At 41.4% G+C, this 135751-nt stretch overlaps 1 protein-coding gene across 3 annotated transcripts; it reads left to right on the forward strand.

Annotated features, from left to right (window-relative positions):
- Window positions 1-28070: 28070 nt before the first annotated feature.
- On the forward strand, window positions 28071-99462 carry CLMN (calmin). 3 transcript variants are annotated; one of them, XM_086463162.1, is made up of 13 exons: window positions 28071-28152; window positions 79975-80036; window positions 82584-82679; window positions 84237-84320; window positions 86869-86961; window positions 88232-88422; window positions 90214-90407; window positions 91131-91213; window positions 92577-93890; window positions 94932-95110; window positions 96646-96706; window positions 97719-97780; window positions 99309-99462. In XM_086463162.1, the coding sequence occupies exons 1-13, from the start codon at window positions 28071-28073 to the stop codon at window positions 99460-99462; spliced, it is 2655 nt and encodes an 884-aa protein (XP_086319288.1). The 3 variants fall into 3 exon arrangements, with proteins under 3 accessions (XP_086319288.1, XP_086319286.1, XP_086319287.1); XM_086463160.1 differs by having other exon boundaries at window positions 92577-93888; window positions 94921-95110; XM_086463161.1 differs by having other exon boundaries at window positions 92577-93885; window positions 94924-95110.
- The last annotated feature ends 36289 nt before the right edge of the window (window positions 99463-135751 follow it).

The raw sequence follows: 135751 nt of genomic DNA on the forward strand, positions 1-135751 counted from the left end.
GAAATCAAGTTGCTTAGCTCAGACAAAAGCAGATAAAAGTTCTATGTGCGTTTTCCTGTAAGAAAATAAGGAGGGAGGGATGACAAGAAGAATCTTAACATAAAAGAAATGTGAGTATTTTAGAGACTCACAAGAGGATAAAAGAATCTGAAATCTGCCAGTAAAGAGGGATCTGTTGCCTTCCTGAAGCATGGGGATATAATTACTCCTTTTTTCCCCCCTTTATTACAAAGCAACTACTGCGGAACATAAATGACCTTGTAGACTCACTAGATATCCCTGCCAAAAAGCATATCCATTATCAAGTAATATATTTTCTGCTTGTGTAGTTCCAGCGTGCTCTTTTGAAAAGCAGTAAGTTCTCTTCTGACTCCCTTATCGCTTTTCAGGATGCCTTTAGTCATAGGACTCCACTTATTCAGTAGTTCATGTCAAATTTACTTCAGTAAGCAAAACTTAAGAGTTCTTTGAGAGATGCTTTCCTGTTCCCCAGCGAGGGAGGTGTTGGGCTTGCTCCTTCTATCACTAGAATAGGTTTGAGGTTTGCTATTGATTTCACAGAGGCCACAAAGGCACAAAATGATACTTCTTGAGATCAAGTCCCGCTGAGGCTACACTAATTCACACCACCTGAGGTGTCTTTTTGTGAAAAGAAAATCAGTGTTCAGGACAAGCACTTCAAAAAGTTAGAAACTAATTTCAATATGCATCATAGTTCAAATCATCCTGGCTGGCTGTTTTGCTACACAACTTGTATATCATGAAACCTCTGTCTCTGATAGGGAATGGCTTTAGGTTGCAGTCAGACAACAATAATCCTTGATAAACAAAAAACCTGCAAATACTAGGAGCGATCTGAAATGGGGCAGTTGCACCCCAGTGACTTTGGGGGACAGACATGGCCAGCCCTCCCTCCTGAGCTGTTCCCAGCAGTAACTCAGGACTGTGCCAGTTGGCATCGGCTGCAACCAGGCCATGGACCATCCCAACAGGTTAACCACACAGATGATCACGCAGTGGGAACAGTCACTGCGAAAAGTAGTACTATAAATGCATTTTAGTACCCAAGTTGAGGTGATTGGCCTCTGATGCGGAAACCTGGATTTGAGTGCTTTGGTTCATGCTACATTAAGTGCCACAATAATAAAAGATTATAGTTTTGTTAAGAGTGAAAAAATAGCCACTATTTTTGGCTTAGCAAGTGAGCCTTTTGTTTGCTCAAAATAACTCCTAAATGGGAGTTGTGGCCTTAAGAATATAGCTATTTGCTTTCATTTAATAAAAATTAAAATTACTATTGTTATCATGTCCCACATTTTATTCAATCATAACAGTACTTGGGTTTTTATTGTTATTGTAAAGTATTCAGGCATTTCAGTCCCATGGGGGATGAAACACCAACCGTCCGTGTGTGATGCATCTTCTTTCTGGAGGTTTGCAACAAAAGAAAGAAAAAGGGTTTGCAATAAGAGTCCCAGAAATGCAGAAAACTGTTCTGATTTTTTGTTACAGAAGTTTCTTGTTAGGACCTGTCAGTTACGATAGCCTCCCCAGCGTGCTGAAATACTGAGCGTCCCACATTCACACCAGGGTCATTACTGGCTGTCCAACAGTGCTCCTCCGTGCACTGAGAGAAAGGCATGTTATTTCTGTCATTTTGTGGTTTTCCTGGATTCTGACACAGAGCAAGATGGACTTGCTCTGTCCTGCATGTACTCACATCACATATTTCAGGCTTTTATTGACCTAAGAAGTCCAGTGTCATCACTAGGCTGAGGTTCATGTCTCTTCTCAACTCCAGTCTCACCTCCTACCCATCTTCTTGACACATAGAAAGAGGGCAACGTCTGAGCATGCTTTAGTACAAGTCCAAGCTGTTGCTCAATAGGCTAGACAAATGAAGCCTGATGTGGACAAATAGTCCACTTCAGCAGCAGCAAATACTTTGGCTTTGGCATGATTAAGGCTACTTTTAACTTCTCATTGCAGATGGGGCCAGAAAGTTCTTTTGCAGGATCTGGAGTGACCTGTACCTAGCTTATTATGTTCCTGGAAATAATAACGAATACTTGAGACAACATCCCCTTCAAGGTTTATGGCATTGTCCCCACTTACAGAAGGACAAGGACGGACCATGGGCTGCCTTGCACAGGGTTATCCGGCAGCACAAGGGCCTCAGGGTGACAAGGCTGGTGTGATGGGTCCTTCACAAGAAATCAGATTTGAGGGGGTGGGAGAGCTTTTCCTGAGCCCAGCATCTCTCTTGGGCCAATGTTGCCCCAGGGAGCTGTGCAGTTCATGCTCTAAGGAGAGTGATGCCTGGGATGGCACCTGGATGCCAAATCCTCCTGCCCCCTGTGCTGCACTGCAGTCTGCATCTCCCCCAGCCATGGGCAAAATGAACGTCGTTTCTGGCTCGCTTGAAAGAATCACGGGGCAACCCCCATCACTTCTGCGGGAGTGGGGTTTCTGACAAAATGTTCAAGAGTCCATGATTTACTGGGCCAAGCAGCCTCTAACAGCTGATCACAAGGCTCTCCATGTTGATCTGAATAGAGTGGATAAAAATTAAATATTTACAGCTTCGGTTTTAATTTCTGCTAATCACTTCAAATTTTTCTTCTTGATTGCAAAATAGGCTTTTTTTTTTTTTTTAAATGAGCTTTTTCACTACTGGTAGTGTCCCAGTAGCTTCATCTGGGTGAATGTGACTCCTGGGATCCTTCCAGTCTCACTGCTGACCTGGGAATTTTTCAGTCAGATCACCTGTAGACTCCAGGCAAGTCAAGGCTATCAGTCTCACTGTGCTCTAGTTTTCCCTTTCTGAGGTAAATTATAGGGTGGCATTAGATTGTTCCATCTTTCGGGAAAACAGCTGCATGCTGAAGAAGACATGGTCTTCCCGGAAAGGCAGTGAACTCATTTGACACAGACTGTCTTCATTGCTCTGTCGTCAATTTCTTATGTAGTCTCAGACAAATCTCCTGGTCCCAAAATATAAATTTGCTCTCTCATAAATAAGGATATTAATATATGTGGCACATTAAATGGAAAAAATCTATTGATATTTTTGAGACTACTAGTGAAATAAATGCCATAGAACAGCTTTATAACTAACGCTAAGCAAATATCCACTTCTATCAGCATCAGAAGCAGCAGATCCTGGTTTCAAGTAAATTTGCATCTTGTAGCTAATTTTTTTTTTTTTTTTTAATCTGGGTTAGGCTAAAGCTGCAGCAAGTGTTTGTGAGAGAAGAGGGGACTTTATGAATTCCCTCAGGGCCAGAAAAAGCGCAATCAGAATTATCTTTTATTACACACAGGTTATGTTCTTCGTCTGGGAAAGACAACTTGAATGATGGGTAGATTCTTATGTCTAATAAAGCATTAACTGTGACCTAAACTTTTCCTGCAGTTAAATTATTTAGAACGGCTCTTTCTTGTGTGAATTCTCTGATGTGTCTCTTCTCTACCTGGCTGCTTATTTAATATAGAAATTGCAGGAGCATCCTATCTTTGTGATTTCTCCTCAGTTAAAGCTCGTTGAAACTGGTCCAGGAGTTCAAAAGTTATTACAGGAAGGGCAGATGGAGATGCGGAAACACACACACGCAAACACACACGAGTCAGTGTCATCACATAAGCCTTTTTATTCATGCTAAAAATAGAAAACCAATGAAATACCCAAAAATTAGTTTAAAAGATGAAGCTTAGGCTGGAGACAGACTTTTTTTTCATCTCCAGTATTAACCATAAGTATTTTGCTGTCTGCCCTCAGTGTGCCTTGGGGTGCAGGGCAACCCACTGGCCCCAGCAGTGCTTTCTGTGGTGTGAACACCGGGCAGTTGTACCACAACCTCATTTACCTGAAGACTAGTATATGGGTGCAATTGTCACCTTTGGGGAGGAAAAGCTGCTGATCCTACCTGGTGTGGCTAGGCTGCCACATCATCCCTTCTACACAAGCCTCTCCAGGGAATGCCATTACCCCCTAACTTACATATTTTGATATCACAAATAAGCATGGAAACAGGATTAAGCCAAGAGTCAGACAGGAATTTCTGTCGAAATTTGGACCAGTCCTCCCAGCAGGGCCCAGAGGGGTCTGGAACTGCCTGCTAGAGTATGCAATTCTTTCCCCATAGCACCTTCCCCAGGACAACAAACCCACCAGCCTGTAGGACACTGAATCCATCTCTCTTAATAAAGATGATGTACCCCAGTGGACCATGGCTTACCCAAGCAAAAACCATTGGGTCAGTTTGTCAAAGAGTAGCTTTTTGAAGGCATGAGACCTGCTTTTCTTTGTCTACCCAGAGCCTACGATTTCCTGGTTTTGTGGAGAACCGTTTCCATTCCACCTGCCGCCTGCCACAAAGGTGTAGTTGTGTTGCCGTGCAAAACGGAGACGGCTGCAGAAAAGCACCCAGACTGCCTCAGCAAAAGGCTCTAAACGTGAGGGAAACATCAAGAAAAAAAAAGCAGGAGGTGTAGCTCAGCCAATGCAAACATGTAAGAAACTGTGCAAAGGCTCAGAAGAGAAACCAGATTGCTGTTGAAATAGCTGGTTAACGTTCTGTCTGGAAGAACAGCTTCAATAAAATAGGTAAGGAAACCAGCTAAGGACCCCCAATGGCAAACATATTTATTGAGAATCCAATAAAAGTCTCAGAACAAATAGCCTGAAGGACCTGTAGACACAGCCTCTGCTGTAATAAAAATGCAATACAAGGCATCAGGGAAATCGTAAGGGAAAGGGGCTGCTCCATGAGAAAACCAAACAAGAATCCCAGAGCACAAGGCCTGGAGACGTGGGCTGGGTTGTAATAAAATAACTGCCATTGGGGAAAAAGAAAGAAAAACAAAACATCTAACAAAGGCACAAAGAAGCCCCAGATATCCCAGCTAGTCTAGAAAATCACCACAAGTTGCCATAAAAACACATGGGAAAATAGGAAAAGAATAATGGCTGCAAAGTGATCGGCTCCTGCAGGTACCTAAAGGCAGTGTGTAGGCGAAAGTCCACAGGAAGCCATGTCAGCTGCAGTAAACTCTGAGGGTGCCTAGGAGACAAAGCTGTAAAAGGTGACAAAACAGCGGCCTCAGAGGGGCTAAATCTCTGCATTGGAGAGAGACTTACATTAAATGCAAACCCCCACATTGCACAGAGCTACAGGTTTTGTTTTCTTTATCTTGGTCAGCAAAACTTTTCAGCAGGTACAAAAATATGCTAGAGAATTTCTATTGTAAGTGCACGGGAAAAATTGGCTCCAGAGACATTTGTTGGCTCAAAGAGTTCAATCTGTGCTCACTTATTGTGAATTTTCATGTACCATAAAAGCTGCCAGAAAAATGGGCAATTATCGTCAAAGTCATTGTCACATTAAGCACTGTTAATGAAAATGACATAAAATAAGGTTTGTAGGAATAAGCAAGATTTTTTATTAAGGCAAAGGAGTAAATTGAGAAAGAAGGTGATTTTCATTTCCTGGCTTCAGTCACACGCTGCAGGTCATGGCCATAAAAGAGCAGTTGCCTGTTGCAAGGCAAAGACCTGCATTCTTGGGCTGCTCTGCAGCCTGGATCCCTGCCCTGCTAACAGAAAGGGTGCATGGACAGGGCAGGTCTAGGCTGGCATCTCAGCAGCACATCCTCGGGGCTGGTGGCCATTTAGTAGAACTTGCTGCAGAGAGGTGTTTCAATATAGGTAGGTCTGCCACAGGCATTTCTCATTGCTGCCCCTGGTTTTACCATCGGTGAGCAAGGGCAGCGTGTGCCAGCTCTGCATCGGTTTAGGGAACGATGCCCTCAGGACAACCCAAAGTGCAGCTGCCACCTGATTTTCTCCAGATAAATGGCAGCCTTGGAGGAGCTGTGGCACACACTCGTGCTATGAATAACACAGCTCTGCAGTTGGGATTTTTGAGTCTCTTCAAAAATTTATTCAACCCATGCCCAGAGGTTTTGTTGGTCTTTTATATATATATATATACTTCTCCTGAAACAACCACAGAGTTAATTTGCTCAGAATGGTGTTAGAAGTTGAGTGTAACAAAGTATTTTTTTTTGTTTACAAGCCTCTGAACTAGGAAACCTAACACTGACAGTGCTAAGTTAGACCCACGCATTCACTCCTCAAGTTTTACCTTACATTGCTGGCAGAGAAGTATGCGCTTTTCCAACAACTCTCCTTCCACCTGTTTATCAGCTCTGCCTCTTGCACCAATCCCTCTAAACTGCCTACACTCTTTAAATTGCCCTTCCTGAGCTGGGTTTCCTGGGCTGCAATGGTCCTAGGGTTTGCTGGGCTCATGGTTTAATGGTAAAGGATTGTATTTTTAAGATTTCTGAATGACTCTTCAGCCAAGCAGGTAGAGGGCTATTCCTCAGAGTCTAGATCTCTCCAGCTCCCATCGATACCCTGGGGTAGATCTTGCCCTTCTTGGGTTATTTACAGCGTCACTCCCTGGCAAGGAAACTTCAAGTTACAGCCACTTCTTCCAGTTGTCAGGCCACCTGATGTGGATTTATCCATCACTACCCAAGTAGTTTCCATCTGCTTCTACGCCATAAAGTGCTCTGAGGACACAGCGATGTCTGCACTTCACAAAGCCGTACGTGCAGGGGTGCTCTCATCACACGCAGGTCTGGACAGAGGAAAACCCGAAAAGACCAGTTACAGCAAAAAGGTTAAGCTGTTATGTCTGTGGTCCAAAAGAGTGGCGAGCTGAGCTCATTCCACCAAGTCTCTTGCTAATCTGGTGCTCTCATGGGTGTGAAATATTATCAGCTGTCAGAGTTATTAACCAGTGTTAACCAGGTAGTGCGTGCACTGAGCTATGTTTAAGGTTAACTGTGCCATTAAGGGCTTACAAACTCAATTAAAGATTTTAGTGCTCAACAGTTAATGGCTAATTTCTGCAGATGTCCTGTTTCCAATTACTATTCATATATAATGTAAGCAGCATGGCATCACACTTCAACTCAGACAGACCGATTTTTTTGAAAATACATTTTATACCAGCAGACGGTTTCACTTAATTGTGTAATATCCAATATTTCGTATTCCTGGAGCGTCTTAGAAATCACTCTTAAATCCCAAGTATTTTCACCTTTCTTTTTCTATTATTATCACTGCTCCCCGCCTTACTTGTGCTCATCTGGCCCTGCAAGGGTATGGAGGTGTTCTCTGCTTTGTGCTGCCCGATGGGGAGGAAGGCATGCCGAGAAATGGCCCCCCTGGTCCCTGCAGCCACAGGGAGAGACTCAGAGATATTCTTTTTTCTCTCTTATTGGAAATGTCATGGTCACAACCCCCAAAGTGTACTGAGGAGCTCAAATGTTGATTTAAAAGCCTGCATTTGAGCCTGCTGAGTTTGAAAATTTTTAAGCAACAAAAACCCTCTTGTAAGATCAACTCTGATAAGGGAGCATTTGACTAAATCTGCAGATGGAGTTAACTGGAAAGTTCTGAGTCCCGGAGTTACATCCAGGTGGAAGGAAACCTGCTACTGTCAGTAAAGAGAAAGAGTGAATAAATCAGCTCTCAACTAATGAGACAAATAAATTCAAAACTGGAATCACCCATTAGGAAAAATCAATTCCTTTCTATATACGCAATTGTGATATTCCTCCTGAGAAATACTCTTAGTTCAGCAAAGAACATGAATGCATACCTAACTCTGCACATGCGAGTAAATCTATGCTTATCATTAAATTTAAGAATATAATTAAATTTAAATTAAATATGAAATGCCTTGGGAATTACTCATGAGGTTGAAATTCAGTCATTTCAATGCAATGTTGGACTGGGGCCTCTGGGAGAAAAGGACCCAGGGAGATACACTGCACTAGGCCTGCAAAACCCTCTGAGATGGTTTCACAAGCACTTTCAGTCATCTGATGATCGTACTGTTATTAAACAGGAATGTCCCACCTCTTTTCCCTGCCATGCTTCCCCAGTAGAGGAACCAACCACGTTGTTTGGCCAACAGCATCAGCAAACCGATCTGGACGAACAATAACCCTACAAAACACCCAACCATTTTCCAATGGGTGTGTTCTGTGATTCATCTAATTGCACGGCCACATGACTGCGGGCACTGGGCTGTGAGATAGAGGGGTGAGGGGATGGGGTGATCTCATTTCTTCCGGTGTCTGCAGAGTCTTCAGCCGGTCAAGCTGATAAGGAAACCTCATGTGCTCTGAGAGCCTGTTACAAAGTTCACGTCGTTTGGAAAGTCTTTGCAGTCACTTCTGGTCTGTTCTATTGCATGTGAAATTGTGGCTTTTTGAGTCATTGTTTCAGGTAGAGCAGCTTTTTGGAGGATGTCTAAGGAGGTGTTGTTCTTTGAGATTCACACAAGTGCAGCATCAGTGCCTCCTATGTCTATACAGGCTATAGGTAGTCCCTGCAGAAAAGGTGTGAGCCACTCAGTGGTAGAGATGTACTTTTTTCCTAAAAGAAACATCAACAGTGGAGTAATTGTACTCAGCCACTGTAATCTGGGAAAGATCTGAACAAGATGTTAACAGAAGAGAGACTTCAGCTATTAAGTACAAAAGAGGCAATGCTAAATCCATCTGATGGCATATCTAAAAATTATCATGGGTGGATGTCCTGGTTTGGCTGGGACAGAATCACAGCCCAGCCATGCTAGGCAGGCCATTAGCAGCTTCAAGTCAGCCAGGGCAGCTGACCTGGGTTAGCTCTGGGTGTAGCCCATACCGTAATGTCATGGTCATTACAAAGGGGGAAGGTTTGCTGAGGAGAGAGGGCTCTTGTGGGGTTTCTGCTGAGGTTCCTTCTGTTCCTCCTCTGCCTTCTCCTGAGAACTGCTCCCCAGTTGATTGTGATGACTGTATGTCATTTGGCTAAATATATCTCTGCTGGTATTGGTGGTGTTTTGTTTATATCTGTTTCACTTCTACCCACAGGTCTGCTCTACTTTTTCTCCAGTTCCTCTTCCTAGCTGATGAGGGGTTGTTGGGTGGTAGAGCGACTGTCACAGTTTAGCCCTAGGTACGGGCTAAATGTAGACAGTGGAGATAACAGATGGTTGAGTTTCAGAATTCATCTAGATGTCTCTGAAGTTTTGAGGTGATCCTTCTCAGGCATGCAGAGGTTTTACAGTGTGGGTGGAGCTACTCTGGGCAGAGGTCTCCACCCTGGTGGTTGTTCAGAAGCTGTGGGAGAAAATCCATCAAGATGTAAGAGCTACATTGTACTTAAGCAACGTTCAGTGCTTCTTGCTCCAAATGTTAGGGGCACATTTTAACCTTGTTTGCCACAGACATACAGACTATTGTGCACCTCTAAATGCCTCCCACAAAGTTCCCAAAAGGAAGCAACCTGCCCACACAGGCCTGTAAATGAAGAGTAGCTGAGAGGAGGAACGAAGCATGTATGACAGATATTCATCATGTCATCCAAGACACCACTGGATGAGGTTCACACAGGCGGTGCAAGTATAAGCAGTGTAGAACAGATCTGAAAATGTAGAATTTATCTATTAAAAGTCAGCATGACTGACTTTTTCCTTCACTTAAGCAAGGAAGACCATTCTGCTTAAAGATTTGTTTCCACTTAGTGCTGAGCACCTCGCTGAAGACAGCTATTTTTATCAGGTATTTATTTTGCAATAGCAGTGGCACCTCTAACCAAGACCAGGCCACCAGAGCAGAGAATAACCCCAGCTCCCTAAAAAAAAAAAAAAAAAAGAAACAAACTGACAACTTGAAAAGGTTTCTCAGACCTCATAGGATTTTTCTTTGCCTTTTTTTTTTCTCAATGGAAACTCAGAAAAGCAGTCAAATTGATGGCAAGGTGTCTCACAAATACCTTGTATAATTTGGCAACCACCATGTTCCACATCTAATTTCATTACAGCACGTTGAATGTTTGGGGGTTTTTTACAATGGTTTTTGCACCTTTAACAACATGTTGATTATTGCATTTTGAAATAACTCACTTTAAGAATAGCTTAAGTGAAAATTTCATTTAGAATTGCAACACCTGGAGAAAATCAACATCATGTGACTTCTAGGCACTTCTAAACAGGAAATACTCCATTTATTTTTTTAGCTGTGTTTGTGTAATAAAGTCTAGCATCCAAGTGTGAGCAACACATTTTCTTGTTTTATTAAACAGCATGAAAGGATTTATTACTTCTCCACTGAACACACTTCTGGCACCAAATGGAGCTGGACAATAATTGTCAGGCACAGAGTTTAACATTATGAGAAAACACCTTTGGTGGAGTTCAGAGTTTATTGTATAATGAAAAATACACCTAGATGGTGAGGCTTCCTTTGAGAATTTGCTTGGTGAGTGTAATCTCGGGCACTGCTGCTTAATAAATTGGATTCTTTGAAATAGAAATTAAAGTACTGAAATAATATCCAAGAAGGCTATTTTTCTTTTCTTCCTCCAGCTATGTGAATTTCCTTGAGACGGAAAATAAAAATAAAGAGAGCGGAGAACACTTCTTTTACCACTCAACAGGTAAAGGCTGTAAGATGCTCTCAACAGCCGTGTACCATGCTTGGGATTTGTCTGCCCCTCTCTTCTGGTCTTTTGCAACTGCACTGGCTGCTCCTGTTCCTGTGGTCCCGCCCCAGGCCAGAGCCAGCTGTGAAGGACTTTCCTCTCTCTCTTTGTTTTATTCCCTGCTTTGCAAGGGAAAGGTGCCCCAGGCAGGGTAGGAGCCTTGAAGATGGGCTTGGCTGGAGAGAAGTCACTGGGTGTTTTGCAGGTGTTCCCAAGAAATGGAGACTGGTGAGAAATGGAGAGATGTGGTTAAGATCGAAGTACTCCTCTTCAGAGGATGAGCAGAGGGGACTGGTCTGCAGTGCTCTGCTCATGAGTTCCCTGCACCCCATATAGGCAAAGGTGCCTGTGCAAAGTGCCTGGAAAACATGGGCAGCAGAGCTTTATGCTCTCTTGACAGTGTCACAAATGACTTCTCAAGGTCAAAATAGGAAAAAGGCCCTTTATATCTCTATTGTCCTGGGCTGACAAGTTTTCCCCAAGGTCTCAGTGGAGCATCGCATCACTCAACATACGATTTGGTTTCCACTGGGACTGGCAGTGCATGTGTTAGAGATTTTGAGTTAACTACAGGAATGGGAAAATGCTTTACACAATCCCCAAATTAGGGATTCTGCCTAACAAAAAGCTTCCCCTGTTAACTGCCCTCCTCAGTGTGTGACAGCAGGCTGGGTGCCGTGGCGTGTCCCTCCCTGGCTGCCCTGGTGGAGAAGGCAGGAAGACTGGGAGGGGAGCACAGGTGGGCCTGGTGCCCCTAATGCAGGGAAACACTGAAAAGCTTCCTTGTGAGAATTACCACAGTCTTTGTCTTTAACATACCCCCTTTAGTAATCTGTAAATGAGTAAGTTGGTTATAATCAGGTGTCTTCATTTAGTCAGTTGTTCTATCACCCAGTCTGAGGAGGGGAGTCAGGAAGAGAGACCTGTGAGTTGAAATGGAAACATATTTGATAAAATAATAATAAAAAACCCTAAAACTAATATGAAGTGCGCAAAGTTACATTCAGCCCACGTAGCAGTCGCAAGCTGTGTGCTCCCAGCAGTGGATGCTGGATGTTAAGCCCTGCGAGCGCCAGCAACGTGCGATGGTCACAACAAAGAGGAGAGCAGGCCTGGGGAGCAGAACAACAGGTGAGATCCTCCAGGGACCATGACCACTGAGGAAAAGAGAATGTCCCCAGCAAACTTTCCAATTTATAGTGAGTGTGACATTCATGGTATGGAACACTTCTGGCCAGCTTGGGCCAGCTGCCCTGCCTTTTGCTCCTGCTGGCTTTAGCACCTGGCTAACTCGAAGCTGCTAAAAACCTTGATCGCTATGGAGACCCGCATACCATGGCTGGCCACGAACGAAGTGTCTTACCAGCTTTGTTCTTACCGAACCGGGTGCTGCAAGTCTTCTCAGAACCGCAGAACAGAAAATGGATTCTATGATTCCACCCCAGAAAAACCGGGAAACTCCACTTTCCTCTGCATCCCGTGCCTCCCGCACCCCGGCGGTGCGGTGTTCACGCTCCCGGGCGGCAGGTGGGGAAGCGTGCCCCGGCCCCGAGGCCAGCCGGCGTGCGGCCGGGCGCCGGGAGAGGGCAGCGGTGCCCGGCGCTGCGCGGGGATCAGCGGCGCCCAGCGGCGCTCAGCGGGGCTCCGCGGTGCCCGGTGCCCAGCGGCGCTCAGGGGCGCTCAGCGGGGCTCAGCGGGGCTCAGCGGGGCTCCGCGGGGCTCCGCACCCAGCGGTGCCCAGCGCCGCCGCGGGTGCGCGCCCGGCGGGCGGCTGCGGCAGGTCCCCTCGGGGTGCGACCCGCCTGCCCCCAAAACGGGGAGGGCGCACACACACAGGCATCCAGGGCGAGTTTTCTGCATCGACCGTAGGGACTACGAATTCTCTTCTTGGCTGAGGTTCCTTGTTTCCTTTGACGGTCAGATGATCATCAGACAGAGAGAAATTCATCCTGCAATCACACGCTGGTAGTACAAGCAATTTCTTAAGGAGTCAGAGGTTTTAAGGCCAGAAGGGGCCTTTACAGTGAGATGGTCTGATCTCCCGTCTGAAATGGGCATCGTGATCCCCGCAAACAGCACAGATCCCTGCGGAGACCTCTTGTGTGTGTCTGTAATGGGAAGCAGTAGATGTGTGGTGGGAAAGAGGCGTTCTCCTCTGATGGCCTCTCCTCTGGTCCCAGTAGGGCTCCTAGCAGCTTGGCCTGGCCCTTCCTACCCTGGGGATGTATGTGCATGTGTAGAGCAGGGAAAGGAGCAGCAGAGGAGGGAAGGAGCCTTTAGCCAGCATGGAGACCACCCTCCCAGTAATGCTACCAGGTTGACAGCCAAAGCGTTATGGGGTACCTACAGACCAGGACTGTTGTCAGAGCACTGGTTTTCCTCTTAATATCATAAAAGAGGGACTTGCCTGAAAAGTGAAGGGGGTGAAATGAAATCAGTTATTCCTTTTCACACAACCAGGCAGCTCAAAAGCCTGTCCTAGGACAAATTCAAAAGTTCTCCATTGCCCAGTTTAACCCATTTTCAAATCTGTGCATAGTTAACTCTAATTCCCAGAATTGCATTAGCATTGACCAAAAAAAGATCAGAAGCAACGTTAAACATAATGTGTCGGCTTTGATACCAATCTCTGTCTAAGGAACCATGAAAGCTCCCAACACAGGACAGACTAATTTATATCTGCTTAAGCAAGAGGTTCTTGTGTGTTTTGATTCACCCTGCTGAGAAGGACTTGGGGGTGCTGGTGGATGAAATACTGGACATGAGACGGCAATGTGTGCTCGCAGCCCACAAAGCCAACTGCATCCTGGGCTGCATCAAAAGCAGCTTGGCCAGCAGGTCGAGGGAGGAGTTTCTGCCCCTTTACTCTGCTCTGGTGAGACCCCACCTGCAGTGCTGTGTCCAACTCTGGAGACCTCAGCACAAGAAGGACATGGACCTGTTGGAATAAGGCCAGAGGAGGGCCACGAAAATGTTCAGGGGGCTGGAGCACCTCTCCTATGAAGAAAGGCTGAGAGAGTTGGGGTTGTTCAGCCTGGAGAAGAGAAGGGTCCAGGGGCACCTTATTGCAGCCTTTCAGTACTTAAAGGTGCCCTGTAAGAAAGATGGGGGCAATCTCTCTAGCATGGCCTGTTGTGGTGGGACAAGGAGTAACGGTTTTAAACTAAAAGAGGGCAGATTTAGGCTACATATAAGGAAGAAATTTTTTACAATGAGGTTGGTAAAACACAGGCACAAGTTGCCCAGAGAGGTGGCAGAAGCCCCATCCATGGAGACATTCAAGATCAGGTCTGACAGGGCTCTGAGCAACCTGATGCAACCTTGCTAAAGGTGTCCCTGCTCGCTGCAGGGGGATTGGACTGGGTGACCTTTAAAGGCCTCTTTCAACCCAAACTATTCTGTGATTCTAAATAGTGTTTATTACTTTCAGTTGCTTCTTGTGAGTTTAAATGATCCTTTTCATTTGGGTGTACTGCAGATCTCACTGGCAATGCATGAGAACCACAGGCGAAGCAAACTGGAAACAAAAGAAAAACCTGTCTATTAGACTATGTTTCTTGCACTCACTGAAGGAAATACAGAAAATTGCGGCTGGTAAATACAGTTAAAAGATAAATCTCCAAAATTGTGTGTGCTTGTACACACTAATGTCTTGATGCAGAAAACAGTTATGCATCTAGCTAATGTTACCACCATGATAAACCCGTCATGGCATATTTGCTGTAGGTATTCGCATTTTTATAGAACCAGAAGCCACAATAACACCTTTCAGTTCTACCTCAGTTATACAAGTTGCAGGACATTGCGTCCTTATGAACATGCGGATAAATGACATTTTGAGGAAATTTATTAGAATTAATAGATATTTTAGGATCAAGACCTGATTATAAATAATAAGGTCATTGCTAAAATGGGGATACTTTCCAACCAGCTTTAAAATTTGTCTGGCAAAAAATAGGTCAGGCCACCCTCAATGGCGTTTGCAGGCAATTCTGAAATTTTGAAGGAACTAATTTAAAACCTATATGAGAAGTATCATATAAATTACAACCTCAGGGAACTCAGATTGTATTTATGTGACTCTGCTCTGAGCATGAATCTTTGGTTTCAAAAAGCAGAATAACACCTGAACCTAAGAAAGCAAATGTGAGAGAGAGGCGGTCAGAAAAATGTCCTGAAAACAGACTTTCTCTTATACTATAGGTATGTATGGCAAATCACTGGTGAACTTTCGATGCGGTTCTTAGGGCCATCCTCATTTCCTTCATAACCCTGACTCCTCACAGATCATAGATGTCTTCTTGCAATCAGACCCTCGAGTCACTGATCCAGGGCATCAAGCTTTCATTTGGCTGGGAGATTACTCCTTCTGAGTGTTGCAGTTGCACACACAAAGGTATACACTGTATGAAGGTCTGTTCCTATGGAAAAATGCAGCTGGGGTTTGAGCCATTGCTTATATTTGTACGTGGTCTGTTTTTTCATAAGAGGTCTGTCCTGTGTGATATCGATGACAACTCTGGGGTGACTAGACAGCTCCATGCCTGGAGACTGTTTCCAGGGTCAGAGAAACCTAGCCTGATAACTCATATTGGTGAAACTGAAGTCTGGTAGGAGTAAAAATAATTACAAGTATTTTTAAAAATGCGTCTACTTCCAAATTTCTACACAAAAATCTAGAGCTGGCACTCTTATCACATTTCAACAGACTGGACATTGTTCCTGTCTGACGATTCAGCAAAGCAGCTAAGTATGTGCTTAGATATGAACGATGGCAGGGATGGAGGGAGGGAGGGAGAAAAACACAATCAAATGTAGCAGTTCTTTCTAGGTGGGCCTGGACCCTGGGGGTATCTCGGGACAAGGAGGTGGTCATTAGAAATCAGGTAATGACATCAGGGTTAGCCAGAATATGTTACCTCTCAAGAGGTGAGAAAATCAGGGAAACCCACATGGCATTGGCAAAATGTATGACAATCTAAAACCAAGCCAGTAAATACATAGCCAGCCTCTAAGTGAGGTCCTCTCCAGCATCTTCCCCACGAAATGCATGCACTGGCAATAATCACATCATCCCAGTGTCTGGGACCTGTGCATGAAGAGGTTAATTCCCTCTCAGCCTTTATGGCACAAAGTAAAAGCTCTTGTTATTTTTGTTTTGTTTTTTTAAAAATTGTGTGGAGAAAGAGGCAGGCTTTGAATATTTGCGTAGGCTGCTTGGCAACAGATTGCATGTGATCTTTATAAAAACAATGAGTTCTCACAGAATTTACATTGTGTTTAAACTGGGTGCTAATGGCTCCTGACCAGTGCTCAGTGGCTGGTTTGTGGGAAGAAAAAGCCAGAGATGTGTTATATTGTACATTGTATGCTGCTACTCCAGGTTTCTGAGAAAGATGGAGCTGTCAGACGTTGAGGACCAGGGCCAGAATAAAGCTGTGGCTTTTATAGTACCTAAATGCATTAGGTGAGACCTGACCCTGGTTGTGGTTGTGCACTTAAGGCCACTGCTGTGCAGTGTAATCCGCACACAGCACATGGGACTCCCGGATGAACTGATGGCTGCAGGCCTGTCTCCTTTGGCCTCAAGAAATTAGCTGCGTACCCAGTATTTTTCCTTCAGAAATGATGTCTACGTGTCTGAGATAAAGGTGCTATTAAACAGATTGTAATCCTTTCCCCATCAGCTGAGAACTGATTTAAAACTGATATATTGTCTGTTCAGCCACACAGAAAGGCAGAGCATACCTGTGCTTGCAGTTGCTCAAACATTGAAATCAGCTCAGAAATCATGAGATTTCTCAAAACAATAAGCACTACTGACTTTTTTCTTTTTCTTCTTCTTTTTTTTTTTTTTTTTTTTTTTTTTTTTAATTCCCCTCCCCTCTATTTTGGCCCTTTCACCTTTAGGATACAATTGAAGTACATTTTCTTAGGTTTCTTCTACTACTGCTAAAGCAAAAAACATACTTCATCCCCCCAAAAAATTATCTTCCTTGCATGAAAATGGACTTCTAAGTGAATATCATCTGCAACATCAGTGAGAAGAAAACAGTGAGGATTTCTGGTACTGGGTTTGCAACCTCTTCCATAATCTGGGGAGGTTACATCAGTTTCTTGCACTGATGGCCTTAAGTTAGGACCTTTTGGACCATTCCCGGTGAGGGTAGAGGGGGTTAAGCATGTGCAGTACCAACTGCACTATACAGGATATAAAAAAAGAATGTATCTGACACCGTACCTTAAAATGTGCATGAATAAAAACTCTGATCACTGTTGCTTCACTTTTTTACTTCACTGTCAAAATACAGCCATTGCTTTCTGTTTACACAGGTAATAAACAAACATACAGATTTCCTGAAACTTCCTCCATGTGAAGACATGTGAGTGTAGCAGCTCCCAAAATCTAGGAGAAGTAGGGCATAGTAAGCAAACAGCATCCAGTCCTGTAAACAAGATAGTATGAATTCAGAGAAGTTAAGCGACTTACAAATGACCATATATGCCCTAAGCCAGAGCCAAAGCCAAATTAATGTCCAGATTTTCCAAATTCAGGTGCTCTGAATTCAGTGAATGATGATGATAACTTCCTGTACGTGTGTAGCTATTTGTGTTTTAACTCTCAGAACATACCTAAATGGGGAAAAGGAGTTCTCAAAAAGTGTCACCCAGTAGTAGAGCACCAGAAAGACTGAGCCTTTCTCTGCAGATATCATGTGAATGTTATGAGTCTTCATGAAGTTGCACGAGAGGAGCATGATGCAGTGGCTCCTTATGCACAGATGTGTATGATGGGTGGAGATGGTGCTCAAAAAATGCAGATGTGTTCACATGTTCATGTTCCACCAACAACACTCTTCTGTTTACTCCTATAGTCATTAATTCCATTTATATATATGTGTATGTGTATGTACATACATACAATGTTATACACAGCCATGGCAGAAGCCATACAGGCTACACACATACACAGGTACGAACTGTGTTATAACAAATATCTAGCAACATGTGTTTTCAAAACACCAAAAATAGTTTTGTCTATAAATGCAGGCTAATCTCACAAAAAATGGGCCGTGTGTTTTAGTGACTATCTTGCTGAATTGATAGTAAAGGACTAAATTGTGACTATTGAACTATCCATCTTTGTCAATGGATCTAATTGCAAGCTGTTTGATAGTGACCAAAAAAAATGCCTCTGACGACAGCTTTGTAGCTTTGTGAATGAGTGAATTAGTTCCCACTGGCTGAGCACTGACTGCTAACTGTTACCACTTTGCAGTTGTTGTTACTATTTTTGCTTTACTCAATGGCTTTGTTTTCCGAGGTAGAAATCTGCAAGGAATGGAATTAAAACTCTTTGACCTAGTCTGTGTAAGATCTGGAAAAAATGAAAAGAAAAACATACCCTTCTGAGATAAACCTCATAAACCTAAAAGCAAAGGACCATTAGACACACCCTCTGATCTGTTTTTTATATTACAGGCCACTACACTTCGGACAATTAACCCACTTTTGAATAAACTGTACTGTGTTTGAGTATGGCACATCTTCTAGAAAAGCACGCTCTCTCTCTCTCTGAAGACAGAGTTGGCAAATCATCATTTCTCTGGATGACTGACTCACTATTAAATCTCCTCATTTGGATTCGTCTTGGCTTCAGCTTCTGGCCATTGGTTTTTGTCTTTCTTGTCCTCAGTGAATTTAAAAACCCCTTGATGCCTGGTGTTTTCTTCTTATGAAGAAAATTAACTATATGCATGAAGAGCCCTGAACACTTGGCCTCTTCATGAAGTGTTTCAATTGTATTTCATCAATCGTCATAAGAAAAAGCTCCTGGATACATATACACATTTTTTTAATCAATTATGCAATAAAATGCAAGAAGATGTGTAAAAGCACGTAAAAATCACTGGATACAAAAGGCAGAACTCTGCAGCATGACAACATGTGGTCACTCTTTCACCTCATCTTGGAATCTTGAAGAGCTCTCGTAAAAGTTTTAATCAAATGGGATAAGCCATTGAGTTGTATAAAAACACATGAGATAACAAAGAAAATCCTCAATTGCTCGAGCTCTGGGCAGCCTTACGAGGTCTTACCAAAGCTAGGAGATTTGGCAGTTTTTTACATCAGCAGTTCTACAGTCTTGGAAGATGTTGGGACTTCCGTTCAAAGCCAGCACCCGCTACTGTGTTGGTCTTGGCAGATAAGATACTGGGCCAAATGTATTTTCTTTCTTTTACTAGTTCTTCTAAGGGGAGAATTACAGAGTGTTTTCCATCCCCAAACTTTCTTTTCAAATTACACCACTTGAATTTTGTACTGTGATATCATCTGCCAATTCAAGACAAGGGTGTTATAACATGAATGGATGTATTCCTGAGCCTTGCTCGGAAGCAAAGTACAAACATTTCCATCAAAGCTGACTTAAGAATATTTGCCAAGTGATGATGCCTCATACTCTTGTCTTCACCCTTAACTGCTGTTCATTTTTGCAAAGAAGCTATTAAACCAGAGAAAACAATCCATAAATACATACAAATCCATCCATTTCTTAGCCCCTCAGCACTCATCTCTGTGATCCACGTATGACTGGGCAATGCAGGGGCAGGTTGGACATGGGAAGGGGCAACTTTAATGAAATCCCCATGCTGAACCATTGGCAAGTTATCACTTCAGCCTGCGTTCCTCTGCTCGCGCACACACCAATATCTACAAACTGAGTGCTGGAAGGTTTTTTTTTTTTGTGCCACACACCCTGCAAATACCACTATTTGTTTTCTATTCAGAGTTTCCTGTTTAAGGGATGTGTTTGAAAGCCAGAGCTTGATTCTCATCTATTCTCAGCACCTTTTACCAAACACACAGTGATAGGAAGCAGGCTCTCACTGGAAACACATCCTTACTGCTCTCCAACCCAACATCAAGGGCCCTGCTGACCCCAGCAAAGAAGGGACGTCAAAATTTGCTTAAGCAAAGGCTCCACTCTGTGTTCTCTAACAGGACTTTTAAAGTGATTAGTCTTTAATGTCATATCTTTTAAAGGTTGATAAACCCTGACAGATGCTTGCAGTTAACTGTGGTCAGGTGATGTACCACCGACTGTGACTTCTAAACTGGCATCTACAACAACCACAAGGTCATGTGTGACATTGGTAGCACGGCTCAAGGTCACACTTCGAAACATGTTAAAGAGAAACTCTCAAAACCATCAACCTCCTTCTGCTAAGGAATCACTGCCGGGTTTTAATTCTCCCCATTTTCAGAGGCTTCTGGCAGAATTGTGACATTAAATATTCAGTGAAACACAAGTAAGGTTTGAAAATGCCTGCTCTGAAAGAGCTTGGAACCATTAGTGTATCTCATACTGCAAAAGCCTCTGGCGGGCAGGTTATGTGTCAGTCATCCACTTTTTACCTCAAAAAATGATCAGCTTGTTTATCATCTATGGGGAACCGCCTCTCCATTTAAAATATTTATGTATTTCCATTACTTGCAAAGCTAATGTTTTTTGGGAAGGCCAGGGAAGGAATCTCTTCTCACATCTCTTTCATAGTAAGCTGACTGGACATTGGAGGTAAAATTGAAACCACTTCTTCAAATAGAAACAAACAAATAGGAGGAAGGTTGAATTGCTTCTGAAGGGAGCTGCATAGACAGGCATTTTAGCTGAATGTTGCATTTGGAGAATATTTGACATCTCCAGTGCTGTGAAAGAGGTCAGGTAGTTCAAAAGGAGCCTTCTTATTTGCTTGCTTTTAAGAAACTAATTCATTTTGTTATTAGGAGGAAATACACAGCATAGATCACACATAATTCATTCCTCCACAAACATTTTATTGCAAAAATATGCAGGTTGTTTTCTGTAATATAAAATATTATTTCAGGGCTTGTAGATTTGTTTCAGGCAGGTTAAGCCAGGAAATTACAGAAAATTGCAATATACAAGAGATTTGAGATCTGCAGATGGAAAGCTGCGTACAAAAGCCAGCAATATTATCATTATTTTTATAGCATCTGCAACTGCAGTGCTTAAACACTGTAATAACTACCTGCTGCCTGCTTCCAGTCCTAGCATTCACAGGGTAATATAGACCATGCAACCTCCACTTTCTACTTGAAGAGTTCACTTCTGGTTGGTGTTGGAGACAGTTGATTCATAATTTGCAGTGCATTAAATATTTGTAGTTATGTCCAGAAACAGTCTTTCTCAGTGAATATTACTGAGAGGCCTTGACTTGTGTCTATTGTGAACGTACCCCAAGTTTCTCTAACCAAGGTAATTCAGGCAGAAGGAGGTAACCTGGCTAGCTAGGGTCACCTGAAGCTGAACATTGTGCAGCACAGTGAGTTGGCCACCCTGACCAATGTTCAACTATGGCTGCATTGCTTCTTCCTGCACAATTTTACCAGCTTTTATAGCTCCACAGGATCTTACCGTCAGGCATCATCATCTACAGAAATATCCACCATACCAAATCACTGATCTGTCGTCCCTCCTTCCATGAAATAAGCCCCTACATGGCATAGGCTCCTCCGTTTCTTCAGTCATTGCTTATAAGCTGCTGCTTGCACCAGGCTGGCATCTCTACTTTTGCACTGATATCAGATAGGATGAAACAGTGAATCTCATCTTATTGGAGCAGGTTGTGGAAGAGTTGGAAACTTCTAGGAGACACTCAGATGTTCTCAAGATGAAAGCCTTACTTCATGGGTCTTTTTCCTGGCCCTTAGGGTGCTACACAACATCTAAACCCAGAAAAGTGTTCCCCTTACTGTTTCACATTGCAGCCTTTGTTCAGTATCTACTGGGGCAACAAATCTTTATAGCGTGCTGAAGCGTACAGAAGGGAAGCTGAAGGTCCTGAATTCGGTTGGTCACACACGACTGAGAGCAAGTCAAGCTCAAAGGGAAAGAATACACAATCCTATCACATGGATGAGACCAACTGCATCCTGCATCCATCAGAAACAGAGGAAAAATAGGAAGGGGAAAAACGGAAAAAACAACAAACAAGTTTCCAAAAACTACATGGAGTTTTTACTCTGTCTTCTCTGTATTAGGGAATGATTTTGCCCTAGTAAAGGGGGAGATTCTGAACAAAAGGCCTGTGGCAACAGAAACAAATCAGCGCCACAAGTACATAATATTCAAATGGGTTTTACATAACTACCCTCCTTTTCTTCCAAACTTGCATGAAAGAATGGCACAAAACCAAACTGAATGTAAGAAAACCAGCCTGCAGGCCAGGGAGGGACTGTCATATAAAACATGCATATTCTCAATAAATCACACCTTAAAATAAACCATGCTCACCAAAGCAAATGAAAAAACAACAGAGGAAGGACTGGGAGTGACCACACAACCCTGTCCCACCACACCAGCTGCCCTCGTGATGAATCACAAGAACCTCACCTGCACAGCTCTCACACTTGGAAGCTGTCCCCGATGTGACACCGTCACCCCAAAAGACCCAGTCTTGAAAATACCACTGCTCACTGGAAAGTGTATTTTGCTGCTGTTGGTCCAAACTTCACCTTGGCAGCAAGCAAGTAGTTTTATTTGCTTCAGCTGAACATATCAGAGTTAGAAGCCACTGTAACTCCTGGCATTTTTTGCAGACTGTGGTGAAAATTATTTACAACACATAGAGACCTTCTAGCAAGTCCCATAGTCTGCTTACTGCCATTATGTGGCAACAGTTGTCATGAATCAGTGTGGCTCCTAAGTATGACCTACGTGGTGGACTTCTGGGAGTCAAAGAAGGAGACACAACAGAATAGAAGAAGGGAGCCTACTCAACACCCGGAGTTTGAACATCAGTACATTGAGGCAGGGCCAACAGTCACCACACCTCTTCCTCTGTTAGCATCTGAAAGGGACTCAGATGAGGACTGGTTTAGTGGGGCACAGCACTGCTGTTTCTAAGCTGGTATTTGTTTTATTGATTATATCAATTTGTCCATTGCTTATTATTATATGATGAATCAAATATATCAATTTGATTAATTGCTTACGATCAGACTTTTGTTGGAGAAGTAGAACACACATTTTAGTGTACTATCCCTTGCCTTTAAAGAAAAAGTCATAAAGCACTTACATTTTATAGCTTATTTATTTCTTTGCAGATGGTCTCACTTCCTCCAGTTGCTTAATCCTCTTAATACAGTATCTCTCATTCCTTTTGCCCCTATTCCCGAGTGTCTCCTGTTTACCTGGCTAAATTAGACTGCTTTTTTTCTCCTGACTTTTCCAGTGTTTCGCTTTGAAACCCTATTTTACATGGTACCCCTCCCATTGTTTACATGTGTGTGGGCAGAGGAGCCAGACTAAGGGGTGGCTGCTGTCGGACACGGTAATAGAAGCAAAATCTTTGCTTAGCTATTCATCTGGCGCAGCTAATGAGTCTTTTCTCATGGTTGGCAATCCTTGGTGTTTCAGATATGGGCTAAACAAGGAAAATGAAGTGTTGATGAGACCTGTGGTGGCATTATCATTGCCTTGTAATGGAGTCACCATTCAGGTCAGATTGTACTGTATCTGTAAAATATGAAAGTTAAATAAGAATTTGGATTACTTTCCTGTATCACAGACTTCAACTATCCTCCCTTTTCACATTCAACTATAGGGTAAGAAAACCTCTGTTTTCAGTCCTCTTCCAGGAAGACTTCAGAAAAACTAAACAGATTCAAAATTGAGCAAGACCCTCACCTTCTCTGTGGCTCCTTTAATGAGCAAGAAGAGCATGCAAAGACTCAAAGGCCACGCCAGTAGTGTAGGGGCAGGACCCAAATGCCCACCATCTTTCCAGAAACACTATTTGTCATAGGCAGAGGAGCACGTTGCAGGCCTGTGGCGTTCAACAAGGATGTTTTGGGAGCCTGGACAGAGGGAGGTCTAGCAGGCACCAGTGTGGAGACTTTTTTGTAGCTCTTTGACCAGAGCAGCCTGGGATGGCTAAGGCATGTCTGCATAAGAACTTACGCTTCTGTGAGGTTGGGGTGAATATACGCGATATCCTCACATGGACATACCTATTGCAAGATAGACATGTTTTTCTGGTTACTGTTGGTCTGGAACTTATTTAAACAAAGCCAGAAAATAATTCATTCCTTAAATGATTGTTCATACGGGAAACTCTGTTTATAAAGACAAAGCAATTTAGCTACAATGGCATAAATATCTTCCTTAATTCCATAAATATAATTCCATAAATATAATTCCATAAATGTGTCAGGCACCTTCCTTTGCCATTTTAGCAGGAGCCACAAGGCACCCTCCATCTGGACAGGCACAAAGCGTGGCTGTAGGATTTGAGGGTTTTGTTGCTACAATCAGACAATCTTCAAGAGTAAATGTTCTTCTCAAACTGAGAATTCAACTCATTAAATCACTCACAGGTAAGATATGCAAAGGATGGTAAACTAAAAATCCTTTTAACATCTTTATTCTGCATACACTAAAAAGAAAAAAGATGAAGGTGATGTAGAACAGTGGTATGTTCCCCATGAACTTCCTATTAGACTCCCTGCTTTCTCGTATGTGACCAAAATCTTTTTTTAATAAACCTGTTATTATAGTTCAGAGACTCTGCCAAGTGTTTACAGTGTTGCCCTGAGTAACAAGTCTGAGCCAAGGGACTTAATTAAATGTAACCTGCTTTTTCAGTTATAGAATTGTCCTTAAACATCAAAAGGCAAGTGAACTTTAATAATAAAATCTGAAATCACTTTCTGTTTCCTTACTCCTCACTGTATATAATCAGTTACTTCTTAGAAGGCATATAGTATTTTCCCAGATAATTTCCCACAAGCATTTACAGATTTTATGACAAATAACGTAACATTTGGAGGTCTGGCTTTATGTGAGAATCTCAGATTTCATACTTTCGTCTTGAGCTGATTCATAGACCTCATGGTTGCAGGGAAGAATGCAAAAACTTAAAAGAACAAATGTTTATAAAGGATGCCCCTTTTGATCTCACAGTTTTTTAGGGTCCTTACAATCTTAGAGGCTTAGCTTTTCATTTTGGAGCACTTAGTTCTGCATATATTGCAATTGTTTTTACAACCATCTCAGAGGATGTTCTACCTATGAGGGCTTCTGCTAATGGCAAAGCTGCTTTGGGGAAGGTGCTGAAGAGCTATCTGAAAGCCTCAGGTGGACCAATGCAGGTGACACAGATGCCTGCCTCCCTGGACAGAGCTGCCCACCTGCTAAGTGAAACTGGACCAGAGTTCTCATTCACAGTAGCTCATGGCCCAGCGTATTAATGTAAGATGAAGCTGATGCAGCTTATATTGACGTGCTGGGCTAGAAATTGGAGTGGCCCAACCTGCCAGATGGGCCTGGACCACAGGCCAAGGTTGAGGTCCTGCCTGACTCACCAGCAGGAGAAGGGCGGGCTGCGATGTTGATGCTCTCGCCTCCCATCAGTGCAGGAAGAGCAGGCAGTCCCAGCCTCTGCTGCCTGCCGGACCACACTAGCCGGTGTCATTTTGCTGGGCCGTTCTTCATTCAGAGGATGGGGGTGCACAGAGCAGATGGTTTTCCAGGTAAGAAAGGTTTAATGCCTTTCTCCTCTCCCTAAGAGGAAGTTTTAACTTCCCCATGCCCACAATGTTAATCATTTACAACATCTTAAACCCAACCTGACCCTGAGACCCAGACTGTGCAGGTCAAATGCAGCTGCTTGGTAGGTCTGGAGATGTCAGAGGCACCGAGGCTGTGCCCTCAGTCACCCTGATAGTGGAGCTGGGCAGCTGTCTCACAGGCACAGGGAGCAGGGAGAAGGCAGTAGTTAGCCTCAGAAAATGTGCGGAGAGCAATTAATCACAGGTTTAAAATCACACATCAGGTGGGGCTGGCAGCGAGGAGTTAATGGATTGCTTCCTCCAACCTTTGTTCCTTCTACTGCACCTCAGTGTCCACCTGTATCAGCAATAGTGTGGCCAGCAGGAGCAGGGAGGTGATCGTGCCCCTGTACTCAGCACTGGTGAGGCCGCATCTCGAATGCTGTGTGCAGTTTTGGGCCCCTCATTACAAGAAAGACATTGAGGTGCTGGAGCATGTCCAGAGAAGGGCAATGAAGGTGGTGAAGGGTCTGGAGAACAGGTCTTACGAGGAGTGGCTGAGGGAACTGGGGTTCTTTGGTCTGGAGAAAAGGAGGCTCAGGGGAGACCTTATCGCTCTCTACGGCTACCTGAAAGGAGGTTGTAGCAAGGTGGGGGCAGTCTCTTTTCCCAGGTAACAAGTGACAGGATGAGAGGAAATGGCCTCAAGTTGCACCAGGGGAGGTTTAGATTGGACATTAGGAAAAATTTCTTCACTGAAAGAGTGATCAAACATTGGAACAGGCTTCCCAGGGAAGCAGTTGAGTGACCATCCCTCGAGGTATTGAAAAGACGTGTAGATGTAGTGCGTAGGGACATGGTTTAGTGATGGACTTGGCACTGCTGGGTAAACAGCTGGACTCTATCTTAAAGGTCTTTTCCAACCTAAATGATTCTGTGATTCCATGATTCTGCTGAAGGTTGCAGACTGGTCCACTTCTCCTTGTGCATTTACCTGCCTCTCGTACCAACTCCCTTTCTCCAGCCAGCATACCAACCATAGCAAGCAGCCACTGGGAGTTTTCATGAGCAGGCTGGTGCAGACCGGGGCAGGCTATCTAGAGAGCTCATGAAGCCACAGCTCCTGGAAGGTGCCCACGCATGATGGGACAAAGCCTCAGCTGTCCCCATCCAGCATTGGCAGTAATCCTGCTTCCAGCAGCAGCATGGACTAGGGCCCTCCAGCCATCCCTTGCGGACAGTATGTCACTGACACTGTGAAGTCATTCACCTGCTTTTCGCACAGCCGCAACGGCTCCGTTTCCAGCTCCACCTCTAAACGCAGTACTGATGCATTCAGCTTGCTTGGATACCTCCTGGAAAAAACAGGTCCTCCCAGTGCAAAATGAAGTCAAAGCCTGGCACTGAGATATGTGCAAATCCAGCTTAGTTGAGATGTGTTTCCCCTTTCATAAGCTGTTTCTTCTGCTCCTTGCATTCAGGTTTACAAACTCTTCGGCATGGCATTCATTTGTCCTTACATTTATGCAAAACTTTTGAGCTTTGATATGTAAACAGCTGAGGACAGCCCCAGACTCTTGGAGACCAGATTTTAGTGTAGTTGACTGGTGCGTGTTATAGCAGTGACAAACACTTCACCTATTAGATGCTTTACAGATGACTTTGCCTTCTCACCATCTCCATCTGATTTTGAGTTGTAATAGAGAACTTACCGGAGCGGGCTGTGGGAAGAGCGCTGCACTCCTGAGCTGGGTGAAACCACTGGTTGTGTGGAGTTAGCGTTTACTTGGGATCACATAAACACTTCCAACTTGAAAGAACCACAATCTCTAGATCCCAGTTTGTTTATATTTAACTTTGTAGATTTCGGCTTGTGTGTTTTGCTAGTCTAACTAATGATGCTATACTAGTCTAACTGGATTGTGTCAAAATTTGCTGTTTACATTATAGTCTCATGGTTTGAAAAGAAAACAGGCACAGAAGTACAAATAGTGGTATGTTGTAATGAAATATCTTGTATGTAAAGGAAATGCTCATGCTGTTCACCAAGTTAGTAAGCGCAGATCTTAGTGATATTGAAGAGCCTTGGTAACAATTACTGTCCAATTTTGATGAAAACCGCTGTAAATGAAGACATTCAATGTGAAAATTCACTACAAAGGAAATTTGAGAGCCTAAACAGACTATCAAGAGCAGGCTGAATAAGTATGCACATGGCATATTGGTGCTTTTAATTTACAGTGGCGCTTATTTAACCTCCAGGAGGAAAATCCCTCTGCCGTCCGCACTTTCTTCCATTTCTGCCGTGGATGCGTGACATTTATTCCGGGGGACGACACCTCTCCCGCCCCCAGGCGCAGCAAGAGAAAGCGGGCAAGAGCTCGGTATTGTCTGCAGCCCCCCTGCTGCCTCAGCAGGAAAAACCTGCGTGCGGAGAGTGCCAACGGACCGCTCCCCAGCGCGGCGGGGCGAGGGGCGCCGGGGCAGGCGGCCCCGCCGGGGGCAGCGCGCCGCCGGGCCGGGGGTCGCGGGGGGCTCCGCAGCGCCGGGGCCGGGCCCGCCCGCGCCCGAGGGGGCGGCTGGTGCGGGGGCCGCGCTGCCGCCCACGCCGCTTTCCGCGGGGGCGATGTGGGAGCCCCGCCGCCGCTTGTGAGGGGAAGAGGGTGGTGGCGGGCGCGGAGGTGCCTGCGGCGGGGGGCACGGCCGGACCTCCACCCCGCTCCGCCCCGCTGCGCGCCAGCGTTCCGCCGCCGCGGGCCGGGCGGAGGGAGGCGGGCGGGCGGGAGGGAGGGGAGGGCCGCGGGGCGGGGCGCGGCGCGGAGAGGGGCCGCCCCCCCGCCCGCTCCGCTCCGCGCCGCTCCGCGCCCGCCGTCGGTGCCGGTGAAGGCGGCGGTGGCGGTAGCGCTGGCTCCCGCCGCCCCCCTCTCACCCCGGCCCCGCGTCCCCCATGGCCGGGCAGGAGTGGGACTGGTTCCAGCGCGAGGAGCTCATCGGGCACATCAGCGACATCCGAGTGCAGAACCTCCAAGGTAAACCGACACCCCCGGAGAAACCCCTCCCTCCGCCCCCGCGCCGCCCCGCTCCCCTTCCTCGCCTTCTCCCAGTCCTTCCTCCCCCGCCTCTCGCCGTGCCCTGGCGCGGGGCTGCCGCCGGCTCCCCCGCCCGCCCCCCCGGTCCACCCGGTGCGGGCTCCCCCGGCTCCCCGAAGCGGGGGCGGTGCGGGGCCAGAGGAGGAGGAGGAGGAGGAGGAGGACGGCGGGGCCAAAGTTTCCCCGGAGCGCGGCGCCGGGCCCGCCCAGCCCGCGGGGAGCACCGGCGCTGGGGCGGGAGGGAAGGGGCGCGGGGGCCCGCGGGCGCTGGGGATGCTGCGGCGGCGGGGGGGCGGCACAGCCCCAGACCCGCCCCGGGGGGACTCTGCCACCCACAGCCTCCACCTCCCGAGGGCCGTCGGGGAGAGGGCTGCAGGCTCCGGGTCACCTCGCTCCCCCTCGGGGGGACCTCGCCGGCGGGGCGGTGCCGAGCGAGCGGTGCGGGGCTCAGCTGGGCTCTGCTGGGGACAGAGCTTCGCCTCTTGTTGCCTGCGGAGCCTGGCTAAGGCGCCCCGCAATCCGGGGGGCACAGCCCGCCCTGCCAGTCCGCCCTGGAGGTTTAGAGGTGCTCGGCCGCAGCTCTAGGTCCCTGTCAGTGCAGTCTGAAGGGAAGGTGATGGCTATCGGAGTACTCAAGATAATACACCTTCTTGTACGGCAGTATTGAATAAACATGGGCAAAGCTTTTGGATAAATCACCTGCGGGATGCTCTCCCATTCTGCCACAGGCTATGCTGGCGGAAGGGATGCAAATACTGAGGTTTGAATGTAGTTCGCTATCAGTGTAGTAGTTCCTCTAAAGTTATCTTTGCCCCTTGCCGACTGACTCTTCATGACTGGCAGGGACAGCAAGAATGGGTGAAAGAAGAAAAAGCAACAGTGGTTCATGGGAGAACAACTCGTTAATGTAACATACCAGTCTTAATCAAGAGCTCAAATTATACTGCAATGTATCTTTGTGTTCCATAAAAATAATAGACTTGAATTATAGGTCATTATCTCTTCCTGTTTACGCATAATGATATTAAAGCACTGTCTACTGGCAGAGGCAGTGCAGTTGCTCAAAATTAGTTTCGGTTTGGTTTGATTATAGATGATGTATAATTTATCAGAAAAGAGGCTCAAATGAGCCATTATTTTCAGCTCTGATGTTGTATTAATGCAGTTAACTGCTGATGGGGTCACTCCACAACATTTTCACCTGCATCATCATAACCACTGAAATTAAAATTTTGCGTACAGCCAGGGCTGTTGATTCCAGGTTGAACTCCCTGTGGGTTTTGATAGTCCTTCATTATAGTGTAATTCTACATTTCTGACTCCTGGCCCTGTCTCTTTCGATTTTGTGTGTTAGCATGGAAGACCTGCCTCTGATCTCTTGTCACTCAAAACTATAGCGATTAAACCAGGTTTAATCCTTAATTCATGGGCATTTTTTTTGAGAAGGAATAGAAAAGAAATTGGTTCTTTAAAAAAAAATATGTTTTTGGCTTTGCCTTTCAGTCATTTATGTAAAAAGGAGTTAAACCCATTTCCCTTTCTGGAACTTAAAATGCATTTATACAGATGCACACAGCCCTCTCTGAAATTCCTATAGTCCTGTAGGAGAATGTCATCCTACAGGGCAAATTCCTTTGAATAACATTATGTTCATGAAAAAAGCCTCCTGTTCCCTTCTTACTATACAAGAAGAAATATGAGAGATTTATTAGTTGTCACCTTGCTTGTACTACTAAATGGGGTTTTAAGAAGTTTTATACCCTGTGTGGGCTATTACAGGGGAGAAAAGGCACTTCTTCTAAGGTACTGCTCCAAAGCAAGCGATAATATCTGTCACTTACAGTATATATGATTTGTAACACATAGTTCTCACATTATCTTCTAGAGATGAGAAACATTTTACAGATGGTGAGTCTGATACTTGGGAGAGTGTGAATTTTGTCGCTCAGGAGCTCAGTGGCAAAGCATGGTGCTTCACTTCAGGATAGTTTAATGTAAAATGGCAGCATATGCTCTGTGTTCATATGTAGTAATTAAACTTGCTTCTGCTTTATAATTTAGAATTCATTCTCTCCTCTCAAAACAATGCACTTTGCATCATTGACTCTCAGTTGCAGAATCAGTAACAGTTTTGATGTGCTAGAAAGTCATGAGTTCTAGGACAAAAATCTAGCTGAGGATGATGCAGAGTTTCCAGCAGCACCAGCAGAGCTCCTGTGGGGCCCTGCTGCTCAAGGCCACACGAAGGACCTTGGGTGGTGAGGGTCCCCATCCGCTGCTGCATCTCCTGCTCCTGCAGTGCGCTCTTGCAAGACTAGCTGTGTTTAGGGTAGGTGCTGTTCCAGCTTATTCCAGAATGCTCCCTGTCAGTGGGACATTGACATGTATGAAGGTGCTTCCCGGTCTCTGGGGACCCCATGATATAAATATAGGCCCTGAGGGAGTATGTTGTAAGGAGAGGACAGGAGACAGCAGATAAATATTTGCAGATATGAACAACACGTGAGAACACTGGCATGTCTGCATGCGGAGATGGAGACTTCTTCTGCTGATGCACAGAGCCAGCCAAATACGAGGTCTTTCAGGTCTGGAAGGCAGACAAAGCCATCACTGTCATGCTGTGTCCAAGCTATCTTGCTCAGCAGCCGATGGAAGAGCCCAAGTGATGATGACCATGAGAAGCGGTGCCACTAGCACCTGAGCAGCCTAGATGGTATTGAAGTTTCTGCAGGCATCATACAGCCATCTGCTGTAGCAGTTTTCCATACCCTTTCTGCCTCCTTTTTTAAAAGCTAAAATTATTCATTTCTCTTGGAAAGTTCTTCGTTATGTCTTAGCTAAGCTATAGAGCACTGCTGATGTAAAATACTATTTGAAGATGGCATATGCTGTTTCAGTCTGTTGCATCTTCCCTCTCTAATTTGGTAGTTCCACATCCAGTAAGGATCTGGGATTCTCGTTACTGGGAAGTGTCTGCTGTCATGAAGGTGCTTTTGCAGTGGCATAATCCCACCAAATTCAGGGGTTGTTCTAGGTGCCTGTGCTGGATGCAGAAGTAGCCTCTGGAGCTATAATATATTCTGTCATGTAACTGATGGGTGAAATTATGGCATGCGTGGGGTTTCAGCTTTTTCATAGGGAGACTAAAACTGACAGCCAGGGGTGAAATTTGCTAAATGGACTGGACATAGGAGGGAAAAAGGATGGTTTTAAAAATGGAATTATGTGCGGATATTTAGACATAGGCATATGATGATAGGCTTTTATTTTTCCTTTCTATCAAGATCTGAGATTTTCCTTTTTTTTTCAATGAAGAAAGTGATAGTTCAAAGCTGTCGCAGGTAAGTGATGCTAAAAGCCAGGCACATTGCTTCCACTCTTGACAGAGGTAATTTCAGAGAACAGAAGCAAAAGTGACAATCTGATGGAGGAGAGGAGAGAGGAATGTAAAGAGAGAATAAGTGCCAGGTGTGGTGGTGCACAAACCAAGTTCCTCACTCCAGGTCTATTTGGTTTCTAAATGCATTTAATAAACTGATAGTCTTGTGTTCTTCGTTCTGTTTGCATATTCTCCATAGTGAATTTCTCCACATACTGAAAGAGAAAAGTGGAAAGCCTGCTCAGAATGTAGGAGCACATCATCAAGCAGTGGAATGCTCAATAATTAATTTCCTGCGAAGAGATGGGTTTTTTTTTTTTTTCCTCTTTCTTTCTTTCATTACAACACCAGCGGGAACATTTTGTTACAACATGAGAATATTTTAAAATCTTCCCTACTGGAAGCTTGATTTAGGATCATCAAAAATATACTCCCTTATGTGGTGAATTGCACTCACTAGAAAGAGGCAACATCCTCAGCAGGAATTACTCTCTTTTAGATGATATTTTGGTCCTGTGCTTTGCAATAGTGTGAATGTATATTTAGTAGGACGTATCTTTCTTACACGCCTTGGAATGAAATATGACTACTTGTGCAGTCAGATGTTTTGTCCATCTCTGGCAAACAAGTGCTGTTATCGCCGTTTAAAAATAATTGCGGTTTAAATGTCCGTTTTGTGTGTTTATAACAGGGTACATGGGCTGGGATGGTAGAACTCTTACCATTCTTCTATCAGAGGACTAGACAAGGAGTCCAAAGTCCTGCTACTCGTCGTTTTGCTACTCACTCAGGATTTGATCTGGAACCCACAGAAATCCATAGCTGTTTATTCCTTGAGTTCAGCAGATTTAAATACTTTTCTGAGTGTCAGGCTTCCTCTGCTGAGGGTTATGTGGCCTTCAAACACATTTGGAGGGCTATGCCAGAATATATTGTAGTGTTTTCAGAAATAATGCAAAACAAAACAAAACAAACAGTGGTGACAGCTGGAAGAAATAAAGGGAACAATTCCAGCCCTATTAGTTTCCTGTTCTTGCCCTAGTTTGTACCTTTGGGTGAGTCACTTAGTCATAAACTCCCAGCACTGTCTGATTTTGCCTGTCTTCCCATTTGGATCCTCAAGATCTAGATTTTATAAGCTTTACACAGTATTAACTATAGTTGTCACTGATAGGAACCTCAGCTTCCTTTGAGGGAACAGGTCCCGAAGCCTATGTCTTAAGAGGCAATACAAATGCTTAACTCATAAAAGTTAACTCTGGCAGTGAGAATATCTACATATCTTTATTTTGGAGGGCTTAGGCATCTCTGATTGACAATCAAAGATAGGTGCTATAGTCAGCCTTCAAAATGTTTCTTTCTCTATTTTTGTTTATCCATTTATGTATGAAACATAATTCTTGTGACTTTTGCACTTAACTACAGAGTAATCTTTATTTTTTTTTTATTTACAAGATACAGCAGCATTCAACCTGTTTGCTATAGTTTGACATGCCTTTCAAACACATGGAAATTTTACAAATAGAAGGAAACCCTTTTCAGTGTAGCCATTCATTCTGACAAAAGTAAGGGGCTGTAACTGTTCGTTACTTTAACTCTTCCATAACTTGTAGCCATATTCAGCAGGATTTCATGTTGCCTATAGACATGTTCATTTCAGTGGAGCTCTTTATAGATTAGGGTGACATTTGGAAAGATTAAATTGCCTTAGACAAAGCCCTGTAGAACCACAAAGTGATCATGTTCTATATAAAGTGAAGTTAAATAGACCTGAGAGTTATAAATGCAACCCCCCAAAATAAAGATTCAGATCCAGGTATAAGAAACCAAAGATAATGCTGGAAATGTAAGTCTTCTGGTGGGGATGGTCTTTTTAAGGGCACTCTCATACCTGACAGTATTTGGCAGTAATGGAAGGAAGACTTACCTGCTCCAGACGTAGGAAACTCTGGCAGTGGAATAAAGGAGCAGTGAGAGTTAAGGCAAAGTACAGATTGCATGTTTCAGCATGCAGTTTTAACAAGGTCAATGCCTAATTTCTCTAACAAATTAGAAGTCTGGGCTCTCTGTCCCATTGCATGGATGAAATTACACCAAATTCAAATCATGCCCAGTAGCTCTGCCATCAAATGAACTCTTACACCTGCGTATTAACACTTCATCATAAGAGAGACTGTTTGTGTTTGGCATCCAAGCATGGATGCCAAACTCGAGGCATGGGGTTATCTGTTGTCGCTCACCATCACCTGCTCTGCCTTTCCTTGGTGACCTGTTGTTCAAGCACAGACCAGCCTCAGTGTTAGGAGAGTTGGTGACATCTCGAGCCATATCACTTGCTTGAAGGTGAATGGCATTACTTTAAAAATTACAATCTTCAGAACTTTAAAAATTACTTGTCTTCAAAAGTGAAGACTAAACAAGTCTTCACTGTGTTGAAACTAGTGCCGATTAAAAAAAAATATAATGTACTTCTCATAGTTCTCCTGCTTGGTTTTTTTTTTGTAGGGTTTTTTTCTTTTTTTTGGTCCACTCAGCTTGGACAGAAATTTGCACAGTTTTCTTTCTCCTAAAGACAATTGCAAGGTTATGTCACTTGCGTCCTGAAGTATGTGTAGCATTTATATCTGTCTTGTCATGTAGAAGTCAAAAAGATTCTCAAAATTATGTATGCAGGAGAAGAAATGACCAGATAAGCAGTTGCACCTGTGTCAGTGCACCTTTTAAGAAATGTGTCTTTTTCTACATGTCTCTCTACCTGCTATTCTATTTTTATTTCTCCCCAACCAGTTAAGTACAGGGACTGTAGGTGGAAGGTTGCAGGATGGATTTGACTTCATTATAATTGCTGCATATTTCTGTGCAAACAGCTGAGCTATGTTTTAGCTGTAGTTCGAGGCTTTATAGCCACAAACACAAGTTTAAGTTGGTGTCTTCTAAGGAGGCTTGTAATAGCAACAGCCTGGATGTCTACAGAGTGAATGCCTGTGGACGTGTAACCTGCAAGCAGAGAGGATTTCTTTATAAACCCAGGAATCCCACTGAATCTGGAAAGATGTTATCAAAACCACTTAAAAGATAACTCTCATCTCTATCCCCATTACTTAATTTGATGGTGTGATTCAAAACATGGTTGTTGAAATAGTGTAATGCTTTGAGGGATTCCATTAATTATTTTGAACTAATTCAGACATATATAAAAATATGTTTTATGCTGTACTATCTTTAAAGGTACTCTTGATATATATCAGTGTAATTCAGATCCAGTGAATTTACAAACAAGTTACCCTACTTTTTTATACTTTTTGTGTTAGCATCTTTTACTGTTTGTAGTCAGAAATGAGACCATTCCAGACCAGTGTTGTTGATCTTCTTCATTAGGGTGATTTTTATGTTTTTCTCTTTTGGTAGTATAATTCTAGTTGTTTACAAAATAAATGCTCGCTAGATATGCACCACAGAATTAATTTCAAATAGAAACATTTATATTCCAGTCCTTGTAGTCTGTAATGCATGTATCCCTTTGGATCTTCATCCTGTCCTAATTAAGACTGGGGATAAGTGCATTTCGTAGAGTCCCAGGCTGGGCAAAGAAGCCTCTCCTCTTGCGCGGTGCCCATTACCAGGAGACACGGCTGTTCATTGGTGTGTTTAGATTCACACACCAGCCAGACCCCAGCCCTGCAATGCAGATCCAGCAGGATGTGGTGCTGCCTCGCTCGCTCCAGTGAAGCTCCATATATCTAAGTGCATCCAGAGCCCTGCTAAAGCTGGGGATGCTCTACCCACGAAATGGTCCTGCTAGATCAGATTGCGTCACCAGTGCCTTCATGTGCACAGGGCTTTAAAGTAGAAGGCCAAATCTTGTCTGAAGGCAGGAAGTCTTATTCTGCTTGTCTGTACTGGTGGGTTTGTCGCTTTTTTGGCAACTGGACTTCTCAGTTTTCTGTTTCATGTTTGAGTTGGAGACTCATGCAGTTACCTGGTTGTGAAATGAGTCTTGAGTGTCTAATTGACTGCCATCATGGTGAATGCCATGGTGCTCCTGTTCTTATACTGGGACCCCCAGGGCAGGCACTCCACGTTTTAGCTAGGCTTACATGGAACCTCAGATTTAGGTCTGGCACCTGGGATTGTCCCTCAGAGGAACTGAAACTCGTCCAAGCAGCTGTTGTTCACTGTGGCTCAGCGGTTGCAGTCTCCAGGTTAACAAAGAGTTCTTAAAAGAAAGCATTTTGGATGTTGCACCAGGAAGAAGGTATTTACAGGGGAGAAAATGAACTTAAACTGCCTGCATGCTTTTTTCCCCTCCCCACCCAGGTTACCATCACTGTTAATGGTAACATGAGAGGTCTTGGTAACATGGACCTGTCCCTCAGAATAATTCAATTGTTAGTGCTTCCGAAACCTATGAAAGATCTCTGATGTGCACTAATCTTGCTAGTGCCTCATAACTCTCAAGTGCTTATGGTAAGCTACATTTTTATTCTTACAGCCTGTTTTTCCTATGTTTTCTTGAAGAAACCCAAGTAACAATAAACCCCTTGATGATCAGGTGTCCGTGCGTTATTTGGATGTTGTGAGAGCCATATCACAGCCTGAACTGTCCGTTTCATGGGACTCTAGCTGAAACTGTGAATCGCTGCCAAAGCCCAGGGACTGGTTGCATGCATGGGCTGTCTTTCTGTTGCGCACTAATGGTCAGAAGTACTTTGCCGTTTTGTTTTAGTCTTTGCAAAGAACCCCCTGATGTATATCAATAGGTGTTTTACCTATGCGGTAAGCATAGTTCACAACTAAGGGCTGATTATGCTTCTCTTGGCTCAGTGAGAAGTGGGAAGGGCAGGAGTCCTGACACCGTGACAAATGAAAGCAATGCCAACGAAGATAACTTTGTTAAAAACTGATCCTTCATATGACTGTGTCTGGACATGTGATTAAAGCTTTCTGGCTCTTACTGTTGTTCATGATAAACATGAACTGCAGTTATAACTTAATAAAGATGTAGTATTTATAAATAAAGTAGTATGAAGTGTCCATTTCAGACTTATTGCCTGGGACGTATATAAGGAAAGAAATGTAAATCTGTCTGGACTGTTTGCCCAGAGAGAGTAACAAGGCAAACAGAAGCAGGCAAGTGGGGAAGAACATGGTCCTCAGAAACATAATGACAGCGCAGGAGGGACTGTGGCCAGCACCTTCATATGATACTTAAAACTGGTGAATCATAAAAATCTTGCCCAAATGAGAAGATGAGCTTTCAGAGACATAATTCCCCTTGACTCTGCCTTTTTGATAAGGTACTCAGTAGACTGATTTCTGTTACAAATCCTGAGTGATTTCAGCAGTTACTGTTCAGAGTAGCTGGGAAGCATTTGGTCCTTGTCCTTGTTCTCAGGTTCCATGCCGGGTAGGGAGCTTTCCAGCCCCGGTGATTAATGCCACTGAACAATGTTTAATTCCTGTTACTCTCAGGGCTTTTTTCCTGGATAGAGGACAAGCAGTGATTTGAAGTTACAGGGGCTTTGGCATGAGTTTTTCCGTTTCTGCCCATTATAAAGAAAAAAGTTTTTGAGGGACCTAGTGTTGGTTAAAAAGAACTTGTGCTCAGACTTCTTCCAGAAGTTAATAAGATTATTGACCTTGGCTGAAAGAATACAGAGTATAAGTTTTTGCTGGCTGAGCTGCATTTCTTCTTTTGAAGGTAGATGGTCTTTTTGGTGTATTCAGTGTTGGCCTTTCAAAACTTTAAACCGTTGTGTGTTTATCAGAGGGATCAAAGACAATAGGAGATTTAATTGTCTTCAAAAACTGTGTGTCAAGAGGAAGCACCATGTTTTGGTTGCTAATACTGCTAAGGGATGCTATAAAATCCTGCAGTTGACAGTATCACTCATCATGAGTTTATTTCAGTTTAAGAACTTGGAGGTCGCACCAGTGTGACTGCTCTGAAGTCAGGAAGCAGTTGTGACTCTGGTGATGGTAGCCCATGTCTGCACGAGAAGGTCAGTGCATCCTTCCCATCCAGTGCCGGACGCCACCGAGAGCGGCCGTCCTCAGGTGCTGAGAGATCCAGATGTAGCTGGGGAGGTCTGGAAAGCTGATACCCATCTGTCTCTCAAGATTATTTTGAAACTAATTAACACAGCCAGTTATATTCAGTTTTTGTTTCAGCTAATCAGATCTTGGGTATCTTTCAGATCCTTGACTTTCTTTAATTTGGACGGTGCATGTCTAAGCATTTTTTCATTATCTGTTCCACAGCTGGCTCTAGAGCATATTTTTTTTTCGTGCATATTGAGTCTTTCACTTTTATGCTGAGACTGATGACGAAAGACAGTTGCAGAGGTGGCCTAGATGCCTACAGCGAGCTCAGATGAGACCCCTGTGTTGCGTCACTCAAGCCAGTAGACAGCTTTGTCATTCAGGCACTTAATTACGAACCAAATGTTCACTTGACCTCTTGTATTCTCATTTCACTAATGAACCGAAACTTACAAAGGGTGACTGCAGAGCTGCTGCCGTTTGGGCTCTACGAGCCAAAGTTTCCTCTCATTTCATTTATCACACTAATGATCAGTTTTGGAGCCTAAACACAGGCTGCCTCTCAGGAGCTGCATGGAAGACACAGCTTAATGTGCTAACCTGATGTCCATGTGACAAAAAGACTGACGTGGGCTGCCCACTGCATTTTGACTTGCTGGTCCTGCTACATGTGTATGTTCTTGCATGCTGCATCATTACACAAGGATGGGGCTGTTCTGGATGTGGAAGTAGCATTTAATAACTGTGGTTTTACAGAAGCGGTCCAAGGTTGAGTTCTGGTACTGATAATATTGATACATGTAGGCTTTCTTTACCACTGCTTTGTGTTTGTCTTGACTAAAATTGAAATGCGTTCTTAATATATTCTAGCAGGGATTTATTTCCATTTTTTTAGTATTTGAGCATCTCATGGTTTTGATGTATTTCTCAGATGGCACCCTTATGTTAGGGTTGTGAATCAAAGGCACATGAAAGCCAAAGGATTGATTTCAGAGTTATCCAGGCAGCCTGATGAACATACTTTTCTGTGTGAACATGGAAAGTTTTGATGGAGCAGGCCTTGAACCTTGATATTCTCTTTTTAAGGTGACTATTGTAATTACCTGACCAAATTCTTCTTGTCACACCTTTTTCTCTCCTTTACCATCTGACAGCAAAACCTAACAATGTCATCTAACAATTCACAAGAACTGTAATACATATGTGCTGCCTTCTCCATTGTAAACTTTTACAACTTGATAATTCACATGAAGCTACAAACTCATCTTTTGTCCCAGCATGTGGTGATCCCATGTTTGGTGGCAGGTGGTTTCCCTCTGGGGTTTGCTCATGCTTGTTGATGTTCTCTCCAGCACACACCAGTTGGTGTGAAGGCTAACTGAGTGCAATCAGATCTCATTTTGTCTTGGCTTAGGGTTTTTTTTTTTAATACAAGAAGAACAAAATATTTGTGGAATGGAATCAACCTGCTTTCTCCTACTTCTCTCTGTTTGTGAAGACGTATTTTTTGAAGTCGCATACTGATCATCTTTATGAGTTACTATTTATCATTGTCAGGTAAAACCTTTTTTTTCTCCAAGTGCTTTGGAATTACTTCAGTCAAGATCCAAATCAGCTGTGCTCTTTCTGCCTCTTCTTACAATGCTTTCAGTTCACTGAATTTGTTCCTGGAGTTTTGTTTGCTTTGGTTTGAGTATGGGTTGCTAGAAAGGAGATGAAATGGAGCTGGGGAAGGAAGAAAACTTGCTGCTAGAAGCTGGAAGAAGGTAATTCATGATGAACATCTCCAAGAACTATAATTTATTTTATTTGAGGAATGTATGCTAATAAAAGCTTTCTGTTCTCATGCATAAATGAATCAAACTAAATTTTATACAAGGTTGAACTTGTCAAATCATACTTTTCAGTTCAGTTCTCAGCATCATCCAAATATTATTTTAACAGAGAGCAGTGCTTCACTGTCCTGAAACTCTGTCTCCATTGCGCAAGGGTCTGAAAGAGCTCAGCAGGGTAGAGGAAGTCCAAGGGAAGGCTTGCTTAGGGCATGGATGAGATACGTTAATCCTGCATGAATGTAGAGAGATATCTACCTAAAGATGTCTTGTCTGCACTGGATGATTAGAAGGATATGTTCTGCAAGAGAAGGAAGTCAGAGAGTTAGTAGAAACAAAATGAGAAATGAGAGAGCGATGAGATTCTTTTTCCTTTCTGCAAAGGTCATAGAGGAATGAGGCAGTTAATTTCCTCACCTTGAAACGTGGTTTATAATGGAAGCTCTGCAATACCTGAGAGTGTAAGCTGCCTTGACTTGAAGCCAGTTGCAGCCAGTGTCTTGTGGAGTTACAGCTTGATACATAAGCCATTCTGACCCACTCCTGGAAGATTCCTTTTCTTCTTTGTTTTCTTTTCCCAGTTTCTCAAATTTTGGTATTTGTCTGGTGATCTCCGTCTAGGCTTGGCTTGACAGCATGAACAGAGGAAAGCATTGCTGTTTAGTCTCATGATTCTTACAGATGAGTTATTAATATGTAAAGGAAAGAATAGATGACAGGTGCTTTCCCCCCACTTTCTCAGTCTTTCCTCCCACTGGAGCATGGCAAGTGCTGAGACCTGATAACTCCTGAAATAGCCTCGAGTCTTCCCTAGGCAAGTCCTCCCCACTGCACACGGGCGCTGACTTGCGATCAGCATGTGCGTGGGAGCTGATCCATTGCTTAAGGCTTCTTTGGGAACCCCAAAGAACAATAATATCCTGTTGACTAGGATTTTACTATTTATATCCATCAGCTGAGCAGCCGCCTCCTCTGCCTGCTCCTTAGTTACCAGTCTGTGAATCTTTCTTTGGACCACATTGTCTGTGCCATTGTTGGCAGCATGATTTTTAATTTCAAGATGAATTTGCTTGAGACACTTAGAAGGGCGAATGCATTGATGAAGAAAGGCATGAGCATTTCTTGCTTTGTTAACATGTTAGGCTCTTTGGACATCAGGCAAAGAGAATGGCAGGTAGCTAAACTAAAAATAAGGGGTATCATTAGAAAACAGTGCAAACCTATAACACTGCAAAGAGGAAAACAATTAGATCCCTTATAGATATGTTTGTGGAGAAGTACTGACGTACACCTGTCAGATTAAAGACTGAATCCTGCCACCCACATACTCTCCCAGCAGTTTATTCCTTTCTTTTGTCTTTTTTTTTTTTTCCCCATTTTCTTCTGCAGCAGATTTTCTATCTACTTGAGTAGAAAAGGTGTCATCTTCTTCCAGAAAAACCCTTCCCTGGCTTTGAAACATAGGGAAAAACACGTCAAATTTAGCCTGGTATTTTCTAGGCTGCTTTTTTAAAGGTGAGCCTTTTAAGACAGGCTGTACAATATACTTCGGAGAGAAAAAATACAGTCAAACCTGTGGGAGTCTGCTAGGGTGAAGTGAAAAGAAAGCAATTATTTCACTGCAGGCTTTTATGAAGATTTTTGAGGCTCCTATCAGAAATGGAAGTGCGTTAATAATGGGACTTTATATTTATAAAGTCCAATTGCTTTGACTCCGATATGGATAAAACCCATTATGGGGAGAGGGGGTTAAACCCGATCTGAATCAGAAGCAGCCACTGCTCCTAGTTTGAGCTATTTTTAACCCTATGAACATGGATCGCATAGTTCCCTAGTTTTGCTTCGGTGCCGTCCTGCATGCGGGTCTGTGGACATGCCTTCCAGAGACCAGGTCTCTTCTGAAGACCTTGCTGGTGTATCCACCAGGGAAGCACAGCGTAGCTTTTGGCTTCCCAGTTCCATCTTTTCCGCACTTTGGGAATGTGATGGTTCTGCATAGCTACCCTCTCCTATGCTGTTGCTCCCCAGCTCTGCCTTTTGAGGTTTTCTAGTGCAATGTACATCCTCCTTGTTAGAGCACTGGAAGCCAAATACAGGGCATGTTCAGCAGTTAAAAATGAATTAGGAATGCTCAGAGAAACTAGTATGTTTTCTGAAACCATTTTTTAATTATAGTGAAAGCTTTGTGCTTATAGAAAGTTTGGAGTATTTTTGGTACCATCTGGATACCTAAGCTTGGACAACAAATCACTTCTGACATAATGACGACAGTATAATACTGTGTTCTTCTAACCCGTGTCTCATTAATGTGGAAGCACATGGATTTTGCTGCAAAATGTTGATTCACCATCTGTGCTAGTATTCTTTGTATGAAGTGAAAGACTGCCCTTTGTGTTGCGATTGCAATGGACCCATTCTGCTTTTAATGGACCAAATGAGTAGGTCACAGAACAAAATAAACCTACACCAAACAGTACTTACTGCTAATGCTTATTTATATTACTTCCAATGTGGCAGCTATCAAAATTTATTAAAGGTGGAACTTGCAAGCTTAAATGACATCTTTCTGTGTCTCTCACTTTCCCTTTCCCAGGCTTTGGCTTTCATTTGCTTGTTTGGGCTGTAAACCCCTGGTCTTGGGGAAACTGTGAATTCCTTGTAAGCCACTTGTAGATGTCAAAACCTGAATCAGAGTATGTAAAGGACAGTAACATTGCTAGAGTTAAGATGGTATAGGTGAGACTTGACTATTGAATAGGTTGCAGCTTGGTTTGAGTTGTGTTGCTGCTCAATTATAAAACAGCTTAGAGGTTATTTACCTTCAGAGCTAGGAATTAACATTTTGAGTCTGGTCTAAGTCTGTGGATCCTCAGCTTCGTTACACTTCTCCACTGACTTTTGAACTGCTCTTTAAATTCGTCAGCCTTTGTTGTGAGGCCTTTTACATTTACAGGTTAATAGTTAAGATTCTTATATAGGAAGTGTTGCAAAGCAGTCTGTCTCTTCACCATGATGTGACTTTGAAATATCACAAAAACGATGTTTTACTTGCTCTGAAAATTTATTCCACTACCAGGTAGTTGATAGCTTCATTCATACTACTGAGTTTCACAAGCCAGTACTGGTGGTTTCCAGATGAAACCAATCAAACCCAGGGATCTTTAACCATCTTATTTTTCCTTCATTTCTCTTGAATCCTTCTGCTTTTTCATATTCTTAACCCTGAGAAATAGACAGAACATCTTTAAGTAAGTAAATAAGTATATTAGCAGTAAAACCTTAATCTGCTTCAGTAAATTTGTCAATGTAGTATGACTTATCACAGTACAATTAAGGGGCACATTCTGTTTTCTTGTGCTTTCAGTAGTTTTATTTTTGCAACCTTGTGGAGATAAGATACTGATTTGCATTTTGTTAATGAGTTTTTAAGGTAATTTTGATATATCAGTAAATAATGCCAAAGGGAAAGAAAGGGCTTAAAGAGAGATTCTTTCTGATGTCTTGTGAAAGGGATGCAGAGTATCAGTCAAGGGGTGGAACTTCTCTAAGGACACTGCAGGGGAAGATGCTGACAACAGGACAGCAAGGGGAAGACTGCTGTGGAGGGACTAGAGTGTGAGAAGCTGGTGGAGCAGGAAGGCTACTGATCCCTGTGCTTTAGGGGCAAGTCCATCTCTCTTCAGATACAGTGAATGACTCTAACTGGATTCAATAACAAATTGGAAACAGCAATAGCGAAGCCTTTCTTAGCTCCTTGAGGCTAACTTCTGGTGGGGTCTAACAAAGTAGAAGCAGCAGTGGCTGGAGGCAGTCGGCAGGATATTGTCAGAGAACTGGCTGGAATAGCATTTGCTGAAATGAGAGAATGTGAATAGGAGATATGCGAACATATAGGTAGATAAAAGCCTATGATTTTGCCTGCTGGGATGAGAAAATCCAAGGGTGTTCGCTGGGGACATGGAGGAGGAAGTGGTTATGGCATAGGAAGCCAGAACATATTTTGATGCTTTGTTCATGACTTAGATCCACCACATTATGCACATGTGCAAACCTCTATAAGCTGTTATGCTTATCTTCATCCTCCCTACTTGTCATATTAATATCTTTGCCTGCAACTGGAATCTGATCTTGCACCCACTGAATTTTTTATCATTGACTTCAGCGAGACTAAATCTGGCTACAGCAGTGGAGGAGCTGCTCAGCTCTGCTGGTCTCACGTGCACAGAGTTGCATGCTAACGCTCTGAGCACTCAGTGAGGGTCCTCCAAGGGCTACAGTATGGCTGCAGGCAGTTTATATAAATATATCTGCCTGCAGTCCAAAAGCCTGAATATACAGAAATACATAACCAGAATTGGATCCAGATCCTTGTGTCAGCCTTATATCCCATGCACTTGTCCTTGTTTGGCATGTTGTTAGATGGGCCAGCAGCACTTCTATGCAAGAGGGCTGATGTGGAAGCCCCTAGGTGGATGTTACAACAGCTTTATGTGTGTGTTTGCCTAGCTGTAGGAGTCATTATTATGGCTTCTGGCCTACTTCTCAGCAAAGCAATTAGCAAGTCCGAAAGGTCTTGCCTCAAGGCTCTCACAAGCCATGAATTATGCATTTAATTCTGTATCCTGCCTTCCATTTCTTTAACACGCTCTTTCAGAAGATTGTGTAATGTCTTATTTTGCTCTCACATAAAAATTCGACAGCTTGGTGCCCAGAGTAGGCAACAACTTTTTTTTTTTTTTTTTTCAGGTGGTGTTTATGAAAGAAAATGCTTGTTGCCAGACAATAATATCTTTAGGCTATTCAGTACCTTCCCTGAAGAGAGTCCTGAGAGCAATAGCAATCTGCTGGGCATTCAGCAGCAACAGCTGCTGCCTGCCTGATACCATTAAAACACAGATTTAGCACACTACCATGGAGCAATGAACCTGGCCACTGCTACTCTGATACGGTGTAGTTAAGGAATAACGTGGAGTGCGTCTACATGAGTACACTCAAAAGTTAATCCAAATTAACTTTCCTGAAGGTGATTAACTAAGCCACGCTGAATGCTTGTGTGACGGTTCGTCTGCAGAACAGCAGTGGCTCTACGTCAGCTGTTTATGTTTAAATTGAATTAAGGATGCTTTTTTCCAGAGGTGGGTTACCTTTGCTAGTGTTTTCCTTGAGACAAGCTCTCAGCTGTTGGTGGTTCCGGTCTGCTGCTGCCTGTTTGAAGTTGACCAGAGCCCTGGCAGTGCAGAGCAAGCAGTGAGGGTGGCAGAGGAGGGGACCCTGACCTCCGAGTCCAGACCGTTGGGCCAAGCGTGTGCTTTGTACCAGGATCAGTATGTGTGGAGCTGGGCTCAGTCACAGCTGCTGGCACTGGAGGCTGTGCCAGGAGAGGCAGCAGAGGAGCAGTTTAGCTGGAAGGGCTGAACGCAGAGCCCTGTCCTGCCGGAGTGGTGGGGCTGAGGCTAATTTGTGTGTAATTCTGGCTTTTGCTTTTGTCATTGCCTTGAGGCAGTGAGGAGGAGTTGTTTGGCTACTCTAAACAAAAATAGGCTAGGAAAGAAATTCATTAGTATTTCCCAGCATTTCTGTCTCCACAAGAAGCTGGCTGGGGATGCCTGAGCTTTTCTTAATGACAAGGATGCTGAAAAGGGGACACATGTCTGTGTGCGTGGGTATGTTTACTGTGCAGCTGACAAGACAGGGTTATATACCTTAATGTGCTTGGAAGCAGTTTATTAGTCCTCTCCAGACTTTGAGCTGCTCCAGGGAAAATTCTGCTTCCCTGGGCTCTCCTGGGTATCCCTACCCTGCCCCGTGGCTATATGTTACCTGTTCATCTGCTGATCTGTGGGATACAATTATTCCTTCAGCCTCGCAGAACATGCTTTCCTAATTCGGTGTCGTGACAGTGAAAGTGGAATGAAAAATGGCTTTCAGCCACTTCAGGAGCTTGCTGCTGCTGCCTCTCAGGAGCCCCTGGGGAATCCTGCACGGGAACCAGCTCGTCTGTCAGATCAGTTCTTTGGGATACAGACCCACCCACACTAGCGATGGTAATTCTGGGCAGTGTCAGCTGGGAGGTAATTTGGTCCCAAGGCCCATTGTTTTGCCTCTGGGGATTCTCCATGTATGCTGGGATTACAGCATGTGGGGGTGGAGGAACTTGCAAATCCAATTGCCCACGCTGGCAAAGTTATACAAGCTTTGTTTCCAGCACCGGTGTTCCCGTGCTTTCTTTGCCCTTCTGCACTGAAAATCCTGTTTAGTTACAAAAGTCAATTATAAACTAAGGCTGGAAGCCTCTGACTTCCAGCAAATGTAAAATTTAATTGATAGGATGAGAAATATTTGGGTAGTGAAGCTGCTGCCATGATATAAGCAAGGCAACGTTTGTAGGGAGAGGTAATGTCTTTTATTAGGCTGGCTGATAAATTGCTATGTTGTTTTTCCAACTCCTGTTTGTTGGCCTAATAAAAGCTACTACCTCACCTCAGACTTTTTTTTGTGGCATGCTTATCTGAGTAAACAGAAATCAATGAAGTTAGCCTAGTGCAAGTGGTCATGTTTTAAGACTGCAAGCAAATTCAAGGTTAATTTGTATAAATCCAGATTATTTATTGCCTTGCTTATGTTGTCTTTGTTCTCTAATTTGTGACTATTGAGAAAAAAATGCGTTCTTTCATTTATACAGAGTAATATCTTGAAAATACATCATTGCTTCAATAGCATGACTACAAATAAACAAGATTACATCAGTGACTGACTGACAAGTAGCCAGAAAACACAGCCAAGACCTAGCCTGACTGCAGTTGAAAAATGTGAAATTTTGGCCTTGTTAGGTAGCAAGTGGATGGATTAAACTAAAATGTTAGGCTATGCTGCCGTAACTGGAGTTTTCCAGGGTCTGCCTCGTCCTTCAACAAAGTCACCCATCCCTGTTTCATAATAAAAAGCAATGCATAAAATGTGCCTATCCAGTCTGAAATCTCGTAATTCCAGCAAGTATAATGTATCAAAACAAGTTTCACTGCTTGAAATGTAAATATTACAAATCATACATACGTTTTTGCTAGCTTATTTGACTGTGTAGGGCGAGGCCTATTTGAAGTTCATCCTACCTTATTTTATTTATGCATGGAAAGTACTTGAGGAGTACTCCAGGGAGGGGACATGAGCGAAGGCTGGGAGATACCTGAGTGTTTCCCAAGCCCTCGCCAGGCTGTCAACATTGTTCCAGAATCAGACGTTCGCAGGAGCAGTGTTAGCATTGAATTCACTGTTCCTGTTCTTGCGATGGCTAGCAGAGCAAAGTGGGAATGTACTTTGATTTACTAACAGAAGAACTGCATTTGGTTTACAGCTTCGGTGTAAACAGTAGGGAGGTTGTTTGGACTGCTCACTTCAAAACTATCTTGGCAAATGTTTCTTTGATGAAAATGCGGTCTACTCCTATCTGCAGTCGCTGTAACTGCTGGTATTACACACCTAGAAGGTCCCTCGTGTTGACTTAGCCCTCATTAAAGCTGTGCATTTCTCCTAGCTGTGACTCTTAATGACAAACACCTTTGAATCATGGCAGTTTGCAGTGGCTGGATGCAATTCCTGAACCTAGCTGTCCTGTCTCGTAACGCCCCCAGGACTCTCTTTACAATTTTGGCTTAATGAGTGGCATTTCTCTCTCTTAAGCCCTAGCTGTCTGGAAGTTGGACGTCCTCAGCTAGTTGTGTAGACTCCCTCTGGAGCTGTGATTTTTTTCCTTGGTTTTGATGGTTGGTTGCAGTATGTGAGAATGAGAAACGCTAAATGCTGGGCTGGGAAAGGACTCTCATTTGCTGTCAGAGAGTTAGGCTCAATTTCTGCCTCCACTGTAACTGAAGACACAGAAAAAGATTTGGGGCCAGCAATGTAAATACTACGAACTACAGTATAAGCCTTGCTGCTACCGGGATAGCAGGAGTGGCAGGAGGGAGGCAGAGGTCGCCCCTGTTTCCTTTTGACAGAGTCAGCAAACACTAATCCTTCTCTGCCAAAGGAAAGTTGCCCTGCTCGCTCACAGGGAGCCCTCGGTCACATCAGCCCATGTTTATACACCACACATGGTACGAGAGCAAATAAAAGAGCAGTGTGTTCTCAGCTGAGCTCCCCCCTGTCCTATATAAACGCTGCCTTGTTTAGGCAGCTTGGCTAGTAATTTTTATTTCATTTTGCTGGCGTAAACTCCTTTCCTTTTTCTCCCATGGTGTTTATAGAAGACTGTGATCCATCTATTAATTGCGTGTCATCCTTGCTCGCTGTGCCTGCCTCAGAAACCTGCAGGTTTGCGCATCTGCACTGCCCTGGGTGAGGTCCGTAACATTGCCAGTGAGAGTCGATTCCCCCTGCCACGGCGTATTCTGAATTCAACCTTATCTGCTTACCCACATTCCTTGTCGTCTTTCCTTATTCAGATTGAATATCAAGTGCTTGTGCACAGGTAAAATGTGTTTGTTAGAATTGAGTCAATCAGGTTAATGCTGAACGAACGGGACAACTAAGTGAAAAAACCTTGGATGTGGTTGGGATGCTTATCTCTGGGGCAAGGCAGGGTGCTCTGACTTACTTGGCAGAGACCCATCATGTTTCATGTAGGCCCAAAGAGCATTTTGCCGTGGAAAAGAGCAAACAACTCTGCGAAATAGGAGTTTCTGTTAATCTAAAAAAACCCTTCACAGGTAATTTCAGTTTTTGATCTTTTTTTCTGTGTTGTTACTTTGTTCCCTTGGCTGCTTCTTCCCCATTCCATCAGTCTGAAATCATAAAATATCATTAAATAACTTGTAACAAAATCGGAGCTCTGATAGTTGCAAACCTGTCCTTGCAGAGCTCATTGCTTTTCATAGCAAAGCGTGCAAGTGTGGAGCAGAAGGCAACTCTAGGCCTTTCTGCCTGAGAAAAATCTTTCCCGGGTCAAAGAGAGAATTTTTGTGTGCAGAACTTAAAAGTTATGTTTTGAGCATTATTTGTTTTACTGATGTCAGCTGTTTGTTTTTTTTAAAGAATCATTGAAGTGTTATTGCAAAAAAAACAGTGGAAAGCCCCCCCAGCACCCACTCACGTTGATGCTAACTCTTTTCAAAAGCTGCCTGGCTAGAATCTCCCTGTCACTTCTACCTTAGTGTGCAGTGGGCCACCTTGTACGTGTCTAAACTATGTTGAGCTTGTCTGGAAAGAGACTGGAAGTGCTTCAGGGTAGGAGCTTTGTGTGTGTGTGTGTGTAGCTATGCAGTCTGGATCAAACTCTCTTTGATTTTAAGCTCTGCTAATAATTAACCCTCAGCTTGTAATAACTATCCAGCATAATGATAACCACACTGCTGGCTCTTGCCCACAAGGTTGTTAGGTATGTACTACACAGCATATCCCTTCCACTCCGTGTCTGAGAGCTGATGTCTGTGAATGTGAAATAATCTAAATTAGGGACACTTCCCAGTATCTTTTTCTGAATTCTGTTACTTTATAGGCAGATATCAGTTCCTCTGTGTTTTGACCTGATCATCAGCCTTGGAAAGCTTGCTTCTTTCAGAGGCTTCATTAAAGCTCTTGAACATGTATTGTGGGCTGTGCTCTCATGTTTACATTAGTAGTGGTGCTTTTTAATGTTAAACTGGTTTGACCATAAACTGTGCTAGATTAAGTCCACATGTGTTTTGTCTTGATCATTTTTTCCTACTTCCATGTTATGTGAAGGTAGGTAAGCAAAGCAGTAGTTGGGCCTCTATGTTTCTCATCAGTCTTTTGGACTCCTTGAGGTGTGGAAGATGCAAACAGGCAGCAAGCGTGTTTACTGCTGCTGATCACCGGTGTGTTGGCAGCTCACATAGAAAACATTACTAATAAATTAATGTAAATTTTGCTTAAAATATCATCTGCTTTAAATATTAGCTGCTCTAAATATTAGCTTATTTCCTTTGCCCTAGCTGCATTCCCTCAACTGATTGTCATCAGAGCTGAAATCTTGGCACAGGTGATTCGGCTGTGAAACTGCATGGTTGACTCTTGTTCTGGTGGCTGAAACTCAGTGAAGAGAAACTTTTTATTGCAAATGAAAGGGAGCTCATGTGGCTGGGGAGAGGGAGCAGAAAAATCCTCTTCCCCTGCTGCTTGCTGCCTGCCCCAGTGTGGTGACCCCGTGTCTTGCTCTGCAGATGGGCTGTCCTGAGTCTCCCAAGGAGCCAATTTATGGCCTCTCCTTAAGTGCATGTGTAAAGGAAGGGGAAAACCGATCTGTAGTTAATCTCATGTTTCTAAGCAACCAGGTAATTCTTTGCAGCCAATTCCTAAAGCGAAATTCCTGTTTTCTTGCACCCCTGCTCAGCTGTGGCAGAGGACACCTTCCTCTCTGCCTCCTTCAGCTCCAGGGACCCAGGGACCTGGGACAGTGCAGTCCAAGGAGGGTTACAGCTTTTAAGCATTTCTCCAAATGTCATGGGGGAGGGTGAGGAAGCACAAAAATGGAGCTTTGTTAATGGTCTGTAACAGGTAGGGGGGTGTTCGCTGCAAAATCAGTAAAGTAGAAGTGTGAAAAGTTTAAATGTTTTCCACAGGGCTAAAATGAAAATCACAGTCACAAGTGGGGGCTTCTTTTGCTCCAAAAAGCATCAAAATGTCCGAATAATGTATTGCAAATTCTGTTTACAGTGAAACCTCTGTTTGCTATGGAGTTTGATAATAAAAATGACTGAATTCTGGTTTGAGTCTGAGCTGACTGTAAGGGACTAGCCTTTTATTAATAAAAGATTCCTGAATTTGAGACTGTAGAAATAGTAGTTAGAGGAAACAGAGGTCAAATGAGATCTCTGAGCTTCTCCACTGTCTGAAGAATGTAGATGCCTGGTTGGGGCTCCAGAATAATATTTATTAGACCTTTTTGTGTTTTGAGGAGGTCACACGAACCACACAGAAGCAATTATACTACAGGGACCTAAATCTGCTCAGCTCCACTAGTGAAGGTGATGTGTGGTGAACCTAGAGGTGCTGCAATAGTGCAGAAAACTGGTCAATTAACCTGAGTCCCAGCTCCAGCCACAGTGGGGAACCTCAGCTTCTGCTGAGTGAAGCAGGGCTGGAGAACTTGAGAAATGCTCCTATGGGTCCAGGGATATGTTTCTCTTTGCTGAAGGCTGCCCATTTGACCCAATATAAATGCTGGTTAGACTGGGGAGAAAAAACCCAAGGAATACAATAGTAGTCAACAGGAAGGAATATAGTTAAGAGAAATGGGCATACCTTGGCCATGTAGGACAGATGCATCACTGTCTTGGGGTTTGGGCTTTTTGGCTTGCCTGGTGTTTGATAATCTGAAGCTCGACTGAGAACTGCTCTCTCTTGTTCTTTGTCCTGTGTATTAACAATTATGTGCTATTTGCCACTGTTGCAGTTGAGATCCTGGGTCAGGTGGACATTTAGGCCCGATCCAGCCTATCACTGTCCAGAAAAATGCATACTAAACCGCCCTGCATGAGGGTATTACAGCTTGGTTAACCAGATGCTGGGAGCACATTTCTTTAGAATAAGTCTACAAGCCTGATGCATTTAAGCCTGTAACAGGCATGTGCTTTTACAGGGCGGAGTATTGGAGTAGGTAAACTTTTGACAAAATTGCTTCAAAGTGCATTGTATTCTGAGTTGTAGCTGGTGGGAAGGGTACTCATGAGATGGACTTGCCTTTGGCTGAAGTGCTGACCAGGCACTGTGCCTCATCCCATGTGTCTCCTCACTGACCCCAGGAGAGCCACAGAGCCATACTTCTGTAATGGCCAACCAGCTTATTCCCCAACATCACCCTGGCACTTCACTGGTTTGTCTGCTTGTAACACAACTGGAGGTTCACCTAGACACGACCAACTGAATGGCTGCACTGCCCATCGTCCAGCCTGTGCATGGGCTTGCCTCACACGGCGATGCATGGAGGAAAACAACTAGGGCTGCCCGGAGCTAGATGGTTTTTATTTCAAGGCAGGAAATGTTGTCAGGGCAGATTATGTGAAATGGCCAGGAAATCTTCCAGTGAACTCATTTTAATCTTGGGTCTGGATATGTTTATCTCTTCTCACGTAGCCGTAGAAGAGCGTGTATTGCAGGGCAGTGTGGTTCACAGGCTTCCATTCCAAGTCCAGTTTTGCAACTAATATCGTCACAGCAGGTCCTGTGCCATTACATGAGGCTACGGGTAGATACCCAGGAGTAGTGTCTGGCTGATATCTGGCAGCATGTGCAGAGTATTAGGGAGCACAATGAGTTTCTTCCTCTCTTGTACCTTTGTTGAGGATCTGACCATGGGCAAAGGGAAAGATTAATGGGCAGGAAGTGCCTGAGAAGACAGAGAGATTAAAGCTGTTGTAATTTTGGTTTGGGAACATGGCAGAAATATTCTAGCTGACACCACCAAAGCTGCATTTGAGGTAGCTGTTTTCTGTCAGGCGTGTCTCCTCTCAGCACCAATGTGGGCTTTCATCTGTCCTTAAATTAGTGTTAATTACAAGTTATTAATTTTTTTAAAAACAGCAAAATGCAGCTGAAAGCAATTACCCATAATTGCTAATTTGTGTACGTACACCCAAAATGGTAATCTCTTCATCTGAACACCCAGTTCTCACTGGAGTTAGTCAATATGTTTTTGCTACCATTTTTTATTTAATTTTGGATCACATGATAGTTATTCTTTTTAGTGGCTTCTCTGAAAGCTACAAAATCTCTTCCTACAAGTGCTGTGATCTTGACAACGTGATCTTGTTAACTGTTAACAAAGCCTCAGCAAAGAGATGTTCTTTGGCTTTGGAAGTAAAGCTTAAGTGGCAGTCATTGACATTGGGAATGACTCAATTCTTGCAAGTTGTGCCTAAAACACACCTGAATTTCTGTTGGAGCTCAATTCGTCTGTGAACAACATCATCCTTTTTCAGTAAGCTAAAGGCCACACAGACTGCTGTTCTTGTGCTGATAGATTCATGGAACAGTTTAATGCTGACCTCTGCAATCCTAGGTCTCAGATTGTTTTGGACTTTAAAAATTTAATTCAGAGATATCATGGCTTCTCTTTCCATTGGTGTATTTTCCTTCTTGCCAGTGTAGGAAATATTCAAAGCTGCCAAATTCTGCCAGTGGGAAATGGCCTTTTTGATTCTGCAGACACAATCTGGTTGAACAGATTGTTAGGTGGGTTGAACACTGGTGGGACCACCTTTGTCTGGACTCCAGGAGATCAAAGGGCTGACATTCAGCTGGCACCCAGTAGTGAGCAGAGTACTCGAGGCTCAATGCTGAGGTCCACGTTGCTTGACATTTTCATCTGCAGGCTGGTGAAGACACAGAGTGTGCCTTCCCTAAATGTCTAATGGCATTAAATTAGGGAGAGCAACTGACATGGCAAATGGAAGAACCTAAGTCCGGAGGGATAAACCTAGGGACTAGGCCGACATGAAGCTCATGGAGTTCAGTAAGAAAAAGCTAAATGGTCTGCACCTTGGCCAGGACAAACCCTTGCATTGGTAGAGGCTGGGAAATGACTATATGACTTGAAGCCCAGCTGATTCGGACATGGGTATTACCGTGAATGCCAAAAGTTGGCAGTAGATATGGAAGCTGCAAACAACCCAACAGTGCATCCTGACTGGGAGTAAGGCAAATCCTCTACTTGACAACATTAAGAGGGTCACTGCCAGCAGATTGTGAGAAGTTTTAATGCCCCTCTACTTGGTTACTGGGAAGGTCACAGTTAGAGTGCTGTTTCCAGTTTTGGCACCCACCCCAGGTCAAGAGGGATGTGGAGAGGGTGCAGTGGGAGACTACAAAGATGATAAGATGACTAGAGCATGTCCTAGGAAAAGATACTGTGGGATATGGGCTTTCAGAGGTCCCTTCCATCCAGCATGCCTGTGACTACATGAGGAGTGACCCAATGTGCATTTGCGTCGTCTGTGTTTTCACACTGTTCTTGAACTCTGCCTGTTAGCAGTTCCAAAGAGACCTGAAAAAATATTATTAATATGCTAGGGTGGGAAAAATGTTAATGGCTATTTACCAATCATTGAAACAATTGCTTTTCTCTGTCTAAAATAGCCCAGCTTTTAAAAATCCTGAAGGAGGAAATACAAGTGATTTTTATGCCACGTAATCGTAGTGATGTTACAGGACTGCCTGCCCTGTTTAGAAGAAAGGCGGTGTTGCAAGTGCTTAGGAATTTCTTTCCAGAGGCCAAGACCTGCACCTGAGCCCAATGCCCGCTCTGCACGCTGCCCTTTGGGCTGCCGTTCCCACAGCCGGCAAATGCCAACTGCACTGTGGTTGCTCCTTGGTGAATATTGGTTGTGACTGATGCTGAAACACTTCATCCTACGTAGCAAGGACTCGCGCATAAGCGGAGGCAGACAGAGGACTCTTCCATGATCTATGTTCAGGTGTGTTAGTTCAGTTTAGTAAGCTGAGTATTCAAAGGGACTTTGTCTTCAAAAGCTGTTCTCTGATTTTTCTTGTTTTCACATCCTTGCCTCAAATAGTAGATCCACCTCTTAGCCTGAGGTGGCTTATCCCACTAATAAGGGTAAGGGGACTTCTGACTGTGCCACTGTCACTTCAAAGCTGTCAGGCTGTTAAGGAGGAAAGTGCAGCTGTCAGCTCTGCTACGGACCTTGCACGTCTCTGTGGGCAGCAGAGCCAACCTCCATCGCCAGGCTGTAACACAGAGATTTCTGGAGCAGAGAAGCAATTGTTCCACCTTTTGTCCTGCCTGGGTAGGTGTGGATTATGCTGTGTGTGCCCAGCTGATCACAGTGAGCCCTGGCAGAGCTGGCAGCACCAAGCCCCCTTGGAGGGGGCTGCCGGGGATGGCAGCTAGCAGCAAGCTTTGCAGCTTCAGTAAGAGCAGGTATTTTAGTAGGCTTCACCTATGGAAAGTGATTTTGCAGGCGTGGTCTATATTTAGCCAGCTTCTGTTTGTGCAGCATTAAGTCATAGGAACAAGATAAGTGTATTGTTTCATTTCCACCGATGTGGCATCTTGCAGCTAATGCAAGTCAAATCCCACACCCTGAGCACAGTTCTTGTTTAACCACGTGGCACGTTTCATCCTGGAGCAGCTTGTAAAATTAAACTGAAAAAGAAGGAATGTTCATCTGCCTGTAACATGCCACCAGCATGGGGAAAACAGGACAGTTGTGCGAGTCCTGTGCAAGGCAGGGACGAGCCTGTGTGATGAACACTTTACCCAATTGAGAGCCAGAGTGACTCAGGATCAGTGGGTGTGAATGGCAGACCTCCACTGCCAGCCTGCTCTGCATACATCTGTGTGATTGATCTTTGACTCTTCTAAGCTTTTTCTTGTATATTAAAGTCTTGATCTGTTGTTCTACTCCTTACAAAATATTTAGTTCTTGTACAGAATACCTACTGACTTTTAATTGTTCATTCCTTCAGATATGAAATAACCAGCACAGAGGATCCTTTTATGCTTAGCTGGATTTAAAAGGTAGCAGCCCCTTGTGATTTTGATATTTAATGCATGAGCAGGGACTGAATCCTGCTGTCAGACCTCCTGAGACAGTGCATCAGCTGCTGCCTTTGGGCAGCGTAATACATAGATAGATGCCGGCGGGGCTTTTTGTTCATTTTATCCTGACCTGAGATGTGGTAGCTGGAGTGACTAGGTATGTGTAACACTCCTCTAACCACAGCTATCTCAGAGCAGCATCAGAAATGGGGTATGCGTTGTTCTGTTTTTCTAACTTGTTGTCTGGTAAGGAAGACAACTACCTCTGTGGATCTGTGCCACTTTATCTGCTGTGAGATGGAAAAAATGAACAGAGGAGGGAAGAGGAACAGATAACTGTGTACCAAGATTACAGACAAGATCAAAGACTGATTGATGAAATCAGCACCGGCAAAACAGGCAGTAGGAATGATAAATGCAAAGAAGGCAAGAAGGAAGGTGGGTCTGAATCCTTATGTCTTCAGCCACTTGTGCAAAACAAGTTCTTCTCTTTACATCATTGGGAGTAGGATTGGGCTGAGCAGCTAACAAAATGTGTAATTTAACTGTTCTAAGACAACAGTACATGTACTTTATTCTGTGGCTTGTCACAGGCTAGGTAGAGGTAAGGATTTAGGGACAGAAGGGAGAGAGGAAATGAATGAACTCTTAAGATAAGGACTTCTCTTGTAGTGCAGGCATGCTGACTCAGAGCAGCCCCATGAATACACAGAAGAGAATGGGCAGCCACCCTGTGAACATACATTACACTTACTTGGTTGTATCACAGCTTTGTTACATTTTTAAATGCTTTTAAGAATCTCAAGAATCTTAGAGTTTTGTCAGTTATCTTTTCATAGCCATGCAATCGAAAGATCTCATCCTGAGATCTTACAAAGTGCTTATGACAGGTGGTGACCCTAGGGCACGGAGACAAATTCATTTATTTGCTTCTCTCATGTTGGTGGGGTATCTCAGCAATCCTTTGCTCTAACTACCAGGCTACAAATATTTCTGAAAATACAACCATTATATACAGCCACTGGATCACTGATTATTTGATTAGACAGATCATAATTTTCCATCCTGTGTGAAGACTCATGCTTTGTTTATGAAGTGTCTCCAGTCTGGACAGCAGCAAAAATCTGTGTGATGTATGTGTGACTCAGGAGACTAAATAAAATGGCTCAAGGGCTATTAAGACGTACTTTTACATACAGTTTAAATAGAAATAAGCCAGTGCTGCTGCCAAGACAGGCAGAGCTATAACACACCCTTTTCCCCCTTGGCTCGTACAGGCACAAGTGTTTGTGTGACTGTGCAGTGAATTGGATCGAGTGACCAAGTTAAAATAAACCCTTTTGTCCACCAAGTTAATTTTAGCTGACATCAAATCCTGGTTTCTGGCATCTGGTTTCCCAAAGAATCACAGAAGGATTTAGACCGCTCTTCCCTATCTCCTGCTTTGCGCAGGCCATTTGAATTTGTGAACTGCTGGAGAACAGAAAGCAAATCTTTGCGCAAGGGCTATCTGCATGCCCTCGTCAGGTAGTAAACTGAATCCATGATAAACATAGTGAAAACCAGATATGGCACTACGTGTCGCGTTCAGTCATGTAGCACCAAAGGACAAAAAAGAAAGCAAGTCGTCATTCTGTTGGGTCTTTTCTTCCTGATGAGATACCTGATTGGTACTGCACACTTGAAATTGTGAAATGAGATACATATTATGTGGCTGATGTAGCCTGTTGTAGGCAGGTTTTTTTCCGTTTCTGCATTTCTGCTTTTGATTGCTTCCCAACATGAAGATTTGAATCCATCTACATTAACATTTCTAAGTTAGAGAGATAGTTTAATGTTTTAGTTACAACTGCTGTTTTCAAGATCAGGTAATAATGACTGACGTGTGATTGGGTTATAAACCTATTCAAATATGATACTCATATTAAAAGCAGTAGATAAAACTTCTTTGCTTTTAAAGACTGTTTCTCGTACCTTTAGTGAGTGTATCTTTTTCCTTGTGAATAAGCTCTGATCCAGGCTCTCCCCAGCCGGTATAATTATTACAGGTATAAGGACTTTAGTTTGCTTCCAGACCTGCATTGGCAAGGAATTGAGGGCAAAGTGGGACAGGCAGAATATGTTCTTTTTGCTGTGCATTTGGATACCCTCAATGGGTATAAAAGGAAACCTGAGGCTGTCCTGGGTTGGATCGCAACTGGCTGTGCTAAAATACAAGATGAACCAAGAGAAGACTTGACATTAAATTTTTCCCTCCTTCTGTCTCATGCCAAGACATGGTGCACAGGCTAGTGGATGACAGCCTAACTCATGAAGGAAGTGTTTCCTAATGCCTCAGCTCATTAAAACCAGGGGTTATTTTGACACTACCTAGCCCACAGCTGTTAATATTGAATATATGTTGTAACTGTATGATAAAGCAACACAGGTGATCCAGATCACACGTGGGCTCACAGTTACTTCTCTGCTGAAGTCACCAGAACGTGCAATGAACTGTTCGGCAGCTCTGCGTTTGCGTGCCAGCTGCGGAGACCTGATAATAACTGATGTGGTCTAAAACTTGGTGGTACAAAGTTAACTTGTATCTTATTTTAAATAATAAAGCTGCTAGGTTAAGTTTGTATTAGCTCAGCATTTTGTATGATGCAGGTTTTAAAAAAAATCTGGATCTACAAGCTTTAGGACGGATTTGCTGTACTATTGAACTACAGTGTTCTTTGCTGCTTATGCTATTAAGTTGCTATGTTTATCTCTGAAGATAATGAAAATGAACTAAAAATTGACTTTGCTTTGCAAAGCTTTTAGGAGGCAAGCTCTTGACTAGGGAAACCACCCTCAACCCGGTGTTAAGAGTATATTTTTGAATGATTTTCTGGAAAAACTATGAAACCGACATTTGAGATCCAAATGACTGTGGGAAATAGAGAAATTGAATGCATATTGGGAAAAATCACGCTGTCTCTCATTGCTTTTCTTGTCATGTGCCTTGGAACATCAATAAATGTTCAAAAAATGTCATTTTTTGTAAGGGCAGGGGTGCATTTTTCTGAAAGCGTTAAGCAAATACTTCAGCTGTTTCAGAATGCAACATAAAAATTAAGCTGGCAAAGGAATAAAAGATGATGGAAGTAATCCTATTAAAAAAACATGTCCAGAAAACACTGGCAGCTTGCTAAAGAAATATGCAGTGAGTCATTTCAACAGTTTGTTGAACAACAGGTGTATTGTTTGGGCTCCTAAGGTGTAGGTGACCTGAAATCTCCAAATAATGTTTCAGGCTCGGGATGTGCACCGGGATATCCGTCCTTTCCCATGCACACCACCAGTGTCCCTGTGGCATCCTCTTATCTCATTCTTTTCCTGCTTCTGTGCCAGGAGAGGAGTCTAAGGTGTCTCTCTGTAAAAGTGGCTCCAGGGCTTATATCCTGTTCACAGCTTGAGGAGATTTTGCATCTAGCAGGATTAATTTTGGGTTTTGTAATAAAAAAAGTTCCTTCTGATAAGTAGAAAGAATAAACTAGTTAGAAATTCAACAGATCTTTTCATTCCTTATGATTCAATAAAATTCAGTACACTTCATAGTTAAAAAAAAAAAACAATTGGCAGCACAATATAACTTTAACCAAAACCTACAGAAACTCAATGCTTCAGTAAATTGCAGTTGGATTGGATAGTCCTTCTTTGGAGCTACAAAAATATCTGAGATGCTGACAGTGATACAAAGATAAAATCTAGAGACTGATATATACTTAATAATGTGCACAAATCCTTCCTTTTCTCTCCCTTCCTTTCACCCAGAATCCTTTAGGCATGGAAAGTGTTATTTTCCATCACTTTGCAATTGCATGGCTCTTTCAGATGCATCACACTTGCATACTTTCCACAAACTCTGAGTTGCTGATTAATCTTATTAAGGAGTCATTACCAAATTATACAACAGAAGTCAGTGGTCCTTTCAGAAATCTTAATAAATAGCGTTTAGTCAGCTGAGGAATAATGTGCGTACTGATGACAGTGATGCAGAAGTGGCAGACACAGCTGTTTCTTACTTGTTGAAAACATTTAAACTGAAAGTAGTTTAAAATGTAATGATGCTTCTTGAATGATTCTGTAGAGGAACCTTGCGTGTCCCTGAATTATTTACTATGCTGGTCTGCTGTGCTTGCTTTTCTGTCTGCTTTTCATACGTGTGCAGAAAAAAATATAAAATGCTTGTGATTTGCATCCACATTTTTTCCTTGCCCTTGAATAAAAGGAGATGATTTTTTATCGCAAGGGACATTCCTACTGGAGGTCAAATTATCAAACCTGGAGAAAGAGCCAGAGAAGTAGTATGTGTACGAGGAACCACAAGAATTGCTAAAAAGCAAGATGAAGCAATTTGCATTCAACTTTGAGGAAGAAACACAGGTTACAGAGGGAAGCAATTTGGAAAGCACCAGCAGGAGTGTGTGTGCACCTAGTGAGATACAAACTATCCTTGCAGTGCTTCCACAGCTGGTCTTTGGATTAGCCCAGGTCTTTCTGAAACCAACCTTTCCTGACCTTTTCTGAAATGTTCTATTTTCTGGTACTTGGTGTGTGTAATAGAGTTGAAGCTGTCAATTTAGCAAGCAAAGAATAGAAAGGGAGAGCAAAGTAACAATAACTAGAAAGACTATACATCCAGCAGAAACTACCTGGATAAAGGGGCTTCTTGGCAAAAATGCCTGTGTGCACGTGGAAGCAAAAACAGAGCCTGAGTGCAGAGAGGAAGAAAAAAATAAAATTAAAAAGCTTTACTTAATTTTATTGTCCAGTGGTAGAATGGTGAAGCAGATGACAGGCTGATGAATCTGCAGTATTTCTTTCTGCTGTTTGAAGTATAGTTGCATCAATTCTTAATGGGATAGAATGTACTTTTGGGGGAGAGAGAAGTATGCACATTGGTTTTTATTTTCTGACTTGATTCAAGAAGCAGAAGAGGGATGGATGGTGGGATAATCTGTGGAACATGTGACTCTGTATCCCAGGAAAAATTGAGATTTAACCCTAGACGAATGCCTGTAAATAGCAAAGGCAGATGAACTGTTCAGGGAAAGGATAAAATAATATCAGCCACTAGTGTGGAAAAAGCTTCTAGGCTGCAATTAAAGGAGCTTGAAGAGATTAACAAAGACAGAAAAAGTAGCACCTTATCCACTGTGCGTATTTTAGATGGTGGCACACAAATTAAGTAAAACTCTTCATTGCAGGTTGGGGTGAGGGAGGGAGAGAGGACAGCACCACACATGTCCCAGGCTTTCAGAAATCCCCACAGGGCAGGACCAGTTGTCTGCAGAGTCTGGGGATCCCAGCTCTGGGCAGGCATGGTGCTCTGGGGGTCCGCCCTGCAGCCCTGCTGTGTGCCAGGGACCTCCTGGCACAGTTCAGCTGCTGTGGTTGCAGAGGTGGTTTAGCAAACAGGGATCATTTTGACAGAACTGGGTTAGCAGTGAGTTTCTCTGCAGTTTTGAGAAGAATTGGCAGGAGGGTACAAATCTGGGACGGTGATCTGGGACGCTGACAGTAGTGATGTGGAGCACAAGGGCATCCAGAGGACGTGTGGAGAGTTGAATTGGGCCTCATTGGGTCTGTAACTTCATAACAAGGAAGAAACTTATTTTTCTGTCTAAAGTGACAGAGTAGAGGACAGAAATTGTCCATTCCAAGGACTGATATTCCTGATAATACTCATGCCACCAACTCTATTCAGAGCAGGTTTTAAACCAGGAATGAGTATACTGGTTTGCAGAACTAGCTGAAACACCTGATATCACTTCTGAACCTCTTCAGTACAGGCAACTGCAGACATTAACTTGGTTTCATGGATGTTTTGGTACAATTTAGGTAGGTGAAAAACTGAATATGAATGAGCAGTGTGTGCTCGCAACCCAGAAAGCCAACCACATCCTGGGCTGCATCGAAAGCAATGTGGCCAGCAGGTCGAGGGAGATGTTTCTCCCCCTCTACTCTGCTCTGGTGAGACCCCACCTGCAGTGCTGCATCCAGCTCTGGGGCCCTCAGCACAAGAAAGACATGAACCTGCTCGAGCGGGTCCAGAGGAGGCCATGAAGATGATCAGGGGGCAGGAGCACCTCCCCTGTGAGGACAGGCTGAGAGAGTTGGGGTTGTTCAGCCTGGAGAAGAGAAGGCTCCAGGGAGACCTTAGAGCGGCCTTCCAGTACTTAAAAGGGGCCTACAGGAAAGGTGCGGAGGGACTCTTTCTCAGAGAGTGTGGTGACAGGATAAGGGGTAATGGTTTCACACTGAAAGAGGGGAGATTTGGATTAGATATTAGGAAGAAGTTGTTCACTGTGAGGGTGGTGAGGCACTGGAACAGGTTGCCCAGAGAAGCTGTGGCTGCCTCCTCCCTGACAGTGTTCAAAGTCAGGCTGGATGGGGCTTTGAGTGGGAAGTGTCCCTGCCCATTGCTGGGGTTTGGACTAGGTGATCTTCAAGGTCCCTTCCAACCGAAACTATTCTGTGATTCTATGATAATTTGAAGCAAGACCTAGAAGCGCATCTAAAGGAAAGCATGATCTGGTGCTTCCAAACTGAAGATGAAAATTCAGGTGTGCTATACTGGTCGTTGACCTCTCATTGATCCATGTTACAACCTGAGAAACTATAAGCTGTTAAAGAAATGTCTTCTCCAAAATATGTGGATTGCTGACAGCATTCCTCGGTATGAAACAATCCCACCTTCTCACCTCTGTGAAGTGAATACGGAGTCTCAAAGCCATAAGAAACTGCTAATGAGTGTGTCCAGACTGATGCAGATCATTTGAAGTTTAAGGACTACAGTGTGAGAAGTTCCTGCCCACAAACTGCAAGTGGTGACAGATACATTGAAGGGGACGTGTCCTTGGGAGTGCAGCACAGGTAGCTTTGTGGGAAAAGTGCTTGGATGTGCACTGTATGAGTAGGTCATGAGAAGGATAGCCGCAGTGCTTGGGGACTGAATTGCTTCCTCAGTAAGAACACAGAGTCCTTTTTGATAACTGTGGGGTTCTTCTCTTTTGCTCCAGGTGCAACTCCTGAAAAAATACCAGTTAAGAAACACTTTTTTTTTCCTTCAGAGAAGAACAGAGGCAGCAATGAGACACTTTGAGTTGAAAGAGCTTTCTCATATAGTACCCCACTGGCAGAATTTATGAGGTAAATTCTTAACTTGGTATTTGACTGATAACTTCTCTGCCCAGAATTTATTCCAAAGTCCCAGGATGCTCTTACGGGCCAAAGGCAATTGGACATTGGACTGTTGGTTCTGGCACTCCTGGAAGCTGCAGGTTTCTTTAAAAACATTCAGTTGTTGTTGTTTCCTTTTTAAAGAAAGTAAATACAATGGTGACCTTGTCTGTCAAGCAATTACATTGTTAGGAAAACCTTTAATAGCAGCATTTTCCATATCCCTAGCTGTTCAGCAAACCTACAGTTAAGTACAAGAAGCTCTCCTGATGATGGAAGGGGAAGAAAAGGGGTGTTCATACAGCCTAGTCAGCCCAAGGCAAAGCAGACACAAGTGGCATTTTCTGATCTCTGGATGCAATTAGGGGGCAGGTTGAACTAAACAGATCTACAAGAGGATGGAGAAATAAATCGCAGAGGATGCTGGTATCAGTGAAATAGTGGTTGCTATGAGTGTAAGAGAAAGTAACTGCTCTTTTTATTCTAGTTCATATCAAGCACACTGTTTCTGGTCTAAAAATATTTCTGTGGTGACCTGTCTGAGAATAACTTTGTATCACTTTCCTGACTTTATTTCTGGCTTTTGATTTCCCATAGAGATCTGGAGTCTGATGGATTAGACCTGTTTCTGTGAGTAATTATGGCAGTCCTACCTTGGCAAAGAAAGGCCCCGTATCTGGAATGTGCTTTCCTTGGCAAGTGCTGGGTGGTGGCAACCTTCAGGGTGTGACAGGAGACCTATTTATTTACTTTGGTTCTTATGCTTCCTGTAGGGGTTTTTCTGTGTGTGTCCAACTTCGGATGCCAATACTTCTCTCCCACCCATGGGCTCAGTGATAGCTACGCCTTGTAAGACATACACTGTGGAAATTTTTCATGGCTGTTTTATTAACAGATGGCTGGTTTTACAAGGCCAGCTGTTTTATAAATAGGGTAATGCATTTTAAATTAGTAAAGTCGTTTGTTAAAGCAGTTGACTATAACAAGGCGGATTACTTTTTAACAGTAAAAGTGAGTGAAAAGCTCTTGGAGCAGGTAGCCAAAAGGGTTGTCTTATCCAGATCCTTCCCCCTCCCTGTTTTTTTTATGTTTCTGTCCATCCAAGGGTGGGACCATCCAAGATCACACAAAGAAAACTGTAAATTGATGTCAAATATGGTGACAATCATCTACATATCTACAGTGGTAGAAGTCCTACTGTAGATTGGACAGAGTGGGCAATAGTATAAAAGAAAAACAAACCCAAACATGTTGCCTTCCCATGAGCACATGGATTGCTGTATGAGCATGAAACTCAAAGGTTTCTCACTTCTTCTTTACTTCCCAGGGCCTGTTATCCAAAGTGATCTTTTGCTTCAGCCTAGGGATATGACAGAGTGCCTTCAGCTCAGGTTCTCTCTGGCTTGTCCCTCAGCTGACTCTCATCCGTTATAATACCTGATAGAAGAATCTACCAGAGGCCATGCAGTCACACCAAGGTCTGTCCAGCCAAGTGTGTCTCTGACAGTGGCCAAAAGGTGGTACCTAGTATAAGAACAGGGCAAGCAGTTTTCACAATTTCCTCGTCTAATCTGCAGCCGTTTGCAAACCAGGGACTTCCAGCGCCAGAAGGGAGTTCATTGTAGTTAATAAACATGGGTGGATTTCACTTCTGTGAATATGCCTTCCCTTAAGCCCTCACTAAATATGTTGAATCTACAGTGTCTGGCTGTGAGGACTTTCACAACACAGCTATGTTGTGTGTGAAGAGTCAATTCCCTTAATTTTGTTTTTAAACTTGAGTCCTGATATTTTCATTTTATGTTCCCTAGTTCTTTTGCTGGCAGAGACAACAACAAATTAGTCTCTCTCAGTGCCACTCATGAGACCTCACACAAAGAGAAAAAGTATTCTGTCAAATCTTAAGTCTTCCTTTCTTCAGATCAATCAGTCTTTCTCTTGCCACCTCTGTTGTATCGAAAGATAAAAGAATTGTTTGTCACTGAAAAAATCCATCTGCCAGGTAGGTAGTCACAAGAGATTAGCGTGATATCTTCCAGCACCTCTGTTCTGGTAAAGCATAAAGAAGGCAGAGCAAAGGCTGGTATCAACAACCCACTTTTTTTCCAAGCCAGCTCTTCCTAGGCAGAGACACAAAACAGCAAACACTCTGCCAAACCCACTGCAACTTGGAGATCTTGTTAGGAAACATGCCAGGACCAGCGCTGCCTCCTAGTTGTAGGTGGATATTGGCAAGAAGTTCAATGCAGGGTAACCAGAAGGGGTGCTGGAAATATGCAGCTCCTTCTTCTTTTGCACTCTCACAGTGAAGTATTCACCAACATTTATGCTTTGTCCTTGAAGAAACTAAGACTAATGCTTACGTTAGTGCCTGGGCAAAGAGAGAACCCATCTCCTGAAACCAAGCACTGCGGTGACTTCACAGATTTCCTCCACTGGTTCCCAGGAGCTCCTCAGAAATGTGTATTTCATCATAGCTTAGCTGGGGCAGCTCAAAAGATCCTTCTTTTGTAAGTGATTGGTGCTGCAGTGTGTCAGGCATGGTACGAAGTCAGGGTACAGTTACTTTCCTGGAGTGCCTGTTGTGCCTGCTCAAGTGCCAGCTGTCTCAGATTTGAAGAGTGTTTAGCAGTAGTGCATCTCTTTGTGTGCCAGAGGTCAAAAATGCATTAGTGCTCCTCCTAATGCATGAGGTCTTGTATCCACTGACTTTTGGAAATAACTTGGACCAAAGGTTATTGTTGTTGCTCCCTCAGTTATTAAAAATAGATGGATCCTGAGAAATTAGGAGATTTGACTACAGCAGGCAAGTTTCAGGGATACTAACCCAGCACTGATTAGCCCGTCTCTGTACTTGAGGAACAAACTGTTAGTACAAGATATGAGTGGAGCAACTGTATTTAGAAACAAGTTTCCAGGGAAACATTAGTTTCTCTGGAAGACAACCCTGCGACACGAAATTTTATGTGACTCTTGGGACGAATGTTAAGTTTAAAGACTCCCCCCCCACTTTTTATAGCGAGTACATTCTGTTCCAGAATTATCCATTTGAGACCTGTATGGTAAAACCTATTTTAATCATGGAGTCCAGTATCTCAGTGGATTTCATTAAGAAAAGGGCCCACACAAGCTGCAGTTTAAAGATCCATCGCTTGCGTAGCAACTGAAATCAAATCAGCACTTTCCAAGCATATCCTTACATAGCATGCAAAGTGTGACTTGAGCAAGGCTCAGGACGTAACTTTGCTTCTTATGGGACATTAGGTAAGTCAATTAACTCTAACTTGTTTGTAAAATCAGTATCATGATTAATTTCTTAGCTTTTCACCCAAAATTGTGAGCATCAATTTATAAAGCATCTAGAAATCCAGAGAAAAAGAGACAGTTTATACTGGCCGAAAGTTTTTCCTTTGACTAGGTCTTCCTCCTGAAAACAGTTTCATCTCTTAACCCCTTGGCAGCTTCCTTTCCAGGCAAGTTCTCTAGAAGACTGTTGACTCTCACTTAGTTTATGTTCTTTATACCAAGGAGGTTTCTGTTGGAACCGCAAATACTGTGAACTTGTATAAATATTTCTTGTCATTATTTTGTAAAATATACCTTACTTATTCAGAAACTCAAAGTTTTGTCTTGCCTGCACATTGTCTATGACAAAAATATGTCCTTTGCTATATAACTGTACTTCTATATAAATTGTATAATTTGCTTTTTTTAAGGAGAGAGTGGTCTTAAGCATGTGAGTGGAAGGAATTATATAATTAAGCTTTAAAATCCTGTGCTCAGTGGACACAGAAATAAATCAATCAGTTATTATTTTTCCAGCTGAGACATACGAGCCAATACTGGCATTTGTAAAAGTCAGCATTTGTCTCCATTTTTAGTTTTCTGGCTAAGGTAGGAGAAGGTTTGTCTTGGGAGTCTGAAAGGCCTGTGGTCCTTGCTTCTCATCTGTTAATGTCAAAGGCTCTTTGTTTGCTCACATGTGTGAGGTTTAATGTGAACATCCGTAAAACAGCTATAAAATTAAAACTTTTTTGTGCCCAGAGCGCTGCAGGATGCAGGACAAGTCAGGGATGAAGGCTCTCCAGACCTTAGAAGAGGTGTGCAGCATGTTGTGGTGTCATAGCATCAAATCCTGATTAAATTATGTGCTTAGGGATTTCTGACAAGCTTTTCCTACTTAATTGCCACCCACATGTTTCATCTGGCATAGAATTGTAAGTAATTATATTGCTGTCTTTGGTCCATACTTGCTTTCTTTGCTTTTATCACCTGCTGATCTCCAGCAAAGCAGGAAAAGACCTCTTCTGACAACCTGTCTCCAGTTAGATGTTTCCCACCTACTCTGCACACACCACAGAATGTGAAAACGAAGAGTGTGCATGTTATTGGTATTGCTGTTGCTGACCATTTGAAAACAAACAAAAAGTGAAATAACTGGTCTGGCGGCCAGACACAGCTGTAGTCAATAGTGTGAGCTGACTGGCAGTAAAGCAACATGGAGTGAAGTTATTTTTCAATCAAATTAGGCTTTACTTTACTAAGCCATTGAAACTGCAAAGGCTGTTTTCAGTAAACTCGTCACTTTATTATATGGGAGCCAAAGCCAAAGGAAATCCACTTAAGAAAGAAAAGTTAAACAATATAATTCTGCAGCTGTAAAAATAAATTGAAATAGAGAAGGTATATTTTTAAAGCCATTCTTACAGCTAAATTGAAATCATTATTATTAATGGAGAAATAAACTAAAAGATAATAATGAAAAGTTTCACTCTTCTTCCAAGTGAAGTTACACCAAACAAAATTCCCAAATTCCCATTCTGACTTTTCCAGTGACTTGCTTGTGAATGTAATTTTGGTGGGAAGAATGGTCTGCTGATGAAATTCAGTTGTAACTTTTTCTCCTCAGTTACTTCCAGTATCATATGGTTAGTGGGTAAAAGATGTTGCTGGTTTTACAACTTTACGGCACTGGGGTTGAACTTTATACAGGTTCAAACAAAACTAGCACAAGAGTGTCACACTGTTGTATGAAGTCCTGTTGGTGTTCCTTTCTTGGCTGTGTAAATGATGTTATCGATCAGCAGTTGTGATATTGTTATAGATGCATCACAAAAATCATCTTATGGATTGCCTATTTTCTAAACATTAGGGCCTGACTGTGTAGTTGTCACCAAAGTATCTGACTGCCTTTGCAGTCAGTGTTTGTGGGTTTAATTTCAAGATCTTTTCAAAGCATGAATGATTCCACTGTTAAAGTTGAGAAGGACAGAGATCATGGAAATTTGCCCAAGAACTGAAAGGAATTAATTCCTTCAGACATTTAAGACTTTGAGTTGTCTTCTCGCCATCTTCTACATTGTATTTTTTAGTAGAGGTCATACTCTGGTATCCATGACCTTCCTAGCAATAGTTGTAGCACAGTCTGCTGTTTGGCATTGAGAGTCCTTTTATTTTTTTTAATGACACCTCAGTTTCAAAGTAGCATCTTTTGCCTAAAGACTTACTAAGTTTCCCTGTTGCCATGCAAGAGGCTGCAATCAGGTAGTTGCATTCCTGATTTTTTTTCTCTACGAAGATTTGATTGTGTTTCTAATCCTCAGGGGAACTGGCTGTGTGATCATGTTTTAGTCATGATTACTCAATTCTCTGGTCTGACTTTGCTTGTACCCTGTGTGCTGTGAGTGCTTTGATGAAGCTCATTGCCATGCACACTTCAAGCCTGCCAGAGTCCTTGGAATACTTAATAATGTCTTTCCATGACCCCAAAATGATAGACATTGGGGATATATGGACTCAGGCTCTTGAAACCCATGAGTCAGGTCTAATATTCATGAAATGTTTGGTTTGCCTTAGGTCATTTCATCCAGCTGCAAAGAGTAGAAACTGTTCACAGGAGTTAAGTTTTTCACCTTAAAACCAGGCCTTCAAAACCAAGCAGTCGCTGAATGGTGTGAGCAAGGCAAGGCAGTGATTGCTGCACAGGACTGTGACCAACTGCAAAAGCTTCTCAGCTGAAAGCACCATGTGAAGACAGAATGGCTCTGAGGTGGCTCTAATACGACTCTGAGATGCATGGGGTTTTTTTATATGAATCTTATACAAGTAGTACTAAACCAGCTTTGAAGTCTCTAGGTCTAAGCATAGACACGGCCTTAGTGAGGAGAACATCTCGTCATCCTCTGTCACCTAGAATTCAGTGTCCATGCTCGTAGTAGCTCAGCTGATCTCGTTGTTGATAAGGTGTTACTGACATCAGAGGCTGCGTGTAATGCAGCCTTCCTGGTGCTTTTGGTGCCTTTTCCTATTTTACTGGATTGTCCAGCCGAATTGCTGTATGGAAGTGGAGTGTGTAGTCCCAAAAGCAGCAGTGTCCTCGCTGTCCTCTTCCATTGCTCAACTGTCCATCTCACAGATGAAGAAAAATGGAGGCCGAACAGCGATTTTTCTGATGGAAAGCATGGACATTCCAGCTCTGTAAGTACCTGCAGGCCTAAAGAAGGTGGATGTATCACCTATTAACCATATCCAGCACATACCAGCAGTCCTCTGTGGTGAAATTGGCAGCTGTGTCTGTCAGAGTGCAAAAAAGAGGCAGAACAGGAGCTGACTGATTAGAGCTCTTCTGACTCCTGTGGCAGTAGGAATACTTTCAGTCCTCATGCTCTGCATTATTCCCATTGCACAATATTCATGGTTTGATATGGCAAATGGATAAAAAAATGTGAGGACACACATTAACCAGAATCCTGTCATTCGGGCTTGGGGTGAGAGATGCAAGGCAGTGCAGGAGCAATGGGGGGGGGGGGGTGGGGTGGCGGGGAAGAGTGAGCTACTGTGATAGTGTTTAGACATAGAAGTGCTCTCAGGCCGAAGGTTGATGTAGACAGTAGGCCAACTCTGCTGCCAAAACGTTGTTTGACGCCCTCCCTTGTGCTGGCCGAAGTGTTTGCTAAGCCTTTTCGTGGCAGTGCGGATCTGTACTGGGTTAAAGGGTATGTGAAACTACGCTTCTGCATGGTGCAGCTTTGAAGTCCCACCAAGCAGGCTGCAGTGACTGAACAGTTCCTTGTCTTCATCTCTCTAATAGTGTTGAAGAGTGGCCAAGAGCACCAGGAAGCTTGGAAAAAATAATTTTAATTGACATTAAAAGAAAAATAGAAGTAGAGAACTGATTCAAAGGGCTGTAGAAACCAGACTTTCTGAGAGAAGTGCATTTATTCCTCTTGTGCTATGGACTATGACATATATTTGAAGGTCCGCCTTTCTCTGGAATGTCTGATTACCGTTCTGAGTACAAGCTAACGTAGCAAATAAAGTGGCTTACGTACTGTTTTGAAGTATATCTCTTAAATCCATCTCAGGAGGGATCGTTACGCATGTTAAGCACAGTTCAAAGCAACAAAATACGTGTTCTTTCCATAAGCTGCTTTTTTTTAACTTGTCTTTTGGAAAGATGTGATGCCATATGAGCACCATTGAGTGTATTAAAGGAAGGGCTTGTTGCCTGCATGATAATTAGTCTGTGAAGTTCTTGGTGCTCCCATTTTCTGCTTTGTAACAGGAGACAATGCTATGTCTTTACCAAGTGTGTGAAAGTCTGGTAAGGAGGATCACAGAGCTCATCAGGTTGAAGGTACTGTGCAAACACAGGGTATAGCTGTGTGGTAATGGGGTTTTGCTTAAAAGAAGATTGTCTTGCTATGAGTAATAGTGCACATGAGGAATGCCTCTCTGCTGAATTTTGTTTCTGGAAATGTCCATAAATAACACAAATATTTGCTTGGCACTTTAGTCTAAATTCTTTTATGTTTGCTTTTTCTTCCTGGTGGATGTTCCATGTGAGCCATGAAGGAGAAGGGGTGAGTTTTCATGGTTCCTGCCATGTTTTTGTTTGAATTTTGGAAAAGAGTTGCAAAAAATAAAGAAGTAGAAAGCTGGTTGCTGTCCTGCAGGTTACAGGTGAACTATTTAATGACAGAGTCAGGAGGCATGACAGTGTCAGTGCTGAAGATGCAAGCAGTGTCTACAGCTCATTGTGCCCTGGTCTTTTAATGCCATAAAATGGTACTATTTTAGTGTTGGATCCTCAGAACAAGAGAACCTGTATAGATGTTTCTTTTCCTTGTATTTTCATCCTGGCAGATTTGCTGAAACCTGCCTTTGGGCATACAGCTAAAAATGCGGCGGTCCATCAAGAGCTTCATTCAGTCACTTGAGGGCTGCATTGCCACATTCTGGGAGACTCTTAGGAAGAACTGGGATCCTGAGTGTTACAGCAGGCCTCAATCCAAGCCAGTCCAAGGTTTTGTCTGACACCTTCTAGTTTTGATTAATTGTTAAGCTGTGCTAATGCTACTTCTGAATGATCTTCACACTTTATAGCCTGGTTCCAAAGCCTGCTGGAGCGAGCGAGCGAGCGAAAGACTGCTACTGACTTCAGAAATATCATTTTGCTGCTAACTTTTGGCAGCTGGATAGCATCACCCAGAGTAATGCCTAGGACTTTAAACTCAATGGTTCCCTGTGCTACCTAAAGCAATGCTCACCAGCGTGCAGATGGTACCAGGCTTTCTGCTGTGCTGCTCATGAAGCCTGTGTTAGGATTAGAGGGGGGGAGAGTTAGGGGCAGAGTCTCATGAGGGAGGCTACATGATTGACTTAGCTGAACACTCAGAAGCTTGCCATCCTTGATCTGCCTGCAACTTCTACAGCAGCTACCCTTTTCTTAGAAAAGCAGGTGTAACTCTTTTGAAGCATACCTCCTAGAAGGTCATTTAAGACAAACGGCAACTCCTCAGGGGTATCCACTGGTCACTGCTAGGCTTTTGCATTTTATAATGCATCTTAAAAAGGACCTCTACTGTAGTTCAGTTTTTTAGCCATTTTGATCTTAACTTTGGCAGCTTACACTCAGCCTTCATCCGCTTTTAAATGGCAGTTGCCTTGCTCTGCAACACAGCACCTTACAGCATAGCTCCTCTCTTGCATTGTGTTTGTTGTTTTGTTTTCCTCTCCATTCCTCCAAGAATGGCCTCATACCCTCTACTTCAGATCACATGTCTGGCCCACAATGGACAAAGCATCTGCTTATTCCTCCAAAGCCACAGGATTTTGCACTAGTTAATATTAATCTCTGTAAATCTCTTCAATCTTTTGCTCTGAGTTGCATGTATTTGTGCATGTTTCTAATATTCATCTGACTACCACGCTCCTCACTCTTTTCTTCTGCGCTGATGAGAGACATTGAAAGGATGGATAAGTGGGAGAGAGGCAGAACACAGTGTGGTTCTGTATATTTTTTGCTAGGGAGGCTCATCTGAGGCTGCACCCTTTCTTGAGCATACCAGTAGGTTTTAGTTGTGCATGCAGTGGCTTAATCTTTCTGGCTTTTAATGCTGGTTTTGCAGTACTGCACATGTATAATTAAGTTTTACTTCTGAACTTCTTCTAGTGCTGCAGTATCCTGTTCAGAAGGCTTTATAAGCATTTCTTGGTTTAGATAATGTACTGGCTGGGTAATGGCCCCAAGTTGTTTGGGGACAATGGGGGAAGCAGAAGACAGAAATCCAGAAGCCACAGGCACCCCAACAAGCGATTCTTTGTAATTTCATGGCTTCTGCAAGGTAGTTCTGTATCACACCACGTTGGTGGTTGCCTTTCCTTACCTGATTTTAGAAAATGAAACTACTGTCTTCTAAATACAAGTTTCCCACAGGTAAAGGCAAATTCCAAAGAAGATTATACGTCTCTGGCAGTTGTTTCCTCAGCCCTTCTGTACTGGTCTGTAGTTCTTTGAAGGCCCTGGTGACTAATTGCGAGAGTTCAAATTTTGTGTTAAAGACTGACACTTGTAAAGGAGCTCAGGAAGCTGCCCAGGACTCATGTTGGAAGTGGATGTGTTGCCGGTCTCATGTGCCTGCACTTTCTTCCTTTTACTCAGAAATTCAGTTACAATGGTTTCAAATGCATAAAAGTGCAGTTAACCACCAACCTATTAATGTTAACTGATTAATTTGGGAAACAGTGAGACTCTGGGCACACGCTAGTTCCCATCTGACTCTGAATGTCAAGAAATAACCCTGACACATAGTGTGGGTTTTGTAGGGCTTCTTTGCTTATCTTAAATTATTCAGGCTTTAGCACTGTTGTCAGAACTGATGTAAAGCAGAATATCTTATTGCATTTCAGCTTTTGATGCCTCAACAAAATTAACCAGCCAAAAGGATTTTTTTTTCCTCCGTGGAAGGAAAAAACATAAACAATAAGACATGTTTCACTGTCTACGCTTTCTAGGTTTGCCACAACAAGTAAGGGTAAACGCAGAGCGGTGGCGATGAAACGGATTGGGCTTTGTGACTAGCCTTTACCTGGTTGAGGTAGGATGGCTTCTGGAAGATGTTGTTCTTTTCTCCTTAGATGCTACAGGATAAGCACTGAGATAGAAGTGATAGAAACTGATGCAGATAATTGGTATAAGTATGGGACATTCTTCTCCATGTGGGAGGGAAAGGGCTGTGCTAGTGCTAGCAAAACCATGTTGATGTGAACTTGATTCAAGAGCCATTCCTCTAACAAGAAGATAGGGCTTGCTGGTACCTGGCTGAATGCAGTGACTATAATTTTATTAGTTTCAGAAGGGCACTCCTGATTTTATTTTTGACCAAGTGAAGAGAGTCAGACCTGATATATTCAAGTAGGTAGAAAAGGTGCAAGAAGAAGTTAAAATGGAAGTTAAGCATTGCCCTTTGAAGCAGAGCTCAGGACTCCAACAATGGAAAGGGTTGGACATTTTGCCCACTGCAGAGCTGGGGACCTAAATACCCCCAAGAAACATCAGCAGTCCCAGGAGGTGAACCGTTTGTGTAAACCAGTGCTAGTGCAGCAAACAGCACTGGAACACAGTGAACCTGGGCTAGGAGCAGCTCTTGAATGAAGATGTAAATGTGCATTACTCCTAATGGGCATGGCTGGTAATAGCAAATCTGCTTATTTTCGTGTACAGAAGGAGGTATTATGCTCCTTGAACAGCGTGTAATATACCACAAGAGGTGATATGCACAGTCTGAAAACCACTTGCTAGATCAACACTTAAATCACTTGTTAGATCAATTCCAAACCCATTGAATTTAACCTAATTACTACTTTGTTGGGTCCAGTTACCTTCCCAGTAAACACTGATGTTTGTTTCATTCAAAGTGTTCAGAATGGTATCTCTCTTTTTTAAAATTGTCAAATTTTGTTTCATAAGAACATTCCTGGTATGTAAATGAGCAATTTTGTTAATCTGTTCAATAACATTTTCCATGTGTATAAAAAGTCATGAGAACAAAGATGTTTACTTTGTGATTGAAGGGTACAGGGAGGGGAATCTTTACCATCTGCCACTACCAAATTAGTTTTCAAGGGGGAAAAATAAATCCCTCTCATTGGAAGCTATTTTGATCAGCTCTGATAGTAATATTTTATGTAGGATTTCTCTTCCAGAGCCCAGTAGAATTTACAAGTAAATGCATCTTTCTAATGCTTTGGTAAGAGGAACATCTGTCTCAGACATTGTCAGGACTGAAGCACGAAGAGTTTTTTAGAAATCTCATACTCATCCTGCAATATTTGTCTGGTGTATCTAATCCAAATATACCAATTGCAGCAGTAAATATTTTGCTGTAACCGGACATTGAACTCCAAAAGAAACCTGTTTAGCTGCAGCTGACAAAAATGTATGCCTGTGATCCTGCAATGTTTGTGTTCTGCAGCACCAACCTGAGTTTTAAAGAATTTTGAAGCGGTAAGACTCAGACTCTGCAACTTTGAAAAGCTTTCAACACCTGCCATAGAAATTTAATAAGGACCCTAATAAATGGGTCAGTTTCAACAAACAATTAACTTAACAACTTCATTTGGAAGGCTTAGAGGCCCTGTTTCATAGGAGGTAACTTGAGAGCAGTCTCATGTTATATAGTGTAGTTAATGTTTCCTTTACAAAACCAGAGTTTTTAAGATTTAATATTTCATGTGCTCCAAATTACATCAGATTGGCATATGGTACACAACAAAGCCTTCAACCCCTGTATAGATCAAAAAGAAAATTTGTATTAATCTTCTAAGCTGTTTGAGGGTTTCTCAAGCACAAGGAAAATATACAATTCCCAGGAATTCAGAAGCTTATAAAATGAATTTTGTGGGCAATTTGGATAAAATTATTCCTTATACTTTGATTATGCCTTTAAAATTCGCACTCCTACAAATATGGAGATTTTCTTGTAAGTACTGAGTACTCATTGAGCGGTGTAGCTGGACTGCACCATATAGATTCGAGAGGAATGTGTTTTCCTACATGTTGTCTTATGTTGTGAGCTATTTTTTCAGCCTCCTGTTAAAAATATATAATAGAGTAAGTCTCTGAGTATTCATAGTTTAATGTGTTTAATGTAACTCTGTGTGCAGATGAAGCAAAAGTAGAAAATTTAATTGCACTTTTCCTTGCCCTACTTTACACATTTAATCTTAAACTCTCCATTTATTTTGCTATCAGTTCCTGCCCCCCACCCAGTCTCCCTTTCTTGCCCCCTTTTTTTTTATTACAGCTCACCTCTGATTACCCTTCCCATGTCAGATGTGTTGCTTGCCTGTGCCCTATCTTTTGTCTTTGCATCTGAACTTTGCCCCAGCTGTTGTGTTTGAACAGTAAAAGGTCTCTTGGACAAGGGTCTGTGCTTCCTTACAGCTGGCGATATCCTGTACCTCACATCAACATCCTATATCTAATGCCTGACCACTTATTGTAACTAATGGCATGGCCTTTATTTGCCCATGTGGCATATGCAATTACTTGCATCTATATAGGCAGAAAAAGGTAGAACAGCATGCTAAGTTTCGCTGTATACAGAAGTTTATTGAGGCAGATCTTAGTCAGACGTCACTCTATTTTGCTGGTTAGACACCAAAATTCAACCTGGCTACTCGGTGTCATCGGTCTGGGTCTATGGAAAGATACAACCACCTAATTAAAACAAAAACCTACGAATTTCTATTTAGCTAATGGTATTGCTGGCAGCCTTGCCATGATCTGTAAAAACAACATGGGCTTTCATGTCTGGAAATGCACTCTTCAGTGTTTGAGATGTAGTAGCACAAGCTTGGGACATTGAGAGCAGCAAATGAGCAATTTTAGGTAAAATTCATTTTCTAAGATGTCAATTTGACTTCCTTCATGAAGTTTGCAGAGAAAACAGTATTCAGACTTGAAAGTATGATGACTAGTTATCAGAAATAATTAGGCTGGGTCACAGTGTCACACCATGAAGCCCAGTTTAAAATCCCATTCTCATTTTATTTAGTGTCTTGGAATTTGCATAGTTCAAAAGTAGATTGTTCAATGTGTGTTGGTTAGAGACTGATTGCTTGGCTGTATGAACTGAAGTTTTGGGGTGAGGAAGACAGGAGAGGAATTTGCATTTCCCAAGACTTAAGGTGTCTGAACCACAAGTTTCATTTTGGAGTTAGGCTGTAGTTAAATACCATATGTTTGCCCATATATTTTTGTTGTGTAATAAGAAGTGCTATTTTCTCCCCATCTAAGTCTGGCAGATGCTCCGATACCTCCAGAGCCATACACTTTGTAAGCTGGTTCTGTGGTGACCATTGGTTACTGATGAAGTGGATATGGGATGATTCCCCTGTCAAGTTATTGCCTCTGAAACCAAGGGCAGTCAAAGCATCCTCTCACAGTTAGGTGACCGCACCACCATTTCTGTCTTGAAAGCTTGCTTAATGTTAATAACAGGTGTATCATGTATCTATAGAGGTTATAACTTGTGGTGGAAACAAGGAAGCTGGCTTTTCTGCATGTCATAAAACTAGTAGTTAGCAGGATGTCTTGAAGGTAAGTTGCAAGTGAATCTAGAAGCCAGCTTGGCCTGTTGTGAAGGTTTTAACATCATCATCTGATGATATCCTGGATGAAATGATAATATCTTTGGAAATAAGTTTAAGTGACCTTCTGCTTTGCTTTGGGACTAATATCCGTATATGCAAATCAAGCAGCTTTCTGAAGCTATGTAATTACACACTGACACTCAAATCAGCTTTCACATTTCATAGTTCCTTCATGTGCCCAGCCCCATGGTGGTGTGCTTCAGAGGATTATTCATAACTGGTTCTACAACAACAGAATAAATAGTATTTAAAAGCAAATCAATATTTGCCATCTCCAATTTGCTGTTGAACGTAGAGGCTGTTAGGGGATTGGCTTCTTGTAGGTGTTGCAACAGTAGTGACCTTTGAGGAGATTTGAAGGAGGAAGAAATGGCATTAGCAGTAAATGCCTGAGGAATTTCTAGGCTGATGGGGAAGGAAATAGTGCCACAAAGGGGAGCAGCCAAACTCTCTTGTCTATTAACAGCTTAACCTTGCATTTGCCCAGGTGGTTTTCAAACTAGCTTAGTTTTATTTTGTGACAAGTTAGTTGCCTTTGCCATAAGATTTGACAAACCGGAATATGTATCTTTGTGAGGATTTATTTGCAAACTCACTAGAGTGCAGATACTATGGATGAGCCAGCTTCTGCCAAATTCTGTTGTGTCCTAGAGGACACAGTTGTGAGGCAGAGAACTGTGTGGACTATACAACAGTCCCATCATCCTACTAGTACACCTTTTCCTTCTCTAGAGGTTTCTTCCCCTCTAAATTATTGCCACTAATGCCTGTCGGTGCCTTACCTATGTACTTTGATCTAAATACTATGCCTCTGGAACATCTTAGCATGTGAAAGCATGTTGCAGTTGAGATTACTGGAAGCGTATGGAAGATCCAGCTTCTGTTTGGTGGTCAAATTTTCTCTTTATAATTCTTCTCTTATGTCAAGTCCTCCTCAGCTGAGCTGAACCAAAATGGCAGTTTCTAACTTTTTACTACCTTCCAGCATCGCATCTTTGAATCCAGCCCTCACAGTAGGCATCCTTTTCCAGCATAGGATTTGTGTGCAGGCCAGCTATATGGTGTGTGTAATTATTATTTTATAATGGTGTTATTGCTTTCTAGCTGCCCAGTAAACCCAGTACAGTTTCAGTAAACTATGTACATAAGCATAGGAACTTTAGACTTGAATGATTTTCTTCACTTTTATACAATAGTAAGCGCAAAGGAGAAAAAAAGTTTCCATTTAATTTATGGAAACTGTATAAAGTTTATAGAGTCTCTACAATCATCTCAAATGAAAAGGTTGTGGAGAAGAGGGGCTGTAGCAAAACTGGGAGGTCCACAAAGCTGGGGAAGAATAACAGTTAAAGGCACACATCAGTAAATACCTGTGCTGAACTTTTCCCATTAACTCTACCGTGAGCATATGGACTGCATTAGGGATTTGTCTGCCTTAGAGATTTTATAAACACATTTCCCCCCCTTTCCTCTTCCTCATCCAGTTACTATTGCTATAGACTGTTACAGAATCAAATAGTGTCCATTCTGGGGTCATTGTTTTTACTGGAAAGAGGCTGTTTGCTGTAGAAATGTTCACTGATCAGCATCAGAAGCCTCTGTATATGTGCAAATGCTTTCCTGAATGTGCCTTTGTTGGGGTTTTTTTTGGTGTGTGAGCTTCCTGAAGCAGCAATACCAGCTTGGCTCGCCTATCCTTTGAGGCATATGTGCAACTCTAATTTGCATCGGTGGCAGAATTTCTGCAGCAAAATTAGGAGCCAATGTGTGCTCAGTGTTATGGACAATCTGTAAATAAACACAACTCTCTTTTGTATCCTTATTTACCCTGAAAATGAAGGTTGCCAAAGTGACTGGTGAAAAATAGGACCTGAAACCAAGACTGATGAAATCAGAAAACATTGATTTTGCTTCTGTGTACCCTTCTCTGTTTCGTCTTTGATTTTGGTTGATGATGGAAGTCTGTATATGTAGCCCACTTGATAAGGTCTCCTGTCCTTCCCGAAACCTGGCAGTACCCATCCAAGCACTCCTGAGCATTTCAGGCAAGCTTGCTTAAGAAAGGGGTGGCCCTGTTGCCTGCCACTAGCTCCTGCGCCTGTTCTGCCTTCCCCTTTGCACCAACATATGTATTTGAACAAAAAGAAGTCTATCTGGGAACATTAGATCTGACTTAACATTAACCTCCACCCACCCTCAAAAGTTAATTTTAACAGATCGATTGTGGAAGTTACACCCTAGGTGACGCATAGCACTTCTGCTGCTCAGCCGTGGATATGTGAGCACATGGAAAGCCAGTTCTGGGGTCGAGGTGCTGAAGGAAGGGAAGCCCAAGAAAGATGTGATACATCTCTTAGTTTATTGTACTTTGAGATTTGTAGGTGGTAAATTCTGTGGGTTTTTTAGAGATATTCTGGAACCCTAATATAATTTACAGTTTCATTTGTAGAGCTGTTTCAAATCTGTGCACATTCTTCTAAGACATTTTAAAAGAAAAGCCAACAGCAATAATTAGTTTGGCATTTTCCATGTTTTCTAAAGCACTTAAGGGGTAATTACTTTTTTTAACCAATCTTACATAACATCAGGTTTACAGGAATAAGAGGACTTAAAAGGCCTGGACAGCCATCAGTGACAGATGTAATTCATGCCAAAAGCTCTATTTCAATGCATCAAAATAAGGAAAACAATTATATATATGATTAGAGGCTGCTGACCCTTCAGTTAAAATGATCAAAAAGAACAATATTAAAATTTGATTTACGGAAGCTACTACTTAGCCTGTAATTAGTCTGACCAATAAAAACAAACTAGACTTCTCCAGAATGTGATTTCCGAGTAGATAGGTTAGCTATTTTTGCAGGGCTGAAGAAACACAAAATGGTTTTAAAATATATTTAATATGCTCTGTGAGTGTATTGAAATACAGCATATAACTAGTTTTAATGGATTTTGGTCATAAATTGCCAGATTTCCTTAATTCAAGTGAAATTTGAGAACCACTTGAGAACAATTGTCTCTAAAATGAGATATTACTTTGTCAGTCTACTTCATTTATATTAAATATATGGTTTATTTTTTTATATTAGAAAGTAAATGAAAGTTAGTCAGTAATATGATTCCCCTTACACTTTTGCTGTAGTTCACTATGGAAATGAATTCAGGAAATGGCAGATGTGATTAAAAACTCTTCAGCTGGCTCAAGAGCACCTAGCATACAGCCCTTCTGGCAAGGAACAAGCACTCCGCATCCTATTGCAATATAAATAAAATGATTCTTCAATGTAGGGACTTGGAATTTTGATTTTAAATGCAAAAATTTAAAGTTTTTGTTAGGAGATTGGGAAGATGAGATTTGATGAGGCTTTTCCATTCATAAGAATTAAGACAAAATTGTTGTGTTGGCTAATGCAGTCCTGTTTCCTTGTGCATGCGAGTAAGTACATTGGAATCCACGCCAGCCCAATTTGCATGAGGGTGTCAGAGCAATAATCCTATAAATTGACATAGAAGGGTCAAGCTGCCTGCTCAGAGGCTAACACCACTGGAGAGCTGTGTACAACACATAAATGTTCACCTCTCAAAAGCTACACTGAAGATTGCAAAACTAAGAGAAATTTCTTCCTACCTCCTTTAGAATGCATCTACAAAGGTATAGTTCATGTCTGGACAAAGAAATTGAGTAAAACACCATAGCTCAACTTCTGTCTCCCAATTTGGAATACATTTGCTTTATTCACAGAGCTGTCATGAATTCTGTCTTTTTTGTGCATCATTTTTTGAAATTTCCTACCAACTTTCTCGCTTCCGGAAACTTAAGTGCTGTTTTTTGTTTCTGGTATTTGTAGTGGAACGGGAAAATGTACAGAAGAGAACCTTTACCAGGTGGATAAACCTACATTTGGGAAAGGTAAGACTGACAGACAGTCTTGATATTGAGTATAAGGACATAACCATAGACAGATTGCAATTAATTCCTTTTAAAGTAGTTAAAATTTGGAAAAAAAGTTGACTTTGTGCATATGGGGACACTTGGAGGAGAATGAGGGGGAAATGAAAGCATGTTTCTGGGTAAATGAAAATTGCTTTTCAGGTGCAACGAGTGCTTGGCTGGCTTTAGGTCATCTCAAGTGGATTTAAGTCTTTAATGCTACTGACTGTTATCATGAGGCTAGAATTTTCCCTTAGAACATACCCACATAAAATCAACTGTGGTTGAGGCTGCTCTGAGGTGATGATGACTGTGTGCTTCCCTGGACTGGAAGTTTGAACATCTCAGGCATCATGGCTGAAGACAGATTTTCTTCAGAACCTGGCTTCATCCTGGATCTGCAGATGGGAAACATTAATTCCTTGTTAGTCATGTTTGTTGGGTGCTGTATGTTGGGATCTTTACACATTCACTTAACGTTAGAGAACTAATTTTTGGACATCACTTCATATTTTTAAGATGTAATTGTTTCTTAATCACACCATAATATGGCTATTAAACCTAATTTACTGTGCTTACTTAGTAGGTAAGTACTAACTCTTCTGAGTAGCCTGCCATCCAGAGAATGATTTTCCTGCTGTTGAGGATGAAAAGAGAAAAATATCTTAATATTACTGAGACAGCAACAATGGTTAGTGCAGGATCAAGGAATGAGACCAGCTTCCTGGTCTAGACAAAGTCCTGTTTGAGCTTCACAGTACGTTTAGTATCTGTGGCTAAATTTCATACACTACAGACTGGGACTAAGTTTGGGCTACAGGCTGACTCCATTTAGCTCTTGTTCTTGGGAAGAGATTGCATTTCAGACATAGTAAAGTAAAGGGGTTTTAGAAGAAAGGCATCACATATATAGTTGCTTGAGTCCACTACTCTGCAGTGAGTGTTGCTGAAGGAATAAAGGGATCCTCTTAAATCTAACTGAAAAATCAGAATAAGGCTAGTTGGAAGTGTTTTGACTAGCAATTGCTCCCAAAGGTCTCTCAGAACGAAGACAGTGTTACATGATGCCTTCGTGAATCAGGCTCTAGGGCTTTAAACAAAGTGCAATTTTGGAAGTTGTCAAAAAGGGTTGTCAAATATGTGACTGTGGAGAAGGTCTTCGATTTACAGAAGGAATTAGATCATGAAAAAGGCTGTAGGGTGCTGTTAATTCTGCTGTGCCAAGCATATGAAGTCTTAGAAACTTTGTGGGCAGGTGAACTGTTTTCTCTGGAGTGCATACAAATTTTTTTCCTATCTGATTCAACAAAGAAAAATGCTTTTCTGAAGAAAGGGCAAAAGCCTGCTGCTAAAGCCCGCTGCTGTATTCATGTTTTGCCTGGAATTGGCATAATAAACATAGCCCTGTAAATAACGAGAGCTTTGGTAAAGTGCTCTCTAATTACAGGTGATTCCCTGAGGTCACCCACTGAGGAAGGTGACTTCTGCCTTTATCCTCAAAGAAGCGCTTCTTGCAGAGTGGCTTCTTTCTTTTAAAGGCAGCAGTGAAGTCGTTGTCTTGTACTTCTTCAGGAAACTTATGGTATGGTTTGTCTCCTTTTAGAGCAGACCATCCCATTTGGGTCATCTTTTGAGAGGAGCTGGCTCTGCTGGTCATGGGATAATTGGGAGAACTCTGCATCTTCTGAGTTCTGGTTGTTGTCTTAAGTACTGAAAGAATAAAAAAGGTTTGGGTTTAAGGCTTTCAGATAGGTTATCTAGTTTTGAAATGAACAATACTTTCTTTCAGTATGGCGCATTGTTTAGTACTCTTGGCTAGATTGCCAGAAGCAGTGCTTAATCGAGCAGTAGTGCATTGCCCAACCAAAGATAAAAAGGTTGGGCTCTTTAGGGACATGTGAGTGACACCTGAACAGAACATAATTGCTGCAGCCGAAACTACCCATAAGGGCTGAGTTGACTTGGCTGTGTGCCGCACAGTGCACACATCATCAGGCACCTCAGTGAAGTGAGGAGATGGTTCCCTTTGGAGGAGTTTGCTGAGAAGAGAGAGACACAATACAAGAAGTTGCTATTTAAAGAACTTAGAAAATACTGTGAAACAGAATAGCACCACCAGAAACCTTACAGAGGAAACAGGACATTGTGGCCGGCTGGTTCGTGGGCTTATTTCAGCATAAAGTGGGATTTGCTTCTGCTGGACTTGTCTTAGTCTGAAGGATCAGCACCCAACCGTTAGGTGGACACTTCCTGGGCAGAGTCTTTAGGGTGAGATTCTGTTATGGGAAATCTGGAATAAGTCCTTGTCTGATCTCAGTTACATTAGTACTATATTTCAGTTTTAGCTCCATCATTCCTAGGACAGAATTGCCACTGATGTGAAAAACAGTCAGCCTTTTCTTTCTGCAGACTAAGATTTACCTCTGGTATCTCTGTCTCGTAAAATTCTTCTTCTTACTCTCTGAAATCACGGTGACTTACCAAGCAGTACTGCTTTAAAAGCTACGTGGTTTCTTTTCTTCACAGTGCAAGCCTCCTCTGAAAGTGAAAGACTTGTTTATTGATATACAAGATGGCAAAATCTTGATGGCGCTACTGGAAGTCCTGTCAGGACAAAAGCTGGTATGTATCCAAGAGGGAGAAACCTCCATAAGTATGGAGTTCTGTATGTTACGAGCAACAATGTATGGACATCCAAGGAATAAGGGTGAATTTAGTCCCATGTCTTGGGTATAGTAATAAGAATTTCAGCAACTTTGTTGTGATTTTCTTATGTTACAGGCTGGTGTCCTGAGTTGTAACGTAGATTTCAAGGTAATATATAACAATGAGGTGTAAATGGTGTGTGATCAGTGTAAATGGTGTGTGATCAGTGTAAATGTTCCTACCCCACAGGTTTTTTAAGGATTTAATACATTAATGCTCACATATTCCATTTGGAGATCACCCAAGCCGCATACCAAGAGAAGACATATTTGCTGTGTTATTTTTTTAATCCGTAAATTCTGTTTCTATTTTGTCTAAGATCATTATGACACTTAATAGGTCTGCTGATTCTTGGTGTAGTTGTGAGTTTAGTAGTTCTGGTATCCTGTCCCAGGTTTCATTAGTCTTACTGATACGGTCTGAATCAGAAGGACAAAGCTTCACTTAGGAGGAGAGAAGAAGATTCTGCTTTCTTTGTAAGAGGTGAATAAAGTTCCACTTGCCAGAAATGGAAACACCCAGTGCAAATATAAATGACCGATTACAGTTTACTTTAATGTTTTCTTTCTACATCAATATTGTCAGCAATTACTCTCTTCTGTGTGGCTATCACACTTGGGTAAGAGGAGAGACCTGTTCTGCAGCTGTCTCACCACTGCAGATGTGGTTGCAGTCACCTGGTGATGCTCTATAGTGACTGAACCATCTACATACTGCAGCATGAATGGCCACTATGGTCACACATTCAGAACTGCCTATTTTTTAATATTCTTGCAGTTTTGGGGAGCTGTAGCAGAAGCAGCAGTGCCTCTGTGTGCGTTCACACAGGTTGCACTGAGAGGCAGACTGGAAAGGAATTGAAGGGGGAGACACATCATGGTAAACCCTAGGCTGTGCCCCGGGAGGTCAGGGAGAAGGGCAAGGAAAGAGGTAAGGTCAGCTGGCCAAACTGGTTGCACTGGCAGTTAGGTGTTCCTGCACACATCATAAAAACAGAGTGCCCAAGGGGAATTGCAGGAAGACAGGCGTGCCACAAATCTGTTTCATTTCTGCCAAAGTGAAGGTTTCTGCCTCCCACTTGCCTGTGCCTATGAAAACTGCTCATGCTTCCTGATTAGGATCATTTAATTTAAATCAAGATAAAAAAAAATCTATTATTACAAATTTTCAGGTAAGTTTGATCCCGTGACTGAACATGGTTGGGGAGTGATTACATAAATAGTCAACGTAGCAGGTCCAAGAGAGTGATAACATCTGGAGAGCAGGAAAGCTGGTTGCTAACCCTGTTTTGCTACAGCAATGGCAGCTCATGTAGCTGAAGCACTTTACTGATCAGAAAAGATGGCAATAATTTTACATAGGCAGATTTCCTTAGCTTTATTTCGCTTCTGTGTTTGTAGGTTTTCAAGCTTCATATGATGTAGGGAATAACTCCACCATTTTTACAAACAGCATGGCTCTTATTTTTTCCAGATGCACGAATACAAATCTTCAACCCATCGCATTTTTCGTTTGAACAACATAGCCAAAGCACTTAAGTTCTTGGAGGACAGTAATGTGAGTATTTCTGAAGGCTGGTGTTAATATCTTCTCTTGATGTATGTTACAAGTTGTAATTGTTGTAATTGTAACTAGATTGATGCGCTGCATGTACATAAGAGGAATGTACCACTTAAAGGCACTGTGACTTACCTTGGCAGCAAGGCTGAAAAGCCACATAAAAATGTCCAACAAGAACACCTACAGAGTCTAAAACAAGGATTATTTGTTCATTTTATAATGTAAAAGTTCCACAGGATTAATGGATCAGGAACCCAGTATTAAAAGAAAATAAAAAGAAATGCAAGTAATTTTTATGAACTGGGTCTTAGTGGCATTACTTCAGTTACGCTGAAGGTAGATGAGTTTCTTTCATCGGAAGTACTTTCAGTATTACAAATCATGTATTTATCTGGTAAACTGCTGCAGCAGCTGATCATGAGTCAAAGGCAAGAGAAAATTAAATCTGGGAACATGACATAAATGCATAATTCCAGGAATCAAAACCTTATAAGGATATAACTTCCCTCATAGTCAGTGTGGCACTACTGCAACATCACTTCCTGAAGTTGTAAGTGACCAAGCAAGATCAGACCCTGTAGCTTGAAATGATTCATTCCTTTTTTTATTTCTCCCATTAGGGCTTTATTCCAAAGCCCTATGGGTGTGGCCTATGTCTTGAAAATTGTGTTCTTGAAAAATGTTGAGAAGTAATGGGGTCAAGAGAAGTCCCAGCCACTTAACAACTTGTATACCCAGTATACCTAGATCTTTCAGAAAAAGAAAACAAATACTGGACTATGTCCTATAAAGGACTGCAGCAGGGTTTCAGGTTTATGGGAGAGGAGGGATCCGTTGTGTGCACAGGGGCAGAACCCTGCCTTGCATGGAATGGCACAACAGTAACAGATGTCACTTTGCTGCTTCCCTGCAATGAGCTTAGCTCTTGCTCCAGAGATCCTGCAGCAGTGCTAGTCATGCAGAGGAGTCACTGCAAAGCCCAGTGCAGGAATGAGCATGATGTAAGGTCTTAGTGGATGACTTACAATCTTGTAGATGTAGGAGGTTTAACCTCCTTTGCCTTTTTCCCCAGGAGAGGATGTGGAAGGTCAAGTTGTCCAGTAACTTCCAGGTGTTCCAGTTTGCTTTTGGAAACTCTGCCAGTTGGGGCTGATCTGGCCCTAAATGTGTATGTCTACATGTCCTGCTATGGAACTGCTAAGAAATATTTTACATGTTCACATATTTCTTAACAGTTTCCCAGTTAATGCTTTCTACCCAAATCCAGCTTAGGCCCACTGGCAGATTAGACTTTTTTCTCTCTGTTGATATCAACACATTGCAGAGCTGCAGCTGAAGCATACCCAGTTGCCAGGACCTTGCTATGGGACAACCTCAGTGAGAAAGGCCAGGAAGCTTCTTAATTAGTAGTGCTAAAACACTTACGGATTTCCAGTTTCCTTAAGAGTAAGCAGCCAGTATCTTCTAGCTGGGTATCTCGACTGGGCTGGGTGACAAACATAAGCAGCAGTAAGAGGACAGAACTGACACTGAGGGCAGTGTAATGATAAATGCCACTCGCTCCCCATTTTGGCAAAACCACTATTCAAATATACGTCTTAAAAGTTTTCCCATGCCAAATACCTTGGAGCTAGGAAGAAATCTGAACCTTGAAATTTGACAGCTAGAGGTGTCTTCTTGCTAAGACTGAAAAGTGTTGTGTGAACCACTAGCTCAAAAATTAATTTGCTTTCCTTTTTTCAGTTTAACCAAACTGGTTAGTGAAGGGTGGTGATGAAAGTGTTGGCAAAATGCCTTGGCTGCCAAGAGCTTCAGGGTTTGATATTAAACCACAGTGGGTGGAACCCGTCAGCGTACGCTTCTGTGGAACTGGGGCAGCAGGGTAAAGCACTCCTAAGTGATTAATCATGTACAGGATTTCTAAGAGATAAATGGGCTATATGCTGGGCTTTAACTTAGTCTCAGTGCCATGTGCAGAACTGACAGTTTCCTTGCTTCCTCCCTCCTCCATGACCTTTGCCAAAACCAAGTCTGTGTTGTCTAAGAGAATAACATCCTGGTGTTACCAGGTGGAAGAAACCTCAGTGTGGGCAAGTCTAGAGTTTGCTTGGATTAGGCAACCCTATCCTTTACTAACTGATTCAATCAGAACTCTGTGACAAGCAGTGTAAGGTGAGATAAGCAAGGAGAAAGGAGATGCAAAGCAAAACAGAAGTAAGCAGATCTTATTAGGATTTTAATTTTTGCACAAGAAGTGACTCTCAATAAGAACAGGATCCACTGGAGGGGGCACCACCATCTTGTTCCATTTTTGTATGGAGGAAACACATTTGTGGTCCTGAGGATGCAGAACTGAGCTCACTTCTGTTCTGTAGACTATACTGGGGGCTTGAGATAAGAGTTCCATGAGCAAATTATCATTAACGTAAGATTTTGGTCTTGCTTTTTGGAGAAGTGTTCTGGACATATCCAGTAGTCTCAGTGCGTTTTTTGCATTTACCTTGCTTCTTTGAATTCAGCTATGAATTTATGATCTCTTCTACAGGTAAAGCTTGTTAGCATCGATGCGGCAGAAATAGCAGATGGAAATTCCTCTCTGGTACTTGGACTAATATGGAACATAATCTTGTTTTTTCAGGTAATGAAACTTGAATACTTTAATCATAAGTGAACAGTCTTCATGGTATCAATCTATTCCAGCTGAATACTGGTTCTTAAATTGATTTTTAATCCTAAAGAACATAATTAAGCATGCTACACCTGAGCTTTTTCCTTTTAATATACACTAATTTTATACCTACAGCTGCTTTCATTTTACTTCATTGGACCTATTTTGGTGTAAATAGGAGACAATTTAAGCCTTTGTTTGACTTGGACCAGAATTAGAGCTTCAGATTACTACTTTCTGTCCTCTCCTGTGCCTTCTCAGGGTCCTGTTCCAGATTCTCTGGATCTGAACCAACATCTCGGGTTTGGTTCCAGGTCACAGTTTATTTTCAATAACCTTTTCTGGATTTGGTCCAATGTGGTGGGAAATTCCATGTAAAATCACTGATCTCCGGAGACTTACTCAACATGGCAAAAATTCGCAACTTATGTAGATGGCCAAATGAAAGATCTTGAAGGGCCTGGAACTGATAAAACTGATTTGAGGCTGAAAATTTATTTAGCCTCAGGCTTAGATTAAAACTGCTCCCTAATCTACATGTGTTTTGAAAACGTCCTTCTACACATTACCAAATTCTAATGAACAGAGATGGAGGGAGGGTTCCGCCACTCTCATAAGACTTTGAGGCTCTTTCTCTCTTGGGCTCATTTAAAAAAAGGCTATAGGTTTAGAAACCAGTCTCAAAGTAGCACTGGGGTTTCTCTCCCTGGCTGAGCTCCTCAGGCTGAACAGTGCTGCACAGCACCAGTATGGACAGACAGACTCACAGGCAGAGATGGTGCGACCAGAACCTGTTGCCCCAGCAGCAGAGGGCATGGGGGACCTAAGAGCAGCTGAGTGAATAATTTCAACTTAGATATCAATGCTGACCAAGAACAGGTGTGCTACTGCAGGTCTTGACAAAAACTATTTCACTCAAGGAAGTCCTGTGAAGAGAATAATTTCAGTTAAACTAACTTTTCTTTCAAGGACATGTTCCTTTGCTTTTTGTTTAATACGAATTTGCTCAGTTCAGCCTGAACTGATACCTTGTCCTTTCTGTTTCCTGGAGTTGCCAGCTGGGCTGCTATTGGCTGTCACGCCTGTGCAATACAAGTCGAGAGTTATAATGGACAGGTCTATAATCACCTCTTAAAATTCAGTTATGGTGCTGTTATCTTTAAAGTTTGCATGAAAACAAGAACTCAGTTCTCCGTGCAGACAGTGTCAAGAGCACTGCATGTTTTTTCTTTTGTTACAGATTAAGGAGCTGACAGGCAACCTCAACAGAAACTCCTCCTCCTCCAGCCTGTCCTCCGGGCCCAGTGGTCCAGAGTCAGACACATCCCACCCCAACACTCCCAGTGTGGAGAGAAACATGTCTGTTACAGTGAAGGATCAGCGGAAAGCCATCAGAGCCCTTTTAATCTGGGTTCAGAGGAAAACCAGAAAGTAAGCTCACAAACCTTTGTATAAAACCATGTTTAGCCACCTGCCCTTTTGAAGCTGAACCTCTTTTCTCTCTCCTGCTCCGTGTGTGTGTTACTGTGTGCTCTGGCTTCTTCTGCTTTCAAAGTCTGCAGGCGCACAGTCTCTGCAGGGGTGTGTATCACTATGCCCTCTGTCTACAGCGGCCATCTGACCTTGAAGCTGTGTGCACTGCTGGCTTAATGATTTGAGTGTTAAATGTTAACCTGCAGTAATCTGCTTGGTGCTTTTTAAAACAGAATTGTTCCCTCCTCCTCCTACCCCCTGGCTTTCATGCAGTCTATTTGATATCTTTTGCTAATTAAAGGGTAGGCATAAACAAGAGGTGAACTGAAAAAATAAATATATTGAAAGACTTTAGCAGCAGCCTTTTAAATTAAGCAGCAGCCCTGAGGGAGCTTCTCTGTGGGCTGCAGAGTGCCGTGAAGGATAGACCCCCTATTAGAATCCCTCTTTTCTCAGAATTAAAGAGGGGAAGGGGGTGAATCTTAAGTCACTTCTCATGAATGTGTAACATTTGGGTCCATTTCTGTTGCTAAACACATCTTTCTTTCTCCTCTTCAATAAAGAAGCAATTCTTTTGCCAAAGCAAAAATAAAAAGGCAGAGTTACTGTGGGGTTAAAAAACTTTAGTGTAAGATATCTAGTGCACATGTAAATGCTTGGAGTGTTATTTTACATATATTATTACCTGAAGTGGTGACTGCCAGAGAATTTTAAAGGGGCATGGGTCAAACTTACTTATACAGGTTGGATAGCTGAGTATTTGGCATTTTTGTCTGTTCATGGATTTATATGTCCAAATTTGCCTGTGAACACAGATGTTCTATGTCTAGTGTTGAAGGTACAAATTTATATCTTAAGTACTTGGTCCTGTGGGCCGCATCATCCCTTGGTTATCTCCAGTGAAGCTAAGGGTGCTTGTTGCGCAGATAAACTTGTCCCATTGAGATCCATAGTTCACTGCTGCCAGTGCAGACCATAGAGGGAGCACAGTTTTAGTCCCAAAATAATGCTGATAATGTCATTAATAGGGAGGTGGTACAAGGAAAGTGAGGACAAGAAAGGTAAAGTCCATAGACTTTTCAGTCCAGTCAAAGTGTTCAAACTGAAAACACCTAATAAGACAAAATTTTTCTTGCAACTGCGCTATTAAAAACACGATAGCATCATTATAATCCTGTTATCCAGTGAGCTGTGCAGAATTTTCTGTTCTCAGGCTGTATTTCATTGCAAGTTTAATGGTTGTTTTTTCCTTCAAAACTTTGGGCATCTAGCTGCTTGTGGTTTATACATATACTGACACCATTTGCATTTGGCAAAGCACAATTTTCTGCTGTAGAAGGCCAAGTACACAGGAATGTGAATCACTTATGCTTATGTTTTTAAATACTTAAGTGTTGGCAGTCTTCCCAAGCTATGGCATTAAAATGCTGGAGAGCAATAGAAACAGGAATCATGGAGACATTTGGTTTGTGAATGTTAAATGCGGTTGCTGAGTTCTTGAGGGCTTTGTTTTTACTAACTACTTCCTACAAGCAGGTTGATGTCAGCTGTTAGGCACACCAATCCAGTTTGTGAATCTTGTGTTTTATGGACATATTTTGTGCATTTGAAATCCCAAAAGACATCAAATGTGACTAGCGCAACTCAGCAACCTTACTTTTAACTTTCAGGAGTCTTTGAAAATGATGGTGCCTTTACTATGGATTTTGTAAACAATGACCCGTGTAAACTGTATGTAATTCTGTTCAGGTACGGTGTTGCAGTTCAGGACTTTGCCAGCAGTTGGAGGAGTGGCCTTGCTTTCTTAGCTATCATAAAAGCAATAGACTGTACTTTGGTAGACATGAAACAAGCACTGGAGAAATCGTCTCGAGAAAACCTGGAGGATGCTTTCAGCATAGCACAAAATAAGCTGGGTGTTCCTCGGCTCCTAGAACCAGAAGGTAAAACGCCTACATCAACTTTGTTGGGTAACATTCAAACTATAATGAATTCATGAATACTGTATTGTGATACCTGCCAAAAAACCTCCCAGTGATTAGGCTGTTGATGTGATCAGTGTGTTGGGCTGATCGATAAGAAAAATAAAAATGAATAGGTCACTGGCTTGTGGTCATATGCTTCCAGTGATATTTGTAAGCTCCTTGGGGACAGAGATCTTACCATAGTTTTACCATAGTGTTGATATAAATGTATTTATGTAAGTGGTGCTTCTTCTTGCAGTGTTTTTTACTGAACTCTACTAGGCAGGTGTTAGGCCTTGATTTTATGATTGAAAGCACTGATTGGTTATTTGTGCTTTCATGGATCACCTATTAGAAGACTGGGCCATCCTGCTAAAAACAAACCCCTGTGCTGTCACTCAACAAGATCACTGTGTAGTGACAACAACACAAATGACAGTATGAAGGCTGGTTAAAAGAGACCCTAATCAGGGTTTGATATGTGTTTGGAAATAGGAAAAAATTATGGTGAATAAGATGTTGAGAACTCTTTCGAGTACCATCAACAGTGAAAAGTATTTCTCTTATCTGCCAGAAAAAGAAAAGCATTTGTAGCTGTTATTTCTCTCATCATAAAGGTAGGATAAGTGTCTGATGATCTGTTCCTCTGCAAGAGCATTTAAAAGCCATGTGTGCTCAAGCCCCTTGCATCTGTCTCCATAGATATCATGGTGGAATCACCCGATGAACAGTCAATTGTGACGTATGTAGCACAATTTCTGGAACACTTCCCGGAGCTGGAAGGGGTACGTGTTGACTCCTATATATTGTCATTTTTTTAATTTGCTTTGGTGTGCTTTAATAAAGTTAGATATTGCTGTATTTATCTTCTAGGTTTCTTTCTAAGCTATGTAAAATAAACCACAAACTCAGATTTAATTTTTCACATTTTTGTTAAATCCAGTCATCTGGGCTTTCATTGGCGATTGCTAAAAATGCTTTAGGTAGTATTGTGCTTTTAAACATTTACATCCAATTATAACTTTCAGAGGTTAGAATTGGTTACAAAGGGCTCGACTACTTTGCTACATTAGTCTTAAATAAGGCTGAAATTTAACTGTTCATCTATGATGATTCATTGGACTTTGAATTTCATTTTGACTTCTGTCTTCTCAAGTTTGAGGGCTACAATCAGTCTGAATTTAGCACGTATCAGAAACAAGATACTAGAGGCTCAATGTTGTCGATGCAGCAGTCCAAAGCACTCATAAGCATGAAATAAACTGCAGTTTAAGGGACCAGGACTCTAATGCAGACTTTATCAAAAACAAAGAATTGAGGAGCAAGCAGGGACTGATAGTGTCAGGGATTGACAAAGGTCTTTTGGAGAAAAAGAGGATAAACTTATAAAGGAATTAAAGGATAGGAGACAGAAAACTCAAGCAAAAGGCTGCTTGCACATAAACCTAGATCGACATTGTCTTTTTGGTTTGAAAGATGCTCAATATCCCTCAAGTGTCTGGGTAAGTTTTTGTGCTAGAGTACATGCACATAAATGATGGTTCCTACACTTCTCATTTCTTGACTGAAGGTTCTAGTTGATATGTATTTTGTATCTTATAAAAATGGTAGACATTCCTAAAGTCACTGGAATTAAAACTATTATAATAATTAATTATTATTATTAGATTAGGTGAGCAATAAGATTTGTTGGCATTAAGGCTTGTGGGCATTTAAATGGACAAAGAAAAAGCCTACTTTTTTTTAAAATACAGTCTGTTGGAATGGATTAACCTAGTATATTAATATATTTCACAGTGGATTCAGTGGACTTGTTAGATTTATTTTATTCTCAGGGTTTGAGATTGTGTCAAAAAGCCAGGTCAGTTGTCTCCACAGATGCAGCAGGGAGAGATGAATACATTAACAACTAAGGAGAAGGCTTGTCTGCATTCTAATCTTCCTGTACAAGTGGCTTCTTGACGTTGAGCTTTGTTCAAGTCACTTGCCAAATTGCTTCCCTGCTTTCAAAATAAGTGAGTCATTAATTGGCCATTCACAAGGTAATGGGGTGATAGGCTACGTAGTTATTCTTTCTGTAGTGTTTGGGAAAAGTAAAATGGTATCTGAGGTATGATTTGTCTTTTAATGGTGCATCATCACTTATAGGAAGACTTTACAGATCCTGACAAGGAGCTTCCAATTGAGTCCACTTATGTCCACATCAAAGACACACCTTCAGAAAAGGAAGGCAAAATCTTGATTTTAAGTGAAAGTGAAGAAAACCTGTATACTGTTAATCATGAAAGGAGTCATCCTGCTCCTCCAAAGGTTCATATTCATGACAACCCTGAGAGAAATCCATCAGAAACCGTTCCCGAAAAATGTAATGGCAAATTGAGTCACGTATTAGGTGATTCACAGGAAATGTCTGAAGAGGAGCCTCAGAGGCCTACCTCACTGAAAATTACAGGATCTGTCAGTTTTGAATCCAGTGCCTCGTGGGAGGTTCTAAGTGATAAATTCATGCCAGGTGAAGGGGGCATATCTGGTGATCCACTGAAACAGAATGATGACTTTTCTCCGGCTGTTCTGACAGATCAGAAAAATTCTGTTGACTCTTTTGAAGACTACTCTGAAGGATTAACTAAAGAAACCTCTACTGAATATGACAACGAAACTAAGAGCCTTTCAGCCAATACTTCTTCTTTGAGTCCATTATCCTGGACTTCAGGTATACTTACAGATGAATCTATAAATAAAGTAGAAGAGAGCAAACCTCAGACTTCAATTCTTTTACCAGAAGATACCTCAAAACAAGAAGATACGCATAAGTATGTTCTTCATCTTCTAAATGAGGAAATACTGAAACTTCCGCAAAATGAACATACAAAGCAATCACCTGTCTTTGAGACAATAGAAACTAATCATTGTTCACTGAATGGTTCTAATCTCAAAAGCCAAGAACTATCTACACAGCATGAAACATCTGATGACTCTCTCTCAGATATACCTAAAAATCCAGAGGACCTGGACAGCTGTGATGAAGTTGAGTCTTCAGCTGAAGTGCTACCCAGTTCTTCAAAAGTATCTGTAATACCCCACGATCTCTTTTATTATCCACATTATAATGTTCCCATATCAGCAGTTTTGAACGCTTACCTTGAGCCTTGTATTGAGGGTTATGATACTGGAGACGACAAAACTTCTTCTGAAACAGTAACAGATATTTTACATGAGAAGGGCTTAGCAGAACAGAACTACAAGGAAGGTGCTGCAGAGCCAGACTTAGGGAATAAGCTAGGTGTCTCTTCATCAGAAACAGATACTGAGAATGGCAAGGAGGAAACAACAGGTATTAACAGTCAAATGAGTTCTTCTGATGAAAAACAAGTGCCATTACTAGTAGAAGAGTTAGAAATTGAAAAAGATGACAAAAAGGCCACCAACCATCAAGATTCCACTATTCCACAACATCCTGAGGTATTTTAATTTTTTATTACCAGCATTTCTTTGTGTATATATGGGGGATTAACATCTGACCTCAGTGGTTTTCATTTGCTTTCACTTTGCAATGTTTTGGAGAAATATGTAAAATGCATTTGGTTTCCTGTCCAGTAACACTGTTTGCCACAGCCCTCTACTGGAATGAATGGAATTGCAGATCCCAGAGAAGATCTGACATTAAAAGAGAGAATAAGCCCTAATGCTAATAGTACTGCAAAAATGTGAATTTTAATTATGTTTTAAAGTAGTTTGAGGCTCTTGTATAATCCCTAGGCATAAAAGATTATCACAGAGGGTATTTCTAATAATTTGTAATGAGATGAACAGAAAGTAGTTTTGCTAATACAGAAAGGATACAGGCGAAGGTAATTTTTGTCTGAATCCAAATAAGTGCCTACAAAAACTTAAATCAATTTGAGTAGGGTAAGTTATGTGGGTAAAATGACAGCTTGTCTACACTGAAGAGGAGAAAGAGGGGGGATTTTTGGTAATTACTCTGTGTATTGGATTTAGGCAATTTGCATCTGCATCTCTTCTTGCAGAGACTGATTTTGAATTGTCTTAGATGTTTTTCAGTGCAGTAATTTTAGACTGTTTTTCAGGAATGAGTGTCCACTTAATATAACTGTACATGTTACTTAGACAAGTTGCTTAGACATGTTTTGGTCCTGACACTTACTAGAGTAATGAAGTCAATTTGCTGTTAGCTTCAAAGACTAATTGGGAATAAATTAAAAATGTCTTAGTGGATTACTTAAAAGAGCTATGTCATGTCATGACTTCTTGTATAAAAAGAACTGACAACTAATTGAATGTATGTTGAACTGATGGTACATTATAGCTCAGTATATCCAAAATGATTTTCGAGAAGTGAACTGTTTTTATTCTCTTTAGTGAGACTTTAAATCTTGTACTACCTGTAATTTAGCACCTGAGTAGGCTGCACCACTGAGATATTTAGAAGGGTGGGGAAACCAGTCTTGTTGTCTAATGCAAAGTGTTTCTTAATTTCAACAGGCCATAGAAGAACATCTAGATGATTTATCAGTAGCCATAAAGAGACTAGAAAATAGTAATAGGGAGGAAGAAGGGAAAAATATGATCAAAGCAGAAGACTTGCAGATCTCAGAAGTTGCTACTGATGCTCTGTCACAAGATAAACTGGAAGAAATTGCTGATTGTCAGGAATTTACCAGGTATTTCATATTAACTTTGTCTTAAATACACCTAACTGGATGAATGCCTGGTCTTTTGAAGTGTGCTCTGTCCATTATATGTTCCTTGTAAACTTCTTTTAGGAGCAGTGTATTGGGACGTACTGGCTTCTTCTTATGCTTCTTTTAACATGTCAAGTAATTCAGTGCCAATGGGACTTGATTTGATTTTGCTATACAAACTTTGCTACAGAAAACCCAACTGGAACTCCAGTGCATTTTGAACATGGCAGTGTTATAACTGTTTTTCCAACGGAAAGAGTGTTTTGTAATGTAGATTAAATAATCCATGTGCATTGTGACACTACGTTGAAGCATGACACTGCTTTATTCCAATAGATATTTGTTGGACTGACTTTCTGTCTATGAACAAGTGAACAAGATTGTGGTAGGTTGACTTTGGCTGTCCACCAGGTGCCCACCAAGCCACTCTCTCACTCCCCATCCTCAGCAGGATAGGGGGGAGAAAATAAGATTAAAAGCTCATGGGTTGAGGTAAAGGGAGTTTAATGAAAAAAAGCAAAGGTCATGTGTAAAAGCAAAGCAAAAGGAGACCAAAAAAACCCAACAATTATTCTCTACTTCACATCAGCAGGTGATGGTCCAGCTACTTCCTGGGAAGCAGGGCCTCAGTAGGCCTAGTGGTTGCTTCGGAAGACAAATGCCTTAATAACGAGTGTGTGTGTGTGTCTGCCAGCTTCCTCCTTTCTCTTAGTTTTTATTGCTGAGCACAACATCGTATGGTATGGAATATCCCTTTGGTCAGTTTGGGTCAGCTGTCCCGGCTGTGTCCCCTCCCAATCTCTTGCCCACCCCCAGCCGACTGGCCTTTGTGGAGGGTGTTGGAGAGACAGCCTTGGTGCTGTGGGAGGCTGCTCAGCAATAGCTGAAACACTTGTGTGTCATCAGCACTGTTGTAGCTACAACTACAAAGCACTGCACTATAGGGGCTGCAACCCAGCCAGTCCCAGTACAGAGACACTCAGCTAATTTTACTCCATTCACTTTTGTTCCCTCTTATGTTCTAATTTATTTCTTAGGTAATGTATTTGAGGGGGACATGAACTGCAATTTGTTGATGCTTATCACTATAGCACTCAAATGAATTTGAAAATTTGCTTAGAAAAACCCATTGTCTCCTTCAAGCTTTCTGTTCCTGCAAGGTCTGTCAATTTTTTATTTACATAGCCATAAAATCTGGGGTATACTCTTACTTAAATGTCAATGATTTCAAAGCTGCAAAAACCTTATCAGATACCATTTTTCAGAAAACATTGCAGTTTGAGCACGTGGATTTTTTTATCATGGGTCATTTTATCATGGACCCATATCATGGGTCAGCTATTTTTTATAATGTCACTGATAAATTCAAGTCCATATTCTAATACATGCAACAATGCATATTTGTGGTTTTGCATAGCTTAAAACTAGCATGTGCAGCTGCAGTGGATCTCTTTGAAGTCAAACCAAAACTTAGCTTTGTGAATTTAAAAACTTTGCTGTTACATACATTTCAGAAACGGTGACAGTGATTCCAAGGCTTATCTCCGAAAAAGATCTCCTAATACTTCTGAGGAGGTAAGTATGTGGAAATTGACCTATCACTGTTTCTCTATTGCTCTTAACTCCAAAAGTTCGCATACTGTAAAATGGTCTACTCTCTCTACAAAGCTCTATGATAATACAGAAGCCCTGTGAATTCTAATAATTTTCATGCCAAAACCATGCATAGCTGAAAAGCTTTACTGAACTCTCCTAAATATATGGAACTGAACCTCACTGAACCTTGAACAAACCCACAAAGGAGCACCTAATACTACAATTAAATCTATTGTAACTTTGAGGCTTACTTCATCATAACCGTATAGCTGCAACATTTCACTTCTTTGAAGCTGCCTTTATTTGCTGCTGCAGTTTCTTTCAGTTTGCGCATTCTCTGTATGTACGTTGCTGTCCTGGTCACAGCCCTGCAAAAATGCTGGGTGTCTTTTGAAGTGCACTTTTTAGGAAAGATTGGGCTCTTTCCCTCTCCTTCATAGTAGCGGTGTATTATAGTCTCTCAATAGCAGCAGCTAACCCTAAAAGGATTCTAGTTGTAATGTGAAATTGAATCCCTAATGGCAGATGTAATTTATACTGGATTCTTGAGAGCACACTATACAACTGAGCTCTGGATTTTTATTTTTTATGTCAGAAGGAAGGGACAGCATCAGCAATCTGGGCACACTGAGCAAGGATAGAAATATGATTATTTTCAGCATAAAATAAAATTCTGACCATCCTGGAGTTTTAAAGAAATGGTGCCACCAATGTTCAATGAAACGAGGTTTCACACTGATGCTTCAGTTTTGCAATGCTGTCAGAGCTACCAGAAATATATATGAATGAGGGGAGCTTTATTCAACTGATTGCACAACTTTTCTCCTTTTCTGTGTGTACCAGACTGCAGTGGTGGATGTGCTGGCAGGGAATAAATTTATAAGCATACATTCATTTTATTTGAGCAAACGTTAGACATACTCTGCATAAAATACACACATGAGATGCTGAATTTAATTTTTTTATATAATCTATTCCTGGTTTGTTTAAGGAAACCTATGGTGTAAACGAGCAGAAGATGACAGATATGGGTGAAAATCCATTAATCATCAGGTGAGTCGTTCTTATTCTCACAAAGCCTTTTGCAAGGAATCCATAACTCCCAGGTACTTCTAACAATGTTACAAAGGGAAATTAACTATAATGGTAGAGACTGACTGGATGTCTTGTGTAACAGCTTGGAGTCCATATTTCCCATAGGTAGATAAGAGTCATAAGATACAAAACTTACATATTGCTCAATCTCCCCCTTGACTAAAATGCTTTTTCTTGACTTGAGAGGAAAGATTCAGCTGTCTAAGCAAGATTGTGAGCATTTTCCCCCCATGGTGGATATTTCAGACCAAGAAAAGAGTGGGAGGACTTCAAATAAGAGGTCCTCTAGCAGTGATGACTCTTTACAGGATTGTAAGACGGTCAAGACAATGTTTAGTATGGTCAGTGCTAGGGAAAGACAATACTTCGGTGGAGTTCTGGCCCCGGCTAGAGCACCCATGAGTTTTTGTAATTTGTATGTGCATTTAGTTTAGACTTAGGGTGATGGATCCTAACCGCAGTGTGTATCCCTTTGGTATTAGGGTCTACATATCTGCGAGAAACAAGGATTGCTTTAGGTTTTCCCTCTCAGTTCATAGTGAATAGTACCTCCCAGAACTTCCAGTTAAAATGATGGTTGCACTTAAATGCAGAAAATACACAAAATATTATTGGGATCCAGTGTCCTGGTCTCATGCTCCTGTTAAAAAACCCCATCAGTAGCTGTCACAGTTATGCCTATTTGCAGACTGCTGCTATTGAACAAGTTTGGTGTAATACTGAGGTATATATCCAGTATAATATCTGAGCAAGTAGGATGTCCCGAGACAGAAAAAGGACTCATTAAAACAGGCCAAAAAAAACAGTTTTCTCCAAAAGTAGATTAAAAAAAAGTCTACCAGAGAGTGATTCATGTAATATTAATAAAATTATAAAATAAGAGTACCGTCTTGTGCCTGTTTAAATAAGACCTTTTCTTGTCTTTGTGAGAGCTCAGTGGTGCTGGCAGAGTCCATCAGGCTTTGTCCTTATGAACTGCAGCTGGAATTTTGGAAAGTTGGAATTCTGGAATTGTCCTACAAAACCCCAACTGCTAGTTGGTTTCTGGAAGTCTTGGGTTTTTTCTGTTTAACGTTCTGGTGTCTGGCATGATCAGCTCTGAAAGTAGATGATTTGAGGAAAGCATATGAAGTCAGATTGTGAAAGTGTGATATGTGTTGCCCAGGGCTATGTTTGCTGTTCTGAATATAAAAGGGCACCTTTTTGACCACTGGAAATCACCTTACACGTATAACAGCACGTATTTAAACTACCTAAGAATTTGTCCAGGGGTTTCAGAGGATTAATTGCTATGTACATTGGCTCCTAAGAGAACATGCTGCCACAGCCCATTATACACCCCTCCTAGTCTAGCTTGGACTCCAACTGAACTAGATTGAAATGGTTCATTAAACTGCTATCTATTAGTCCACCCTTTGATCTTTACAGTGAATATTAACGTTGACTGTTTTTTCTTCTTTTTCCTGCCTCTTACTCCTGTTTTCAGGAAGAAAAAGGACTTGGAAGCAAATGAGACTCTAGTACCAACCCGTGAGATTACGATTGTTGAGCAGCCAGAGCTATTCTACTTCATCATTTTCTTCTGGGTGCTGGTCTACTGCCTTTTACTCCTTCCACAGCTTCTTAGCAACAAAGTTTGATCTCTGTGAGGTGTGGAAAAATAAAGGATGGTGGCTAAATTGCTTTATGTATCTGCATATGAATATGTTCCTTCAGGTGAAGCACAAACAGAAATGTAGAACCTGGTATTTGTGTTTATTATCAGGTTGTCCTCAATTCCTCTACTGTTGTGCTATGACAGTGTCTAAGCACATTTTATATTATGATAATTGTGTAAATATATATAAAAATTATCTTATTTGGTAGACGCGATTTTGTACATTTGTGCCTTGCTTTATAAGATGCTAAATAAAACCAGATAATTATCAGTAGAAATATGAACAATTCAGAGCTCTAGTCTTCAAAAATTATTCTTCTGGCTTCATTTACTTATGTAGGGCCTGACAGCTGTGGAAGAGGGGTAGTGTTGACTTGCCCATGAATCTGGCCCACCTGCAAGTGCAAGGCTAGAAGTGCTTTTTGACATTTTCCATGGAATTCTTTGAGAGACCTGGAGGCAGAATGGAGCTGCAGGTGGTGGAACACACCCCAGGAATTGTTTACAACTCCAATGGCAATCCAATGGAGCAACAAAATCAGGTTGAGGGTTTATTTGGGTAGGCGAGTTTGGTTTTTTAGGATCTGTATTAACTTTTATCCTGCACTTTTTGTTATGTTTAATTTGCAGGAATAAATTGGGTGTGGAGAAGTGTGAAGAACATACATGCTAGCTGCTTCTTCTAAGATCTAGGAGGCATCTTAGCCCAGAAACTTCTGTAGAGAATACCTGAAGAAATACAAGTTTTGTACGTTAGTGATGGTGGCCATCTTTGAAAAGATGTTCAACAAGCTTAATAACTTTTATCAGGAACAGATACCATGGTTTTGGTTTTGGTTTTGTTTTTTAAAAAAGTACCTTGCTGCTTCTGAGGCTGCTTCTGCTTCCTTTTCTCTGCTGCTTTTACTTACCAGATCATGTGAAGATTTTCTTTTTTTTTTTGAAACTACAAAAAGTAAATAATAGGTAACCTAATTTGCTAAAGTTACTGTTAAGGCACAAGTGCATGGTAAAAGGCTTAGAAATATCCTTTAAGTGCCCAAATCAATAGAGGAAGAAATGGCAGATATAAAACTAAATACAAAGAAATGTTGACAGCTGGTATTGACTTTCTAGTGCAACTGAAGAGACTCCTGTGGCTTGTCCACAGACACAGTTGATCCACTTCTGCATCTTGTAATTTTTGTCCACATCAATGATTGCTTTAGGATTTTTTCCAGAGAAGGTGCACCCGTGCATTACAGGACGAAAGAGAAGTCTTAAAATTCAATTTAATAGCAGTCACTTTTCTCTGTATGACTTTAGGGAACTCGCTATTTTTCATTGGCAAATTTCTAGTTTTATAATCTGCTTTATGAGATTACATAGTGTTGCTGCTTCCACCTGAAAATTCGTAAGGTTGACTGCAATATGCTTCATAAAATGAGGGGGTTTGTAATTTACATTGAGTGAAAGTTACAACATGTGGGTATAAGTTTTACATCTTTTGTTTTAGAATAAGGTGTATCTCTGCCTTGGCTTAGTTTTCAGCTGAACTAATAGTACCTGGGATCAGGACACATCAGAATATATAGCAATTTATTTGCAGGTAGTTAAAACCTGTTTGTAGTCATGTTATCTGTTGGGGTTATCCTAACTGTCCATCGGACTTCATTCTTCTTTATAAGCTTTTTGTTACCATGGGATTTTTCTTCTGAGCTGCAGTAAGAATTCAATAGCAGCAGTGCACAGCAGGAGATCTTAAACATTGAAGATAAAATTCTGAACTCTTTCAGTCAACAGAAAGCTGAAATCTTCCTTACTCTGTCCTGTCACCATTGACTAGGCTGGATTCACTCCATGAACCTAAAAATAAGCTCCTTTGTGCTTGGTGAGGAAAGATCCGAACTTCCCAACTTAATTCAGTGTAAATCAACAGAAGTAAAAGAAATAGTCTTTCATCTGGCTGATGAAAATTTTTAACATTTTGAGTCATCTGATTTTGTGATGCGTGAACCTATTTGTGCTTATTGATGAAGACAAGTGAAACTTTCTTCCAAAAGAAAACCTATATTAGAATTTTTGAAGATATTTTGTTGAAGTAGGCTAAAATATAACATTGAAGGGCTAGTCCTTTTGCTCTGAAAGAATAAAACTTAATACAAGAAATTTTATATCCTTATCCGGAGAACCAGTGAATACCAGGCTGGGGTATGGCAGCTATTGAATAGCAGCAAGTAGCAATGTACATTAGTTTGGAGCAAAAGTGTTGACAGCTCTTCATTACATGCCACTCTTCATAGGCTCCTTTGGTTTATGACAACTTTTTTCTAAGCCTTTGTATCTTAGTCTCTGGTTCTTACATGTTTCTTAGTCTTCAGCAGAGATTATTTGGAGTTGGGTTACATACAGTCTCTTCATAGAGCTTTACAGCTATCAAAGTTCAATCAAGTAACGCTCCCTTCTGTCTTCTCTCCTTCTTCCTAAGAAAATTAATCAGAATGAGGAGGTCTTTGGATGTCTCATCTCAGCAACTGACATCCATAAAGAATGGAAAAGTCAATGGGAATGCACTGATGCTGGCAGTTGCATTACACAGTATTTTCTTCCAAGAGGGAGAAACCCAGGGTTTTCTTTCTTACCTCCCACTGATGAACAGAGACTGAAACAATGCAATGAGAAGTTTAAATGTCAAACAGCATCCAGCAATTGTCTTGATCATCTCACCCAATATTTAAACTGATGTACACTTTCCAGCCTATCCCATCAAGATGGAGATTGTTTCTTCCATGCAAAATAGATGAAAAAAATGCTAAATTAGTCCATGATACTTGGTATTAAGTTGCTTTCCACATTTGGGCTTGTTTGGTTGTGTTTTTGCTATAACAGAAGCAGTCTACCTTATTCAGCCATTCCATGGGTAAGAAGATCCAGGGTAAAGAGTTAAGAGTGGTTCTACTGGTATGGTCAACTGTGCATAAAAATAGACTGAACTTCCCAGGAGTTTTGCCATTACTTGGAACTGCAAAAAAATGTCATCTGCATAAGCAGCAGCTTCCCCCACTTAAACTGACTTGTAAGCCTGCACCTCTTCTTCCACAGTGCAAGATCAAATCCCTCAATGTAAGTGCCATATTCTGAAAACATCGCTTATTGTTGGACTTTGTGTCCTATTCTGAGCTAAAAGTCTAAAAGCCTGACTGTGAAGCATTCACTATGGCAAAGCCTGTTTTAGCCTGCTGGCTAGAGGACTGGCTTGAGGTAGCAGAGGTTTTAAAGGCTGGTGGGCAATCTATCATCTATCCATTTTCCAACAGATATGCACACTGTCTGAGTAAGAAAGTTTTCCCTGAATTTTTGACTGGGTTTTTGAAAAATGCTAAGCTTGAACTGCCTGCATTTGGTATTTTGATTTAGCAGCAGAATTCAGATACACAAGGGTACCGATCTGTTAGGACCATTTCTAAAACCTGTTGAGCAAATGTGTGGGTAGCAGCGTATTGTGAAGTGTAAGTGTCAGGAAGTGCTTGAGGGATCACTGGATGAAGGATATTTGGTGTTCACAGAAGCACCATTAAAGACAGAGACAACTATAATAGGATGGTTCCATGTTATTGTAGTCATGTAACTTAACTGCAAAGTGTTTCATTGTGATTTTATAGAAAGTGCAAGGAAAGATAATGCTATTAAAGACAGAACCCCACTAAACATTTATGGGGCAGATGTCTTAGAGTTGAAGAAATGAGTGACATAATCTACAAATGAAGTATAGCCTTTGCCAAATTGTAGGAAATGATCAGTGCAAAGATAGGGCAAGCACAGATTACAGTAAAAAAATGACAATCACTTTTCAATGCCATGAATATTTTTGATGGATTGAGCTCTAAAATGTATTTTTCTTGAGTTTCTAAATTGTAATGAATGTGTCTACAGAATTTTATGCAAAGCTTGAGAGTTCAGCTGTTTTAAAATGATTTTTTTATATAGCAGTGATTATTTTATCTATATATTTAATAGAACTGTAAAACCATTTTAAGAGTACTTGTAAAATTCTATGTATGTGATACAATTATTTATTAATTACGACTCATGAGAATGAACATTAAGCTATGCATCGGTTATGTCATCCTTTTGAAAACTGGAAACTGTAAACAGGAGAAGAGTTTTTAATGAACAGTAGACTTGAAAAACACGGGAAATTATTGAATACAGTTGTGTGATTCCTAAAGCTGCATAGCAATATGTCATTTTGTGCTGTCAAACTTTCAGCTAAAGTTGCAAAATATACTGAGTGATTAAGCTACTTTCTTCCATTAAAACTTCCTGAGGCTGAAATTTCTACATGTTGATATTTGGTGTCTGAACACGCTTAAATGCCCTACATCTTCTGGAGACTGTCAATTTACTCCAGCTCAGTATGACTGTAACTTCTTTACCCAAGTAGTGCTCCACTGAGTTTACGGGGGGTACCATGCAATACCCAGTGGGTTTTTTCAGGGTTTTCTGTACCAATTCCCACAGAGTCAGAGCTTTAGAAGATGAATTTGGCCAGTGTATGTGGTATCATATTCAGCCATCTAACCAGATAATAGTTATAATAGTGCATTATCACTTATGCTAGCTTTAAGTACTCAGAGTCCCTTCTTGCCAATCGCTAACTTGAATGCATCCAGTGATGTGTTCAGTTCCTCTGCTTCTGTGGAAGTCAATGCAACACATCTGTGTGCTAAGCACACACTACAGGATCTGGCCCTGAGGGGACTTAAATCGACGTTAATCACATAGGCCAGGAAGCAGCTGAAGCCTGTGCATTGCGCTTAGCACTGGATACCCTCAAATCCAATGTACACAAACAATGCCACTGCCTTCAGTTAACCCCAAGGCACACATGGCACTTGTTTGCCTAAATTCTGCAGGATCAATCCTCTCTTTATTTTAGGAAGTTAACATCCGCTTCCATTTTTGAATAAGAGAACAGCAGTGGGCAACGAATGGCTTGAAGACGAGGGTGAGGTTACAGACTGGGGTGTGGCTGTGGAAGTTCCGAAAGCGCTACAGCTGAAAGCTCCTCCTCTGACTATAGGTTGCCCGCTGTCTTCCACTGAGCTAATAGCAGTGGATCTGAATGTAGGTTAAAAAAAAACCCTAAGTTTTTGTATTTCCACATGGTGCAGCTTTTTGTCAGGTATATAACATCAAATTCTTCCCCTTGGCATACCACTGATAACACTAATTTATAACTGCCCAACTTATGATTGTTCCCATTCCAGGTTTGTATCTAAACAGGACTTGTAGTACTGCCTGTTCTCACCTACGCCGCCCCAGGATCGTGGAGCTATTCATGGAGGAGGTGGGAGGTACATGCACATTAAATGCTATGGAAAAGTCCCATTCTGAATGGGACAGCTTGCTTGCTCTGTCCATTGCTTGGCACAACTCTAGAGCTCACAAAGGGTGCAAAATTAGCTCTTTTATTTTCAAGTGTCATGTCCATTTCAAGGTTGTCTTAACTGAAATTGTGGAACATCAAATTGTTTCTTTTCCTCTTGTAAATGTGACATATGGAAAACTTCCTTCCACCTCAGCAGCACCTTTGATGACTCCTGTCCAGGCAGCTGCTATTGCTGATATTGGAAAACAAGAACTGTGTTATCTTCTCACCATGAGGGGAATGTCTAGGTTTATGTGTCTGGAACACAGAATTGGCCCCTAGGTCATTCATATACATCTTTCTTCGTGAAAAGGTTAGAAGGGGCAATAAAAATAATTAATTTTGCCTCGATGAGAAACAGTAAAACCTACCATTCCAAGAAAGGCTAGATCCTGGCCTTCACTGCTGCGACCACCAGGTCAGGTAATATTTTATTCCCAAAGTAGTTTCATTATTTTCACTGGGCCTTCCTAGAATCTCTGTGATTCACGGAATAGATTTGCTCTGTGTCCAAGGACCAATTCGTATAGGGGGTCCTGATCCACGGCCATTATTAGACTGTAAGAAAAAATCACCATTGTTAGAAATGACTGGGTCTGATTTAAATCACATAACTTTCAAATTACATGCTGCTCATTTTTTGAGAGAAACAATGCAGTCATTTTTTAATGCCAAATAATTTACACAAGTCAAATAAGTCTATTTTTGTTGTAAAAAAAAAAATTCAACTTCTGCTTTTATCTTGGACAAAACATATTTTAGTAGGCATACCATGCTGTGTAAAAAGCTGAAGAAAGTATTCTACCCTTCTTGTTAAAGTTCTCCAGATTAAAATGTAATCTGTAAAGTGCTAGTTTGCTAAAGAGTTAATGAGGGGCTTTTATCCTGAAGAAATAATTTGTAAGTAAGGAATGTAATATTTAAAATACATGTTTCTCTTTGTCGAGTGGTGAGGAATGATGGTTATTTAAATGAGAACAAATGTGGGGAGGATTTGAGTGGTATCAAAAGATAAACTGAAGGAGATGCGTTTTTGTGTACTTTCAAATACATTTCTTCTGAATGCTTTCGATCAGTGGTATGGAATGTTTGCACTTGTTGCTCAAAGCTACTTTTTGTGAGAAAGAAATATATTCTTCTGTATAGTTGGTACACTAGAAAAGAAAATGTTTTTAGAAACTGTTACACTGTAATAAGAATAGTATTTACTAGTGAATAGTTCCTCTTTATTTTATAAAATCTCCAATTTTGAAATAAATGGACAGGCTTCCTGGATATAATCTGTTATCTGTGGGTTTGTCCTTGTACTCCCAAGAAAATATCTTCAACCATCTTATTTCAGGAGAGATCACCAATTTGTTCTTTTATTTATGTATTCATTATTATTCTATATTATATATAGTATATATTTTTAAATGTTATTTTTATTTATTTATTCATTTTCATGCCCTGAAGCAATACTCACTTTTTAGCAGAGAAGATCTCAGTAAACACAGCAAATTCATAAAGTGCATTGATTCCCCACCTACCCAACAAGTGACTTTTCATTTTGGAGGAAGAATCTAAACTTTTATTCCAGTCAACGAACAGAATGATTTTTAAGTTTTTATAAAGGTGAAGATTTATTATTTTATTAATGCATAGAAATTGGCATTATAAAGGCAAGCTGTGGGAAAGCTCACAGAAACCATTGTGCTGAATGATACCCTGTTCTCACAATTCAGTTTATCTGGCCTGTTTCTATGTAAATGTTTAGACCTGCAGATTAGTAAATTACTAGGTGCAGTGCTGATTTGTATTTACTATGTTCCTCCCTCCTACACCTTAATTCCCTTTGCAGTATATAAGAAAAGGAAAATGAAGTATGACAGAGATGGAATACAGTTCAGAATGAGCCCCATGATCTATCTCCTGAAAAAAAGATACCGAAACTCGATAAACACAGAGAAGGAAAATAGTATATGGGGACTGGTGTAGGAGGGCTTCTTCTCCAATTAATCATAAAGTTTGGTGGGTACCACACTTTAGGAATTGTAAATGTTCCTCTGTTCCCTCTACTAAATCAAATCACCTCACATGCTTTCAATGTGTTTCTCACCACCCGTGGAGTAGCTGGTACCTGCCTATCAGATCATCCTCCCCCACACCTAATCCTGGTAGGTAGTAAGAGGATATTCATAATGCTGTTGAGAATGTGGGCTATTTGGGATCCAGTCAGCAGTGCTGACTTACAGAATCATGGACTGGTTTGGGTTGGAAGGGAACTTTGGAGGTCATCTAGTCCAACCCCCCTGCAGTGAGCAGGGACATCTTTAGCTACATCAGGTTGCTCAGAGCCCTGTCTGACCTGACCTTGAACGTTTCGAGGGATAGGGCTGCTACCACCTCTTCATTACCATAACTCTAAAATCTCTAGCTACAGTTTGGGGCCAGTAGCTTTTATTGGTGTCAAGAATGATACTTAAGTAGAGAATAAAAAGTTTGTCTTTTTTTTTTTTTTTTGTTAATTGGGTTAATTTTTTGCAACTGACACTGTGGTTAGGAATTTGCAAGGGGACTAGGGGGCAAAGTTCAAATATGCAAGATGGGTCAGCTCAGAATGTGGGAGTACAGTAAACTTTTACAAGAGCATGGGATCCAAACTTTAGTCCAAATTCAAACATGGTAAGATATGAATTGTTGGAACCGATTTCTTTTAACTGCTCTGGGATAAATGTGATACTGTTAGAAACAGCAAAAGTCATCTCCCTTATCCTTGCTGTGTAAACAGAATTTTTGTGGCTTAAAAAAGATGCAAATGCAGCATAGGAAACATACCCATCTGGATCATGGCAGCAATAAAGGCAAGCACAGGGTTCATTTCGGATCAGGAACCACATGCAAGTACACACCCTGAGTGTGCACACTTCGGTTGTGTAGGCACCCAGACCTAAGGATAACCTGTGGGCATCATGCGTATGCTCTGGCTGGTAGCTTATACTGAAACCTTTGTGCTCTCTTTGGTGCTTATTAAACAAAAGCCGTCAGGGGCAGAAGTACTTTCGAACTGCTGGGCAGATGTAACCAAGCCTTAGACTTGAGCTGTGATTTCTATTACGACACCAATAGACAGCAATAATCTTTTCTTGACTTGCTATTTCTATGATGTTACAAGGGTTATGTCCAGGAGAGTTAATTGCCGTAATTTATGAAATGCCTTCTAGTGACTAACTGCTTTCCTCGGTCAGATGGTACCACTGGCAGTTCCTGTCCTTGCCAAACTGTACACTTTACCTTGGAATATCATGTAACATATGATCAAAGCAAAATGTATAGCTCCATCTGCTGTAAGTACTTTGAATTGATCATTTTTGCATTACTTTTTTATGGCTGATCTGTACCCTGGGGCACTGATTTATCACTTTGTTGATAAGTATTTTCTGCGTGTTAGCAAGACTCAGCATAAATACAGCAGCTAAGTACATTTATACATTGCAAAGTGGTGTTTCTCGGTTCCCAGGCAAAAAGGAGCATTAAAAAGTGTATATTCCAAGGACATCGGGAACTTTTTTTAACTATTGTATGATAGATCTTTTGTACTGTGTCATTGCAGCTGCTTGTGAAGGGCAGAAATTACATGACTTGCTTAAGTCATGATGGATGGCAAGAGATTCCCAGTTACATTTCTGCTAAGCGATGGCCTTCCACAGCCAGAACAGCAACATTTTTTTTAGGCAGTAGCCACCAATGCCGACTCCCTGCATAGAAAGTGTAATTGAGTTGATATCCCATTTTTAATACTGATTTTAAAAGGTAGACCAGCAGTTTAGAGGTCAAAAAAACACTAAAGCAGTTAAAAATATTGCAGTTTCTCTTGCACTAAGGAAAATATCCTTATTTGGAGTTATAAAGTCTGGGTACTGAAGTGTGAAAGCACACAAAATCAGTTTTTTAAATACCATCTTAAGGGGGAACAAAAAGTTTACGCAACCAAACACCTTTTTCAAATCTCAGCTCCAGTTTTAGGAATGGAATCTGTTCAAAACAAGTCCGTCTGTCTGTCTTTCTTCCAAACTCCTCCTCCATAATCATACCTGCAGCTTTTTCTCATAATACATTGCAGGTGTTATTATTAGCACTGTGGTTTAAAATGTTTGCAACTGCTCTTTTCTGCAGTGATTCACAGCTACGCACTGAAAAACCTGGTAGCCAGACTAGGGGCTGTTTGTGAGGAAAGTCTCAAATTAAATTTTCTCAAGTGGAGGGCAGAACAGGCACATCCTTTCCTGGCCAGAAACTTCAGCGCAACACTTGGGTCCATATTTTCTCGATAACCGCCAACTTGTTTCAAAGGGCATTATTGCAATAGTGTGTGACGCAATGACAAAATAGCATCATGGCTGGCATCAACAGGAGGGAACAACAGAGGTCACCATTGTCTTTGGGAAGGAATCTCTTCAGAGTCCATTTTAGAACCTGATGAGACCGTAGGGCCAAAAAGCATAAAGCCTGGTTTCCACTGGCATGATTACACAGTTCTATAGCATATCATAACAAAGACAATTACTTGTGACACCGTGATTTTTATTTTTTTTAAGTAAGAAAAAAACAGAAACAGCCCCTGCCCCCCCCGCCCCCATCCCTTATTGATATGATTTTTTAAAAAGGGGAAAGGACACGTCTGTGTTTTCTCGTTGCCTTACACGTTATCCCATAGAGTAAAACATCAGCGTTCCCAGTACTAAAGATATGGGGAAAGCTGTAATTTGGTACACTACTATTAATTCTGTTCTGGGTTTTAATTCGTTGGGCTAGTCTGTTCTTTTCATCCAAAGGCCTGTTCGCTCTGTTTTTATAGTTGCTTGCGTGGTTTTTACCAAAAAACGAATGCCAAGCAGTTTGAAATACATGGAACTTTTTAGAGTTGTGTATCACACTGATGACTTCATCTTACTTTTAAAATCTTTGTAAGAAATTTGTGAAATCAACATAGAAGTCAATTTTTTATTTGGGCTTAGACTCTGAAGGTTAGCTGTCATTATGCAAGCATATGATAAAGATAAACATAAAATACCCATTTCTTAAAATGGAGAGAGGATACTGGTGATAGAATAATAAGGAATAGCATAAGCTTTATCCTAACTGTGCTTTTAAATCAAAAACTCCTGTCAGCAGTCGGGCTCAAGGAGGAAGTAGCTGTGGAGCAAGACACCCTTTTTAATACGGAAATAACTTCCAGAGTTCTCCTGACATTTGTGCATTTCGTTTTCTGTGTTTTAAGTATTCTGCTTGCCTTCTCTTTGAACCTACTTGAATTGGATAAAATTCATTATTTAATCATGGCCTGCAGAGGATTAAGGAAGGTTTCTTTGAGGGTTTTTTTCTGCTCTATTTTACATTAGAAATAATCAAGAATGCCAATTTCCTTCAGTACTTCAGCTAAAATCAGAAAAATAGACCCATATGTTCTGACAGCTCCCATTGGATAAGACTAACAGCTGCTCCTCTTCCTAAGCTTTCATCACGGGATATAATTATTCTTCCATCCATAAAAAACCAGGACAACCCTTCGATGCTATAAAAATCCCTAACACTGTAATATTTACCAACATGGGCATTACAGAAGATGTGCTCTTATTTGCAGCAGAGGTTTGAGCCAATAAAACACTTAATTTCATAATACCCTAGGCCTCTACATCACTTTTAATCTGAAATAATTTTACTAAGGCTGTTTTAAATGAACCTTAGAGTGCTCCTGTTAGCTTTGTCTTCTCACACTGATTTTGTAGGCATAGTTATATTAAGGAAGATGCTAAGTCCCTGATAGAGTGCTGATGGAAAGACGGAGGCTGGACCTCTGGTGACAGCCTTCCATTGCACACACACAGCCTTCAGCACAACTTAAAAGGGGAGTGGCTGGCCAGAAGTGGCTTTGCATTGCATTTATGGTCATCGTTGTCTTCTTTATTACACAAGGACGATCTCCAGTCCTTGTGCAAGTATACGTGACCTTAGGAGACTCTACCTTGGTCATCTGGCCTAACACAAGTGTGACGGGTTCTGTACCTGCCCACCTTGCAGGGTTTTGCAACAGGGCAAACAGGATCAGTGAAACAGAGCACACAACCAAATCCATCCACAGGGGAAAGGAGGTGCCAGGAGGAGACAGAATGGGGCCAGCAATGTATATTTTCATTATTCAAAGATTTCTTTCCACAAGAGTGCCTACATTGCCCACCTGTGGCAACACATTTTTGGTGTGGTGATTTGTGTGAGCGGTCAGTCCATAGATTTGACCGCTCATTAGCGCTATAGGTAGGGCTGTTCTGAGCTTTAATTTTGTGTACCCCACCACGATGGTAAATTATTGCAAAATAGAGTAATTTTTTTTCTTGCACAAAAAGTAAGAAAACTACTGAGAATTAATGGAGCTTTTGGACATGTGAGTGAGTGGAGGACAGGAAGGAAGAGTTCAGCTTGAAAACTGAATTGTGCATTTAGCAGTTAAAATGACACCAAAGCAAACTGAGGTCCCCCAGCGTAAAGATTTTCACCACTTATGTCCATCTTTTGGCACAGGCCTTTTTTCCACGCACAGGAGAAAAACCCAATGAAGCCCACGACCAAACTCTTTCTTGTTTGTCAGCAATTTCATTTCTCCATAACGTAAATGAAACCCTGAGAAGAGCGCCAAGGCAAAAAGGGTGAGCAAGTGCAGTGTCTTGCATGTGGGGAAGAACAACCCTATGCACCAGTATAGGTTGGGGACGGAGCTGTTAGAGAGCAGCATAAGGGAAAGGGACCTGTGGGTCCTGGTGGACGGCAGGATGGCCATGAGCCAGCAATGTGCCCTTGTGGCCAAGAAGGCCAATGGCATCCTGGCGTGTCTTAGAAGGGGTGTGGTCAGTAGGTCGAGAGAGGTTCTCCTCCCCCTCTACTCTGCCCTGGTGAGACCACATCTGGAACATTGTGTCCAGTTCTGGGCCCCTCAGTTCAAGGACAGGGAACTGCTAGAAAGAGTCCAGCACAGAGCCACAGAGATGATTAAGGGGGTGGAACATCTCCCTTAGGATGAAAGGCTGAAGGAGCTGGGTCTCTTTAGCTTGGAGAAGAGGAGACTGAGGGGTGACCTCATTAATGTTTATAAATACGTAAAGGGTGAGTGTCAGGAGGATGGAGCTGGGCTCTTCTTGGTGATGTCCAGTGACAGGACAAGGGGCAGTGGGTGCAAGCTGGAGCACAGGAGGTTCCACATTAACATAAGGAAACACTTTTTCACTGTGAGGGTGGCAGAGCACTGGAACAGGCTGCCCAGAGAGGCTGTGGAGTCTGCTTCTCTGGAGACATTCAAAACCCGCCTGGACACGTTCCTGTGTGATCTGCTCTAGGTGGTCCTGCTCTGGCAGTGGGTTGGACGAGATGATCTCTCGATGTCCTTTCCAACCCCTAATGTTCTGTAATTCTGTGAGATATTCCATGGAGAGTAACGGGATAATCTTAACAGCTGGCTATTAACATTGACAAACATTCACTGACGTTGCAAAAGATGAGCACAATGCACTGAAGAACAGGTAGGGTGATTTGAGCCAGAGACAGCTCTTTCAGGGTTACTTCCAGACACAGATCTTCAGGAGTGAAACAGCAATTTTGTGCTCCCCCAATATTGTAACTGATGACTAGATATTCAGCGGGATGATTCCTCTCTGCTTCCATAAAACTGCCATTTATTTAGGGATGTGACTAGACATGAGTGGGATGTGATTATTGCCTCCAGCTCTCTGACCATTCATCAGGACTTACATTAGGCCAAGGGACTTTGAAACTCCAAATTTGAATTTACAAGAGTTATCCGTTTCATTACTTGCCCGAGGTGTCCTCCTGTCCGGGCTGTGGCTATGACTCTAAGCCATGCAGTAATCAGCTCTGGAGGTTTCGTTATTAGCTACATCTCTGTGAAGAGGGTTCAGTCTTCTCAGCAGTCGCAGAGAGAACAGTGTTTGCAGTCGATGCTATGGGAGGTGGGAACGAGGGAATTAAAATTAGCTGAGATTAGAATTAAAATAAACTGTAAGGTAGCTCCAAATGTGCTAGTTCTCATAAACTGATCACTCCACTCCTATTTCCTACCTTAGTGACCAGTTATTCACACTTAGAACTGAAACTCCTTCTCCATCAGGTGTGGTTGTGTGACAGCCCAGCTTAGGTAAATTTGTTCAAAGCTTTCTCATTGTCTTACTTTTCCCCAGTTTTCTGAGGACACAGCTTCCAGATTTTTAGGTCCATTGTAATTAAAATAAAAACTGGAAAACAGCAGCACGCGAGGCACAAGAGAAATTATGTTCCTGTGTTTCAGCACCATGCATTTCCCTTTGGTTCTTCATCTGTGACTGAAGGGTTTTGATTGTGGAAAAGAGTTACCCTACATCTGCTGTTTAATCCAAGAAATGTCAGGGCACTTTAAAAAAAAAAATAAATTATTAGAAGCTAGTAACATCACTCAAGCAAGAGTGAGATCAGCAGCCCAGCTAGTCAACAATCTGCCCTAATGGCTGAAGGAGATGCTGCTTATGGAGCACATATAAGCCCAACCACCTCCAGTGGTCCTTTCTTCTCCCACCTTCCGAGCCCAGCACCAGCAAGGGCTGAGGGCACCAGCTCCCTGGTGGAAAAGCAGCACTTTGCCTTTGGCAGGAAAGTCCCTCCTAATGGAAAGGACGGGCTGTGCATACGGAAAGGTGGGATTTCGTTACACAGCGCTGCTCTGCCCAGACACTGCCAAAAGGACCGTTTTTCTCGCAGGACTTGCCTGGAGCCGTACGACAGGAAATCCCCGTTCCCTCTAATCCGTCTCCCCGTCACCGTTCCTGCCCCAGGGGGAAGAGCGCTGCCCCGAAGGCGGCCCCGGCAGCTCCACACCCCCCAGCTCCCGCCTGCCTACCCCCCAAGATGGCGGGTGCCGCCCTCGCCTCAGCGCCGGCGCTCGCCGCCTCCCGCGCGCGCGAGACCCGCCCAAGCGCGTGCGCGGGGGCGAAGCGCCGGGAGCCGAGAGCCTCGCACTCCTCCAGCAGGGGGAGGGGAGCGCGCACACACGTGAGCCCCTGGACCACCCGGCGGTTCCCCGGCAGTTGCTGTATCCCGCAATCGCATTGGCTGCCTTGTGAACCTTTCACCTTTTACCCGACCTTCGCCGCCAATCGCGTGGCTCCTTTCATAGCGTGGGGATGTGGAGCGTGTGAGCTACGCAGGGTGGAATTCTCGGAGCAGGCTTGCGTTGCGGGCGTTGGGCGGCCCCCGTTGGTATGGGTGGGAGGGGTGGGGGAGGTGCTCTGTTTGCGTAGGGCCGGCAGCGCAGGGGGAAGGGAGGGGGAGGAGGCTGTCCCGAGCCCAGGTGAATGGAGGAACCTGACAGTTGGGGGGAGTGAGGCGGCGGCGGCGGGGAAATGGCGGCGGCGGCAGCAGCACAATGAGACGCGGCCTGTAGTGGGGGGAAGCGCCGGGCTGGGTCCCGTCCGAGCAGGTAGGAGATGGCGGCCGGGGCGCGTCTGCCCCTCGCCCCGGGAGCTGCATGGCGGCCGAGTGCGGGTGTCGGAGTCCGCCGCCCGCGCCGGCCTGAGCTCCCGCAGCCCCGGCGCTGGCGCCGAGCGGGGTGGGATGGCGGCGGTAGCTCCCTCTCCGCTCTCCCGTCGCTGGGGCCCGGTTAGGTCTGCCCCGCCTCCGTCCCAGCGGCCGTCCCTGACCCCGCAGGTCCCGGGGCCGCTAGCGTCGGCCTCCGGGCCCCGGGATCGGCCTCGGCAACTCCCCGCGGGCCCCGACGCTGGCAGGGCCCGGGCCCCGCGTGTGGGGCGGCGGCAGGGCCCGCACGGGGAGCGGGGGCGCGCTCCGGCCCCTCTCGGCTTTGTCTCTTCTGGCTCGGCCCCCCCCCGGGGCAGCCGCGCCGGAGGCCTGGGGGGTGGGCGCTCGGAGGGCCTGCGCCGGGTCTCCCCGGGCTGGGGGGCCCTTCTGCCGTGTCGTGATGGCCTTGGAGAAAGCAGGGTCGGGTGATAAAAGAGGTTCCACTCTGAAGTGCTAATGTTAAGGGCGGTGTAAGAAACTCTTTGCTCTTCTCTGCTTCCTTTCTGTCCTCTTCCAGTTTAAATGAAGGCAGCGCATGGAGTGAAAAAGCGTATAGGCACTGTGATTAAGGCAGGCCTTGTGTGTGTGATCTGAAGTTGAAAAACAAAAGGTTAAAAAGACAAATATTTTTGCACTGTAATTTGTTGCCGTGTTAGGTAATCCAAAAAACCGGAATGAGTAGAAAATGGATTTTGACACATCTGATAAAAAGGGATATTTTTTTGTCTATTATTAACCAGAAATTGTTTCAAAAAAGTGAATCTCTTAGTGGTTCAGTGAACTTCAGCTACTGAAAGTCTGGAGGATGTTTGGCGCTTCAGATGATCAGTTACAAGTGTTTTTGATGTTGAGGTTTTGAACTTCCAAGTTATGTGGTGGGCTCAAGTGGTGCAAGTGTGTAGGCTGGGAGAGGTTTATCCTGCTCACAGAAACAAAACGAAATGGAAAATTAAAACAATTAACTCTGTAGACACTCAGTTTACACTATGTTTTATGCTTTTAATAAGCCATTTTGGATGCTCTGTTGAAGTGCAAGCTGCATGTGTATTTCCAGTAGGTTGAGTGGTATTTGTTTTTGCAAGTTGATATAGACACAAACTGAAATTGACTCCTGTTATGCCATAATTATTCTCCTAAATCCTTCTCTTAAGAGGGCTTTTCCCATTGTCTGTCTCTACAAGGTATGTTGTAGTGTGTTTAAAAGCTTTGGAGATGCTACTAGAAGTTTTCATCTGGAAGGTGCTTTTACAGGTATAATTGTTGGATTGTTACTTTATTATTTATTAATCCATATGATTAAATATATATTCAGAAGTGCTGAACTCTGAATTAGCTACTGCTGTTCATGAAAGCATCTTGGTGATACAGTTCCATGAAAGTGACAGCTCAGTACTCTGCAGTCAAAAAGTGAGTAATGCTAGAATTAGCAATTAATTTAGAAGAAAATAGCATCAGTATGCCATTGTATAAGTCCTTCCTGGGGCTATGTATTTAATATTAAATGTAGTTTGTTTTTTTTTTTTCCGTTTGTCACTCTTTTAGCTCAAAAAGGTTGTATTAGGCTAAGAGTAAGGTAGGTCGAAAATTGACTAGGGCTTTTCACCCAGAGAAAGATAGCAGTGAATGCATAAGAGACATTATGAAACTTACGAGTCATGAAGAAAGTGGATAGGAAGCTGGATTTATTTTTGTTTTTCCCCTGTTTTTGAAAGAGTTCTGTATTCTACAAATTCAAAACAAATAAGATGTTCCTTTACACCACATGTAACTAAAAGGCCTAGTGCAGCAGCATGTTGGGAATGCCAGAAGTTTACAAGGAAGCTGAAACAATTACTTTGCAGAGAAAGTCATTAGAGACTATCAAACACAGGAGTATCTCAGACTCTGCGAACATCAAGGTGACTAGTCAGTGGAAGGTATTCCTGCTTGCCCTGCTACTATACTCCTTCATATATGTCCTCCATTGGTTACTGGTAGAGGGAAGCCAATAAACTAGAAAACTCTTTTGTGTGGCATAGTATTACACTAATGTTTTTATAAATGTTACACATTTTGAGAAACACCTTGATCTTCTGTAGCGTGTGAGAAGAAAAAAAAGCAGAATCCACCATTCAGAAAAAACTGTTGCGATTTTTTGAGTACTCCATAGATGTTTCTTATTTCCCACTTCAAAAATTTATAAAGTACTTTTGCTGTTTTTCAGAAAAGTTGATGGATTGCACAGAGTTGCTTTAGCACAGCTGATGAGAGTCTGAGTATCGCTACTTCACCCACGTGCACTTTCGCTATAAGCTGAATGTGTGTTGATCTGCAACTGAATGTAAATTACTGGCAAAATTACTGGCAAAACCAAATACAAAAGCATGTGTATCCTTATAAGAGCAAGGAGCCATGTAGTAAAATGGGTATGGTAAACTTGGAGTTGAAGTACTCTGATTTCACTTTGGATGAGCTGTAGAATGTAAGTGAGAGCAAGACTTAAGGAAGATTTGGAAAAGTATTGTATGCTTTAGGGGTGACAAGCATTAAAGTAAGTGCTAGGACTACAGAGAGGAGTTTTACTTCGGAGCAAAATCTAGTCTTATCAGGCAGCAGGTAGAACATCAGAACATTTTTTGAGATGTGGTGTTCCATTATTCCGTAACTCTCTGTGAGGAAGTCTGGGGATTTTTTCCTCTCATGTAGGTGGTATAAACTAGGGAGTATAATGAGTTTGGTACATGTTGGCAGAACAGCGAGATGGTTCTTATGTCCTGATGGCTAGCTGTGTAACCACTGACCAGTCATCTGTGTCCCATCACCTTCGTGTGTTGAACAGTAATTTCTTCAGACTGATAGCACAGAAGTTTGATTCTGCTCCACGTCCGTCGTGTCGTGTGTTGTCCCTCCCCCGGAAGTGGCTCCCTTTAAAGAAAGTAAAAATATAATTATAGTATTGTATACGTCGGGAGCACCTACATAATTGTGTGCAGTATGCTTTTAGAACACTCTACCCTGAAGGCTAAGAATGATTGGAGTAGAGAAGAAAGCATGATTTTTTTTTTCTTTACACCACCACATCTTTCTTTATCCTTTAGCCAGCCTTTCATGACTTCCATCTGTATTGTGATAAACCAGTAAAGAAGAAAGCTGATAAATGAACTTTTGGTTTTTACTATTTTTTTGCCGCAGTTACTGCAGTCTTTGGTTGGGATTTCACGGTTCAGTGTTCAAACCATGTTGATAGTTTAGGGGGGTGGCAGATGTAGTAATTTAATTAATGATCCTAAAAGATGTACTCTACAGGACAAAGCAGTGCCCACTTTAATGTATGCTATGGTATTATATTAGATGAACTCTTGCGTTTGATAGTTCTTGCATACTTTACTCGATAATGTCATAATTTTTCAAGTTTGAATGTTGAACAGTATATCTCAGATTCCCTGTTATTTCTGCTCTATATTGCAGACTGCATTAGTTAAGTAAATTTTACCTGACATTTGTCACCTTCAAATTCCTGCAGCTTTTGGCGTCATGAAGCAGAGAACTGAAACTAGTGTCAAGGAATTTATTTGCATTGTTGCACAGCTGCAGGTGTGGAGATGCCCGTCTCTGGTGGGAAAAGAAGGAAGAGCAATATTCTCTAACTTCTCCTTGCATAAATACTCCTGAATCCAAGAGACTTTAGTACTGCTTGTCATGGCTTTTACTTGAGTGCAACACACTCGTGAATCTGTGATCCTTGTTTTCGTTGGCGCAGGTGTTACTTTTGGGTCCTTCTTACCAAGGAAAAAGAACCAAAATTGTTATCTCTTGATCCTTGCTAATACATGATAGTATTGTAGAAAAGCTTGATTTGCTCTGCTTTATTTCCTTTTTATGTCACTGGCTCAGTAGTTCTGCTGTCTAAGTTAGCATGACTAGTTTCTGCCCATGTTTTGCATCTTCTATTACCCTTCATAAAGGATCAGTTGATTTGGGTTCACCAAGTGAGCGTGCATTTGTGTCTGAGGTGAAGCAGAGTGGCTGCTGACTTGAGGAACTGGTTGCTGGAAACAGCGGTGGTCATCAGATTTTAGCTGGCATTGCAATTTTTTTGTTTTGTTTTAAATTGCTCATAAATATCCATGTGGGTTTTTTCATTTGTACACATACACAAAAAACCCCCAAACTAAAACCCCTTACTGTTAATTACTAAAACCTGGTTTCCAGTGCCTGTCTCCTCTTTTGGAACATGATTCCTGATGAATTGTCAAGCCATGTAGCAACCTTTTCCTCAGCAGAGGTGCTAGTAGGTAGCTGGGTAGTGGTAAAACAAAAAATGGATCTCCTTGAAAACTTAAAAATTTAGGAATTAAAAAAAAAAATTCTTATTTTTGAAAACTGGTTTGGAGTTTTAGACCTGCTCACTTACTAAGACCATAAATTTCCTTTCCTTAGGAAATGAGGCAAATACAGCTTGCTTTTTAAAGTTAATTTGTTTGACTCCATTGAGATGATTTGGCTATGCAAGCATGTCTGGGCTGGCTAACTTTGCGATTCATGTTTCTCTCTTGTTTGGAAAGTCTACTTTGTTTCTGATCCAGATCAAGTTTCTTATAACTTTCTTGCAACTGTTAATGGCTTTTTATGGTGACTTTGGCTCTATATTTTCTTGTTCAAGAAGAAATGAACAAGGCTTACCTACCTAAAGGTGAACTTGTTGATAGTAAAAACTTCTAGAGCTGATCTAGTGGTTAGGACGTTGTCTGGGACCTAGTTTCTCTCACGGACTCTGTGTTTTGGCAAGTTAATTCGGGTATCTCTCTTTTCACCCCCTCCTTTGAGTTTAACTTTCAAGTGCGTAGATCAAAGACTGGTTTTAGATGTTTCTATTCTGCCTCTGTACATTAAGACATTGAGATGTATTTGACCTGACCTATTAATTGTGGCTTTATGAATTTGTAATGCTCATTGATTACATTTGATGATCTTTAATCAGGATATTAGTGCCTGAAATCAATCTCAAGTAAGTCTTTTTGTTCCTCACTTAAGCTTTGTATTTCTGAGCAGACAAACCTGTCTGCCTTGCTGCCCTCATGGTCAATGACTAGTAGGTTTTTGTTTTTGGAAGAGGACATAAAATGAAAGCAAGTGCTTACAGTATAACTAAAAGCTTTTGCCCCTCGTTTTTTTCAGGGACCCACAACCTTTTGCCATCTTTCAACTTTAGTTGACAGGCCTATGTTGTTAATTTGATATGGAAAGTTATTGAGAAGTGATAGGAGGTCTGTGAAAAATTATTTTTGGGTGGGGAGGGGGAAGACATGCCCTCGCCCTCCTTGCCAGTTACTGAAGATCATTTTTCATTACTCTTACTGTCTAACATAGTGCTGTCTCAATAATCTCCAAGGCTTCAGAAACCAAACTACTATTGGAGGTGGACAATGGGCATGAAGAAGTACACTGCTTCTAAAGGGAAAAAAAAAAAAATTTTGAACCTTTGTTTCTGCTGTATGTTCTGTGAGTCCCCAGGAAGATGTCTGGTATTCTTCATTTATCCTTCTTGCTACTTACACTTTCCTGCTTCTGTGAGGCAAAATAAGAGGAAAATTGACCCTAGGAAATGAGTATTTTCTACCAGTATAGTGAACAGACAGAGTCAGCATGAATGTCAGGGACTGTAAGAGGGAAGTGACAGAAGCATGTTATTAAGAGTAAGCTCTTTGTCATTATTTCTACGGTTATTGTAAGCAAAGTCTGTATTTTCTGTTAGCTCATGAAAATTAAACAAATCCCATGGACTGCCTTATAATTTCTTACCACTTTTTTTTTTTTTAAAAAAAAAAAAAGGAGATGGTGGTGTAGCTTTTCCTTTCTTCATTGTTTCCAAAGAGTATTGAGCTCTGTCAGCATCAGCCTCCTGAGCTGACTTATTTTGCCACTAAAGAAACATAACAAGCTGTAACTGATAGGGCAAGAAGCAGCTGTCTGTATTTGTATACTTTCAAAGACTATAAATAAAAGATTAAGAAATGTATACCCAGGTGTTCAAGTCCATAGGTTTATATGCTGGATAGATCTGTTGATTTATTGTCTAGTCAGAAAGACTACAATTTAGTGAAGTGTTCCTCTGAAGAAGTGTGGCTGTACCATCTACTGAGGGATTTGAGAGGAAAGAGTTTGAGCTGTGACAGGTGACAAGGCTGTGGAGGAGGAGGTATAGGCTTTATGAAGGTAGTGGGCAATGTAGGCCTGCATTTTTACCTTGAAGTAGGTGATCAAAAAAGGTCTGGAAAAATGCCAAAAACGTTTGAGTGCTCTGGGTCTTTGAAAGACATATGATCAACTTCCAGGAGATGTAAACTTCCAGTAAACCTTCACTATAGTAATCTGTGCGTAGTTAATGCTCTGCTGTGTAGAAGCTGAGAAGTGAAACCTGCCTTGATTAATACTAAATTGTCTGGAAAATGGTCTTCTCAAGACTAGGTGTTGCCTAAATTGAACCGAAGGTGAGTTTTCAGTGACAAAATTCGTGATTTGTTAAAACTGTCTACTGACTGGTTATCTCAGTGGATGAGGGTCTACAAGGAATTACTGGGTGATTTCAGGGCATGTAGTGACTGGCATAATGATGAAGCAGGTGCTAATTTCTGGCAAGCATTTTAAATAGCATGCCAATAATGCTGCTAATGTATACATTGACTGCCAACTATTAATAGTAAAAATATTTTATTGCTTCATCCTGTTATTGCTGTTTGCCGCCACTAGGTGTTTCCTTTTGCTGCATTCAAATAGTTTTGGACTAGACAGCAAGAAGTCTTGTTTCTGGAATTTTTAGCTCTGTAGTCATTAGTGTAACACAGTTCAACAGTTGGCAATAGAGAAGAGAAGCTGGTGTCTGTTTTTGTGTGGAAGTCAAAAACCTGTTGAGTCCAATTTGCTTGTTTTCTGTAATGTAGGCAGTCTTGTGGCTGTCAAAATGGATGATAACTGTCTCCTTGTGCCAGCTCTAGTATGCGTTTGATCCCCATCAACTACTTAATTCAGCTTCCTGAACCAGCAGAAAACTTGCCTAGGTCAAGGAAAAAAAAAAAACCACTCTGTTAGTGTGCCGAGCTATTTTTCTCCCGGAGTCAGACAAGTGTCAAAGCTGGTTAGAGAAGGGAAGGAGCTGTGAGAGTGGGGTTGCTTCATGTAGCAGAAGGTTGCCATGGGGTTGGATCTCCAGTCTCATGAAATCTAATCTCAAAATATTACTTTCCACTTGATTGTCTTCCTTTATGAATATTGATTTCTCTTCTCATCTATTAATTAAAATAATAGTTTCCTATTCTTAACCTTCTACTTTCTCACTTATTGTTAATAGCTGCTGCTATAAACAGGAGTATTATTACAAGAATCTTGTGGTTTTTATATGAAAATCAGCTGTGGTAAATCCAGGATATGAATGGAAGTGGGGGGAAAAGCAGTTGGTGTGTTATGAAAATGGCATAAAGTGCAATTGGATTTAACTACATTTCTTTAGTGAGTACTATTCTGATGTTTTAACAGCTTTTTACAAAGGTAACAACCAACAGAAAGTGCAGTAATCAAGATGGAACACTTAGACTCTGGCTGTTAGCTTGGGAAATTCAGATTGGAGGTTATGCCTAGTGTAAACCCTCATTTTTATCTAGTGGTAATGTGTAGTCATGACTCCGTAACTGGGGAGCTGTGTAAGAAACTGCTTAAAATTTTAGGATATCTTTTCCAGTTTTCATCACATGTAGTGATTATGTATTCCAGGATAGTAATATAATAAAAATACAAATCAAAGCCTAATAACCTAAAACCTGAATTTTTCCTCTATCCACTTTTCCGTTCTTCTGAAAGAGATGGGGTAAGTTTTTTGGTAATTGTGTGTTCAAGTTCTCAGGCATACTTTGATTAGCTCTAAAAGCTCTTGAAAGCAGCGTGGTTAGGCTTCAGTGAGGGAAGGGCAAGTAATTGACTTAAAAAACAAAATGGAAACCAAACACAAAACAAACAAAAAATCCCGCAAAAACCAACCCAAAAAAATCCCAGACAAGGAAACAAAACCCAAAACAAAAACAAACAGCTCTCTAGTTTGTTTACCACCAACATTTGTAGTCCTTAATTTGAAACTAAAGCCTTAGGACCCCACACTATCCACAACAGAATGCTTTACATAATTATGTGCTAAGTTGAAAAGTAACAAGTTGGAGTAGTTGAGAGAAGCGGTCTCCTTTTGTAAGTTGGGAAAACTTTCTGATTTTTCTTTTTTCCCCAACTTGGGTAGGGTTCTTTTTCTACGCACCCTATAAATTTGCCTTCAAGAGTAGAGCTGAGGGTGGGGTTAGTCTATACAAATTTTCTAGATCATGGCTTTCTCTCGGTTTTATGGTGAAAATTTACTGCGGTTTTTGTGAAACCATGCAGTTGAATGGTGATAGTACAGTTAAGATACATTAAATCTTCAAGCAAGAATATTCAAAATGTAGACAATGTGCCTTTCAGTGTTAGGAGTTTAGCACTTAAAGTGTGGACTAAACTTGTTTCCCGTTGGATTTATGGGATAAACAATATTTAATATTTACAGATTTCAATTTAGAGGCATACTTCTAAGAATATTAGTTGACTGTATGTGTAATTTTCATATGAAATAGTAGCCAATACTTAATGCAGGAATATTTGCAGTTGGTATCATGGTACTGTCTACAGGGTTAATTAAAAAGACAAAAGCAGAAAAGTTTAATGTAAAATATTCATTAAAAGTTTGCATTCTAATTAGAGGATATATGATCAGAGGTACTACTCGGAACAGTAAATCCTTTTTGCTGTTAGACATCCAAGGTGCATAGGCTGTATCTCTGGCTATAGTTTGACGTGCATTTTAGATGGCATTTCTGCGTAGAAAGAAAATATTTGTGTGTTCCCAGAGGTTGTTAAACTTTATTTGGTGCAAGCATTTCTGAACTTGTATGGTAAAGTGGATTAAAGATTAGTTCCTCTAAGAAACAATTGTATTCTGTGTGATTTCTTTATTCTGTTATCGTCTGTGTCTAGATGTGGTCACAAATTACTTGGAAGCAGTTGTGCGAGTTTGAGAGTGTTGAAAGCAGCCTGTAGGTTGAAGAGTGAAAAGGAGTGATGATCTTGTGTAACAGTGCCATATTAAATGCATGTTAAGCTGTCATCTGAGAGCCTTTATCATACAGCATTTTGTCTTGCTGCTAAGCGAAAACAAAAGAAAAGTGATAAAATACAAAGTGACTTTCCTGTATTTTGTCTACACCAGGGATCTATTTCTTCTGTGATTATTTTAGAAAAGCTTGACTGTACAACCAGACACAGATTTTTACAGGCATATTTGGGAGAGCTAAAATGGAATACCAGTCTAGTGAAATTGTGGTATGTTAAACCTCTGCACGTGCTCAGTGTTTAATCCTACTAGAAGAGTAGTAATAAGATCACTCACTCTTCTCAGTGACAGCTTGCCCATAAGGGTTTAGCGCACTTTTACTTTTTGAATTAACTTCATTGCTGTAGTTGATCAGTCTGTTTCTCTGATCTCTGTCTGTACAGTGAAATCAAACTTTTAAAAAATCACATACCTTTAAAATTTAGGTTTAAAACTTTTTATATTGCAGATCTTAAAGGCCTACACTTATAGCCTTGGATTTTTGTTTGTTTGTTTGTTGGGTTTTTTTCCCCACCAGTTAGTTTTAGTATGTGTTTGAAAGATGCTGAAGTAGCTTAAATTGTAAATTATGGAAATGGCCATTTTTGAATAAATTATATGTAGTTATGGAGAAAGAGTTTTTGAGTGTTGGAATTGTATCCTACCTTCAGCAGGTATCTGTCTATTCGGGCTTTAAAATGGTGAAAGCTAACTGCATTTTTCTAAATAATAGTACTTTTGATTTTTGTTCTGCAAGAAAGGTGGTGCAATTCATCTGTTAACTAAAGAGAATCAAGAGAGTTCCTGTTGTTCAGGGTTGAGAAAGCAATGCTGAGGAAGCAGTGGGAAATCTTTCAAATCTCCATTGGAAGTTAGGCCTGTAATCTTCTTAAATTGTCATTCTGAAAGTCATACCAATCAATTATCTGCCTCTTTAGGCATCTTAGTGCATCTGTTTATGCCTACTCAAATAAGCCAGCTCATTAGCTGATAAAAGAAAATGATTAGTCAATGAAATTGAAAGCCAGTTGTATTTATTTTGCATAATTTAAATTGTTATTTATTATTATAACTAAAATATGTTTGCATTAATTGACTTGTAGATTTTTTCCAAATACCCCGTAATAGGCGTAATGGGCAGGGGGAGGAAATTGTTCTACATAATGGAATGTACAAATTAACAAGCTAAATGATGTAATTACATGAATGTTAGTAATGGTTGTGACACTAACCTCCTAATTGATCAGGTGCCTGTATTTGATAGTTGCAAATCGAGGTAAATAGTATCAATATGGAAGCACTTGTTTCTAAAGAAAGATACAAAACCAAACTTAAGTTTCTAACGTAGAAGAGTTAGTTACATAAGAAACCTTATATGTAAGGTTTATATGTATCTTTCCATCTATATATGTATCTTTCCATCTAACCTGCCTCAATAATCAGTAATGCTGTATTCAGTAAACCACAACTGCTTTGGTGACTGAAACCATCCTTTCATTTGCATAGCTGCGAATGTTTTTGCTTATATGCAGGAATAGCTTTCACTTGATTCTGAGAGACAAAGGGTAAAAAATTGTTATCCTCTCATCCTTTTTTTTTTTTTTTTAATGGGCTATGGCAGAACAGCTATTTTAGGTTTTGAAGCTTTTTTTATCATTCAACAAGGAGGAGCGACTTGGATACTTTTTTTTTTTTGTAGCCACATAGTACGAATATCCTTTGCGACATACGTGATGTGCAGAGCTAATGTGAAAAATTATGCTGCACTGGACGGAAAAGGTTCTTAATGTAATGAAGACTTGTCATTAGGCAAAGATACCTGTTAATACACATTCAAAGAACTCTCTCAAGGATACCTATTTTATCTCCAATTATTGGTTTTCATCTTGCATTCGTTCTGCTACTGTGGAAAATTGACAGATAGTTGAATCAGGAATGGGTCCATTTTCTGATTTGTGTCTGTGCACTGCAAGTGTTACTGATGCTTCACTGCATCAGTGTTGGAGCTAAGGGACCCTTATGAATGGGTTACTTCACAGCTCTGACTGGTAGCCTGTTATCTGTTTGACCTTGTGCTAGCTTTCATAGTTCATCAGAATATGAAAAGCTTTCAAAGGAGAAAAAAAAAAGCTTTAAAACTTAAAGCTTCTTGGTCAGTGTTTAGACACCTGTGATTCCACATGTTAGGGAGAGGAAGCTGTTCCAGTTGTATTTTGTGGATCTTGAATATTTTTATTTGTCAAAGTCAATCATGATTCCATATTTACTCTTAAACGTCAGACTTCCAATTAAGTCATCGGTTAAAAGTAAAGGTGTTTTTTGTTGGTTTTTTTTTTTTTCTTCAATGAAAACTTAAAGTTCTACAGCACAAGATAAAGTCCTCAAATCTTGGCAAACCATTCCAGTTTTTCTTACCTATAGTTCAGGACTGAGAATAGCCAAGACAAACATGTCTCACCAGATACTGTTATTTTTTGCCTCTTTACCTCAGATAAGGACTTTAGCCCTCCCATCACTACCTTTTTGCCAAGTAAATTCTTGAATGTATCTGAATCGGTTTCAGTACCATGTCAGTTGTTCTTGGAGGTAAACAGTGCTGCAGATAACCTGTGATATGAAAATACTGCTTGTATTTTCTAGCTTTATACTGTTAAAATGTAGTATTTATAGCTTCTCATCAGTTTTGAACCCTAAGCAGTATGCAAATCTGTGCTTTATTGGACAATATTGAAAAGTGAAGATTATTGCATTAAAATAAGTAAGAGTTGTTAATTGATATGACCTGTTGAAGCTTTAAATTAATTTGACTGTAAAGAATGTAAAGGAATGATCCTGTTCTGTTCTTAATACATACATTTACACGAAGGGAAGGAACAGTATCTATTAAATGTTGTAGCTTTTTAACATGTTCACTGTGTTCAACTAGGTATGTGTGATCTAATTAGCTGCTTCTGTGCTGAGGCCTAACGCTTCAGAAGCATATAAAAGCATCTGCCTTAAAGATGGCAGTTCTTCTCAGTTTGACTCAAATCAAAAGCATTAATTACTACTGTTAAGTTAAAGGTTATTTTTGTAAATAGATTCCAGGTATTTTGAATTTTCTATGTAAAGCGCCTCATGGTGCGCAGTTTTTTAGCATTAGTCCATTAATGCTGTAGAATGCAATATGCTTGTTGATTTGAGGTTAACATCACACAGATAATTAACACTGCACTCGTTGATTTTCAGCTCTTAAAACAAGAAATGGCTCAGCATAGAAGCCTTTTCTGGCTGCTCTGCACAGTAAGCTGGTTAGCCAGATATGTGGGTTAAGATCCTAAGAATTTATTTTTCTCATGAACTTTTCCATTTTGGGCTGAATACAAGTCATTTTACTATTAGGCACATGTATTCTTTTCTTGCAATTGTAACATGGGAAATTCTGCTACCCATCTTGTGTGAAAGCCATTGCAAGCAACACTTTGTATTCCACAGAGCATTTTCATCTACACCTTTAGACATTGTTACATATTCTGGGGAAAAAAATGGTGCGTCTGTGGAAATGTCTTACCAATGATTCAGGGTTTTTTTTCTTCAATAAAATGAAAGAATCAATTAGAAAGACAAATTACAAAGCCCAAAGTGTAATTGGAGTAAATAATGTGCTAACCAGTACGTAACAGTTCTGTATTTTAAGGTTACATTAGAATGAGTTAGTTTGGTGCACCATTAATAATAAATACATTCTTTGAAACTAAGCCTATCATTTGTACACTGATTCTTGGGTAATACGTAAATTGATATTATGGCCAACTGCAGGAGATTTGACTCATTTTAGACTTGGTGGAAATTCTAGTGGGTGGCTTAACACCCAAATACCTGCAGGTCTTGAATCATACAATTCCGGACTTCAGAGAAAGCCTTTTGTAATGTAGGACTCGTAGTAAGTTTGGATGTTCTGGCACAGAGATAACAAAAAAATGTTGAACACTCATGTTTTGGGGAGCTTGACTTTTTGCCACATGGAGAGAAAGGATTTATGTTTATGCAAATAATGGGATTGAAATACCCACATGGGGTTATATTCAGGGGGCAGCTGCTGCTTTTACTTATCATAAGCAAGAATAATTGGTGCTTTGGAACTGTACTTGCTTCACAGCTTGGCCCCAGATTGGGTTGGAGAGAAATCCCTTCCCTAACATCTGCTTAATTGCTTTCCTGTGGAAAGAAATAGGTGACTGAAAGGCTTGAACATAACCTTTAAATAAACTAAATTCAGATAAATAATTTGGTAGCCAAGTAAAGGACTAAACGATAAATTCACAGGTACAGTCAGTTATCCCTTCTTGTGATATTGATATAATAATTATAATATAGTTACCTACATAATTCTGTAAACTTAGCTGTGATTTTTCTGTGGGTTAGTTTTCAAGAGCAGCTTGAAAAAAAAAATCTATTTAAATGTGGAATAACTTAATTCTGATTACTGTTAAATCTATTAAATGGGTTTCCGAGTTTTCATATAGCTCAGATTTTTTTTTATTTTTTATTTAGAGACATATGTCCTAAGTGTTTTTGTTTGTTTTTTTTTTCCTGCCTTCCATGGAGAAGGCATAGTTCCTTGGATGCTAGGAGTATTTTGTTTCGGTTAATCAGAGTCAGTAGGGAGTTTGTGCTGTGGTTTCTGACTAACTTTATTGTTGTTGTACCGTAATAAACCAAAGAAAAAAATTTAAAATACAAAGTTGCTGGAATAACACATGGAAGACAAGGATGAGCCCTGTTTTATAGTCACCCCTTCCTGCCCCCAGACAGACTTTCCTCCCAGTCATAGTGGTAGTTTTTACCTTACCCCCTCTGATGCTGCAGGACTTTGATTCACACTGGAATTCATTTGTATTTGCATGGACATAATTCACTTCATCATAGCTGTATTGTGAGCTTAAGAGTCCAATTGCGATAGATCTTCTTGCGAGATAAGAACTTCATTTTCAAGTTGTTAACTGTTTGAGTAATGCTTTAATTAAACATTAACATCGTTATTGGGATGGGGGGAACAGTTTAATTTCAAACTGTAGAAGGTGTGGAAGAGCAAGAACGTTGATAGTCTGTTTCGGATTGAGCCCGTTGCCTGTAGTGTGTCAGTTGGTGTTTTACTGTAAGTTTCCTCCTTTTTCTGACAGTCTTTTTAATAGCAACAATGAAACTAAATATGTGGGGTTTTTTTCAAATACTCGATTACAAAACCAGGAAATAAAAATAAAACCTGTTGATATATTCTACATACCCTTCGATATATTTGAGTACTTGGTTTTTGTATTAGCCAATGTTTAAGTAGCAAATAGCCAAGATACTTGAAGATCTTGGCTGAGATTTGCAGAGGTAACTAGTGGTTGCTTGCAGGTTTCTAGGCACTGAAGATTTGCAGAAGTGACTGATGTGTCATTTCTTGGATGCTTCTCTTGATGTCTTTATAGGAACTGATTTTTGTTTTTTCATATTGCTGCTTTATTCTTTGAATATTTGGTCTGTCTAGCTAGACATTCCAAATGGCTGGTTATTTTGGAACCCTTACCTTCTACCTTTAGATGAAATACATGAATGTTGAGCTCTTAACAGAAACCATTAAAAAATGTGGTGTTACTGTTCAATGGAAGACCGTCTAGAAATCTAATTTTTGCAATGTTGAAGTCATTCATTAATTTTTCCTTTTTGTCCCTTTTGCTTTCTTTTAACAAGATCCACAGTCACTGTGGAGTAAAATGAGAGAGATGTATATTTTTTTTTTAATGTGGTAAAAATAGTCTTTGTCAAATTGGACTCCAACGTTATTGCTAATAAACGCTGGAGGGGTTGGTTGTTCTTTGCTGTGGTAACCCCTAGCTGTGTCCATTGTCTGGCTGGGATCATTGCAAGCTGCGGATGCCTTTGGCCTGCAGACGGAAGGGTTGGCCTCCACCGCAACAGGCTTTTGTCTAAGTGGTTGCACCAACGCCATTTAGATGCTAATGTGCTAGAAGCTGGCTGTTTTGTACTAGAACTTGACTGCATCTCAGGAATGTGGCCTGTCTGGTTTTACGTTGGCTTCGGCATTAAAAGGGCCTACTGTAATTCATGCCTGCCAATCGATTAAAGCTGCAGTCTTCTGTTTTGTGGCTTTGATGTGCCAAAGGAAATGGTTGGGGTTGTTGGAGAATTACATCCTTTCTTTATAGTTCTCCTAGATCTTACCTGCTGATCTGTGTGCTTTTTGTTTGCCATCTGCCGATTATGGAATAAAGTAAACTTGCAAGGTGAAGCCGTATATGGCATTAGCTTTACTGACAGGATTGGACCTTTTGGTGTCGTCGTTCTGCCCCGCCCCCGCCCCGTTGGTGTTTGTTATATGGTGGGGTGACTAAATGCTGTGCTGTTCCTTTCTGCTTTCCTTGCAGATACAAAGTGGAGTACACTTCTATATTTTTACCGGAAACGTGACAGTTTTCTGTTGTGAAGCTGTTTTCTGGTTCAATGGAATACATATTCTGGTTCATGTTTTAGAGACGGCAAATAAATTAATAACCTAGGCATAACAGGGACATGTTATAATAAATTTAAGTTCTGGTCACTGCAACTCGGTAGCAATTTGCTGTCTTTTTCTGCAGAAAAAAGATGTGTGTGTGGTGCAAACATGAATTTGAAAAGTAGCTGTGGGAATAAAATTTTTGTAGGTCTATTTTGTAAATGAATGCAGTATCCCTACATATTCTTGTTGTAAAATAAAACAAAAACTGTTTATTTTGTTTTCTCAAAATGCATACATTCTTTATTTTTTTTGATGTGTTGAATGATAAGTTTCTTCAAGATTTCATTTCTGTATTAAGTGAAACGTGTGTGAAGGGAGCACAGGGGAGGAAAACTGTAAATCTAGATGGACTCAGCTAGCAATTACTTTCGCAGATAAAACAAAATATGCAAATATCTCCTGAGCAGTCCAAGGCTGATATTCCAGACACTGACTGTCTGTATCCCTAGCCAAAAAAGGACATATGATAATTAGATTTTGAAGGACCATGTGCTGTTGCTACAGAGCTAAATATTAAAATGCAAGAAAGCAGACTACCACATGGCACAATTGATTTTTATGGCAGTTCATGTTAAAATGCTCTCTTCTTATGTTGCCTTCTAGGTTACCTAGGGTGAAACAAAATTACAGGCTTGGAGACTCTGGAAAAGCTCAGCATCAGCATTTGAGGTAAAAATGAACATACTGAAGTAATCTTGGGAGTGTCCTTCTTGTTAACTTTATGGAACTGATTGGAGTAGAAATTTTCATCAAGATCCATTTTGCATTTAAGTTTTCAGTATTGATTTAAAAAAAATTGACTTCAGAATCTCTTTCTAGGTCTGGGAAAACTCATACTTTAGCTGAACATATCGTGAAAATTTTTGTTTTAGAGCTTTAAGAACATTGTAGATCTGCTTAGATACGGTATTTTTGGTTTAAGTTGCAGCTTTGTAGGATGGCTAATATATCTATGAAATTCTTTGTCATGTCTTTCCTGATTTTACTCGTATAGCTAAATGTATTTTTATGCAAATCACCATCTTAATTGCACAATATTTTGACTTTTATTAAAAACCACATGTGTTAATGTACTTGGGAAGAAATGGTTATTGCTTTTTCATGAGTTCACTGTACTTATTGCAGCTTCAAATTGAAATAAAGAAGTTTGAATTCTGATTTTATTTTATTTTATGTTATTTAGCTCAAGAGAAATGAAAATACATGTACATGGAAAAAGCAGGACAATTATACAAAACATCATAAAATTATGTAGAACATACTACTGTATTTCTCACGTGAACCAGATATCACTATTAATCAGAGTCCTGTAAATAGGATTAGGGAAGTGTGCTTTCCTTGCATGTTTAAACTGCCAAAAATTAGCTTTTACATTTTTAATTCTACTACTAAACTAAAATAGTTTGTGTTCAGGATGGACTTAAATAGTTCATTTTCTGTCAGCAAGTTATAGTATAGGTTTGACACATTTAAATGTTTATAAGCAATTGAATTGCCACAATTGACCCTGCTATTGTAGTTCCCTTTTCAAACCATTTTTATAGTTCATAGGTTTTATTGTTGTTGTTTTTAAGAGCCGAAGCTTGCAAATTATGTGATTAATCTACAAGTTGATATCATGATGTCAAAATACAGTTCGGGAAGCATAAACGCAGAGACTGCGGAAATTAAAACGGTAAGACTATGCTTTGTAGTATGGGAGAAGCAGGTTTTTATTTATCACTTCACTGTATTCTCCTATTTTATATTTAAAACTTCTTCGGGACCTTAGAGTAAAGTAACTTCCATGTATGAGGTTGTAGACATTTACTGTGAATTTCTCTGGAAAGAATAATGAAAGTAGCTAATTTATTTTATCCATAGGTGGTTAGATACAGCAACGGCATAGATAAAAAAGATGTTTGTCACGAAACACATGCTTTGATATTTCTTATGAGCTGAATATGATTAAAAATGTATTCATTTTTTAAAAGAGGGTGTGCGTGTTTGAATATTTCTCATGGATTTTATAGTCAAATATGGTTGTGTTGATGAAATACAATCAATTAAAAAAAAAAAGGAGTGGGCAGAGGGGAGATACCAAGGGTTGGAATTAGAATTTGAATTATATGTTGTTCCAGACAAGAGATACCAAGTAAATGGTGAGGAAAGTAAATGACAGAGAAATTAAGGCCTTAGTTTCAGTAGTATGCTTCAGTTTGAATTATGAGTTCAGCAAAAACAGGAAGAGGGGCTATCAGATTAAAGCGATGTAGAAGAAAAATTGATGATGCGTGGTTGGTAATGTAAGGATGACAAATGTATATATCGTTTCACTGGTCCTCACCTTGCCTTGCACCTTAGGTGCCATACACTCTGCATTTTATCTTTTGTCCTCTGTGTTAAGGAGGTAAAAGACGAGGAATCTGTATAGCACCAGTTCTGCGCCACTGTTTGAGCAACTACATAGTTGGGACTCTTGCACAGGGCCTTATACACAGCGTTTTAAAAAATGAAATAGTTTGTTCCAAAATCTGGCTGCATGTCTGTATGTGTTAAAGGAAAAATGTCCCCTTTCTAAACTTTTATTCTGAATGCCTCATGTACTGGTGTCACTATAGATATACTAGAAAAATGATTTTTGTTTTCACATTTTATTTCTGTACTGGTCAATACCCTACAGCCCATGTATGTTATGCTGATACATAGAGCTGTAATCCTTTTGCTTTAGAGCCTGTTAAAATGTTAGCATACCTTTGCTGTGTCTTGTTGGCTTTGTTGATAGAGCTAGGCTAATTGCAACAGAAAGTGTTTATTAGGCTTCTGCTTCAAATCCAGGTTTGGTCATATGGGTGGCTGAACACTAGATGAAGGACTTAAGGCGTTTTGTGTTTTTTCTGAGTCTGCTAAGTGTCAAGTTGTATTCCATTTCTTTCCTATATACAGACATTTAGGAGTCTGCCAGGAATTCCAGCTGTTAACTCTATACTGTATTACTTGTGGAAATGCTTCATAAGTGGCTCATTCAAATGTAGAGCCTCAGTGTAATCTTCATTTAATAAGCTCTGTAATGAAACTTCTGAACTTGTCTGTTCTGCCTCAGAAAGCAGCCTTTGCTGCTTTGGTATGTCTTGGTATGTTATCAGAGACTAACTTTCTACTTGTGTTGTTAGACTGGTTCTATATCAGAAAAATAGAACAAATAAAATTATTCTGGTTAATCATCAATATTCATTGTGAATGTTCTTATAGGAATGCTTACATTTGAGCTTTGTAACCATTTGTGTGTTCTGTTTGCCCACCTCGAAATGGAACAGATCTGAAAGATGATTTTGGTTTGGGTTTTGGGTGGGTTTTTTTGTTTTTTCTCCCTTTAAGAATATTATAAGACCAAATACAAAAACTGCTATTAGGCAATGCACATGGTGAAGGTTTTTGAAGGATAACAGATAGTGAGTATATTGTACAGCTATGTTGTATGTTAAAGGTAGTATAATATAAGAGATTTCTGATTCATCCTATTGAATAGTAGCGTTTGACAGTATTTTCTTGCTTTAGGCCTTCTGGGCCAAATGATGTCGTTCAGTTAGAAACTTTGAATTTTGAGTTGGAAGCAGAAATCTCAATGCTTAATTTTCAAAGTAACCTAGATATTGTCTGCTAAATGAAGGGGAAAAAATACCTTTTCCCATGAAAACGAAACTTTTTCGCTTGTTTCTGAGATGTTCAAGTTTTGGGCTTTTTTTTTTTTTTTCCCAAATAAAAAGTGGGTGTGTTTTTGGTTTGGGTTTTTTTAATTTCTCTAAGAGAATGAAGTTACAGTAGTAATATTTACAACATATGCTTTTGTAATGCTTTTGGAGTATCACAGGAAAGGTCAAATGCTTTTAAAAAGCATACTTTTAAAAGCATGTTTAGACACCAGACAATGTACAGATCTTATATCTTGACCTTGACTTGGTCAAAAACAATTCTTGCCACTGCATGCTTATAGTGTAAGTAGAAGTCACTTTATTGCAGACTTCTGCAATAGTTGGTATAGAACATCCTCAGTGAATATTTCACGTTTTGTAAATTAACATTTAAATTAATTTTCTACTGTGTATTTTATACTTGTAATATTTTACCATTTTCTTTTTATTTGTTCCTCCATTACCCAATTAAGAATTTTCTGTGTTAGATCTTTCAGCAAGTTAATTGTAGCATTCAGACATAAAACTTCTTACTATAAAGAATGCATTATTCACACTCGTTGGTATTCGTGTAAGAGAATATTCAAGCAGTAAGATTCTATTAATATTTTTTGTATAGCTTGTAGTTTCTTTTCTTTTGAGTAAGTGGATTATTTTTTTCCGCTCCTTGAGGCTAACTTTTTTTTGGCTGATGCTGAGCATGTTTTTAGAGAACAAGTTAGAGATTCCTGAACAAAGATGAAAACCTACAGCATTAGAAAGAATTTTTGTATCACAAGGATTATATTTGGTATAAATTTACAAGTCAACGTTAATGAAGAAAGCAGATGAAACACATTGCATATGGCAGCAATAAATTTTTGTTAGTAGGAGATAGTTGTAGTTTTGCATTAACTTGGTATGAAGGTAACACATACTATGCATGCAAATAGTGGTCAGAACTTGAGAGATGCATTCCCAGGGCTCTAGGCTCTAGTCTCTTCTCTGTTTACTTCAGAGTGTCATTCCATAAATGTTTTAAACAGTCCCTGGAGCAGGACTAGATCCAGGGTGTCTTGTTCCAGGTGAGTCCCCTACTTGGTTTGAGTTGTATTCCTTAGTGTTTCCTTCAAATTTTTTTTGTGCATCAAGGGACTACTTCAACTTGGATGTAGTCCTGTGACTGAAAAACCTACACCACAGTTCCGGAATTATTGTAGACTGGAAGAAACTGCTACTGAATGTTTCGGGCTGTTTATTCTCAGTTGTGCACTTCTGAAATAGTTTTTCAAGTGATAGAACAAGGGATTAGTTTTAGCTCTGCAGTTCGTTGTCTGTTCACATAAACGTGCATTAAAGTAAGGACATAAAATTGTGGATTTTGCCCTTGAAACTATCAAGATTGATGACCATAACTGGACCTTTCAGCATTGCTTTAGTAGAGCAGAGAAGATTGGCTACTGTGCTGCTTTGTCCAGCTTCTCCAACCTAGTCTAAAGTCACAGGAAGCAGGGCTTGTTTCCTATGTTTCTCTCTCCAAATTCAGCTTCATCAGGTTCTTAGTTTCTTGTTCTATCAAATTTCAAAATAACCCAGTGGGTAAAGATAAAACATCTCAGCGTGTGTCTTTGTTACTCACAGTGGCTAAGCGGGGCTAGTTTGGGTGTTTTCTGCATCCCTGTTAGCTGGTTTGTTAGCTAGGTTTAGTTGACTTCGTTCCACAAATTCTGAATAAATCTCAAATGTTTTCAATTTAAAACCTGTTCTTCAAGTAGAGGTGTTTTTTCCCTTTTTAGGTGGTCCGATACTGCTTTTCTTTTATTGCAGAATTTGCTGGTTTTCTTTGCTGTTGAAATAGAGATTTAGAATGATACAATTACTTCATTATTCTGGCTTATTCCCATAATAACATTGACATTGATCTTGTCAGATCTT

Source organism: Leptosomus discolor, chromosome 3 (genome assembly GCF_034619465.1).
Source record: "Leptosomus discolor isolate bLepDis1 chromosome 3, bLepDis1.hap2, whole genome shotgun sequence".
Classification (NCBI taxonomy): Eukaryota; Metazoa; Chordata; class Aves; order Leptosomiformes; family Leptosomidae; genus Leptosomus; species Leptosomus discolor.

Bases quoted from the DNA above. Each gene is read 5' to 3' on its own strand.
- CLMN (XM_086463160.1), top strand. From the start codon at position 28,071: ATGGCCGGGCAGGAGTGGGACTGGTTCCAGCGCGAGGAGCTCATCGGG. The intron at 93,889-94,920 runs AGGTATTTTAAT...AAAGTGTTTCTT, and splicing joins CACTATTCCACAACATCCTG to AATTTCAACAGGCCATAGAA. The intron at 96,707-97,718 runs GTAAGTATGTGG...GGTTTGTTTAAG, and splicing joins CTCCTAATACTTCTGAGGAG to GAAACCTATGGTGTAAACGA.